Source organism: Miscanthus floridulus, chromosome 2, assembly GCF_019320115.1.
Source record: "Miscanthus floridulus cultivar M001 chromosome 2, ASM1932011v1, whole genome shotgun sequence".
Taxonomy (NCBI): Eukaryota; Viridiplantae; Streptophyta; class Magnoliopsida; order Poales; family Poaceae; genus Miscanthus; species Miscanthus floridulus.
In genome coordinates, this window is record NC_089581.1 from 5,276,440 (window position 1) to 5,403,021 (window position 126,582).

Below are 126,582 nucleotides of genomic sequence, written 5' to 3' on the forward strand. Positions count from 1 at the left end.
ACTGGCATATCACAAAACTGATGTAACCTATTGTATTCAGGCTTCATAGAACATGAGGCACATTCCATCTACTTCACCATTGCTAGACTCTACCTACATCATTTCCAACCTCCCACCAGCAAGGCATACTCCACTTACAACAGCAACAAAGACTGAAAGGACCTCAAGGACCAAGATAGTGAAGAACAACGGTGCTGCCCCTAGTAAGAAGACAGGTAAGACCAAGAGAGGTCAATCTGGACAGTAGGATAGCCCAGACAACACTTTAGGTAGTCTTTTATGCAGGAAATATAGTTGCCTTTTGTCCAGCAACTATAGTTGCCTTTTATGTAGTGATCTCATATAGGTATAGATCATTTGTAGCAACTTGTTGTTTTCTTAGCATATGTAATGGAAGCAACAAAACAATTCCTAGTTTGCTGATGACATCTTGGCTGTAATGACCACAACTATGGAAATAAATGGTTTCTCAGTCAATATATGTCACTGTCAATGGATGGATGGTTCGGATGGTGTGTTCTCTTAGCATATAAAATGGGACCTATGAATGTGAATGGATGGTTAGGCTGGGTGGTTTTCTTAGCATATGTAATGAACTGTGAATGTGAATGGATGGTTTGGTTGGGGGTTTTTTAGCAAAATGGGTGTCCAGGGTAGCTTGGACATGAGCTGATGTTGCCTACATGGCCAAGTTAGTACTGCTGGTGACCAAAAATATAGATCCAGTACCTAGTAGGTAGGTTTTTCAGTTCGAGTACCTATTTGGGAACCACACAATAGTTCGAGTACCTATGGTGCATTTTACTCTTATTTCATATAGGTGAAGCATGAAATTCAAAATGTTATCCTTTGGTCTTCACCAAGCTTATAATTGGACTTTACATTGCTATTGTAGTTATAAATTAGAATCTATGTGACTATCATCTACTCCAATATAGCAAATGTATCATTGTAATGTGCATGATCATTTCATCCCTTACTAGTATGTGGTTAGTGCATATAGTACATGCTTCATAAGATCATGCATAACAAATGAAATGTTTAAATTCATAGTATACCACTATTGCTTAAATGATTAATTGATCTAGTAGTTAGTATATGAATTTGTTCATGAGCTAGTGAACCTAAGTACTTGACTCAATTTGGATTGCTAACAAGTGACAAGTACAACATTGGTAAGATAACCCTTGCAAGAGGTGTGAAGAAGCTTATCATTGGTTCAAACTGAACTTGGAAGCTTAAGCAAATTAATTTAATTCAAGTCAATCATAGAAGCTCATGATAGGGATAAGAGTACAAGCATAAGCCAACAATGTAAATTGATATCTAGTTTATTTGTTTTAAGTGGTATCTAGACTCAAGTGTTTCATCAAGAATCTACAAGTGATGTCTAGATCAACTCATAAATGATATCCTATAAGTGGTACTCATAAAGATGACAAATGTTCAAGAAATGATTTTTATTGATAAATCCAATAAGTGGTTCCGTACTAAAAGATTTTTTCAAGTGGTATCACATATACACATGGTATCAATCATGCAAGACGATGGTTCCACAAGTGATCCTCAACTTTAAGTGGTCATCAAATGAAAAATGCATCCCTCACCTACAAGAGCTCAAGTGTATCAAATGGATGACCCATGCTATCACATAGGGGGGAGGTGTACCACAAATTGATATCAATATCAAAGATCCTATGTGTGGTATCTCAAAAAGCCCTATACAAGTTACAAGTGGTATTTTCAAGTAGTGTCATTCCACCAATCAAGCGATGTCCATAAAAAATGCAAGATTCAAGCCTCAACCATCTACCCCAAATGCCAACCTTTGCATCAATAAGAAGCACATCTTTTATTAAAATTGATGACAAAGGGGGAGGGATTGTACAAAGATATGAAAGCTTTGAGATTGAGATTGAACAAGGGGGAGAGATAAGATATAAAAGCTTGGGAAAGATTGAAAGCTCAAAAAAATAGAGGTTGAATATGGACATGGACAAAGAGGGAGCAACATTGGAGAAAAGAGATGGATCAAAATTCTTGGACAAGAAAAGCACACAAGTAGGGGGAGCAAGCTCATAAACTTTGATTGATTACATTTGATATGTGCATATTCATGTGCTTGCTTGCATTGCATAAGTTCTTAAATTCAATATACATGCTTGTGTGATGTATGCTAGTTGTAGAATTTGATTGATGAAATGAAAACTAGCATGCATAGGATAATAGCCAGACACTTGGTATGCTTTTTAAGTAATGCTAGTACCTTGCTTTTAATATTGATCTCACAAGGTATCTAGTGCTTTTTATTTCCAAGTGTTATCTAGCTAACCATGGTGCTAAGGATGAACTTAAAGGTGCAACTCTGATTGGTATCACGTTTCAAAGATTTACTCTATACACCTTAGCATTATTTGATAGTAATTACTCTCCCACATTTATAATCTATGCATATATGCGAGCTTCAAATCAAACACTCTAGCACATATATAGGGAGAGCTAATACTACCATTTTGGGTTTGTGGTACTTATCCAAAATCATTTTCATATGATAAAATTGCTTGGGCAAGCAACATGAATCCAAAAGAACTTAATTTCCATATCTTTGTATAGTTGTCCTCAATTACCAAAAAGAGGGAGATTGAGAGATCCTTGTATGGTTTTGGTAATTAAGTGAGAACCTAGGTGGACTAATTGTGTTTATGTGAGATACACAGGTGATTAGTCCACAAGTTCATATATGTGAGCAGCATATGCCATGAAGGTGAAAATAGCTTAGAGATATTGCAAAGCTCACATATGTGATGATGAAGGAGCTTATTGCACATGAGACATGACATTGAGTCATGTGATCAAGGTGGAGAAGATCAAGACAAGACTTGGTTTGATGGACCGGTTGCAAGCGTGAAGGGCAAGTTAGAGGCTTTGGAGCGATGGACCGCATGGCGGTGAAGCTTAAGCAAGACTTGACGCTGATGGACGAAGGCAACGGTGAAGTCAAGATCGATGAACCAATATAATCACGTGATGATATGAAATGGATCATATCATTGTTGATCATGTTGGTGCATGTGTTGCATCGACATTGGAGAAGATGGAATGGAATACGCAAGGCAAAAGTATAACCTAGGGCATTTTATTTCACCGGTCATAGGTGCGTAGAGAAGTTTATGACCGGATTTAGTATAGATGGCCGTACTATTAAGAGAGGTAAACTTGTTTGCATATCGGTCATCTAGTGCCACTCGAGTGATCTAACCTTGCATCGTTGCTAGGATTGAGTGGCGTGGCAAGTTGAGTGAGTAATCTTTTAGGAAATGATTGTGAAAATGCTAACACACATACACATAGTGGTGTACACTTTGTGGTGTTGGCATATTTATAAAGGAGATGAAGTTGGAGTTGATGTGGATCAACTCGGCGATGGAACAGAGGCAAGGGTTCAAAACTCCACCGTCGGAGTATCTGTCCGTAGAGTGCGGATAGTCCGATGGTGCCACCGGCGTCCTAGTCAGAAAAGATAGGGTCTCACAGAGTGGACCGGATGCTAGTCACGTGGTGACCAAATGTTGGGGTCCTACATCCGGTCAGTGGCGGCCGAGAGCGTGCAGGCATCGGTCTTTGAGCGGACGCTGGCGCTGGAAGTGATCGGACACTGGGAGGGTGCATTAGGTCAAGCTAACATATGGTGATGTAGGTGACGTAGAGACGTTGGAGAAGGACCAGACGCTGTTGCCGTGTCCGATCATGACCGACCAGACGCGTCCGGTCGCGTCTGGGTGCTTATTGGAAACGACCGGACGCAGGGGTTGCTGCATCCGGTCAGTTTGAGTAGCTGCGTCCGATCATCACTTGACCGTTGAGATCAAGTGACTGAGGTTGAATGGAGGCGACATGTGGCAAGCATCCATTGACCAGACGCGAAGGCCCTATGTCCGGTCGATACAACTAGAGCGTCCGGTCATCCCGAGTTTTGCCCAGTGAAGGGATAACGGCTATTTTAGCCCTTGGGGCTATAAAAGGAGTGTGTGGCCAGCCTTGGGCTAGAAGCTAAGCACACTAGAGCCTTGGTGGCTTGTGTAGTAGTGCTTGGGAGCCCTCCATCTCACATATGCTTGATAGTGATCATCCAATTGTGGGAGAGAGCGATTCTAGTGCGATTGCATCGTGATGTTGCATCAAGTGGCACTAGGTGATCAAGTTGAAAGCCGGTGGTACTTGTTACTCTTGGAGGTTGCCACCTCCTAGACGGCTTGGTGTTGGTCTCTGTTGAAGCCCGCAAGAAGCTTATGCGGTGCTCCGGAGAAGAGCTTTATGAGGGGCATTGTGCTCACCCCGCGAGAGAAACAAAGATCAACTCTAGTAAAGCATGTTATTGAACTACCCTCACTTTCGGGGTAGGTTCTTGCGGTGCTCGACGTGCGAGCTTAGCGGGTGGTGCCAATTAGCCACTGAACTACCAAGTGAGCGGTCGACACAACGGAGACTAGCGTATTGGCAAACACGTGAACCTTGGGAGAAAAATCACTGTGTCAACCTTTTTCTTCCTGTTGGTTTGCATCCTCGTTACACAAGCTTGTAATTACTTTTATATATATTGTGCTTGTGTAGTTGCTCTTGTAATTAGTTAACTTGTGTAGCTTACTAGTTTCCTTCTTGCTTGTGTAGCATAGAAGTAGCTCCCTTGCGTGGCTAATTTGGTTTGTGTAACCTTGTTAGTCACATTGCTTAGTTTGTGTAGCTAAGTAATTGTGCTCCCTAATTTGACATTAGTTGTCTTGTTATTGAGCATTGCTAGTAAGCTTAGATAGATTTGTGCTTTTTTTACTAGTTTGTATAGGAGCTTCCTTGTTTCTTAAAGTACTAGTGGCATAGGTTTCTATGACCTTACTTCTAGAATTGATTAGGCGAGCTCTAGCTAGCCTGGCACCTTTGTGTCTCTTTAGTTTCTCTACTAATTCCTATACTTGATTTGTTGTAAAGTTATTTAATTCTTTATACATAGCTTTCACCCAATCAACATCCTTCAATACTTCATCTATCTTCTTTGGTTCAATAGATGACACAAATGAGAAGTGCTCATAAAATGAAGCCAATCTTGATCTAGTTTGTACACCTCTTAAAATATCACCAATGATAGTGTCTAATGAATGGTCCTTTGTAATATTGGTTGGTGGAAGAATTGAAACTTGACTGCTTGCACTTGCTTGATCATTGGATTGAGATGATGCACTAGCCACTTGATCTTGTTTATTATCATGAGAGCCATTTGTACTAGCTTGATTTGTATCATCTTACACATTTGAGTTAGAGAGCACTTGTACTTGATCATCTTTATCATCATTCACTTGTCTAGGCCTCAATTCTCCAATATCTATGTTTTTCATGGCATTTGAAAGTTGAATGCCTCTAACATCTTCCAAGTTCTCATTTTTTTCTTGTGAACCCTTGGTTTTATCAAATTCAACATCATGAACTTTCTCAAGAGTACCACTATTCAAATTCCAAACTCTATATGTTTTGCTTATAGTGGAACAACCAAGTAGAAATTCTTCATCATATTTCTTGTCAAACTTGCTTAATCTAGTGCCTTTCTTCAAGATATAGCATTTGCAACCAAAGACCTAAAAATATGCAATGTTGAGGTTTCTACCATTTAAGAGCTCATATGGTGTTTTCTCTTTCAATGAGTGACAATAGAGACGATTGCTATAATAGCAAGCCGTGTTGTCGATGTTTCGTACGAGCACCGGTAAGTAAATTTATAGTAATGCGCGTTAGGCTTGGATGGTGCGCTAAAGGACACAAGATTTATACTGGTTTGGGCCGAATGTCCCTACGTCCAGTTTGTTACTGCTCGTGTTATCAGCACCATGAACAATCTGTAGTAAGGGATACAAACAATCGAGAGAGGGACTGGTCCCAAGTCTCTGATGGAAGGGTTGAAGGTAGGTCAAGAGGTTCGAAGCAACTTGACTGTGTGCATCTGTGTGTTGTATTATTCGGTCTCCAGAGTCCATCCGTCTGATGGAGGAAGCGCATCCCCTTTTATAGAGGAAGGGGGTGGCTTTTATAAGGGCGAGGTTTTAGGAGGTATACTCTACTTAGTCTTGTGGCTCACGTCTACCCAATCCTCCTCCTTCATTCTGATGAGTACGAAGGAAGATAAGTGCTTACAATACTGTCGATGTCTCTGTAGAATGTTAGGTTGATCATAGAACATTGCCCTACGCAGGGTATGGGCTATAGTATAGTGGTTTTGACTTATTAGCCTCTCCTAGCCTTGCTCCGCATGCCTTCTAGTTCTTGTGAGTCTTCGTCGGAGGGACGAGAGGTCGGAATCCGGCGTAATGCCGTGGTCAAGGCCTTCTGACTTGGTGGACTTGAGGGGTTGGGAAGCAGGCGCCGCTCCCTTGGGTCCATAGCGTGGTGACAAAAAATCCATCGTTCGTGGAGATAGCAAATCCTTTTCTGGAGCGTAGCGGTTGTCGTATATCTTCATCGGGTTCCGTGTCCTAGGGCTAAAGGCGGCGCCTATAACTCTACAGGACGAGGAGCACGTACCTGTACAACCTTTCAGGCTCTGTGGCGCCCGGAAGGGTCTAAAGCACCTATCCTGTTATCCCCTGGCAGTACTTTTTCCTGCCAGGGCGTAGGGTATGGTCCTTGGAGCCATGGTTGACCCAAACATCTTGTCTTGCCCTATACTTATCATCTTGAGGGAATAGGGAGAAGTTGTCAGGTAAGATGAATCCAATCTTTAGATATGGAGTAGGGTGAGATTTGTTCCTTGCCGTCGGGTGAAATGGAGACCAATTCCTATCTCTCGAGCGAGACCGACCTCGCCCCTCTGGGGTCGGGCGAGGCAGAATCTATCCCTCAGCCCTCAGGCAAAACCGAGCCCGCCCTCAAGGCGTCGGGCGAGACAGAGTTTATTCCTTGGCCCTCGGGCGAGATCGAGCCTGTCCTAATGGCGTCGGGCGAGACGGAGATTAACCTTGAGCCCTCGGGCGAGGCAGAGTTATCTCACAAAGGCGTCGGGCGAGGCGGAACCAAACTCCTATCACTCGAACAAGGGATGAAACGGCGCCCTTATGCGTCCAGAAGTTTTTCACATTCGGTGGTTATTGGTTCCACCTTCTAGGGTACCCCGGTATTAGGTCTCTGACAGTAGCCCCCGAGCCTCTAGGTGATTCGAGTAGAACCGCCTGGAGGGTGTTTTTTTTACTTCGTCGAAGTTACTTTGCCAGAGGGTGCGCGCGAGCGCACCCAATGGGTGTAGCCCCCGAGCCCCTAGGTGATTCGAGTAGAGTCGTCCGAGGGGTTGTATCGGTCCCTTCACGGGTAAGGCTGAAGGACTTAGTTTTTCATCAACTGGATGTTTTTCTAAGTGGGTCATGGCATCCCGTTCGCTGGAAACTGATTCAGGGCTGACCTAACTGGTGCTTCTGCCCTTGATTTCGGATCGTTCATGGATCCTTCCTTAGTTAGGCCAGCCGATGAGCTTCTGGGCCCTAGGTGGGCCAAAGAGAAAAAAGAGGCCTTCGTGGCTTGTGTTTCCTAGGTGGGTAGAGAGTCCGGATTCGCCTGGAGAAGGCGAACCGTCTGCCGAGATTTTTAGGGTGAGAGGATAGGGACTGTGGGCGCATGTCCCGTGACATGACGCGGTGGCGCGCATGGTAGGCTCGGAGATCGAGGCGGACGGTTGCCCTTCTCGCGTCCATCGTCCCCTATAAAACCACGGGGTTCGCCCCCAAGGTTCCGTATTTCGCTCCCCTACCTTTTTGTTCTGAAACATCCGCCGCCAATCGCCCCAGCCTCCTACACTCGTATCGCCACCACCGACCAGCTTGCGTTCGTGTTGCAGCCGTCGTCAAGCTCACGCCTGCCCTCCTCCCCTATTGCTTTAATGGAGTTGTGGGGCAGATCTAACATCACCTCACGGTGTCTGGAGGGTGTCGGTGTTTCGTACGAGCATCGGCAAGTAAATTTATAGTAATACGCGTTAGGCTCGGATAGTGCGCTAAAGGACACAAGATTTATACTGGTTCGGGCCGAATGTCCCTACGTCCAATTTATTGCTGCTCGTGTTATCAGCACCGTGAACGATCTGTAGTAAGGGGTACAAACAAACGAGAGAGGGACTGGTCCCAAGTCTCTGATGGAAGGGTTGAAGGTAGGTCAAGAGGTTTGAAGCAACTTGACTGTGTGTATCTGTGTGTCATATTGTTTGGTCTCCAGAGTCCATCCGTCTAATGGAGGAAGCGCATCCCCTTTTATAGAGCAAGGGGGTTGCTTTTACAAGGGCGAGGTTTTAGGAGGTATACTCTACTTAGTCTTGTGGCTCACGTTTACCCAATCCTCCTCCTTCATTCTGATGAGTACGAAGGAAGATAAGTGCTTACAATACTGTCGATGTCTCTGTAGAATGTCAGGTTGATCACAGAATGTTGCCCTGCGCAGGGTACGGGCTGTAGTACAGTGGTTTTGACTTATTAGCCTCTCCTAGTCTTGCTCCGCACGCCTTCTAGTTCTTGTGAGTCTTTGTTGGAGGGACAAGGGGTTGGAATCTAGCGTAATGCCGTGGTCAAGGCCTTCTAACTTGGCGGACCTGAGGGATCGGGAAGCGGGCGTCGCTCCCTTGGGTCCATAGCGTGGTGACGAAAAATCCGTCATTCATGGAGATAGCAAATCATTTTCTAGAGCATAGCGGTTGTCGTATATCTTCATCGGGTTCCGTGTCCCAAGGCTGAAGGCGGCGCCTACAACTCTACAGGGCGAGGAGCACGCACCTGTACAACCTTTCGGGCTCTGTGGTGCCCGGAAGGGTCTAAAGCACCAGTCCTGTCATCCCCTGGCAGTTCTTTTCCTGCCAGGGCGTAGGGTATGGTCCTTAGAGCCATGGTTGATCCGAACGTCTTGTCTTGCCCTGTACTTATCATCTTGAGGGAATGGGGAGAAGTTGTCAGGTAAGATGAATCCAATCTTTAGATATGGAGCAGGGTGAGACTCGTTCCTTGCCGTCGGGCGAAACGGAGACCAATTCCTATCTCTCGGGCGAGACCGACCTCACCCCTCTAGGGTCGGGCGAGGCGGAATCTATCCCTCAGCCCTCGGGCGAAACTGAGCCCGCCCTCAAGGCGTCGGGCGAGACGGAGTTTATCCCTTAGCCCTCGGATGAGACCGAGCCTGTCCCAATGGCGTCGGGCGAGACGGAGATTAACTTTGAGCCCTCGGGCGAGGCAGAGTTACTCACAAAGGCGTTGAGCGAGGCAGAACCAAACTCCTGTCACTCGAACAAGGGATGAAACGGCGCCCTTATGCGTCCAGAAGTTTTTTACGTTCGGTGGTTATTGGTTCCATCTTCTAGGGTATCCTGGTATTAGGTCTCCGACACGTGTTGATAGCTTCAGCCTAAAAAGATTGACTTACATTGTTCTCACTAAGCATAGATCTTACCATATCAATGAGTGTTATATTTTTTTCTCTCAACAAGGTCATTTGATTGCGGAGTGTACTTGGCCGATAATTGATGTCTAATTCCAAATTCATCACATAATTCATCAATTCTAGTATTTTTGAACTCACTACCATTGTTACTTCTAACTCTCTTTATGGTTGTTTTAAACTCATTGTGAATGCCTTTGACAAATAATTTGAATGTTGTAAACACATCACTTTTGTTCACTAGAAAGTATACCCAAGTGTATCTATTATAATCATCTACTATCACAAAGCCATATTTGTTACCACCAATGCTATTGTATTGAGTTGGCCTAAACAAGTCCATGTGCAATAACTGAAATGCTTTATAAGTACTCATCATACTTTTCTTAGGATGAGTGTTTTTAATTTATTTTCCGGTTTGACAAGAGCTACAAAGCTTGTATTTCTCAAACACTACATCTTTCAATCCTCTAACCAAGTCATACTTTCCTAATCTATTCAATTATTTCATTTTAACATGACCAAGCCTTCTATGTCATAACCAACCCATGCTAGACTTAGTGAACAAATATATAGATAATTTTGCTTCACTAGCATTGAAATCAAACAAGTATAGATTCTCATATCTAAAGTCTTTGAAGATCAAGTGAGAGCCATCTACACTTATGATTTCTACATCATCCACCCAAAATATATATTTGAATCCAAGATCACATAATTGAGCCACGGATAGCAAATTAAAGTTCAAGCTTTCTACAAGCAACACATTGAAAATGCTCATGTCATTGAATATTGCTATCTTACCAAGCCCCTTGACCTTGCCTTTGTCATTGTCACCAAATGTGATACTATCATAACCATCATTACCATTGATGTTGATTGAATTGAACATTCTTGCATCACGGGTCATATATTGAGTGCACCCACTATCAAGAACCCAATACCTTTCTCCAGCTTTGTAATTGATCTACAAAAGAAGATCAATTCTTTTTAGGTACCCAAACTTCTTTAGGTCCTTAAAGATTAGTAAACAAGCTCTTTGGCACCCAAATGATTTTCTTCTTTGAGCCCATTTATGGTGCAACAATGAACTTAGCCTTCACATCATTTGTACCCTTAGTAAGCACATAAAAAGAATTAATCTTTATTAAGGATACATTAGCATTTTTGCTCTTGTTCTTGCACCCATGTTCTTTATGACCAACTTGCTTATAACTAGTGTAAAATCGACTATTGTTCTTCATAAAACTAGTCTTATGAGTAGCAAAGGCCGCCTTGCCTTTCTTGGATGTATACCACAATCCCTCTTTGTAGAGAGAAGCTCTTTGGCTACACAAACATATAAGCAAGTGGTCCTGATCACCATAGGCCTTAGCCAAGGTGTGAGTGAGCTTATTGACCTCCTTCTTGAGGGTCTTATTCTCAACCATTAGTAAGGCATAACAAGTGAAACCATCACTACTAGATGAGGTGGAAGTAGAAGTGTTATAAAAAGGGTTAGATAAACACATACTTGTTTATGGGAGCGGAAATGTTTGTTACTCTCTTATCATGGGTTTCGGCTATTTGTGGACCAACTTTTATGGGCGGGTACTAGGTGGAGGTTTAAGCACCATACTGAGACCGGGTCCTAGGTGCTAGAGGCTTGGAGTCCAAGTTTAGACGGGGACCTGGACCTCTCGACAGAAGTGGAACGTGTTGGTCTTATTTGTGCCTGGGGCACAAACAAGGCGTGTGTTTTGGTATACCCAACTGGGATATATTGATTCACGAATTACCATTTCTGTGAGACGGTAACAACTTGACTATGGTCTAGCACAGTAGTAAGAACTTGAATATGAAACATGGTAAAATAGTTCTGATTGCTTACCACATGCTTGAAAGTGGCATAGACGCTTACATGGAATGATTAGCTAATTAACTAAAAATAACTATTAAAAACTTGAAACTTAAGGATGTATTATTAGTAATGCTCCCTACAAATATAATAAACCAACAAACCAAATAAGTCTTGCATATCATTAGTCTTTTACTTTTTTCCTGTCAGGTAAGTCTTGTTTAGTACAATCAAGTACTGAGGGTTTTATTCCCCCTGTTGCAGGTGACAAGTGAATGCTAGAGCTGACTCTTATGTGTGGAAACCTTCCAGTGGGCTCAGAAAGAATTTCTTTCACGCTGTGAATCGTAGTGTTTATTTATAACCATCACTAAATATTTTTATATGAAAAGATTTAAAATCTGATAGCATATCTTCTATATAAAAGTCCACTATGCTAATACTTCACCATGTCATTAAATTAATCTTTGTTTCCCCTATAACTCTGATCATATGTTTATTTTTCGCTGTAAGATAAAACTTATGAACCGGAAGGGTGTAAACTCGTTTACACGTAAACAATTTTAATTCTGATGTTGCATTCAATTTGTTTAAGAACTCGGATGTTGTAATAAAGTGATGTAAGAAATAGCTAAGAATATTGTAAGCTTTATTTTTTTATTTATGATCCTAACGAAAAATGTGGATTTTCAAGCTCTCTCTATAGGTGGGTTCGGGAAGGCATATTCTGTGCACTCTCGTGGATGTTTAATGTCTAATAGAGAATAAGTGCTATTAGGAGAGCACTAGATTAGGCGGCTCTCCAATGAGGCCGCTGCCATTGATCTGACCCATCGGTGAAGAGCTGCTCTATGGCGCGGGGCTCAAGCCCTGACGTCAGCGGCCGGGGGCGGGGCGCCATTGTTGCTCATGCTTGCAATCTCTACAGCAGAGAAGCACCAAGAGCACGAGCCGCAGCTTATGCCTCCTCCTTGTTTTCTTGCCCCTGCAATGCCTTCACCTTTCCTCTCTTTCTCCACCCAATGATAGCAAATCTGTACTATGCCGCGGTGTTGACGATACGGTCAGCGTGAGCACCTCCACTATTGCCTCCCACCTGTTCGACCATAGGTCCAGCGGCACCGGCGCCTCCCACCACCACCTCCGCCGGACGTTCCATGCACGCCGCCCCGCCGCCGTTGCAGGACGTCGCCTCATGGCCCGGGTCAGCAGGCAGCCGTCGCCGCGCCTAGCCAATTGGCCGGTCAGGAGTTGATTCGATGAGCTGGAACAGAGGATGGGGGTGCGGTTGGTAGGCAAAGCACCAAAGCAGCCAAAAAGGAGCGGGTCAAACCGGGGGTCAACGGGTCGTGGCCCTTGCTGCACCTCTTCTATTGAGTCGATCCGCTCCGATCCATTATTAGGCCTTGTTTAGATTACCTCTAAATTCCAAGTTTTTTCACTCTGTCTTCATCACATCAATTTTTAGACATATGTATGGAGCATTAAATGTAGGTAAAAAAATAACTAATTGTACAGTTTGGTTGTAAATCACGAGACGAATCTTTTAAGTCTAGTTAGTCCATGATCGGATAAAATTTGTTAAATACAAACGAAACATGCTACAGTATCCAGATTGTAAAAATTTGCAATATAAACGAGGCCTTAGATTTGAGGTGCGGAGCGTGTTTGCAACAGGTTCGACCTGAACCCTTTCCAGGTTTAAAAAACAGCTCAACTTCAGTGGACCCAATAGGTAGATGTATCCTTAAAAAAAAGGTTGATGTATGTTGTAACGAAACAGGTTCAACACAGTTCATCTTCTTCCAACACTGCATTGAACACTTTTTCGCTCTTCCCCGCGACGCACTTGCTCGTCCAAGTTTTCTTGCCAACCTTTGTTACGTTCATTTGGCTGATAAGTTTGGCTGATAAGTACTGATAGCTAATTTGTTGTGAGGGAAAAATATTATTCGTTGTCTGGTCTCTGACGACGAGAACGCCACCGAATCCACTCTCCATGGCTGCCCGTAGCAAACCATACTACGACTCCATTTTTCTGCCCCTGCCGACCCTAACGCCACTGATGCCACCCACCAGCCATTCAGACTCCATGCTCCCCGGCCGGTGACACATCCTCACATACCCTGCCCACCTGATCTACCTAGTTGCCTTTGAGAGCTTGCTGACTAATGTGCCTCACGGCTGCAACAAATGAGGCAAAAGTCTACGGTAAAAAAAATGAAGGGGGTGAGGGGGTGAGGTTATTGCTCTCACTTAGCTCAATAACGGGTGCTCTCACTTAGCTATTAACAGTCTTAGACCTTTATCCATGGATAACCACAAAACGTTCTTGAAACCCTAAACCACGAAAAAAAATATTCATAACAACCTTGTGATTTCTACATAGACGGAGACCACGCAAAATTCAAGCAACTGATGTATAGGAGGTGTGGAAAACTGAATGTGACGAAAATATATGGTTAGGCGTTGATATGGTACACAGTGACGCTTTTTATCTAACCGAACGAGTAGCTCGAGAGGTGCTCGATGAACACAGGGTAGCGCTAGATGAATGCGGGCCACGACGGTTGGATGAAAAGCGCGGCAGCCCGGCAGTGCTTGGCGAGCACACGACAGTGCATGAGCAGGTCGAGAGATAAGGAGCTGCAATGCAGAGAAACAGAAAAAGGGAGCTGCAGGGGCGGTTTGCTTTCCAGCCACACCTTGCCACAGCCGTAGGTTAGGCAGCCACATCCATGCAGACCGGTGTTTGGTTCATTATTAACCTTAGGATGCCACAGCTTTTAATACCTGCATGCTGATTTTTCTCGCCTCCGCCACGACCCGCCACAGTTTAGCGTGGCGTATCTTGGCTGGGAACTAAGCAGCCCCACAATGAACCCACTTATCAGAAAAAACTCACCCCGTATTAGGTACTCCCTAAATGCAGGGCAGTCCTATTTAATTACACACGAGATGAGTCAGTACGAATCTAAAAAGAAAAGATGAGTTAGTACGATCCAAAATCAGGAATGAGTCTATCCTAAGGCCCCGTTCGTTTGACTGGGAATGAGTCCAGAAAGAATTCCAGACCGATATCTTTACTCAATTTACAGGAGCATTCACTGGCCAGATTAATTCCTAGCGTCCTAATGCACCACCCGAACGAGCCCTAAGCTAGTCCTGGAACCGAACACACGAGTGGCACGACCAACACAGGAACAGGCATGCTGCTTGCTCGCCAAATGGCAAATGCAGAGACGGTCCTGTTTCTGTTCGCTTAAACTTACCGATCGATTTATCAGCTTAGTATTTTTCTGTCGGGACAAAACAGTTTTAATCGGATCGGCTCACGTATCAGCCGAGCCGAACAGAGCTTTTAGAACTAGGCAAGTGGGCAGTGGGCCAGACGGCCAGTGCCCCTTCACTTGTTCAGCGAGAGACCGTGCAGTACCAGTGACCGAGTGCCGAGTGGGGGACGTGCCGAGGGCCCCTGGACTGCAGTTGGAACAGCGCAACGAGGCAGGCGGGGGCGGCCCCTTCTCTCGCTTTTAAAGCTGCGTCCGATCGAGGGGACAAGCACAGGCCCCAGCCGTCACGTCTCCGGGAACGGGACATCAGACATGGGGGGAGAGTCAGGAGAAAGTGCCGAATCCACCACCACAAAATGGCGTCTCGCCCCCGCCGCTGCTGCCGCTGCCGAGTGCCGACCTCGGGAGTGGTGGTGGTGGTGGTGGTGGGGTGAGGGTGGGTGACCGAGCCGAAACCCATGCCGCGCGCATAGGCATAGCGCAAGCGGTGGGCTGTGCTGTGTGGGGTGGTGGTGCACGGCGGTATTGGCCTATTGGGCGGAGGCGCAGGCAAACGGGGAAAGGACGAGAAGGGGGGTGGATGTGGATGGAACAGTGGGGGCGCGACAGCGACGTGGGACGGTAAAACCGTGCCGCGCTGCAGACTGCAGTGGAGTCTCCAGTGCCCTCTGCTCTGGACTCTGGAGGGCTGGGCAGGGGCGCAGGGCTGCAGGCCAGACGAGTCCCATAGGGCGAGAGGGGCTCGCCCAGTCAGTCACCCGGTCAGTGTCAGTCAGTAGCAGTCAGCCAGTAGCCCAGTACTGCTGGTTTACTCCTGTTCAATGTACGTACTCGTACAGTGCACAGCACAGCGCGCCAGTACACTACTAGTGTACAGCTCCTCCTCAACCTCTCCCTCTACCTGTACGGAGTACACCAATACAGTATACCACTAGCTTTCACTTCACAGTGCGTCCGGGGCCACGTCCATCTGCGTTGCTCTCCAAACCGGTGTGCTGCGTGCTGGCCTGGGTGTCCATCGGCAATCGCCAACGGACAACCGCTAGCAGACGACGAACGTACGAGGCACAGTTTTCCTGTACAATCTGAAAGACTGAAACGCAGTGATGCTGTCAGATTTGCTGCGGGGGTGGTTCAGGGTGCGTTTAGATCAAAAAAAAAATTTTGGATTTTGGCTTACCGTAGCATTTCGTTTGTATTTGGTAATTAGTGTTTAATTATGGACTAATTAGGTTCAAAAGTTTTGTCTCGCGATTTCTCGACCAACTGTGTAATTAGTTTTTTTTTCGTCTACATTTAGTACTCCATGCATGTGCCGCAAGATTCGATGTGACAGTTACTATGCAAAATTTTTTGGCAACTAAACAGGGCCTCAGTGGTCCTCCAATGCATGGCCCCGTTAATATTGACTGAAATCGACTTAAAACACTGTTACGTCTAAAATGTTGTTTCAGGAAAATACTGTTTCAGTTAAAAAAAAATCAAATAAACCGGATATGAGGTAAGCCGAACGGGGCCAATGGTCGAGTCATAAATCTCCTTATACAGTATCCTTCAAAAGCGTTATTTTCGGCTTATTGGAAAAACGGCTGATGCTGAAACTAATTTGTCATGAGAGAAAAATATTGTTATTTCGCTACGGCTAATAAGTTCAAGCGAACAGGGCCCCGTTCGGCTGCTCGATTTTGTTGCTGAAACCGGCTAGAGCTGGTTGGGCCTCGTGGCCCAGGCGAACACCAGTCGTTCGACTGCTCCAAAAGATACAGCTGCCGCCATCCTCACTCTCTCTCCCGTCTCGCATTCGGTCGCGCGCTGAGGGTTCCGCCGCTCCCAACTGTCGCCGAGGTGACTTCTTCGCCCGCGTCGCCGAGGTGACTTATTCGCCCGCACCGTTAATCCCGCATCGCCGCCGACCGCCCTCCGTCTTAAACCCCTCCCATCCCATGGGCCTGAGAAGGAAGGCGACATCCACACGGGCCGCCTCGTCGGATTTGGTTCGGCGTCGCCTTCTGTGAGTCACTGCTTCATCATCGCCGTCTTGCCAAGCAGATCCAGCCCCTCCGTCGCCTACAGCGGGAGATCCGCCCTTTAGGGTACGTGGTCCACTCCACGCCTTCCCCTTAATCGTTGGTAGGTGACCATCGCTGCTATTAGGGTTTACAAATCCTTGCTTCCCTACTTCTATTTCAACTGGCACCGCGGACGTCGCCTTCGAAGGCACCGGATCCGTCACCTTCTCCTGCTTCCGCCCTCCCTGCAACGCCATTTTCGGTATGTTCCCGTCTTTTTCATCCCATTTTTGCTACACACTTCCAGATCCATTTCGTTAGGGTTGAGGTTTCTTCTTCCAGGTGTGGATGGCTAAGTAGAGACGGATTGCTAGGGAAACATAGTCCTTGCACATCCGTTGCTTTGAGGGTTAGCATAAACTCCATTATTTTTTACTATTTCCATGTGGACTTGGCTCCCCTGGTTTCTCATGTAGTCCAATGTTGGATGGGTTGTATTCCTGTAACTTTGCCAGTTCAGCTTACGGCTTATGAATAATGCATCAATGAATGAATCACATGGTCTTCCTTGGGTTGTTTCAAATTTCTTACTATTCGTCACATTACTAAATTTTAGGGTGATTTGATGCTACTTGTGATGTAACTACATTTGGTTGATGCCAAATTCTCCCGGTATCTCAAAATTTCGATATATTAACCAATGCTGGATGTATGGGTATTCATATTTGTCACGGTGTTCTTCCTATACAAATTCAGTCAGGACATCAGTTTATTTTGAACATCAACGTCTAAATTGGAGTTCTGACATGCTGGTCTGTTTGAAAAATCTCTTACATACAGATACACTAGTTCATTGTGTTGATGAAATGCATTTTAATTTCAGTGATTAGGCTACTTCTTTCATTACTCCTATAATATGTTGTTAGTACAATACACAAACAGTTCTATTCTGAATTTAGACAATGGGGTGGGATTACTTTGGTATACATATAGCTCTGACAGATTCGCATGTTTATCATGTAGGTGTGCTCTTTCCAAGTCTATATACTGGCACCGTCGTCAACAGCTTCCTGCTTCTCGCCGAAAGCCCCTCGGTACAACTTGCGTTCCAAGCGCGTGAAGCGAGAAATCAAGGCAAGTACACAATTCTATCCATTGCATCGTGTTTTAGTTCACCCGTGCATGCCTTTAGCTTTTTTGTGGTACCATTACTATATCCAGCCACAAATGACAATAGCCCTTCCACGTTCCAACAGATGCCTCCGAAGCGAGCAAATTGGAGCGAGGATGACACCAAGCTGTTGCTGAACCTTTGTCTTCAAGAGAAGGACAAGTTTGACTTCAATCAACAGGGTCTCACCAGGACTGGCTGGAACAACATTTACACTAACTTCCCGCATTATGATAAGAAACAGTGCAACAACAAATTAGGATCCCTCAAAAAAGCCTACCTGACATGGAAAGATGAACTGACAGCCACTGGGCTCGGGAGGGACCCACGCACGGGCGACATTGAAGCTGAACCAGAGTACTGGGAAACTCAAGTAGGTTCCCAGCCCATGACATCGGTATGTTATCTTGTTAATAGTTCCGATTACATTGGTTACATTGTTTTACATTATGTACTGTGCTTTTTTTTGTAGGAAGATAGTATGCCCGAGGTACGACGTGGTTGGCAACCTCGCTTCCTAGACCAACTTGAGGCATTATTTGGGGACCGCAACCGGAACACGGGATGCTTCATGTCCGCTGGTGGTATTTGTGAGTCAACACCTCCTGCTGCTTTGCGTCCAACAGACTTAGGCGGGCCATCCAGCTACCATTCTAGTTCGAAGAGGGACAACATGGACAATGTTGTCAACAACCCAGAGAAGAAGAAGACTTGCAATGTGGGGGAGTACATGGCCCAGTTGTTTGAGAGAATTGCTGCAAGGAGAACATCACAGGATAGAAAGCAGACCCGTGAACAGGCCGAGGTGGACGAAGCTATGCAACTTTTACAAGAAGATGGTGTGCCATCCACTTCAGACATGTTCTTCTTGGCAACGATGTTGTTCAAGGACTCAGTGACCCGACGGGTGTTCAAGAATCTGCTGAAGAACGTATGGCTTGGCTGACATATCACATGAACAGGAACACCAAGTAGTTCAGTAGCTGGGTTGTTGAGTTTGGTGTGAAGCAACGATGGCATTTGAGTGTCGTCTTTTATCCTTTATGTTCATTGTTTTTCTAGTTATGTTGAGGTTTCTGTCTTGTAATGGGCCCCGTGGCCAAAACCATGTGTCGTATTCTTTTTCCTGAACTCGTTATAAGTTGTGTGATGCGATGCATTTGTTTGAGCTACCTGACATTATTTGGTTGTTGAAGCTAACAAATATTTCATTGTTAACAGATGCTATAATTGTTCTCTATTTGAATAAATCATAACGGGGTGCTTGTGTTGTAGGTACATGTGGGACCGATTGAAGGGGTCATCAGTTCCTGGCGAGACTGAAGGTGTATATGCAAATTGTATTTACAAGATATGCTTAATGTACTGTTGGAATTTAGTTACCCAACGTTGGTTTTTATTTTTCCTTGGCAGCCTGTCAGAGACATGGACATCAGCGACGAGGACAGTCAAAATTCAAGTGAAAACAGTTTCAACGAGATGGTTACTGCAGCTATGGCTAGAGGCTATGCATATGTGTACATGCTGCAGGTACCACTACAAGGTAACCATGTTATCTCTGTGCCTGAGCTTATCGGAAGACAGTGGGTAGATAAGCTGTTGTCAGATGCTGGTAGGTGCTTTGAAAACTGCTGAATGCGGCATGAAAATTTGATTAGGTTGCATAGCATACTACGTGATAGCTATGGGCTAAAAGGACAGTAGGGAGCTTGAATCCATTGAGGCTTTAGCCATGTTTCTATGGGCATGTGGTACAAATCAATGTCAGAGGCAAATGCATGAGAGATTTTGGAGGAGGTTGGGGACATGTAGCAAGGTATTTTCACATGTTCTGGCAGCCATGACTAGATTTGCAGATGATGTGCTTAGGCCTAAGGACACCACTTATTCAGTCTTGCCGGTTGAATTGTTGAAGTACATGCTATTTTTTGATGGCTGCATAGGCGCTATGGATGGCACTCACGTAGATCTGATAGTTGATCAAGGAGTCCGTGATAATCATATAAATAGGAAAGGGAAGACAAGCCAAAATGTGGTTGCGGTCTATGACTTCGACATGAGGTTCATGTATATCGGGGCGGGGACGGTGGGTTCAGCTCATGATATGCGGGTAAAAAGAAAGGCAGAAGACGATGCCTCTTTCCCATGTCCATCATCAGGTTAGTTTAACTTAGTCTGATTGGTTGATGTATTGATGCAAAGGTTTCATGCTGGAGCTAATTGTATCTGAACTGATGTCTTGCTATGAAATTATGCAGGGCCGCTATTATTTGGTGGACTCCGGTTACGCACTTTGCCCCGGATATTTGACGCCGTATCCAAATAAGAGGTACTAGGTGAAGGAGTTCCAGATTAGGGGGGGCTTGTGATGCGTAGGAGTTGTTCAACCGGCACAATTCAAAGTTGTGTAATGTCTTAGAAAGGACATTTGGGGCAGCAAAAGTTAAAGTGGCAGATGTTGAAGGGCGTACCTCACTATCCGGGGATCAAATAAACTCAGATAATTATTGCTCTTTGTACACTGCACAACTACGTGCATGAGCCGGAGGGTCAGCACCAACCAGGGAGGTTCAGGCAGGCGCCTTGGGCCTTTGAGCCAAGTGACAACTATGGCATTGGGAGATCCTAATGATATGGAACAGGTCCACGACTGGATAACATATGGACTTGGACTTCTTGGGAAGACAACGTAAATGAAACATTTATTGTTTTGGTACAAATCAGTGAAGTCATGCACAATTCCTTTGCCTGCCTAGTTTGGGGCTAATAAGGATATGTACACATGCAGGTGAAGGAAGTGCCGACATGGCGCACCGGGAGTGGATGATGGCTGCAAGAAGATGCCTGTGATTGGTTTTTGCTTCACATGGATCTATTGATGCCCTGAGTTTTGCTCTGCTTGAATGCTTCTAACTTTTATCTCCAGATTGTGCTGCTTGCAGGAGGCTGGATCTGTTGCTTGTAATCCTGGTACCTGTAATCCGTCTGTTGTATTGAACTTGGTGTAGTGAGCTGCTGCCATGTGAAATATATTTGAATGATGTAGGCCCCGTTCGGCTGCTCGATTTCCGGCTGTTGGCTGATACCGGTACAGTTACTAGAATCAGCCGAACCAGGATTCTGCCCAGTATCAGCCGAACAGCAACAGCAGCTATTTGAATTCAAAAAATGGTGACAAAAGCAACATTTATTGCAATTCAAACACAAGCCAGCAGCTCATTACAACCCTTACAACATTCAAATGAATTGAAACAACAGCAATGCTAACTCATGGTTGTTCTCCATGACAGTACCAATTCATGCATTGGGGTACAAGTACAACATCTCAACCATGGCAGATCCACGGCAATGTAGCAACAGCCCATATCTTAATTCTTAATAGGCACGTACCAAAGGGAGACTTGCCATGTTGCTTCTTATGGCTCTCTCTGTCTCTCTCTCTCTCACCCACCACACACACAAACACACACATACTTCACCGGCGAGCAAAGCTGCTAGACGCCCCACACGAGACCAGCTGCCATTCCAGACGCCGAGAGCTGAGCCGGAACAGCAAGCTGTCAAAAGCGGTCTAGGGGAAGAAGAACGGGTTCGTAGTCGGGAACGGCGCCGGCGGGTGAGACGGCAGCGGCATGCCGCCGTTCGCCCCGGCGGCTGTAGAGAATCCTGATGATGCTGCAGATTGGTGCGACGGCACGTGAGGGGAGCCCTGCGTTTGCCATGCCCAGGTGGGGAATGGCTGGGCACCCAGCTCAGGCCTTCGCTCCATTGGCCTTTCCTGCACCTGCACCTGCACAAGCACGAGCATTGTTAAGTTTTGACCACAGTGAACGTTTTCACCTGAAAGTCGTTCACAGGAAACAGAGTGAACAAACAACCAAGATGGGATATCAGCTAATGATGATTCGATGAGCATGATAAATTATTCAGGATTCTGTTTTAATTAATTAATTAATTTATTTATTGTAAAGTACTCCTATATGTATGTGAAGCCAAATCAATACTTATGTTAGCTCTATTGCCCGTAAATTCAGAGCATCCTCAGGACTAAAGCTGCAACACGTGATCCCTGATCAGCGTACTAAAGATGCATCCCATGTTATGTCAAGAAACTGTCGTGTTTCAACTGCCGTGTTTCAAAAGATGGAAACTGGCAGAACGGCCTGGTCGAAACATCAATCAGCTCACACGCCAAACAGTACCTGCGATTAGTAAAAGTAGGAGTACTAGCACCAGCTGAGACCCCCCAAAAAAGGGCTGTATAGTGTATTTCCAAGGAACAAGACATTTCATCAGAAATTTCAAAGCAACTGTTTGTAGGGAATCAAGCTACAAATAATGTTTAGCTAGCTAGTCTCAGTCAAAAAGTTAGACATGTCGACATATATATTCGGCTTGTTTCTTTTCATTATTTTCTTTTTGGAACACAGGGCATGTTCAGCTAACCATCCTGGATTCTATAATAGTTTGGAGTAACTGATGGCATTGGAATAGCAGTTTTCATGTGTAACAAAGGGATCCTGGTGATACCTGGTGGTTCGGAAAGAAGCCATGACAAGCTGACGAGTACAAACGTTGATGGTGAGATGACACTGCTGGGTTTTGCTGATACCCGTGCCAAGGGGATGATGAGCTCATTGGCTACAGCAGCAGGAGATAGAAGCAAATACTGTAAGATCAATAATAATAACTGTAGGACCTGGACCACGAATTAATATCGCAACTAACCATATGCCAATCAAATAATCCTATGAATCTTATAGGTCAGGAGTTACTAGTAGGAACTAGTATCAGAGGTCCAAGATTCTACAAAGAAGACAATTCAACCTACAGTTGCTTCCATCTTAAGATTTTAGTTTTTCTGAAACACCTCTTTAGCTACCATAAGTAGAAGGTTATATACTGAAAAATTGAATGGATCCATGTAAAATTCTTCTGACCCCCTAGAGCGCCACTAAGGCGTGTTGTATGAAACTGTTCTCTCTACCTTAATACAAAGACACGCAAACCTTTTGCATGATCGAGAAAAAAAATAGAATGGATCATTTTACCTGAGAGGCCATCGTATTTGAAGATTCAGGGGAATCACATGTTGGCTGGATGCCAGTTAAGGGATTGTCCCTTTTGGGATCTTGCACATTAGGTTGTGAAATCCGCAAATCCAAATCAATGGCATCACCATCAACAGTTGCTGAGAACGTAGAGAAAACCATGAGATATCTCAGACACTTTGGCTTATATGAAAAAAAATGTCAGATGACGAGGCTGATTGTAATACCCTCAGTTTCGGTGTCAGGCAGGCTATTATCTCCTGAATTGTAGGAGCTAGGCTCAAAGTTAGTAACAGCTTCCCTCCCATTGAAGCGAAGGGCTGCCCTGTCATAAGCCCTACCAAATTGCAACAAACATTAAAAGTCAGCGAAGTTAATGAAGCTGATGAAAGCAGCATGTCCTTAGAAAATGAACCCTGAAAGCTACAGTGGTACCTTGCCGCTTCAACTTCGCTGTCAAAGAGCCCAAGATAGATGTACCTGCATGTGAATTCCAGTTGTGAGATACTCTCTGTCTCACCAGAAGGATGCCTACACTAGTAGGCCTTGACAAAACTGGCCCTAGACTACGGAGTGCAGAATTGCATTGTCTGCAAATGCTCATATCTGAAATCTAGTGGTTGCCGCAAATAGATCTGTATGATATTGTTAGGTGCCATGGCAGAACAATTATTAGCATACTAACCATTATTAGCATACTATAATGAGTGGTGGAAGGCTGGAAGTGCAGCTTCCACCAATATAACAGAGACATACTAACCATTATTAGCATACTAGAATACCAAGCACACTGACCCCAGCGAGAATCACCTTGCTGTATGTTCCTTAAAATCACCCCCAAGCTGCGCCTAACATGAACTTAAATTATGTCGAATTAATCATTGACCAACCCCATGTCAAATGTGAAATCAAGCCAGCCTCACCCCAGCGCTTTTTGCTCATAACCATGCATAAAAACATTTGAACTGAAGCTAACAGAGTACAAAAAGGGAAAGACAGGGGCCACTACGTATGCAGGTCAATTTTTTACTGCCAGCTTACTTCTTGCCAAGAAGTTGCCCCATCCTAGCTTCCCAGCGGCCGCACTTGTGCAGTGTCACGCCACGGTACTTCGAGCTTCCCCTCGCGAACCCGGTGCTCTGGCGCCGGAGTATGTGAACGAACTCCTCCTTTGTCCAATTCCTCATCTGGAAAGCACACCCATCATCAGTCCACCACTATCGATCATGGAGAAACTGTAGATGCCATTTGATGTTTTCATGCAACTATTACCTGCTTCAAATCATCCTCGTAGTCGTCCAGATTGAAGTTGATGTCCGCCTCGAGGCCGCGGAACTTGATCGCAGCTCGATCATACGCCCTGCTTGGTCCAAACTTGACCATTTCAACGCGCTTATCGATCACAAAACTGCAAATCGACACGAATTCAAACAAGCAAAAGGCCCCTAACCTCGCAGCCGCGTGCGCAGTGTCAAAACCACCTGGGTAGAAGGGCATCAGCACATCGAAACCAAATCAAACGCAGCAAAACTAATCGACAGTTCATAGAAGATGCTCGAGCTCGAACGCTTGGAGCTCGGGCACTCACCTAGGTAGACTTGCTTCCCGCAATCCCTGCTCATATCAAGCAGCAGCAGCAAAAGGAGGAGGAGGAGGAGGAGAAAACGATCAAGAGCCATAAGCCAAGCGGATGGATTAGTACAGTAGTAGTAGAAGGTAATTACGAAGGGTGCAGACGAGGTCAGCGGTTGAGTACCAGATGTGTGACTCCCAGCGGCCCGTCCTCCTGTAGAAGGTGACGCCCCTGTACTGCGAGCTCCGCGACCTCGGCCCACGCCGCGTCTTCTTCGCGGGTGCCACCGGCCTCTGCGCCACGCCGAGATCCTCGGCGCGCCGCGGCTGCCACATCGGCACCGGCGCCGGCTCGGCCGGCGGGGTCGGGGACGGGAAGAGCTGCCGCGTCATGAACCCCGTGGACGCGCCTGGCGCCATCTCGCCGGAGCAGTCGTCGTCGTCGACGGGGCTCCCGAGCAGGCCGAACCGGAAGCCGCCGTCCGCGGAGTTGAGGACGGACGAGCTCGACGTGCCCGAGTCCGCCGGCGACGCTACATTGAGATCCAGCACCATCTCCGCTCCGGGGCCCGCCGGAGCCTGCCACAGTCCACCTCCCGCCCAAGCTTCGACTCACCGGTCGGTCACTCTGCCTGCCTGCCTGTCTGTCACCACTCACCACCGCCTGATGCTGCTCCACCCCGAGCAGAGCTTGATCGGCGGCTTCGGCCCCACGCGTCTCTATGGCGCCTGAGCAGGAGCGCAGCAGCCACGATGAGTAGCGTGGTGGGAGGAGGAGCAGTGGATGGTGGTGATGGTGGCCGTGGCCATGGGGTGGGGTGAGGGGAGGACGATAAGAGAGAGGGAAAGGGCAGCGGCAGCGGAGCAGCAGTGCAGTGGGAGAAAAGGAAAGGGAGATGGGACGTCGAGGAGGGTGAAGGGTATCAAAGGTAAACTATTTTTGTGCAAGGGAGCTTCGCTACGGGCAAGCGCGCCTCCGACCACGGTGGTTAACGTGTCGCCCGCCGGCTCAGCCGGAGCCGGGATTTGCCATGGTTTTATAGCTGGACGGTGTTTGGTTGTCTGTCGGTATCGGATGTACGGTGTATTAAATATAGATTAATTATAAAATTAATCATGTAGTTGGTGACTAATATACGAGACAAATATTTTAAACCTAATTGGTCCCTGATTTGGTAATATTTTGCTACAGTAAACATATGCTATTGACTGCTCATTAGGCTTAAAAAATCTTCTCGTGAAGTACTGACGGATTATGTAATTTTTTTTTTTAGTATCTGAACACCCCATGCAACATCCTCCTGACATACCTCCTAAATTTTAGTAGCTGAATCCAAACACCTCCTTAGACTATCCCAACGACATCACCTAAAATATAACATTTATGTTTAGGTAGCGCTACAGACGAAGGGTTCAATGGCCCCGTTCGTTTGTCTGAAAAAAAGAAACCAAAACACTGTAGCAGCTAGTTTTGTGAGAGAGAAATACTATAGCGGCCGGTTGATGAATAGTGTCGCTGTGAGGACAAACCAGCCGGCTGGTCTGAAAACCAGCCAGGCGAACGGCACCAATATCTTCTTTTTTTTTGTCTTCTTCAATGACAAGACCTAACAGAGAACTCTTTCTGCAAATGAGTCTCCAGAGAGAGAATACTTATATTTGGGTTATAACTATGCTGCAACTCAAAATGGCTATCGTATATAGGTACTATGTTGGAGACCGAAACAGTACCATCTAGTGCCTGTTTTTTTTTGTTTAGATGCCCATATGAGTAAATTGTTGGAGACAGCCTAACCGCGGGTAGGTTTTCTTAGCAGCTTCATTGACATTATCTTTCTTTTTTCCTGTATCCTGGGGGTCTGGAAAGGGTGGTTCAAAAGAATTGAGTCTTTTTATATGTCACCATCTACCGTGACAATAATAGACAGATATTTAGCTAGTGTTGCCTAAAAGATTCTACACCACAATTATTGGGTCCACAAAGCTTTAGACATAGTCATGGTACACTTGCGCAAGTGGTCTCGACATGAACGCAGGTGTTAGTGAAACTTTATAGCTACAACGTTAAATTGGTCCTTATAAATGAAGCAATGTGAAATTGGTAATATAATATTGTGATCTTTTGAGCTGCCTGCTAACAGCACATGTAATTTTATATGGCATGTTGGTACGACTATTTAACATTCCCATTAAACGTGTCTTATATTTTCAGAATCCTCGACCGTATCTTCCCAATATATAAAATACCCCGTTCATCCGAACAAGCCGGCAAAACCATGGCACCAATATAACCAGCTAAGCTCCTGGTGCAGTTATTTTTGGAAAGCTGACAACCGCACTGACGCGGCACGAACCATAGGGCAGGCACCGATTCAGCTAGTCAGTCATCCCATTCTTTGGCTTGGTACGCCAGCCAGCGGCCAATCAGCAGCCGACAGCGCGTGCACTAATAATGACAGCGCTCGGTGGCCGCGCGACCCACAGCCAGCTCCTGTTGTACGGCCGGTACTTAACCGGTAAACAAATCACGCGCCGTACGCATCGGACGCTACAATTAGCGCATTAATAATTGGCGGCAAAATCCCACACTAATCCTGCACTGCAGCACAGTGCCGCGGGGGCCCTCCCGCGGCAGGGGTAGAATGGTCGAAGCCGCCCGCCCGCCGTCCGGGCGCCGACTCGGCGCGGCGGCGCGCGAGCCGCCCTGGCGTCCGCCGTCCGCGCGGCTGTGGTCTGGGCTTGGGGACTCTGGGTACGCGCGTAGGCGTAGCGGCCGAGCTCCCGAAATCGCAAGGAGACGTGCTGCAGTCTCCGCGGCGGGCACGAGATGCCCGAATTTTTTATTTTTTTTTCTTTTTCTGAAAGTTTCTCTCAAATAGACCCCTGGCGGAAAGAATTCCAGAAATGGACCCTTGGCTCGGCGCCAGAGTGAGTGGCGCCGAGCTCGGCGCCACACTGACTAGCGCCGAGCTCCTGGCCACGGGCAAACGGCCTGCAAGGGGCTCGGCGCCAGAGCGGATGGCGCCGAGCTCGGCGCCGTAGATCTTGGCGCCGAGCTCGGCGCCACTCACTCTGGCGCCGAGCTCGGCCTAAATATCTACCCGGCCGGCCGGCCTTCTTCCTCCTCTACTTGCCCTAGCCAGCCCCCGACGCCGCCGCCGCGCCCACGCCCGCCCGCGCCCGACGTCGCCCGCGCCCGCCTGCGCGCGCCACGCCACGGCACCCGGTCGCCCGCGCCGCGCCGAGCGCCCGCCTCGCCGTCCCGCGCGCCCGCAGCGGCCCGCGCCCCCCCGCGCCGCGCGCGCCTGCCCTTGCCGCGCTCCTGCCCTTGCCGCGCGCCCGCCGCGCCACTCGCTCACCCGCGCTCGCCTGCGCCGAGCCCGCGCCGCGCCAGGCCCGTCCGAGCCGCTGCTGCTCCAGCGCCCGAGCCCGCGCCGCTGCCTCCGCTCCCTCGCCCGAGCCCGCGCCACGCCGGGCCCGTCCGAGCCGCTGCTGCTCCGGCGGTCGAGCCCGCGCCGCTGCCTCCGCTCCCTCGCCCGAGCCCGCACCGCGCCGCCGTGCCCTCGCGCTGTTGGCCGTTGGTTGGCTGCAGCGCCGAGCCGCCATGCCCTCCACCGTCGTCATAGTCTTTGTCTCCACCGCCGGCCTCGGCCTCGCCCCCGCCTTCCCGACGTCCACCGCTGTCCTCGCCTCGCCCCGCCTCCCGCGGCCGTCGAGCCGGTCTCGCAGCGCGGAGCGCCGGCCACCCCGCCACCGCCGCGCGCCACCTCTGTCGTTGGCCGCGCCACCGCAGTCCCAGATATTCGCCTAGACCTACGTCCATCGTCCGTCGACCCGGAAAGGTATAAAATATGAATATGCAATGTATCTATTTAGTTGGTGTATGTTATTGACTAGTTATATTGTGATGACTTTGTTAGTTGATTTAGTTATATATATATATGTAGATAGATAGAAACATAGATATATTGATAAATAGATATAGTTAGATAGCTACTTAGATATATAGTTATATTTGTAGTTAACTACATATGATCTTGCTATTTAGTGAGTACACTATAAATATATACGTAGTTATGATCATGATTACTTAGTTTGTAGTTAGAAAGTACTTGTTAGGTACTATCTATCGTATAATTTGGACTAAAGGACATGTGTTTCGTTACGTTTTTTAAATAGATGGACAACCTAGTGACCATATATCATGGAGGCACGGTTGAAAGCGATCGTTATGGATATGTTGAGTTTGTTGACATGTAAAGCGTGCCTGTGCTATTCAATGATAGGCTTTCATTTAGTGATATGGTTGCAAGGGCTCGGGAGGAGCTGCATTGCTTTAGAGATGATGACATTGCAGTTGATGGTGTACTGCACCTAGGTTGTCCTCCGAACATCTTCAGGCAAACGATCTCAATTGGTTGTGCGAATCAGTGGGACAACTATGTGAGATCGGCTATGAAGAGCCAGCTGCAATGTTTGGACGTGGTTGTTCGTCGGGTGTTAGTTGATCCAATCCCTCATGGGTTTACCCCAGCAATGGATCATCCGGCACACATCGACCCTTCCGTTCCGGAACCTTACCTGTATGTGCAGATTACGCCTACGGTTCCTGATGCTCAATCTGCCCCCAATGCGTTATTTGGAGATGGTTGTCATACTCATGTTTTCATGGCAGATCCTCCTTATGAGATCCCTTTGACACATAATCATCCGAGTAAGTGTCTTAACCGCATGGTTTTTTGGAGCTCATCAGAATCATGGTATTTTTTTCATTCTTTCCTCATTTCTGTAATGACGTTGCAGGAGACATTCCTGAGAATATCGATGTGCCCCATGTTGCTGCGCAAGTGCACTTTTCAGATGGATTTCGTGGCTCCAATAATGTTAAAATTATGAATGATTCGGAGCCATATGAGATGGCTAGGGCTCTTGATTCTGATGATGATCGTCCTATTGGAGAGCTGACGGAGAGTGATGTTGAGATGATGAGACGTATCTTTCCCGACCACCATGATCCTAGAGTTCATGAGTTTAGTGATCTTGCTCATTCTGATCTGGCGTTTGCAGAAGGACGTGATGATGAGCTCCTAGAAGCTCCTGAGGTTGGTCTTAACATGGTAATTGAGGAGGGGAGGGTGTTCAATGACCTCCCTGCTTTGAAGAGGTGGTTGCAGGCTTTTGCAGTGATACGAAAGAGGCCTTATAGGGTATTGCATTCATATGTGGAGCGCCGTTACACAGTTGTGTGTGACAAGGAACGCTGCCCATGGAGGGTTTGTGCAAGGAAGCAACAGGTGACCGGAAAATGGAAGATCACAAAAGTAGTTGGGCCTCACAATTGTGCTGACCATGAGCTGACACTGAGGCATCGGCAGTTGACATCTACCCTAATTGCCAAGCGGTTGATGGGAATTTTACAGGGAGAACCCAACATGAAGGTGAGAACAATTATCAGGACCGTTGAGGCGTTGTATGGAGGATATGTGATAACTTATGGTAAAGCATGGAGGGCTAAGCAGCGAGCGTGGAACATGATATATGGGGACTGGGAGGATGGGTATGAGCAGCTGCCAGTTCTTTTCAATGCAATCAAAGCGGTGAATCCAGGCATGCATTATGAGTACATCCCAAAACCTAATGCATGGAAGGATGGGAGGCAGATATTTTTCCGTGCCTTCTGGTGCTTTCCTCAGTGTGTCGAGGCCTTTAGGCATTGTCGTCCCGTCTTCTCCATTGATGGTACGTTCTTGATTGGTAAATACCAGGGCACACTTCTTATAGCCATATCATGTGACGCGAACAATAAGTTGGTTCCTTTAGCATTTGCTTTAGTTGAGAAGGAGAACAATGACAGTTGGGGATGGTTCTTGAGGCTAGTCCGGATACATGTGGTTGGCCCTGACAGGGAGGTTGGCGTCATATCTGATAAGCATCAGGGCATACTTAATGCCGTGCGAGAGCAGTTAGAGGGGTATGCACCTTTGCACCATCGTTGGTGTACTCGACACCTTGCCGAGAATCTCCTACGGAAGGACAGTGTGAAGAAAAACTTTGATCTGTTGCAGGAGGCTGCTCGACAGCTTGAGGACAAGTACTTTAGAGAAAAGTTGGAGCAGGTCAGAACCGCATCAAATGCAGAAGGTAGACAATGGCTCACGGGTTTGATGAGGGATTTGGAGAAATGGACGAGAGCTCATGACGATGGTGGCTGGAGGTACGAGTTTCAATGCAGCAACATGGTAGAGTCATTCAATAAATTGCTATTGGGGATACGTGGTATGCCCGTGAATGCAATTGTTCAATTCACCTTCTATAAGCTTGTTGCTTGGTTCAACGATAGACACGCCCATGCATTGCAGTTGAGTAGTGATGGAGAGGTATGGGCTCTAAAACCAAAGGCACACCTAGAGAAGGCAAGAGAAAGGGCTGGCACACATGAGGTTGCATGCTTTGACCACGCCATAGGGACTTATCAGGTCGAGCATAGGGGCGGTACAACGTCCGATGGCGAGGTCCGAGAGTCGAGGATACATGTGGTTGTCCTCCAAGATTTCAAGTGCACTTGTGGCAAACCAAGGCAATACCACTTTGTATGTTCGCATTTGGTGGCAGCAGCTAGGCATCGCAACTATAATATCGAGAGGAGGATACCTCACGAGTTCAGTGTCAACACGCTTGTGAACACATGGAGCCCTCGCTTCGTGCCTTTCCGGGACCCTGGAGAGTGGCCTCCTTATGATGGGCCGAAGTACATTGCGGATCCAGCTTACCGTTGGAACAAGCGTGGATCAAGGTAGAGGACGAGACATAGGATGGTTATGGATCAGATACCCGGAAGAACTAGGCGTGGGAGAGGAACTCCATTTATTACTGATCCCGAGCAGTACGAGTGCGGCAAGTGCGGTAGACTTGGCCACAACTCACGAAGTTGCCATTGGCAGATTAGTAAGGTAGGACTATTGGTTTATAGTATTATTTTATATTTTGTCGTATCATATATTTAATTATGCATGTCTCAATTTATGCTTGTATTTGTGTCAATTATGTATACATTTGTAAGTTCATGTTTCATTGTACATTGCAATTCTAATTCATTCACTTTTTTTGTAGGATGGAGCAATTCCACCTGCTCGACCCGACGTACGAGGAGACCCACAGAGGATGTCTCGTTGCGCTGGGGCAGGTAATAATCTATAAGTTTTATTCGTACATGTGTTCGTGAAGTAACATGTTACTATGTTATCTTCGATGCAGGACCTTCCGCACCTTTGTTCTAGGACCCACAGTGGGTTCTTGGATATTCGGTACGATGATAGGTACACTCCATTCCTGCAAAGAGCTGGCCTGGATGTCATCTCCTTTCAGGTTCGTCGTGGGTTGCCCAAGTTCAACTCAGCGGCGATAACTGCGTTGGTAGACAGGTATTAAAGTGAATCATTGCCTTCATTCATGGCCATTTATTAATGCGATTGACTGTTTGACAAGTAATCTTCCTTGGTCTTAAATATAGGTGGCGGCCGGAGACTCACAGCTTCCACCTACCTTTCGGGGAGATGACAGTCTCGCTTCAGGACTGTCAGAAGATGCTAGGCCTAAGGATTCATGGGAACCCAGTCATCGGGCAGTGCAGGTCAGAGGGATGGAGAGCACGAGTGGATGCTTTCCTTGGGCGTGAGCTTGGCGAGCAAGGGGCTCGCACTTCTGGAGTTCCCATCTCATGGCTACGTACAGAGTTCGCACAGTGCCCCGAGGAGGCAGATGGGGAGACGGTTGTGTACTACTGCCGGGCGTGGATCCTACACCTTTTTGCTTGCGTTCTCTTTCCAGACGCGACGGGTGATAATGCGTCCTGGATGTGGATCCACTGCCTTAGTAACTGGGACCAGGCGGGTCAATACAGCTGGGGCTCTGCAGTCTTATGTTTTCTATACCGACAGCTATGCGAGGGGTGTCGTCGGTCTATGGCGAACCCATCACTTGGTGGATGCGTGTACCTGTTACAGTTGTGGATGTTGGCTCGTTTTCCAGTTGGTCGTCCAGAGGTACTGGCTCGTCATGAGTGGTTCCCAGGTCAGCCGCCAAGTCGCCAGCCGACGTGGGCATACCTTTGGGACTAGGTTAGGGTTTCGCACACGAGGATAGACCGGGCGTACATTCAGTACACGAACGAGCTAGATTCGCTGACGATGTCTAGTGTAAGTAAATTTTATTTTCCATGCACCTATTAAAAGGATTAGTATATCATCTAACATCTTATTTGAACATGATGCAGGTAGAGTGGGAGCCATATGGTGGACAGGACGCACTACTTTTTCAGCTGAGCACCGTATGTGGGGCCGACGACTACTTCTATAGGATGAGGTGTCCTCTAATTCAGCTTTTATGCTATCGAGTACCACCTGCCAGATAGGGTTACACGCCAATTTGGAGTGAGACAGCTTTGGCCTATGCCTATGTTCTCAACTGGCGTTGACTTACATAAGTAAGTGTTTTGATATTTCAAATGAGTCATGATGATGGTCCATTTATTATAATATGGTGCTACGTACGTGGATTAATGTAACGATGACATACGTGCAGGTTGGATCGTCAGAGGAACAAGAAGATTTTTGACTGGGAGAGGCACCACCAATCCTACATTGAGGAATGGGAGGAGATGCACGACAACCTGGACGACAACAACGAGCCACACACGAACCATGAGTTCAAGCGGTACCAAGCTTGGTACCAGCGTTCGACAAGGTGCAGGCTCAGACTACAGTGGACCGAAGCTGACTACGCCGACATCGAGTCCTCCGATGATGAGGACACGACGTACGACCGGTCCACTCGTGTAGGAAGGTAGGTGGAGGCAGGACCGATCTTGGACAGAGTGGTAAGCCAATCGACTTATTTTGTTACGTTTAGTTACATAACAATACATTAGGTGTTCTTGGACCGACGTTAGGAGTTATCTATTGTAGTTATTGCAACCTTCGCGCTGTATAACCCTTGTAATAAGTTACATTCTTGTACAAAAGAAAATAAAACTAAATATATAACCCTTGTAATACATTAGGTGTTCAGAAGTCTTAATATTGAAAATATTGTTGCAGGGCAATACACTGAGAAGCTCAGTTGAAGAGATCGAGCGTGTTCGGCCTAGAGTCAATGATGACTACATACTTGGCTTCCTAGATGTAAGATTACAAATATTCTTTCAAACAAATTATTAATACGTTATATTCTTTCACTTAACATTGTTTTGTACAACAGAGGCTGTCACGTCGTCTACGCCGTGTGACTGGTCGTTGTGGTTGCAGGACAAACACGACGCATGACGTGTACGATCCTTCCATAGGAAGAGGAGCCTTGGGTTCCTCTAGTCAAGCAGCTACAGGGGACGAGGAGGAGGACGAGGAGGCCGAGGACGACGATGACATGGACAAGAGGCACGATGAGCTTGGGCCCTCTCAGCTCCATGACGCTCCATCGACTTATCCTACACCGCCTCTAGGCACTAGGCGACGCCGTCCCCGTGACCCTTACACTCCAAGCACCAGCGCTCTGGGTCACAAGGGTAGGGACAAGAGTAGGAGACAGTGAGGGACGTGGTAGATGTTACTATGAACTATTGTATTTACTTATCTTTAATTATTTGGGACCATATGAATATTGTGGACTATTTGTACTTTGCATGACATATTATGTTAGTTGTGATATTCGTTGTGGTTGCATTATGCTTGTTGGATGAGTAAATGTTTAGAATATATATTGATGTCTCTGTTTGTAACTGTGGATGCTTCTAATACAAGACTGTATCTTGCGAATTTTTTTCATGAATCTTTAATCATACTATACTTGTACAAAGACACAAATATAGTACACAGATTAACTATAAATTTATTACGTTTATAATCCAGGAATATTTGTACATACGCTGTGTACAAGATTCTATGCATTTCAGAGAATCTATGATTTTCATAGAATAAATATAGACTTTTCAGATACACGGACATCATCGAATTATCACATCACTGATATAGACCTCTCAGCTGCAAGGACAACATGTAAGGAAGCACAACTAAACTCTATCTCCACCATCCATCTTATGACTGTTTGATCCAAGGGCTGAGGTAAAGCGGCACACGGATCGCTGACATGGCACATTGACAGGCCTCCATTCCTCCTCTTGACCTATAAATAACCACTCACTCCCTCTCATTCACACAAACAATAAGGAAGAAGAACACTCCTCAGCATTTGCTTTCGTTGTAGTACCAATGCCTGGAGGGTCGTCCAGAGAGAGAGGAAAGGGGAAGAAAACTACCTGGGGGTGGGAGGGTCCTGTTGGTCCCGATTTCTTTGAGGAAGCTCTTTATGAGAGGTTCCCAGTTGAGAGCAAAAGTGATTTCACCAAAGAGGCACCACTGACAGGATACGATGAAAGGAAAAAAGAGTGGCCAAAATGCATGCATGGTGAGGACTGCCTAGTGCAGATGTTCACCGAGGGAATAGATGGAGGTCGTCGTTTCTTCAAATGCCCGCGAGCATGGGTAATTTCTTTTACTATTTGTTTCTTCATTATGTTTGTTTTATATATCACTTACACGACATACTTTTTGTAGTCTTCCTTGTCAGAAGAAAATTGTGGGTTCAGTAAGTGTGTCGATCCTCGACCTATTTATCCGCATGCGGAGTACATCTACTACCTATAAGACCATATCTTCGATCTAGAAAGGGAAGTTAGCAGCGGTTACAAGGACGACGAACAGGACGACAACAACAATGGTGCCGATTTACAGGAGGCACTCTGCAATGATCCATATTGCACCTGCCCTAACCACAAGAAAAAGGGGTCTCCCCCATCACCCCCGCCACCACCACCACCAACAACGGGAGGCTACTATGGAGAAGGTGCAACACAATTTGCTATGTGGCCACACTACTAGGATGAGTTTATGTTTTTCTTGTGGAGAATCCCAGGTTTAATTATCTAAGGCATGTTAGGTTTAATTATCGAAGGCATGGTTTAATTACCTAAGGCATGTTAGGTTTAGTCAAAGAACACTATGTACCCAGGTTCGGTACCTGTAGTCACGTGCCATTTAATGTGTTTTGTGTGTTGATTTCTATAATATCGTATGTCGTTAACTGTTTTTTGCAGCACATGTTTGAATAGAAAGAAGTCTGTATTATTAAGCGGAATATTAAGACCATTGATAATGAAAACAACCACATAATGAAAAGTTAGATACTATATCATATTACACAACATATTAATAGTATAACTAAGTGCCGACATTAGACAAAGGGGCAAATGCACTTCCAAATCCTCAATCTGAAACGTACTGAGTAAGCAACTCATCATCCGAGTACCAGTCCTCTACTATAACCCTGTTGCTGCGGCTAGGCTCAACTGCGTTGCTCTCACCTGCCTGTCGCTTGTAGTAAGCGGCCTCCGCTTCGTCTGCAGCCGCTGCGGCCTAAGTGAAGAACGCGTCGTCATCCTCCTCTGCCTATAAGCCTGCCTCTGCTAGGGCGATGAGCTCGCTCAGTCTGCCAGTGTCGTCGTCAGCCTCCTATGCCTGAATGCCCGTCTCTGCTAGAGAGATGAGCTCGCTTAGTCTGCCTGTGTCGTCGTCAGCCTCCTGCGCCTGTATGCCCGCCTCTGCTAAAGCAATGAGCTCACTCAGTCTGCCAGTGTCGTCCTCATCCTCGTCTCCATCATCACACAGCACAATCGATGATTGAATGGTGCGACTAGCTCGTGATCTATGGGCATCTAACTTCTTCTCCTCATATCTTGCACGAGCCAGCTCTGCAGCATGTTCTCCGCTGCAACCAATCCCTTGATGTATAAAATGCAATCAGTTAGCAACTCGATAATATTACATTTAAAACCAGGCAACGAAAAAAGATTTTCAAGCACTCACTGGCACATAATGTAGCAACATGCTCGTCCAAGACCTGCATCTGTACTCTTGTCTCCTCCCTTGTCTTATTCCTTGCCCTCTCCTCCTCTAACGTCGTTCGCCTCTCCAATCCCCATTTGTTAAGCCCAACATCGATCGGGTTACAAATACCGCGCTGTCTAGCAAACTCACACATCTTTTCTTTGTGATGTTTAACGAATAGGTTGACGTAGTCAGGTCCATATCCCCTCTTCCGTGCAATTAGTTGCCTCTTCTTCAATTCATCCAAGAACTTAGCTTGACCATCATAACATTCCCAACTGCATTTCCTAGTGCTCTGTTCAAAACAAATATTATATCATATATGTATTAGGAAAACAAACAAAATACGATTTCATGTTTACCAGAATTATAACAAACCTCATCATACTCAATCTTATGGCCGCAATAATGACCTATTCCAAGCTCCGAAGGGACTAGGCCATAGTTGGATCTTACACCACATTCGTACATGACAGGAGGTGCTTTGTAGATTACACGTTCTTTCTTCTTTTCCTTAACCCTCCGCGGTTCTTCCGGCCATTGGTTCTTAGGACCATACAACCACTCCTTGAAACGACACTTCGCCATTGAATACACCTAAATAATGAGACATTAGTACATAAACACATATAGCTCAAGATTTTAACACATATACTTTGCACTTACTTCATGCTTGTTTGGACACACAAACTCCAACGTATTCTCAGGGTTTATCACAGCTCGATCTCCGCAATCGCATAGAGGAGGTTCCTCGAGTCGTCTAACGACGGCTAGGTGCTTCTCCTTAGCCGTCATTGCCAGAGGGTTAGGGGGGGGTGGAACCCACCGCTTGAAGTGCTCACGTGGATGTCTCCCTCTAAACCAATCGTCGAAAAACAGGTACCTAGGATCAAACTTTTCTGCACCATCGATCCACTGAAAGAAAAAGCACCTCTCATGGTCCTACACAACGAGATTCTAATAATATATTAGTACCATACTTAAACAAATAAAGAAAAAGGATAGTACAAATAATTTCTTACATTAAACCGACTACATGTGTAGAAGCAACGCGCGGCTGTGTCCGAATGTTTTGATTGAAAAACATGGGCCGGAAAACCACAATCACAGTTAGGGACAGGAAGATCAGGGGGAACAGGGGCATCTTTGCTAGACGCGTCGGGGTATAATTCGCGAGGACGACCCCGTTTTCGCCAAAACTCCTCCCAAAACATTTCTTGCATCTAACAAATAGGATGTAATTTAGCAAACAAAATATCAATGAGAACCATAACTACAATACAATCAATTTCATTATAAGAACCAAAAGCAGTTAACATTATACCCTAAACCTAGGGTTTCTCATTTCATCCACAACAATAAAACCCATAACATAACTACATTCGGCTTGGTTTGCTAGCATTTTTTAACCCTTGAAATGAACCTAAAGTTGTATAATACATATATTGAGGGATACAATGAAACCCTAAGTGATGACGATTCTTAGGTTCAAAAATCCGACTAATATATACCGAATCGATGCGAAAAAAACAAGGAGGGGAGCGAGGATACCTTGCTCTCGAAGATCTACGGATCAAATCAAGGTTTTCAAGGTCCAATATGTCGATTCGTGAGGTAGGATGAAGTGGCGAGAAAAAAAAACCGAGGAGAAAGAAGAGGAAGAACGCTCAGGGAAGAAGGCTGGGCGGGGGTTAAATGCAGGTAGCTCGGCGCCAGAGTGAGTGGCGCCGAGCTCGGCGCCATCCACTCTGGCGCCGAGCCCCTTGCAGGCCGTTTGCCCGTGGACAGGAGCTCGGCGCCACTCAGTGTGGCGCCGAGCTCGGCGCCACTCACTCTGGCGCGGAGCCAAGGGTCCATTTCTGAAATTCTTTCTGCCAGAGGTCTGTTTAAGAGAAACTTTCGGAAAAGGGCGCTAAAATAAAAAATTCGGACGAGATGCACGCGCGGGTTGGTTGGCCATGGCAACTATCAGATCAGATCCAGATCTTTCTCGCCTCGAGCCCAACCCCTAACTGTTCTGAACCGTCCATATCAACAGTTGCTCGCCCCGTGCTGACGCGCTGGGCCTGTCAGCTGCGGCGCTGCGCCCGACGCCCGTCAGGTCCGGGGCTCCGGGCCGTCTTCCTGCCGGGCCCGTCCGGCGTATGGTAAGGTGCCGCGCCGCACGTACCTCTGTCCGTGCGCGGTGCGCCTCATGCGCCGGCCCAGCTGGAAACGTCGCTCGTCCCGTTTCTAGAAATGCACCGGCGCGGCGCCGGCGGGAGGGCGGGAACAGGGCCTGGAAAAGGCACGGACACGCGGGGCGAATCCGCGGTTCCATCGGCACGCTCGTGAGCCGACCGTGCGGGGGCGGCCGAGGCGCGGAGGACGGCGACAGCGCCACCCCTGGCTTTGCGCCGGCCGGCACAGTGCTTTGACTTGAATGGCCAGTGAAAGCCTGCCTCTGCCTGGCTGCCTTCGTCTGCAGCGGCTGAAGGATGGACGATGGCGTGCGTACTTGATCCGTGCCGTGCCCGTGCGTGGTGGTAACTGTTCGACGGACCGAAGCTATTTTAGGGTGAGAGAAAAATACCGTAATTCTAGCTGCAGCGAACAGGCAAATGTGGAGAGGGGAGAGAGAGTCCCGACACGGCGACGTGACCGCCTATTAACTGCAGGATCGCGACGGATTGCGCGCGCCGTACGGCTTCGGAGGTCTTTCTGTTCAGAGCGCATCGTGTTTTCGTCTGACTTGAGATTAGTAGGGCTGTACAGTATACAGTATCACTATTAGTTACTGGTAACCACATGTCAGTACGTAAACAGAGGATTAGTACCGTGGCGGTCTTTGCTTGTTTTGTTTGGCATCGTCGCGTCTCATCCTGATCCCGACTGTACGGTTTGATTTGTTCATTCGTTAGGCTTGCGCCTGGTTCTCAAATCTAAACACTCTTTTTTTATTCAAAAAAAATGAAGAATTTGAGATCAGCAGTTTTGTGGGGCCATGTTTAGTTCACCCAGAATCCAAATTTTAGCACTATGCAAAAAGAAGATTCCCCGTTACATCAAACTTGCGGTACATGCATGAAGTACTAAATGTTGACGAAATAAAAAACTAATTGCACAGTTTAGTTGTACTTTGCGAGACGAACGTTTTAAATCTAATTAGTCAACGATCGGACAATTATTGATAAATACCAACAAAACGCTACAGTGATTTCGCCGGCGCCAATTCGGCCCAACTAAACACGGCCTGGGCTTGATTCGGATGGTTGGAGAGCATCATGAAATTCTCTAGGCCCGATTTTACACGGCGGAAGAGAGCCTCAAGTCCTTCCATTTCAGGACGACGAGCACAACTAGTAATTCGTGTGGGCCGTGTACTGAAAATAGCACAAAACTTGGCCCAACTCAGTTGACCCAAAGGCCTTAGCCCATTTACTCCGAACAAGAGCCCTAGGCCCTATTTCAGAGCAGAAGGGATATAAACGCTTCCCCCACATCTGACCCCAAACCCTTTCGCCGCCGCCGCCTGATTGCTCGAGCGCCCTCGCCGTCGGCTGCTCGGCTGACGTACTCTCGCTACGAGCTAGGCATCACCTTCGCCGATCCAACATGGGGTAATTCATGATGCTGTGCTCTCAATCTCATTCCCTATAAGTTCTACTCTATTCCATGATTTTTTTTTTCCGTTTTTTCTCCCAGATCTATGATGATAATAACAGCGTTTCAACATGTTATCTTGTGATGCGTCATCTTATATCTAGTTGTTCGTTGGGTCTAGAATTTTTGTTGTCTTCCTACAAGAAAATCAGATAAGTGAAACCTGCGTGGCAAGTCTCTCAGTCACGTAGGTTGACTAGTAAATTCCTGCTGGTTGTGGTAGAGGTTTCATGTGCTACTTGGTAGTGCGCACTGTCTATTGCCTTGTTATAAGCATGATTTGTACCTGGAGCTGGCATAGTTTCATGCCTGATTCATCACATTTCTATTATCTATAATATAATATACTGAATTAACTCAAATTGTGCACCAATTAATTAGACTAAAATGGTGGACTCACGTTATACCGATAATACCTCTAAGCCTATGATATTCTCATGCTTTGTACTTCTGTAATATAGTGATCTTTCTCCAGCTGCTGATATAATTGTGTATTGATGTTATGCATTATTGTTATGGTTGGTCTGTAATGTGGAGTGCTTGACCATATTATCTACAGCTACTAATTTCTCTAGACTCGTAAAAAAATAGAAATTCTTAAGCTTAACACTGTTAATTCTGATGCAGCTAACTATTATGTGTATGACTTTTTAGTGCCTTGAACTGTGGGTTCAGAGAGTAGTGTAATGTTCTTTTGGAGTTCCTTTTGGTTCTCTTATGTTTATGTAGCATGCTGCATAGAGCAAGTGCTGTAATCAGGTCCCTTTTCCCAGATACCACCAGATTTATGCTGTACAGTGCCTTATAAAATCACATTGAATATTTTTTCACAATTAATCTGGATTTAAGGATGTGCATCCTCATTAATGGAGACAGTAGTCTTCATGTGGCTTCATAGCTCATTGAGATATGGTAACATGTTGAATTGTCGACCCCCCCCCCCCCTACATTGTATAACATATTCACATCAGCTATTACTGCCAGTTGCCCAGTTATGAACATGGACAATAAATCTTTTTATTTTCCATATAAGCTTTCTTTGAAATGACCCTGGAAATCTAGATATTTTCTTACTGTTCCTTTGCTGTGATTTTAGTTTTTTTTTCATATAACTAGCTCATATGGTCACTGAATATGAAATAAGTCCTTAGTTTGTTATGCTCTTGTTTAAATTGAGCTTCATGCCTCCCAAGTTAACTGTACTCTCAAGGATATACTTTACAACCAAACAGGAAATCCATTCCAAAGTAGAGGTTAGCAACCACTAGAGTTCAGGTCTTAAACCATACAGATAATACTACTCTGTTTTGTAGCCTGGTAATCCTTTTGCACCTGGAGCTTTATACATCTTAAACTTAGTATACAAAGACTTAACTTTTTGCCGTGTTATGCTAGCTGAATGTATTAGAATCCAGCCTTTTATGGTTTATGAACAAGCAACAACTTAAGCGCTTAGCTGTATAGCTTTCTTGATGTTTAATTGAAAATGTTTGATGTGGCTATACTTGGTGTTGACATATATTTTTGGATGCTAACATTTGTGATTCTGCTGCAGTAAGACACGTGGTATGGGAGCTGGGCGTAAGCTCAAGACCCACAGAAGGAACCAGAGGTGGGCTGACAAAGCCTACAAGAAGAGCCATCTTGTCAACGAGTGGAAGAAACCCTTTGCTGGTTCATCTCACGCAAAGGGAATCGTCCTTGAAAAGATGTGAGTTCATTGAAACAGCATAGTCCATTTCTTCTGAAGAACAGGCAAATTAACCAATGCCTGACATGCACTACTTCATTTGCAGCGGCATTTAGGCTAATCAGCCTAACTCTGCTATCCATAAGTGTGCTCGTGTCCAGCTGATGAAGAACGGGAAGAAGATTGCTGCCATTGTGCTAAACGATGGTTGCTTGAACTACATTGAGGAAAACGTAGGTTCTATTTCTCCAGTTCATAGGACTCTTAACGGGTAACTGATGTTGTCCCTCTCTGCTGTCTGCTGCTAATTAACACACTCTTTTTCTGCAGGATGAGGTGCTGATTGCGGGGTTCGGTCGTAAGGGCCACGCTGTGGGAGATATTCCCGGTGTCCGTTTCAAGGTCGTGAAGGTCTCTGGCGTTTCCCTGCTCGCCCTCTTCAAGGAGAAGAAGAAGCCAAGATCTTAAAACCCTATTCCCCCTCATCACAGTGAAACCTGTAATGCTTTTGGAGTTTTGGGCCTGTGGCGCACCGTGCACCTGTAGGGCTCTCATACCAGACCTCATGTTGAGATGAACCTAGCAGTTATTTTGCCATAGTTTTGTTGAAAAGCATCTGAATTTGAATTCTATATCCGAAACTGCTAGTCAGTGTGTGATCTGTGATGAACCTAGCAGCTGTGGCCATTCCTTGCTATGGTATGATTCAGCCTTTCTGGATTCTCTGGTAGTCTGGTGTTTTTGATGAAACTGGTAGTCTGCTGTGAAAGTTGGTATAGCGTCCGTGCGGCTACTGATGGGAACCTGACTGCCACTGTAGAACTGAATACACGTGCTTGTTGACTGTTCGTTCACCTGAAAAGCTCTGAACCGCTGATGTGGGGATCGACGTCTCTGCGTTGCTGCGATTATGCTATCGGTGGCGTAGCAGTATCCATCAGCGAAATAGCGAAGCAGTGGAAATATGGAAGAGGCCCGGGCCCGTACCACATCCCTATCGTGCCAGGTCAGCAGCCTATCCGGGTCCGTCTTCCCTATAGGCCACACCTATCTGTTCCCTACACCCACTCCACGGATCTCACCTCCACGTGGGTCCACACTGAATCTCACGCTCCTGGCCCGCCGTGTCAGTGTCAGGGCCCCACGAGGCGGCATCGCGTGACCGAAACAAACGAACCCTTTTGCCTCGGCCGGGTGCTCGGGTGTGTAAAGATTAGCGACGAATCCCAACTCCTGTGTGTGCGCCATCGCCTCGTCGGCCGGTGCTGCTGCTGTGCCCCTCCCCAGCCGCTCCCTCCCGGAGCACGCCGCCGCCGCGCACCGACGCCGTCGCGTCGCATGGATATGCCCCCCGCGCCCGTCTCCTCCAACCCGCGCTCGGTCGAGGAAATCTTCAAGGACTTCTCCGGCCGCCGCGCGGGGCTCGTCGGCGCCCTCACCTCCGGTAACGACCGCTCTCCCCTCGCCCGCCTCGCCGGCCGCTGCACTCTGAGACCCGCGCAGATCTAACGAATGCTTTGCCTCTCGTGTCGTTGCCGGTGCAGATGTGGACGATTTCTGCAGCTTCTGCGACCCTGGTGAGTGAGATCGATCGATCCGCGGCGAGCTCTCGCGCGGTGCGTGCGTGCGCCGAGTGGTGGATCCGGGCGGGAAATGAGCGGATCGGCGTTTCCTTTTCCTGCTTGCAGATAAGGAGAATTTGTGTCTTTACGGCCTTCCCAACGGGACCTGGGAGGTGTCGCCGCCAGCGGACGAGGTTCCTCCGGAGTTGCCCGAGCCGGCGCTCGGCATCAACTTTGCGCGCGACGGCATGCAGCGCCGCGACTGGCTCTCACTCGTCGCGGTCCACTCTGACTCGTGGCTCATCTCCGTCGCTTTCTTCTACGGTGCTCGCCTCAACGCCAACGACCGGTACCAATTCTATTCTGCTACGAATGCTGGATTCGATTCGCCTTCTCAATCAGTTGCCTGCTGTTGCGTGAGAGCGTAGAATGCTTGTTCTTAAATTCACTCCTCGAATCTGTGGTTTCGTTAACTTCATTGTTTGCCTTTCTGTAAACTGAACCGCTTGTTTTGTTTTAATATATGCTGTAGGGGTGCAAACCCCTCCAGTTTCGTTCAAAAAAAAAAAAAAAAAAAAAACTTCATTGTTTGCCTTTTTTTTGGTGAATTAGTTGTTTGATTGCTAGGTGACTGGGATACGGGGCATTTACATATTTACGATGTTCGTGTTTATGATCTACAAGTATATTTATTTTATTTCACTTGGTGCATGTGTTTGCATGTGCACATGTTTATTGTGCTCCTCTTTTTGTTTCCTTTGAGTGAATTGGGGGTCATGCTTTGGGGATGAGTTCGCTTTATCGGTACTTTTGCACGCTTGTTTCTTTTCTTTTTGTTTCTGTTTATGCTGCATGAGTGCATGGTGCAATCAGAATCATCAGTCTTTATATTTCATAATGACACATTTCATAGAGTTCTGATCTCGGAGTAGTACTGCGGAGATCATGGTCCATCTGTTTATTATGGGGGTGCTAAACTATTGGTCCCTTTTCCACTTTATTTATTACAGAAAATCGTGTGGAGCAGTTGAGGATCTTGTGCTTTTATCTTGCTCTAGAACAGCATGTTCCATTGCTTCTAAGAATTCTGAAATCAATCGTATTTTTGTTTTATGGAGAACAATGCCACGGTTTAGAAGGCACCCCTCAGCAAGTATTCTTGTACATTTATTGCTGGGCCATCCATTTCCAAATGCATTCGAACATCTTAGCGAATCCTTTAATCTTTGATGCTTGCAACTCTAAACTCTTGCAGAACGTCCTAAAATGTTGCAGCTTGCTTGCTAGTGCAATTGCTCTATGTTTGCCTAGAAATGATTTTAGCTAATTGGGAAGGTGGGAAACTATATGCATTATTTAGTTAAGATGTATTCATTTTTACAGTCAGTGATGCCCAAACAATTGTGTGCCAACATCCTAATCTACAGGTACGTTGATCATTGAAAATACATAACGGTATTATACGCGAGATGTGTAGAGTCATGGCCAACATGGGCAGTATATTAGTGACATCTATTTATGCTTCTCTCTCTCTTAATTTTCTATTTTTCCTGCTAGACTAGTGTTTAAATTCCTTTGCTTTTCTCGAGTATTTATTGACTTTTTTAGTGTGTGAGCAAAATGTTGTTTTTTTCATCGAATTATACGTCTTGCACCTCTCATATTAATATCCTCAGAATTTAAATGCTGACCCTTATGTACTCCCTCCATCCCAAATTATAAGCCATTCCAATTTTCTTGGAGAGTCAAAACATCTCAAGTTTGACCAAATTTATATAATACAATAATAACATTTATGATACCAAATAAGTATCATTATATTCTTTGTTAATTATATTTTCATAGTATACCTGTTTGATGTCATAAATCTTTGTAATTCTCTCTATAATTTTGGTCAAACTTGAAAAGCTTTGACTGTCCAAGAAAGTTGGAATGGCTTATAATTTGGGATGGAGGGAGTACTATTTACTCCTAAGTGCATACTTTGTGGAGGTTGAGGTTTGTGTATTTCAACAGCCTTCTCTATTGATTAGATTGCTGATTTGCACTTGTTGTTCTTTCTATCACAAGTTTTCCTTTATGAGAATTACAGTGAGAATGTTATACATAATTATTCCTCTGCATTCCTTTTCTATATGTTGCTTTGTGCAGTTGATCCCATATAATTTTCAGATTCAGGGGATTTTTTGAAACTTCCAATTTGCCTTTTGTTCTTGGGACCTTAGTTCTCCATCTCTGCACCTGAAAATAAAATGAAATTCCCTTAACTTGAACACTTTCGGAAGGTGTAGATCTTAGTTGTTAAGTCATCATTTGTTCTACTGTAGTCCTGTTCTGTCTTTTGATACTGGGATATAGATTCTAAGCTTCCCATCACTTCATCTTTTGAGGGACACGTTTTTGAGACTCAGTATTCTGATACTCAGCTTATTGTCTCAGTGATATTTGGATATGATGTCCAGATAGTGTTATTCTGACAACTTAATGACTCTGAACATTTTCTTTGTGAACACTTATGTATTGTTTTCTTACTTTCGTAGTAATCTGAACTACTTGGAGGGATCAATCTGCACTATTTTTTCCCCAGAAAAGCTAATTAGACATTTGGACTATTTCTCTCTGTACATACCCAACTGCTCGCAGACATGTTTATTCACGCCTATTTGAACTGGCAATTACTCTGTTTGAAGCCATGTTGTGCGCTGGAGTCTATGTTTGTAGCAATAAGATACTATTAAAGATCAAGGTTGGAAAAGGAAATGTTTTTTTTTCTAATTTGTGACAGAATCGATGCAGCCTCTGATTAGATGATTTGTTTTCTCTCTCTCTCAGGAAGCGCTTATTCAGCTTGATCAGTGATCTTCCTTCTGTCTTTGAAGCATTCGCGGACAGGAAACACGGCAGAGATAGGTCTGGGGTTGATAGCAGTGGCAAGTCCAGACACTCATCAAAGGTGCCACATTAATCTTTCCAATAGTTTGGTTTTGCTCCAGTTTATGTACAAAATCTTACTCAGAATGGGTTGCTTCTTTCTCTTGCAGAGAGGAAACGATGGCCATGCGAAGAATTCCAGGGCAGCAGCTCCTGCTGCCAAAGAGTATGACGACGACGATGACGAGGAAGACGAGGAACACACGGAAACCTTTTGTGGAAGCTGTGGCGGCCTTTACAACGCGAACGAGTTCTGGATCGGCTGCGACATATGTGAGCGGTGGTTCCACGGCAAATGTGTGCGGATCACCCCTGCCAAAGCGGAGCACATAAAGCACTACAAGTGCCCGGACTGCAGCTCGAAGAAAATGAGGCAGTAGGTCCCCGTGTGCACCGGCCGTCGCTGACCTGATCCAAACCATACTCCGTTGTTTGCCCCAAGGTCCCCGCTAGAAGAGGTGAATTCCTTCATTTTAGGACATTTGTGGGGTTGTTATGTGGTGGTAGCCTGGTAGGAAGAAGCAAAGGACTGATACATACATGCTCGTGGCTTGTTTTATTTTTATATATAAATGGCTGGTTCGTTGTCCATTGTTCATCGTTTTGCCTGCTTCGTCGCAGACGTTGTGGCGGCATGAACTGATGATTGGTTTGTTCTTGCTGTTTCACTGATTTGCGCGTGTATGTGGACTGGTCCTGTCAAATTTGTAGGCCTGAAACCGTAGTTCCATTTGCGTGTACGTGGGCTGATTTGCCGGCCTGCCTCTGACATCTGTGTGGGCATGGCAGTATGCCAGTATGGTCATAAAGTTCAGAATACAACGTCCCCCGCCTCCACCCACACCAAAAAAAAAAAAAAGTCAGTATTGTGTTTATGCTGGTCAAGCTTTATTATGGTGGTGTTCCGTGACTAAAATTTATGAGACGTGTTGGGAGGATGTTGCATAGGATATTTAAATACTAATAAAAAAATAAATTACATAATCCGTCAGTACTCTATGAGACGAATTTTTTAAGCCTAATTAATCCGTCATTAGCACATGTTTACTATAACATCATATTGTCAAATCATAGACTAATTAGGCTTAAAAGATTCGTCTCGCAAATTAGTCGTAAACTATGCAATTAATTTCATAATTAGTCTATATTTAATACTCCATGCATATGTCTAAACATTCGATGAGACAACGACTAAAATTTAAGAGGAACAGCCAAACACCACCTAAGTTTAATTAAATTTATAAAAAATATGAGCAATATTTATATTTTCAAATAAATTTTACATAAAAAATATATTTTGAGATTTATCTGATAAGAGCAACTCCAGCGGTACCACCCAAGTCAGGGTCTTTATTTCTAATTTGGGTGTTCCCCCCCCCCCCTTTTTTTTTTTTTTGTTGGTCCTCTATTTTGTATTTGCTCCAGACGAAGCCCCCAAATTCTCTTAACAGACACTCACCGTTGGGACCCACTTATCATCTTCAAATCTTTCACCATTCGGAGGCGGCGGTCCGAGCGAGGGGAAAGACGCGGCGGGCTGAGGGAGGGGAAAGAGCCCACGGTGGGGCGGGCGGAGCCGGTGGCCGCGCGGGCCTGCGCCACCGAGTCCCGTGTGAGCCAAGGAGTCAGAGGGAGGGAGGGAGGGAGCATGCGAGATGCACCGCCGGAGGAAGGGAGCGAGATGCCGATGGAGGAGGCCGCCGGCAGTGGCGACACCGGCAGGTCACGGGAGCGCGGTCGTGAGGGAGATCCGGGCGGAGAGCAAGTAGGAGCTCCGGAGGACGGTGAGCCATGGCTGGGCGGCGCTTGAGCCGAGGGAGGAGCTCGCAGGAGGTGAGGGGGCGAATGCAGGCGGCCGTGCTCGCGCTCGCTCGGGTGGTTCCGTACGAGGCAAGTGGGGAATTGACGAGATGAGGGCCGAGGGTGGATTTGGATGCCGACCTCAAATTGACACCTCGGCCCTGCTAGATCTGCGTTTTTTTTTGTCTGGATACCATATTTAGGCCACGTTTAGGTGGTCCCCAATTCGGCGCCGCCGGATTTCATGGAGGGAGTGTGTCTACAGTGGCTTTTCGTTTTTATTTGGTAACCATTGTCCAAACATTGACTAATTACGCTCAAAACGTTCGTCTCGCAAAGTACAACTAAACTGTGCAGTTAGTTTTTTATTTCGTCAACATTTAGTACTCCATGCATATACCGCAAGTTTGATGTGACGGGGAATCTTCTTTCTTCTTTTTGCATAGTGTCAAATTCTGGAATTTGGAGAACTAAAGGACGTGTTTGCTCACCTGTCTCTGCCCGGCATGGCCGGCTGGCCTGGTCGTGGCTAGCCTAGGCCCGGCTGACATGGTGCAAGCACTCTTGTTTGCTCCATTGAATCAAATGAGCCAGGCCAAACAGGGATTGTGTTTGTTTCCCTGTACCACGTGTTATGCTCACCTTGCATCCAAGAAGTGGTAGCATTACCACACAATCCTTCCCTTCTCTATCCTTGTAGTCATTTCATCGAACACACTGCGGGTCTGCTTGGACGAGGCAGAGCGGCGGCCACGAGCTCCGACACCCAGGTCCTCCTTGCCGGCCGCGCGCTCAGGTCCTCCTTACCGGCCTCGCGGTTGAGGACGACGAGCAGCACCGCGTCGTGGAGCCGCTCGAATTGGTTCGCGTCCTTGGCCCCATCGCATGGCATCCCACCACCTCCTCCAGCTGCTGCTGCTGCCGCGGCGCCGCCGAGGAGTCCGCGTCGAGGTACTCCGGGGAGGCCGTGAGGACGGCGGCACAGAAGAGGAGGTGTGTGGTGGGGCGGTGGGCACGTCACCGGCAGGCGAAAGGAGGAAGCCGCGCGACGGTGAAGGAGAAGCGAACGGAGAAGAGAGGAGGTGAGGCCGGGAGGTGACGAGCTCGCGCACCGTGTGCTCCGTCTCGCTCCGCGAGCCGGGCCGCCAAGAAACGAACCCCCTGGTCGTTTCCTGGGAGCCAGGCTGCAGGCTGCTTTGAGCAGCGTGCGAGCCAGGACAGGGAGCGGGCCACGGACGGCAACACACGGGCCGCTGCAGCTAGGGAGCGCGAGCCACCGTCCGGGCCAGGGTCGCAAACGCGCCCTAAACACCCCCTTAGCTATGGCCGGTACTCCTACGTTAGCCCGAAGAACCTGCAGCTGACAAGGTCAGAGCCTGACGCATCCATTGATTCGCATGAACCATGCGCCCTGATCCAGATCCAGCCATAATCGGACAATGGGTAAAGCAACCAACGCCCCAACTGTTCTCCTATAGGCTACAGCGTCATCGGCTGGGCTGCTTTCCAAACCGCCGCTTTTGAGGTAGCTTTTTTTTTAAAAAAAAAGGAAAAATGTGTGGAAAACAAGGATGTTGGACATTACATTTGCGCATACAAAACCATCACGTACAAATACACTTCTCCATTAAAAATAATGGAATAATGAAGTTGAACAAACAATTTGGTAAAGTCGGAATCCATCAAGAACTCAAGATATATAATTTCAGGGTGTTCGGCTGGTACACAAAAGTACCGTGTATCGGCTAGTTCCGAATGATTCAATAGTATTTTGTGAGAGAGAATAAGCTAAAATAAGCCAAGATAAAAACAGCCCAAAAGGCCATGCATAACCAGAAAAAAAAGGTATATAATATAAGACGTGCAACAAAGACAGGAGGCGTAGAATAACATGTGGCTAGGCAAGCCACATAACTCCTGGCCCACACATCATACATTTATCATTTCGACTAACTTCATCACACTTATTGCTTAAAACTTTTTGGCCACGCTTTGCCAATCTTTAATTATGATGACCACACGTGCCCTCAGTTTTCACCACCACCGTCGCTTTGTTCAACTGGACGACGGCCCCGGCGCGGGCGCCGGCGCCGGCGCATCGGACGAGCTGGATTCTGTATCAGCCAGCTTCATATCCGCATAGACGACGCGGCCTTCGCCGGACTCGGGGCTGCCGCCGTCGTCGCTCGAGCCGTCGACGCTGCCGAGGACATGGATGCCTTTCTTGGCGGCGGAGGCGGTGGTGGCGAGGTGGCAAAGGAGCAGGCCCATCACGGCCAAGCTCATCAGCATGGCCACGCTGATCTTGTTGCGGGACGGCATGTTAGATACGCGTGGTATCTAGCTCCCCTTTTTGTTGTCTTCCCAGGTTTGGTTGATTGCTTTCTCTTGTTGTAGCTCGAATGCTCACGAAGGTAAGGTTTTATAGTGCTGGAATTCATGGCCGTTTGTGGTGTTTGCGTGAAAGTGGGTAGGTACCTTGTTAGTCCTAATTTTGGGGGGTTGTGAATGCAGCCCTCCGTTGCCGGCTTTGAATAGGTCCTGTACGTGCCACCTGCCACGCATGCCTTTCCTCCGGCGTCCGTGTTTATACAAGTCTCGCAATACCGATTTAGCATTCGAAATTGCAGTGCTTGACCCAACGTCGACTGCGGACACGCTTCACCTTGATTTATTGTTACTCACTGAGCTTTGCCTAATCATTTTAGATCATGTCTGGATAAACTTGAATTAGAGTAATATAATAACAATAATCTCTAGGTGATTCAAACACTCTATATTATGAAATCTCTACAACTAAAATATTCATAAGAGAATTGTTCACAGACGTGCGAAACAAATCTCGCTCGCCCCGCTCCCTTCGTGCGAAAAAAATACGCTCCCCACCCCCGTCTCCACCTCTCGCCCCACTCGGCTTCTGCTCCGCACGCCGTTGCCGCCGGCTTCTCTCCCCACCCCCACCGTCAGCTGCGCATCTCGCCGCTGCCGAGGGCACTGCCCAGCGCCGTCTACCCCTTCCCCCGCCTCCACCACGAGGTTACGACGCCGCCGGCGCCACCAGCCGCCGCTCCAAAGCCCCTACCCCGCCGCCCTGACCTACGCTCTCGACGTCGCCGCCTGCCGCCGCCCCGGCATTCTCCGCCGACGCTGCGGTCCCGCCCCGGCCCACCCCCGTCGGTTCCGCCGGCTCGCCCATGGCGCGACGGCCGTCCCATCGACGGGATCCATGGCCTCTAGGCCATCTCTTTAGGAGGCAAGGTTCTAGCCGCCAGTGATGGAGGGTGGTGGCAGCAACAACTTCTACAACGACAACGTTAGTTCTATGGTGCCATGGCCTCAAATCCAAGGTATTCCAGCTGTGAGGTCCCACTCCATCTCCTAAAGGTCCAAGGGCTGGAGCTACATTTGTTCTAATTTTCCCCCTTTGGAGATCAATGGTGTTCCAGGCCACGGACGGCTTCTGCGTGCACAACAACATGGGAAGTCTGGTGTCCCAAGTCAGCAACTGCTTGCGCACTGCTGAGCTACTGCTCATGGACGGGTAGGGCATGCCGCTCCTGTTCATGGAGGTGGTTGCCGAAACTGTGCAGCTTAGATGACTGCACAATTATTTGCCAAATCTTTGGAAAGAAAATTATTTGCTCTGGTAAGTGTGGTACTGTGGTTAATGCAGCGATGATGCCTTGCTATAGCTTCTTGGTCTGTGATTCGTGAATTGTTGATACATAGAGTGCTAAATATATTCCCATGGATATATTTTGCACATAAAAAATATAGGGGGCTGATATTTCAATCGTATCATCAATATATCAGCAACTAACTATAGATTATCTATTATCTACACATATCACGATACAAGTCCATTGTTCCTAAATAATCAGCTCAAGGATCTTAAGCAAGCTTGTGAGCTTTGTTTCTCATTCTAATGTGGCAAGGCAATTTGTTAATTACTTTTACTATATTTTTTGCCCTCCTACATTAAGTGGTTATGGCTTTTCAAGTAATGAAACAATTGGTTTTGTTTAGTCTTTCTGGTTTCAGTTGTGCTTTCCACACATGATAAATATTTATATGTCTATTGTTAAATATCCCATCATTACTAATCTAAGACCCTTTCTTAAGATAGTTCATGTTGACTCTTGGAATTTTGACAGGCCACTATCCAACAACCACAAGTTGTTTGGGGATAAATGCTCTATTGTTGAATTACAACCTTGTTCTGAACATTAGAGCTGCAATTGTTTTTTCATAGTGATGTTATGGTGCAATAGCATTGGGATGGCAAATTATACTTTAGACTGATTGATTATTTTTTTAGTTTAGTGAAATGGAGAAAAGTTGTATGTTTGCACAGGTGTTTTTATTTTGTTTTGCTATGGGATGTTAGATAAGTACTATGGTGCAAAGGCCACCTTTAATGTGTGGGAGCTCAAGATTCAGCAGGGTGACGAATTTAGCCTGTCCCAGCTCTGGATTTTGAGGGGAATCATTTGGGGAGGATCTCAATAGCGTAGAGGCGATTGGCAGGTATTTTAAAGCTGAGTTTAGTAGTTCAGCTTGCTCATTCTTGTGTCAAGTAAAAGTTGACCATTTTTAGCAGTTGCTTGCAACTTTTAAGTGTGTGTCATTTATGTGGTGTTTGGTTCAGTAGGTTAGCCCTGACCTCTATGGAGACAACAATACTAGGTTGTTTACATACTGGACTGTAAGTCTCACAAATACAGTTTCTCTTGCTCATATTATTGATGTGTTTCAGTACCTGATTAGCAGACATTCTAGCAATGATGCATCATCTCATTCACTGCTGCATTGCTTTGCTATTGTCTATTATGCAGAGTGATTCATACCGGGCCACAGGATGCTACAAAAGGGTGCAAATGGTATCCCTACTCTCCATACTGTTATTGTTCTACTGTTAACTATGACATGCCATCTACATGTTCATAACACAACTCTGTAGATGCTAGAAATTCTTTCTGCCTCAGATGTAGACAATGACGAGTGGTCCGAAGTACGAAGATTGCAGACAAGCTAAATTTTGCATTATAAATAACTAACCAACCATTAGTGCTCGAAAAAAAACTCAACTAGGGTAGAAAAAATCCCCTAATTTTGTTCTTAAGAAGACTGCGGAAGAAGTTGGCTAGCGCTTGAAAAGCTATGCAGCACACTTAGCACTTGTTTATTTACATCTACTTTACAACCCTATGATTTCCAGGTGCTGGGAAAGTAGAGCATGAACCATGCAGCTGCAACTCCTGCTTGCTGGACTCGTCCATTTAGTTTGTCTGGTTTTGAAGCTCTCTGTGTGATTCAGCTTCAGAGTATAGCAGCATGTTGTTTCCTTCATGATAATTCATGTTTTAGAGATGTTAGATAGGTTAGGTTTGCCTTATGATCTATGTAACCAAACTGCATGTATTCTGAAAACAATTTCCTTTTTAGATTGTTTTGATCTCACATTATATTATAATTATTCATCCTTCGTGAAGACTTATGTAAAAGTGATGTTGCAATTGCAAACATCACGCTCGAAATACCGTTTTTTGGGTAACAGTATAACACGTTCATATTTATATTATTATGGTACTATATATATAAATATATTTTGCCCTTTATAACACATGGGCATTTATTGTTTTTTAGTAACAATATAACACACTCATATTTACACTATCATGGTACTTTTTTCTCTCTGTTGCAACGCAAAGGCATTTACCTAGTAGATTATCAGCCTGTTCGCTAGGTCGTAAACGATCGTGGATTATAAGCCAGAACAGTATTTTTCTCTCACACCAAACCAACCAGCAGTAATAATCCACGATCGTTTCAGCCGAAACGATATAATTCCAATTCATGGGTTTACAATATCCACCTCTGGCATTTAATTGAGAGTTTAGAAGTGGTCGCGCCCTCAGCATGGAACCCTCAAGGTGAATGGATGATGGGGCGTTCCAAGAAACTGATGCAAGCGGCAGATGGGGTACGTGATTAGAGATGACACATGAGAGGTTAAGGTTGGTGTCGGTGTTTTGGACCGGCGGGCCCTCAACCAATTAGTAAATTTGTGCTGCGTGTTTCCAGTCCCGGATGGTGATGCAAAGAGACACAAGGCTTATACTGGTTCGGGTAATGATCACCCTACGTCCAGTTTGAGAGATCGATCTTGTATTCCTTGCACCAAAGTGTTCGTAGTAGGGGGTTACAAGCAGGGCGAGAGAGGGAGCTAGTCCTAGGTCTCTACGTGGAGTGGCATGGATTGCTTGAGATATTGATCTCAGACAACGGAGAAGCTCGGGCGTTCGTCTATGTGTTCATGCGTGAGTTCGTTGCGTGGGCGTAGGCCTAATCATCCTTCTTCCTCCCTAGAAACGGCCCTGGTCCCTCCCTTTTATAGTTTGAAGAGGGGACAAGGGTGATACAGGCGCTAGCTACATGGCGTCGTACGAATGGAGGCGGCATATCCGAGCCCTATAGCCTATTACTGTGGCAGCGTGGGCGACGGAGTGGTCTCGTCCTTGAAGTACTGGGGCAACGCGCCGGTCACATCCGATCCTATACGTCGTAGGAGCTCCAGTGTTATCTAGAAGCGGGCGTGGTGGTCGGCGTGCTGGTCACTGTGTGTTGACTGTGTGGGAAGCCGAGGCTTAGTTGGTGCCGAGGCCAAGCCATCGTGGGAGGCTCGGCAGATGTGAATCCCGAGGTTGCCGAGACCCTGAAGTGGATTGCCGAGGCTTGGAGGGAGTAGTTGGTGTCATACACTGATTCCGAGGCCATGGTGACCCGAACTTGACCCCCCATGCCGCGTTGTCTCTGGGGCGGGGGTTAGGTGGCACAGTGTAGTGCAGGCGCCAATCGTGGGCACAGCACCAGAGCACATGGGCTGGTAATCCCCGCTGTGCCCTGTCCAGGACGGCATGGCATTGACATGACTTCCCGTCTCGTCGGCCACCCCGTAGTGTCGAGCCGTCGTCCGGTTGATATTGCGGGAGTGGTTGGCGCATTAATGGGGTGCGACACGCTATCGGCCGAGGCAGAAGCGACGGGTCATTGCTGAGCCGGCCTCGAGCGAGACAGAGAATCGACATCTCATCCGAGGCTTTACGCGCGGGGCCTCGGGCGAGATGGAGAATCGGTTCCCTGTTGAGGCCCCCTACGTGAGGCCTCACGCGAGGCGGAGACTTGGTAGGCTGCCGAGGCCTCCCGTACGAGGCTAGGAGCGAGGCGGAGAGGCGGTGGGTTCGGACGAGGCCGGGGTTCAATAAATGGCTTATCCTTTGGCTTTGTTTTTTATGGTGTTTAAGTGATTCTTTTCGATATACGCTCGGGGTACCCTGTTCTATGATACCCGATAGTAGCCCCCCGAGTCTCAGGGAGAGTGTGAGCGCTCTTCTTGAGGTTTTGACGAGGCTTGACTTGCGGTAGCTTCTTGCGGTGGGGACTTTCGTACTTCGAGGTTTTGGTGGGTGCGCGCGAGCGCACTCGCCGGGTGTATCCCTCGAGGCCCTAGGGGAGTGGATTCACTCCTCTAGGGTCTTTTTCTTACGTTGACCGAGGGATGCTATCGTATTTGCCGAGCCTACAAGTGCGAGTTCGGGTCATGGGGTCTCGGCAAGATCGCAGGAAGAACCCCCGTGCTTCTTCACGGAGCGAGAGGGCGATCATGAGTCCTGACTTTTTGTGTGACCCTCGCGCCTCCTTTTCGCTCGGAAGGAGGGGTGGAATATGCCAAGCTACCCTCGATGGGTGCGAGCGGTGGCATTTCCAGTGAGCTGTTATCGGGTGAGTCCGAGTGGAGGCCCGTGCCCCATTCACTAGGGGTCGGCTAGTGGTCTAGAGACGCACTCCAAGAGTACCAGAGGGTTTCTCTAGTGGGTGCTAAGGCCGTTCGCTGGGCCCCGGTGGCTCAGTGCCTCCCTACGGTGGGATCCCATTCGGAGACCTCTTTCGGTCTCGAACACGACTTAGGGCATCCTAAGCGTCTTGCTCGCTCGGGCCTTGGCCCTGTATGGGCTCGCCCATAGTTGTCCCTGACTCTGTTGCCCTAGGGCGGCTATTGAAACCCTTGGGGGCCCAGCCTTCGAACCCCTGGACCGTAACAGGCTCGATGCCCTTTGTCGTGTTTTCTCAAATTTTCAAGTGCGGGCTTGGGTCGCTTGTCTTTGTCTTGGGTGTAGGAGGAGCCCTCGAGCCTCTACACAAAGCGAGAGGGCGGTCAGGGGTCCCCCTGATTTTTTTGTTCGACCCTTGCACATCCTTTTCATTCGGACGGAGGGTTTTTTTGCCAAGCCCACTCGTGTGCGAGCCTGGGTCGCTTGGTCTCAGCAAAATTGCAGGGAGGGCCCCCGAGCCTCTGCACAGAGCAAGAGGGCGATCGGGAGCTCCCCTGGCTTTTTGTACGCCCCTCGCGCGTGAGGGTTTGTTTGCCGAGCCCCCCTCGGGTGCGAGCCTGGGTTATGGGGTCTCGACATATTTGTAGGAAGAGCTCCCTAGCCTCTGCACAGAGCGAGAGGGCCATCAGGAGTTCCCTTGACTTTTTGAATCGACTCTCGCATGTCCTTTTTGTTCGGAAGGAGGGGTTGTTTTGCCGAGCCCCCTCGAATGCGAGCCTAGATCGCTGGGTCTCGGCAAGGTTGTAGGAGGAGCCCCTTAGCCTCTGCATGGAGCAAGAGGGCTGTCAGGGGTTCCCCTGGCTTTTCGTATGACCCTCGCGCTTCCTTTTCGTTCAGAAGGAGGGGTGGAATATGCCAAGCTACCCTCGATGGGCACGAGCGGTGGCATTTTCGATGAGCTGTTATCGGGTGAGTCTAAGTGGAGGCCTGTGCCCCGTTCGCTAGGGGTTGACTAGTGGTCTAGAGATGCACTCCAAGAATACCAGAGGGTTTCTCTAGTGGGTGCCGAGGCCATTCGCTGGGCCCTGGTGGCTTGGTGCCTCCCTACGGTGGGATCCCATTCGGAGACCTCCCTGCCAATCTCGGACACGACTTAGGGCGTCCCAAGTGTTTCGCTTGCTTGGGCCTCAGCCCCATGTGGGCTCGCCCACGATCGTCCCTGACTCTGTTGCCCTGGGGCGGCTATCGAAACCCTTAGGGGTCCAGCCTTCGAACCCCTGGACCATAATGGGCTCAACGACTAGTTCCTTCATCTAAAAGGAATAGGGTGGGGGAATGTCTCCCCCATCGGCTCGACAATGGCTGGCACGCCTTTTGAGGTGATTTTCTCGGGGAGGCGGAACGACGCCTGCTGCTGCAGTGGTTGGGCGTGACGTGGTGTTAGCGGATGGGACGTAACTGTTCCCGCAATTAATGAGGAAAAGGTGGGCACGTGGGCGGTAAAATCGGATCAGGATTAACCATGCCGGATCTGAGGGAAACTTCCCCAATTTCATCGCTCGTCCATTTCGCCTTCATCCTGCATAAATACGTAACGAGCCTCGCCCCTCCCCGCCTTACTTTGCCCGTAATAGCTTTGCCATCTTTGAGCCGTCGCTAGAGCAGAGAGCCGTAGGAGGAAGAAGGGAGAGAGGTGAGGTGGAGAGAGAGAGACTCACCGCCATAGTCGAACCCTCCACCGCACTAATGGCCAGCGGCATTGTTGTCATCGAGGCAGACCCTTGGGGTCCATCCGATGTCACTGTGGAGATATTTCAGTCGCTCGTCGACAGTGGGCTCCTTTGTCCGATTACCGACCCCAGTAGGCCGAAGTGGATCGCTCCATCGAGCGAGCCGGAGCCGAGGCCTCACGACGGTTACATCGTGAGCTTCGTGTCTTTTCACGAGCGTGGCCTCGGCCTTTTGGTGGACTAGTTCATGCGAGCGCTCCCGCACTACTACGACGTGGAGCTCCACAACTTCAACCCCAATTCCATCGCGCAGGTGGCCATCTTCATCGCTGTCTGCGAGGGGTATCTGGGGATTGCTCCCCATTGGGAGTTGTGGATCCACCTCTTCCGAGCGGGGCATACCACCAAGCCGACGGGTACGTCGGACATGAGGAAGGTAGTGAGGGCTGGCGGCTGCACTCTCCAAGTGCGCCAGGACCGTCAGCACCTCTACATCCCAGCCCAGCTTTCGTCAACCAATCACCGATGGTACTCGAGCTAGTTCTATCTTTGCAACGACGATGGTGGACTTCCCCCCTACACCAGGCGGATCGTGGGGAGCTGCCCAGAGAGGTGGAAGTATGGCATTCCAAGGGAGGATCAGCCCAAGCTGCAGCCGCTCCTGGAGGGGCTAGAGAGGCTACGGGGCCATGGCCTTACTGCGGCCGTGGTCATGGCCACCTTCCACCGCCGGAGGGTGCTGTCGCTGATGGCTCGGCAACGGCGCCTGTTCGAGATGAGGCCGGATGAGCCAATTGAGGGCATCCGAATGTCTGCCTTCGCCCTTTCCGATAAGGAAATTCTTTGCCGGGTGGGGGAGATGGTGGAGGCGAAGCTGAGGGGCAGTGGCCTGACCCCCTTCGCGATGCGCCCGTCGCGGGGGTTCCTCTCGCTGGTAAGTCATGTGCTGATGTAACCCCCGAGGCGTCCCCGTTTCTCATTGTTTCTTGTTCCCTTATCCATGTTCACCGTTCCTATAGGGGATGAGGGACGTGCAAGCCTCCCCACCGCTCATTCCCAAGGACGCAAGGCGGCGGGTGGCTAACCGGGCACACGCTGAGGCGCAGAAAAGGCGAAAGGACGCCAAGGTGGCGAAGCGCACGAAGAAGATCCTTGCACGCGAGGAACTGGATAAGCGTCGCCGGCAGCAAAGGAAGGACGGCCTCCTGTTGGAGGAGTCCCCATCGCCGTCGCTATCGACGGATGCCTCGGACGGAGATGACGAGGGCGAGATGGGGCGGGGTCCCCTGGACCATCTCCCTAACATTGAGAGACGGTGCCTAGGGCGTCGGTAAGCAGCCTGGTGCTCCTAGGAGGAGGAGCTGCCCCAGGGTCGGCGATTGCCCGCCTTGGGGCCGAGGCCAACACGCCCGAGGAGCAAGCATTGGGCAAGCATGCCATCAGCCCAGTGGGCTCGGCGGCAGCGGTGGAGCGGGTGGCGGCGGGGGCGACGCAACTTGCCCCGTAGAGGACCGAGGGGGCGCCGGGGTCCGTCGAGGACCAACCGGCGCTGATGGGTATGGAGGCCATGCCTCTGCCGCCGCCACCGCCACCGCCTTTGGAGACGAGGGTCGCCATGCCGAAGCGGTTGTAGCCCCGCTCGAGGTAAGCGTATTTTTGGTGGAGCCACAGCATTTTTCGCTCGTTCTTTTATCTCGTGCTGACCCTGTAAGTGTTTTGTCCTTAGCCAGAAGTGACCCATGGAGGTGCCTACCTTGGCGCCCCTCAAAGCGCTCAAGGTGAACCCTGGCTCCACCGCCCACTAGGTGGCGGAGGCGCAGGCCACCCTACAACGTGGCGCGGCGTCGACGAGGGCTGACCCGAAGGAGCTGGCCACCCAAGGAGGGGCTACCGAGGCGGCCCCGACACAGACAGGGGAGGGAGCGCCTCCACCCTACAAGGGCGAGGCCCGTGAGTCGGATGAGGCCGAGGTGCCCTCAGTTGCCAAGGCCATAGAGGTCGAGGCCCCCATGGTCTCCGAGGCCAAGGTGATGGAGGCCGGGGCACCCAGGACCGCCGAGGCCGTAGCAGCGGGCATCGAAGCCCCCGCGACCACCGAGGCCATGATGGTGGAGGCCGGACCCTCGGGACCACCAAGGCCGATGTGATTGCGGTGAGGCCGTCGGCCCCAGAAGTGGAGATGAAGGTGGCGGAGGCCTCGGTGGCATCCTTGGCTCAAGGCCCGCCGTCGTTGCGGAAGAGCACCCAGGAGGTGGAGGTCCATCCGATCTCCTCCGACGATACTTCCCGGGTGCAAGAGGCGGTTGACGCTGAGGTGGCCGGTGCTGTGGAATAGCCGGTTTTGACCCCGGGCGAGGAAAGCTCGGCCCTCGTGCGGGTATGACCCGAGCCCCGTGGGTGGGATCACCCACGTGTCCTGTGGTAAAGCCGGGATGACCCTGAGGGGGAGCCTCTATTCACCCTTGAGGACACGGCCGAGGGCGGGCGCTGGGACACCTTCGAGCAATACCGCCAACTGGCGGAGCGGTCACTACGGACGACGCTGTCCGTGGTGGCCGATGATCTGCTCGGAGTCGCCTAGGTTCGCACTTTCTTTTCTCATGCGGTGTTGTCTTTTTCCGAGTTTTCTTGTAGTGAATGACCCCTATTCCGCTTTCCTAGGAGCTCGAGACCCGGTCCCTCGGGAAGTCGGTCTTTCTCCGGTAGGAGAGGGACGTGTGGGACCAGCTCCAGCGGCAGAAGGGCCTGCTTGCCGGTGCCAACGAACTTCTGGCGGTGCGGAGCGCGGAGGTGGAGGACCTCCGCCTTCGTTGTGCCGATGTAAAGGTTGAGGCAGCCACGACCCAGGAGCAGGTCGCCCCTTTAGCGGCGCGGGTCAAGGAGTTGGAGGAGGAGCTGACCCGTGTGGCCAGTGAGCGGGACGCCTTCAAGTCTCGGGCTAGAGAAGCTACGGCCTCGAGCAAGGTCCTTGCTGGGTAGCTAGGGGCGGAGCAGAGTGCGCACCAGCTGACGAAAGCCACCTTAGATGAGGCCCTTACGGTGGCTGAGGCCTCCCGGACCGAGGCTGTGGTCTAGAGGGGAAAGGCCGAGGGTGAGTCCTATTCCCCTTGGTTTATTTGCTTTTCTTATGTTCGCTCCCTAACTGCCTAGTGTTACGTAGAGCTAGGGAGAGAGAGTTCTAGGGCGGCCGAGGCTGCTCGGGTCGAGGCTCAGCGCCTGAAGGAGAAGGCTGAGGCATCTCGGGTCGAGGCCCAGCGTTGGAAGGAGAAAGCCGAGGCCTCTCATGTCGAGGCCTGACGCTGGGGGCAGAAGGCCGAGGGTGAGTTCCATAGGCTTCCACCCTTGTTATGGCTTGTACTCCTTTGTGCTCAACCTTGTTCCGTTGCATTTGGCGCAGAGCTAGAGAAGGAGGTCACCCAGGCAGCCGAGGCCTCCGCCGCAGTGCAGGCGGTGCTTGAAACCGAGATTGGGGAGCACGATGCGCTGAAGAGCGCTGCCCGTACCGCCTGCGAGGCCCTGGGAGTCAAGGGGGTCCAGTCAGGAAGCTCCCTCGGGAGCTGCCTGATTGCGTTGAGTGGCCAACTGGGCGAGCGACTCCGAGGGGTGCTGCATATGGGTGTCAAGCACGCGCTGGCCGTCATCGCTTCGCACTACATTGGCGTTGACCTCTAGGCCATCAGCGATGGCTATGTCCTGCCCGACGATGACGAGGAGGCCAACGAGGCGGTCGCGAAGCTGATGGAGGCGGCGGAGGGCCCCGGCACAGCGCTGGCCAAGCTGTTCGAAGAGGAGGTTGTCCCCCCCCCCCACCATCTGCTGATGCTAGAGGCCCTGAGCCTTGACCTGGGCCTAAGAGGCCATGTAAATAGAATAGGGATTAACTTCGTATCGAAACGCCTGTGGCCGTCGAGGCCTTTTTTAAAGTACTCGTGTTTCTTAATCGTTTTTCTTGTATTTCCGAGCCTCTGCTCTCTGTTGTCTCTGATTAGATTTCTTTTGCAAAAAACCTCCTCGGAACCTAAGCCGCCCCTTGGGCAAAAGGTGGTGAGGGAGTGCCATAGCCTGGATGCGTAGGCCGTCTCGCGACTCTACCGGCCTTCTGTCCCTGGAACAGACTTTTCGGTCCTTTGGTTTTTTACAACCAATTCGTCAGAGCGTGCTAGAGAGTTTGGCGTAGGATTTTTTTTTGAAAAATGACTAAAAAATGGTGCGTGGGACTTAGGGTGGAATGCCCCATCTAGCCCCCGAGGGAGGCTTGGTTCTGTAGAAGCAGAGCCGTGTCTCTCTTGTGATGTTATCGTACTACCGAGGCCCGTGATGGGGCTGGGGAGGTTTCTCGAGGAATTAAAACAACTGAAGAGCGCTTCTTAATTGTATTCCGAGAAACAATGTATACAATGCTTGGAAATTTAAGGGTAAAAGCAACATAGCTGTTCTATGTTCCAAGCGTTGTTGAGAATTGCGCCCTTCTCATTGGCTAGCTTGTAGGTCCCGGGCTTCAGCAATTGGGTGATGATGTATGGTCCTTCCCACGGCGGGGTTAGCTTGTGACGGCTCTTGTTGCTCTGCCTTAGCCTCAACACTAGGTCGCCTACCTTCAGGTCTCGTCTTCGAATGCGCCGGGCCTGATAGCGCCGTAGGGCTTGCTGGTACTTGGCCGAATGTAGTAGCGCCATGTCTCTAGCTTCCTCCAGTTGGTCGAGGGCGTCTTCGCGGGTGGTGCAGTTGCTTTGCTTGTTGTAGGACTGTAGCCTTGGGGAACCATATTCCAAGTCAGTGGGGAGGACGGCCTTGGCTCCATAGACCAGGAAGAAAGGTGTGAACCTCGTGGCTCGGCTTGTAGTGTTCCTCAGGCTCTAGATGACCGACAGGAGTTCAGCGAGCCATTTCTTGCCAAACTTTTTCAACCGGTTGTAAATTCTTGGCTTGAGGCCTTGTAGGATCATGCCGTTGGCACGTTCTACTTGGTCGTTTGTCCTAGGGTGTCCTACGGCTGACCAGGGCACCTGGATGTGGTGGTCGTCGTAGAATGTCAGGAATTTTTGGCCGGTGAACTATGTTCCGTTGTCGGTGATGATGGTGTTCGGAACCCTAAACCTGTGGATGATGTTAGTGAAGAATAGCACCGCTTGCTGGGATTTGATTTGATTGATCAGGCGAGCCTCGATCCATTTGGAGAACTTATCGATTGCTACCAGTAGATGGGTGTAGCCCCCGGGGCCTTCTGCAGAGGCCCGACCATGTCGAGCCCCCACACGGCAAATGGCCATGTAATGGGGATGGTTTGGAGGGCCTGGGCCGGGATGTGCGTCTGCCACGCGTAGTACTAGCATCCTTCGTAGGAGCGTACTAACTTGGTGGCGTCAGCAACCACCATCGACCAGTAGAACCCTTGGCGGAAGGCGTTTCCGACAAGCGTCCGAGGCGCCGCATGGTGCCCGTAGGCCCCTGCGTGCAAGTCCCCAAGTAGGGCCTGGCCTGCCTTAGTGGTGATGCATCATTGGAGGACGCCAGTTGGACTTCACCTGTACAACTCGCCATTGCAGAGGATGTAAGTTTTGGCTTATCGTGCAAGCCATCGGGCTTTGGTTCTATCACTAGGAAGCTCTCCTCGAGTGAGCCAATCAAGGAACGGGACTCGCCAGTCCGTGTCCTGGTCGGTCTGGGGAGTCTCCGTGTCGACTTCCATGACCTCGAGCTCGGCCAGAGGAGTCTCGGCGATAGAGGGGGCGTCGAGGTATAGTCGATGGAAGGCTTGTGGAGGTCTCTAGCGAAGACATTTGGGGGGACCGGAGCCCGTGCCAACGCCATCTTTGCCAATTCGTCCGCGTCCTCGTTGTATTTTTGCGCGATGCGGTTGAGTTCGAGACCATCGAACTTGTCTTCTAGGCGACGTACCAACTTGTAGTACGCCTCTATTTTGGGGTCGAGGCAGTTTGACTCCTTCATGACCTGATCAACGACGAGCCGCGAGTCGCCCCGGACGTCGAGACGCCGTACCCCAAGTTCGATGGCGATTTACAAGCCGTTGATGAGGGCTTCGTACTCGGCCGCGTTGTTGGAGGCAGCGAAGTGGAGCCGAACCATGTAGCGCATGTGTACTCCAAGGGGCGAGATGAAGAGTAGACCCGCGCCTACCCTGGTCTTCATCAGGGATCCATCGAAGTACATGGTCCAGCACTCTATCTAAATTTGAGCAGGTGGCAGTCAGGTGTCAGTCTACTCAGCCACAAAATCAGCCAAGACCTAAGACTTAATCGCTTTCCGAGGCATAAAAGTCAAGGCTTCCCCCATAAGCTCGACAGCCCACTTGGCTATCCTACCTGAGGCCTCCCGGTTATGGATTATCTCTTCTAAGGGGAAAGACGACACCATGGTCACTGGGTGGGACTCGAAGTAGTGACGTAGCTTGCGCCGAGTCAAGACTACGGCGTAGATCAGCTTCTAGATGTGGGGGTAGCGCGTTTTGGTCTCGGAGAGCACTTCACTGATGAAGTAGACAGGTTGTTGGATGGGTAAGGCGTGCCCCTCTTCCTGCCTCTCCACTACCACGGCCGCGCTGACCACTTGGGTCGTTGCGGCGACATAGAGTAAGAGAGCCTCGTCCTTGGCTAGCGGTACCAGGACAGGAGGATCGGTGAGCAGTGCCTTGAGTTTGGTGAGGGCTTCTTTGGCCTTGGGGGTCCAAGAAAAGTGTTTGGATTTTCTCAAGAGGCGGTATAGAGGCAAGCCCTTTTTGCCAAGGCACAAGATGAAGCGGCTCAGGGCCGCAAGGCATCCCATGACCCTCTACACTCTCTTAAGATCTCAGATTGGTCCCATGCTAGTTACGGCCAAGACCTTCTCCGGGTTGGCCTCGATGCCGCGCTCTGAGACTATGAACCCTAAGAGCATGCCTCGGGGAACCCCGAACACACATTTCTCAGGGTTGAGCTTGATGCCCTTTGCTCTGAGGCATTTGAAGGCTACCTTCAGGTCATCGACGAGATCCCCGGCCTTTCTGGACTTGACCACGATATCGTCCACATAGGCCTCGATGGTTCACTCAATGTGCTTGCCAAAGACCTGGGTCATGCACCGCTGGTATGTGGCTCCTACGTTTCTAAGGCCGAAAGGCATAGTCACATAGCAGTACATGCCGAACGGTGTGATAAAAAAAGTCGCGAGCTGGTCGGACTCTTTCATCTTGATTTGATGGTAACCGGAGTACGCATCAAGGAAAGACAGAGTCTCGCATCCCGCCGTGGAGTCAACGATTTGATCGATTCAAGGTAATGGGAAGGGGACTTTTGAACAGGCTTTATTCAAACTGGTGTAATCTACACACATCCTCCACTTCCCATTTTTCTTCTTGACTAACCTAGGGTTAGCTAACTACTCTAGATGGGATACTTCCTTGATGAATCCGGCCGCCAAGAGCTTCTGTAACTCCTCGCCAATGGTCCTACGTTTTTCCTCGTCGAATCGGCGTAGGCACTGCTTCACCGGTCTGGAGCCGGCCTGGATGTCCAAGGCGTGCTCGGCGACCTCCCTCGGTATGCCCGGCATGTCCGAGGGACTCCACGCGAACATATCGGCATTCACGCGAAGAAAGTCGACGAGCATGGCTTCCTATTTGATGTCGAGAGTGGTGCTGATCCTCAACGCCCGGTCGTTGGGGCATGCAGGGTCGACTGGGATGAGTTTGACAGCCTCCGTGGGCTCGAAAGTCCTAGCTCGATGCTTGGCCTCATGAAGGTGGCTGCCAAGTCGATCAAGGTCATCGATGAGGGTCTCGGCCTCTACGAGAGCCTCGACGTACTCGATGCACTTGACATCACAGTCGTAGGCATGTTCGTACGTGGACTCAATTGTGATGACGCCGTTGGGACCCGGCATCTTGAGCTTGAGGTAGGTGTAGTTGGGTACCGCCATGAACTTGGCATAGCACAGCCGCCCTAGGACGGCATGGTAAGTTCCTTTGAACCCAACCACCTCGAAGGTAAGGACCTCCTTGCGGTAGTTGGAGGGGGTGCCGAAGCAAACGGGAAGGTCGATGCACCCGAGGGGTCATGTGCGCTTCCCCGACACGATGTTGTGGAAAGGCGCGGCATCACCCCGGAGCCACGACCGATCGATCTCTAGGAGCTCTAGGGTGTTGGCGTAGAGGATGTTGAGGCCGCTGCCTCCGTCCATCAACACCTTGGTGAGTCGGGTGTTGCTGATGATCGGGTCGACAACAAGTGGGTACTGCCTGGGATTCGGGACATGGTCGGGGTGGTCATCCCGATCAAAGGTGATTGCTTCCTGAGACCAGTTGAGGTATCGGGGAGTGGCCATCTTAACTGAGAAGACCTCTCGGCGTTCCCTCTTTCACTGGCGTGCCATAAGGCACGCCGAGGGTCCGCCAAAGATCATGAAGGCATTGTGCACCTTGGGGAACCCTTCGTCCTTATCGTCGTCCCGGTCGCCGGCGCCCTTCTTCTTGGCATCATCGTTGGGGAGCTTGAGCTTGGCGTAATAACACCGGAGCATGGTGCAATCCTCGAGGGCATGCCTCACCTGGCCCTGGTGATAAGGGCAGGGCTTCTTCAGCATGTCGTCAAAGAGCCCGGGGCCCTTGGGGCCTCGGGGATTCTTGCGCTCCGCGGCCGTGACTAGATCAGCCTCGAGGATTTCCTGCTTCCCCTAGTGACCCTTTTTCTTTTTCCTGGGGAGGCGGGGAGCTGAGGCCTTGGTGGCCTCGTCCCTCCGCTTCCCCTTGGCATCATTGTCGAGGAAGATGGCTCTAACTACCTCTTCGCCTAAGGTGAAGTTGGTGGCGATGTCGAGGAGTGCGGCATGTTTCGGCCTAACTCTCGGACCAAATCTCGGCAGGTGGTGCCGAAGAGGAAAGCCTGGACGATTTCTGAGTCACCGATGCTGGGCAACTCGGTGCACTGTTTGGAGAAGCGCTGGATGAAGTCTCGAAGAGACTCATCTGGTTTCTAGCGACAGCTCTTAAGGTCCCAGGAGTTTCTAGGGCGCACGTATGTGCCCTGGAAGTTCCCGACGAAGACCCTAACCAAGTCGTGCTAGTCGTGGATCTGTGAGGGAGAAAGGTGTTCGAGCCAGGCTCGTGCTGAGTCTGATAAGAGCAAGGGGACATTGCGGATGATGAGCAGGTCATCGTCTGTGCCGCCTAGCTAACAAGCTAGGCGGTAATTGGCAAGCCAGAGCTTGGGGTTGGTCTCGCCGTTGTACTTCGCGAGGTTGGCTAGTTGTCGAAACTAGGCCGAGAAATGGGCAACGCGGATGGCTCTGCTAAAAACTCGCGGGCCAGGCGGCTCGGGAGAGGGACTGCGGTCCTCCTCACCGTCGTAGCGGCCGCCCCGATGCGAATGGTAGCCCCGGGCGGGCCCCTCACTGTCGTGGCACCATCGTCGGCCGACCACCTCGTGGTCGCCCTATGCCTCGCGTCGGTTGTCGAGGCGGTTGTGGACCGAGGGGACCCTATTGATTGTCGGCGCCCGAGCGGGATCAGGACGAACCGAGGCCTCCCTATCCTGCCGATGCGGTGCCGAGGGGATGTCCAAGGCGGCTTCGCGCCACCGAGAGGCAGAACTCTCGGCCTGCTGCACCGCGACAGTCTCGAGGAGATCTCGGAGCTCACCGCGAACCCATCGCCCCTCCATGGTAGAGGGCTCGGGCATCGCGCGCACTAGCATCGCTACAGCCGTGACATTCTAGCTAGCGCGATTAAAGATTAGGGGATGATCGCCCCCTTTGTTGTTGTTGATGCGGTGGTGGACGTCGCGAGCCCGCCACCGGGCTCCTCCACCGTCACCGCGGCCCTGTTGCTCCCGCTCGAGAGTGTTTCGGAGCTGTTGCAGAAGGAGTCGATCTTGCTCGACCTTGGCTTGAAGCTCACGGAGTACCGGTTCCACGCTGCCGGTGGGACAATGCGTGAGGGCGTGGCATCACCCGTTCCCTGATGAAGCAGAGTACGGTTGTCTGCCCCCTCGTCCTCATTGCTCGTGCTTGGCATCCCAAGTCCGACGTGGAAGCAGTCACGAGTGGGATCGTAAATACCTTCATCGTCAGAGTCGGAGTAGCCAAAGCAATAGTCACTCGCGGCTAGGAAGCGACGCATGGCTTCAGGGTCACGTAGCCCGGAGAAATCCGCTCCGGCCCACACCTCGTCCTCCTCTGAGGAGTCGGCGTGGGAGTGAGTCGAAGTCGCGGTACCGAAGTTGAGGACAAAACGTTGGTGGTGTCCTGAGGGCTCCGCGTGAATGGAAGCGTAGGCATAAGCATAGGAGGCGGCGGCATTTCTCAACCCGAAGGGGTACGGAGATGGTGCCATCGCCGGATTCTGCTTCGCCGGAGCCGGCTCCTCAGGAGGTGGCGGGGCAGAGCTTGGTGACGGGGCGTTGCCGCATGCCACCGGCGTCTTTCCCTTGTCTAGGCTCAGGCCAGACAGGTCCCCAACCAGGGACCTTGTGCCAACAGCTGAGCATGGGATACCGGCGGAGTGCGGCGTGTCGTCCTAGGTTCGTGTGGTGTTGGCGTGGCCCTGCTCGCGTCGTGCCTGGCGAGCACAACGAGAGCGGCCGCCCAGGCGCCGCCTACGCCTGGGCTGTGGGTGCATGACGTCGTCGTCGGCAGGCGGGGCTCGGGGTGTGAGGAGTACCATGTCGTGCTCGTGTCCTAGAGACATAAACTCTAGGCTCCCAAACCAGACCATCGTGCCGAGACGCAGTGGTCGTACGGGGTCTACCATCCGGGGCTTGTTGGGATGACGAAGCTGACACGCAGAGGCCCCTGCCTAGCGCGCCAACTGTCGGTGTTTCGGACCGGCGAGCCCTCAACCAACTAATAAATTTATACCGCGTGTTCCCAGTCCCGGATGGTGATGCAAAGAGACACAAGGCTTATACTGGTTCGGGTAATGATCACCCTATGTCCAGTTTGAGAGATCGATCTTGTATTCCTTGCACCGAAGTGCTCGTAGTAGGGGGTTACAAGCAGGGCGAGAGAGGGAGCTAGTCCCAGGTCTCTACGTGGAGTGGCGTGGATTGCTTGAGATGTTGATCTCAGACAACGGAGAAGCTCGGGCGTTCGTCTGTGTGTTCATGCGTGAGTTCGTTGCGTGGGCGTAGGCCTAATCGTCCTTCTTCCTCCCTAGAAACGGCCCTGGTCCCTCCCTTTTATAGTTTGAAGGGGGACAAGGGTGATACAGGCGCTAGCTACACGACGTCGTGCGAACGGAGGCTGCATGTCCGAGCCCTGTAGCCTATTACTGTGGCGGCGTGGGCGACGGAGTGGTCTCGTCCTTGAAGTACTGGGACGACGCGCCGGTCACATCCGGTCCTGTACGTCGTAGGAGCTCCAGTGTTATCTAGAAGCGGGCGTGGTGGTCGACGTGCTGGTCACTGTGTGTTGACTGTGCGGGAAGGCGAGGCTTAGTTGGTGCCGAGGCCGAGCCATCGTGGGAGGCTCGGCAGACGTGAATCCTGGGGTTGCCGAGACCCTGAAGTGGATTGCCGAGGCTTGGAGGGAGTAGTTGGTGTCATACACTGATTCCGAGGCCATGGTGACCCGGACTTGACCCCCCATGCCGCGTTGTCTCTGGGGCGGGGGTTAGGTGGCACAGTGTAGTGCAGGCGCCGATCGTGGGCACAGCACCAGAGCACAGTGGCCGGTAATCCCCGCCGTGCCCTGTCCAGGACGGCATGGCGTTGACGTGACTTCCCGTCTCGTCAGCCGCCCCGCAGTGTCGAGCCGTCGTCCGGCTGATATTGCCGGAGTGGTTGGCGCATTAATGGGGCGCGACGCGCTGTTGGGGAGACTGGCCGAGGCGAAAGCGACGGGTCGTTGCCGAGCCGGCCTCGAGCGAGACGGAGAATCGACATCTCGTCCGAGGCTTTACGCGCGGGGCCTCGGGCGAGACGGAGAATCGGTTCCCTGTCGAGGCCCCCTACGCGAGGCCTCGCGCGAGGCAGAGACTTGGTAGGCCGCCGAGGCCTCCCGTACGAGGCCAGGAGCGAGGCGGAGAGCCGGTGGGTTCGGACGAGGCCGGGGTTCAACAAATGGCTTATTCTTTGGCTTTGTTTTTTGTGATGTTTAAGTGATTCTTTTCGATATACGCTCGGGATACCCCGTTCTATGATACTGATAGTTGGATTTCCCCTGCAATCCGAATGGAGTTGGTGGCATGCTTAGAAGGTGTTAACGATGCAGTGCAAATGGTCATCATCAGTAACGCACTGGAGACAGACGCACATAACAAGTGCTCTTGGCTTTGCAAGGAGATGATTTCAGACTCTCAATGTTATATATATGTGGTCCTGTGCACGAATCGAAGGAGCTGTTAACGGAGAACCTTCGTGTCTGCCCAAGTGCAGTACTCTCCCAGTGAATGTAATCGTGTATCACATGAGCTAGCTGTCCTTTAGGAAGCAAGTGGCAAGAGTTCTTGCCTTTCGTGTTGGTCGGAGTGCCACATTGTATCATGTACTTAGTCTCAAATAATTTAGCATCGTTGAGTAATGGAATCCTCGATTCCTATAAGAATAGTTATTATTATTACGATCCAAAACGATCTAAGTAGGACCTTATGGTCCCTTTGATCCTACTTAGATCATATTAGTATGCATTACAGACAATATTATCATAATCTGGGTTATGGAATAATCTGGACTATTTGGATCTATATATAGATTATAAAGATGGATTATTGTTAGTTGGAGTACACATGACCTATAATCTAAAAAAACAAGGTCGGACAAAAAAGACTATAACATATAATGTGGTGGTTAAATTATTATAATCCAATACTTTATTTTATCAGGTTACTATAATCTAGTTGGGATTCAAATACCTCTTTAGTGATGCTGACTCAGAGGTCATTCATGGTTAACTTTGTCCTATCCACCTCATGCCACCATAATATACATAGATTAAGACGGACAAGCTATACATTCAAACAAGATCTTAGGGTCTGGTTGGTTGGCTATCAAAAATTGCTAAATCAAAGATTTGGCAAGCACAACTAAAACAAGAATATTTACCGTAAATCTGACAAGTTAATTGTGAGATATTGGTAAATTTTGATAGCCAATCAAATGACTTGTCAAAATTTCAGCTTGCCCAAGTTTTGATAATCAAATTTTGACCACCAACCAATCTGCTGGTTAGTACAGTAAGTCAGTAACAGTACATCCATGATCCATCCATGCTCAAGATCTAGCTTACTAATTGATTCAAAGTTTCGTCCACCAAATGAAGCTGGAATGCAGAGACAAGCTGCGAGAGCAAGAGACGGAGGAAGAGGACACGGCCAGCAGCGCCAGCGCTGCTGCAACTACACGTCTACACCTACGGCGAGTCGGCGACCTGGGCGAGAGGCGCTTCGGCCAGATCGGCAGGCAACTTCACCGAGGCCACCATCATCGTGTCGCAGACCGGCGGCACCGTGGGCCGTGGCGTACCATTTCCTCGTGTTCATCGGCCAGAACTTGACTGCCAAGATATCCGCTCCATTTCCATTTCGTTGGGCCTAAAGGCCGTGGCCGTGTCCGTCCATCCAAGTCCAGATATCCAGCCCAAGGTAAAATTCCAGTCACCTCACGTGATGGCACGTGCCCACACTGACATGAGGTCCTACGCCGAAGCCACCAGCGAAACGGGAAGAACAGAAGAAGCCGAGGCGAGAGGACAACTGCCGCACGGAGACACAGACGCGGACGGCGGACGGCGGACAGACCGAGTGATTGGTCGGCGACCACCTCACCTCCGCGGCCGCCCACTCCCCGGTTCGGCTCCCCGGTGAGCACTCGCCGCCCTCTCCTTCTTCCCCCGTCGCCGCCCTCTCCCCTCTCCCCCCGTGTCGCATCGCGATCCCACGGGCTGCTGCTTGCCAGCTCGTTGCAGTGTGGGACTTAATTCGTTTGGGGGGATTTGGTCGGTGCTGGATCTGAGTCCTGATTCCTGAAGCTTTGTGATTCGCAGCTAGGACTGGCTCATTTGATGGGCACTCCCCTTTCTTCGCTAATCGTGCGCGCGCGGGGTGTTTGGAAATTTGGTTGGTTGTGGAGTTTGGATAGTTCGAGATGGGATTAGGCTTATCTCGAGTAGCATGCATGTGTTCGCAGCACGCTTGCTCCTTCTTAGACCCAATTTTTTTTTTGCTGAACTGGGTTTCAAAAGGAGGAGTTCATCTGAAGTGTGGGTCTCAATTAGGTAACTGTTATTGATGGCAGACCCTTTCATCTGCCTATTGCTTACCTGTTAGTTAAGTAATCTCTAGGTTCACTAAGTAGTTTTGGCTGGGGATCATACATAGACTTTGTTTTGTAGCTGTATACTACCTTGTGTGCCATTGTTTTGGTAGGCAGCCTCCTGCTCAGCTTGCTCATAGGCTAAACAATGTTCACATCCCATTAGGCTTTAGCTTGAAATAGGTATGAGTTCGAACACTGTCCCTGTTACTGAGTACTAATGTTGGATTGTTGGTATTCTTTAATGCTTCCTATTGGCTATGTCTGTTGTCCTCAAGCTAATTAACTACTGCATTTTGTCATATTTTAGCATTATTATTAGCAGTCATCATGTGTGTTTTCTATTTAAATGCCCACTTACTTCATAATTTGTAGTTTTTCCAAGATTTTTTTTTCAAAAGTAAGAGAACAAGTAACCTTAGTACCTTATTGAGCTTTTCTGTGTCTCGATCATTTTGAAGCACATTCGTTTGGACTTTGGTCTCTATGTATTTAATAATGAGCTACATTCCTTTTCTGTATGACCTTTCCATGTTATGTTCAGCTGTTGTCTAATTCCTTCTATTTTCTGGTTTCTTTTCAAGCAATGTTACTTGTTACCATCATTAGCAGTTGATGAGCATATGAACGATGTCCACATCTCGTCAGATAGATGATGGACCTGGTGTACTACAGTTATGCAGATGGACGGTGTTACAACCCCATCTCAAACTATCAGAATTTCGAGAGGCTTTTATATCTCCAACAAGGCGTCTTTTTGGACTGCTCTCAGAACATGGTAAGGCTTTATTGCTATCCATTGTTCTCCATTGATCATGTTGGAGCCTTTGTCGTCGGTGTACTGGTAATATTGTTAAAATTTTCTACCATGGTTTTACAATCCAGGGGATCTTGTCCTGGCAACTGCTGAGGTCAACCCATCACAAGTTGAGTCACATAGAGCTCTCTCAGATACCTGTACTCAGGCAGTCTTCGAAATGCTTTCTACTATTCCGAGAGTGAAGTCTTTGTCATGGGGATACTGTTCTGATGCTTTTGATGACTCAAGTTTTAATGAAATTCTTGTGGTATCTAGTGATACTTCTATCACAGTCCATGCATTCTGCCGTTCTCACAAAAGCACACTAGCAGTTAATTCCACGTCTGATGCTAAAGAGTTGCATGGGGAGTGGAAAGAGTGGCACCCTACTGAATGTGCAGTGTTGGAGGATGGTGAGTCAGGTCCAAAAAAGTGGTTTTGTTCTTTCCTGACTACAATCACTTCGTCTGTTTCTAATGGAAAATACCAAGCCAGATTTCCCATGAAATCTTTATTACCTAATTCAGCAGAAGTGGTATCCTTTAGCATATATGACATTACTCTCTCTTTCTTGAAGTTTTGGTATAGCAAATGTTCTCTGAAGACTATGCCGGAAACTGGCAGTGAATCACCACGAAGCTTCCTTAGTTCTTTACCTGTGGCTGAAGCATCATGCAGTTGTCAGTGGGAGTGTCTAAAAGTTCTGTCTAGCTCTTCAGGTTATTTGATCGGCTTAGTTTTGACTCCTAACGAATCAGTAAGTTGTGAGGCCCATCCATCCAACGCAGAGTGCATTTTGGTTGCTGTTCTGGAGCTAAACCACTGGGGTATACAGTGGAACTTTGTGGCAGACCTTCAGGATGCATGTGATGGTATTAGGCCAAGTTCAAAATGGGTTGATTTTCAGTTATCAGATGTGTTTCTTACCTGCCTTAATACAGCAGGTTTTGTTGCCATTTGGAACGTGAAAACTGGTGGTCTTGCGACATCATTCAGTGTTCTTCAACAGTGCAGAACAGACCTGGAGATGCCTCTGAGGAGCTCTATGCCCATTGTGACAAATTTGGATGGGGGAAATATCCCTGTTGAGAACTTTGTTGGCAGAATGTTTAAGCGGTTAGTTTTGGCATCATACTCTTGTCTTCTTGCTGTTGTAGATGAGGTTGGAGTAGTGTATGTGTTCTATGCGGATGACATCTTAAACTTCAAAGCTAATGTGCATGAAATCATTGATCTGCCTGTTATGAATCATTTTGCTGATTGTTTTTCTACCTGGGAAGCTGCTGGTCATGAGATAGGAAGTCTATCATTTTGTACTAATCAGTCCATACGAGGGTCACTTAATCTAGCCAAATTGGTTCCTGAGTTCTCAGGGAAAACCGATGTTGTTATTGCCAGGCCTAGAAAAAGAAGAAAGTATAGATGCAATGAAAATGAAGTGGACAGCTGGCCAAGTGGCTTTGTCACTACAGGGCAGATGAAAGTTGGGGTAGCTTATCCTCACACAAATTCCTCTAGTTTCTTAAGGAGGATAATTCTTCCTCCATGCAGATCACAGCAGGATGTAATTAGCCTGTCTCCACTTGGACTAACTAGGATTTTTAAAGGTTCTATTACGGATGGAAATGAGCATGTCAAAATTTTTCATTCCGAGTTGCTTATGTATTCATCTTTTCTTGGCAAAGGAGATATTGATGTTGGTCTTATGGACAAAATGCTTCCATTTCAGAAGGATTCTGCTTTTGTTGGAGATTCTGTTGTTTGCTCCTGCCAGGGGTATCTGTATTTAATTACCCAGTATGGTCTTTCTGTGGTCCTTCCTCCGGTTTCTGTATCGTCTTTTTCATCTCATGGTGACACCATCAAATTTTGGCAACCGGGTTCTGCTACTGGTAGTACATGCAATGCTCTGAACTTATTATCTGTTGACAGATCTGAAACAAGCTGGAAAACCTGGCAAATAGAAGTTCTGGATAGAGCGTTGTTGTATGAAGGGCCTGCACTAGCAGACAGGCTTTGTTGGGAGAATGGTGTGTTTTCTTTCAGTTGCCTTTTGTTTTCGTATTTGTGTGGCATCTTGTTACATGGATGGGTCCCAGTCCCATTGTAGTATTTTAGTTGCCTTTCTTATCCTGTGGTCCTGTCTTCACTTCATTGGACATTTTTAGTAATGGATTTGTTTTCATAAGGTTTATGTCTAATTTGATTGTATCTAATTAACATAATTTATGAAGGAACCATGGCTTGATACTCAATTTCCCTCGAAAGTATCTCTCATGGATTTTACATTTTTTGGGCTTGGTTTAGTTATTAGATTAGATAAATGTACTATATGATACTGCATAACTCTTGAATCCACAATATACCCATAGCTATGGAGTTATTCAGTGGCATATTGCGATGATAATTTTAGCATTTTTTTTCTCAGACTAGAATAAGAGCTGCCCATCGTCATATTAATAAGGTATGAAGGAAAAACAAAATGTACATGATACATCGCCAAACTCTTGGTGTGATCCTCCAGGGAGAAAATGCAAAATTAAACAAAACCCTCTATAGGCTTAGCTACCAGGACACCCAGATGGTATGTTACTTGAATGCAGTGAATATCTGTGAAGGTATTAATTTCTGACATGCATACATTGTAAGATTTTGCATCTGGATGATACTAGTCATTCTTGGCGACTGCTATTCAGCATTTGCTTGAATCATTTAGTGTTTCAGGTGGTAGACCCTGACCAGTAATGAATATTTTTTTAAAAGATCCTATGCTCTTTATTGTTCGGGAGAGATATCCAACAAGCAAGGATGTTCTTCCCATTGTCTTTACTACTACTCCCTGCCGCCTCCATTCCAAATCGTAAGTTGTTTTGGCTTTTCTAGATACATACTATGTATCTAGACATAGCATATATCTATGTGCATAGCAAAAACTATGTACCTAGAAAAGCCAAAACGACTTGCAATTTGGAATGGAGGGAGTACTATTTGTCAGTGATATGATTATGCACGTTCCAGGATCTAATTTAAGTGGATGATACAAGTGACACTAATAAATCTGTGACAAACATAGTTCTTAGAACATCATGTGCCCTAACTTCGTTTATTGCATTGGCAGGATGGGATTTGAAATTCTCTAGGTTACGGTGGCTGCAATTGGCCCTTCATTACTCAATGATTGGTGATCTAGAGCAGTAAGACCCTGTATTTTCTTTTTGTCCTGGCACTTTCTCTTTCATTTGTTCATGATTTGCTTTAACATTATATATGCACCACCCCCAAGTCCTATTTCTTATCTGTTTTTGGACTATTTGCACAGTTTATTCTTTTGGTGTGTCTTGATAATTGTGATGTATTATTACTACATGTTGGAGTCCGAATATTGGATTTTTGGAGTATATTTCATATCGTGTAAATTATTTCCATGGTAATATGAATTTGTACATTATGAACTTTTTCAGTCTGCTTATCTATTGATAATCTTGTCGTATTCCAGAAACAAGGTTGATTTTTTTTTAATCTTTGCTTTCAATTTCTGATCATTAGAGGTTTGTCCTCTTCCTCTATAGTCTATACTGCCATGTGCCATCTATTTGGTGATTACTAAAGAGTTAAATGCATGAGCAGCCCCTGAATTTGTCAAGGGATGCCACTTAGGTCCACGAACTTCGAAAACATATTTGTTGGGTCCCTGAACTTATTAAGTGGTGCACCGCACATCCCTAAACTTGTAAAATGGTGCAACACAGGTCCATTCCTAGACCATATCGACCCCTGTGGTGAGCCACTTAACAAGTTTAGGGACCTAGAAATGCATTTTTAAAGTTAGTGGACCTAAGTGGCACCCCTTGACAAGTTCAGGGGCTGCTCATGCATTTAACTCCATTTTTCTATTTTAAGTAACCAAGTACGCTTTTATTGTGTTTTAGTCTACTTTTTTTTATTGAAGAATTATTTGAATTTGCATTAATACTATCTTCTGTATGCATGGATATCTAACGCTATTGGCTTGCTAGGTCACTGAATTTGCTCGCTGAGGTCAATCTTGCAGAAGAAGGTGTCTTGCAACTACTATTGGCATCTATTCATCGGTTATCTAGTAGGACTGGAAGTGATAATGAAGCTGCGGTGTCATCCAAGTATGTTTTGTTCCCTGATAAGATCTGTCTTGTCATTGTAATAAGCTATATTAATAAGTTAGGTTTGTCTTTTGAAATACATTTGGCTCGTGGAAACATTTCGTCCGTTGTCTACATTTATCTGTTAAATAGTAATAACTCCGTAGGTTAGCCTGGGTCAGAAGGATCATAATGCTGATTACTGTTATAAGATCATATATTTGATGTTCTTTCACAACTTAAACAACATCAGTCCTTCACTACAGCTATATTAATTTCCACTTCCAAAGATATATAAAATTGTTGAATTCGTTTTTTCATAATTGTCACATGCTGTTTCAGCAAGGAAAAGGAATATCATGAAGTCCACACTTGGTACAATTATGGGCAGTTTACTATATAACAGATTAGAGAAATGCGTAGCAAGAAGGGCGGGCCTGGTGCAAGCGGTAGAGTCTTACCGCATGTGACCGGAAGGTCCCGGGTTCGAGTCGCGGTCTCCTCGCATTGCACAGGCGAGGGGTAGGGCTTGCCACTGACACCCTTCTCCCAGACCCCGCACAGAGCGGGAGCTCTCTGCACTGGGTACGCCCTTTTTTAGAGAAATGCGTAGCAAAGATTCAGCAACAGAACTTGCTCACATGTATTTTTGTTTTTCATCACGAGTGAACTATATGAAGATAAAACTTTACTTCTCTCTCTAACCAGTGCTTAATCTGTGAGGTCTGAAAATAGTGGTGCATCGTAGAAAGTTGATAGCAGGCTGAGTCATGGAGGAATGGCTAATGGAAGCTGAATGCATCTGTAGTAGGCTCAAGCCTGCGCAGAACACCTGTACAACTGTTGCAACCTTCTTGTGTGTGTGGGTGTGGGTGTGTTTGGGGGGGAGGGGCCGGGGGTGTTGAACATATGATGGGCCTACACCATTTAAGCCACTCTAATTGGGTCATGGAACTTTACAGATACTAAATACTTCAAATATAAGCCATTACTATTTATGATATTTCGAAATATCATTTGTACAGAATGGGTTCGCAATGATGTTATACATTCGTACTTCTACTAGCAATATTAGTGTAACATAAGCATGTTTTGACACCCACTGCCAGTTTGCAATGCTTTTTTAGGATGCCATTTGTTAATTTAGCCTGCAAAACAAAAACCTGTGCTAGGGTGCAACAGATCCAACAACATAATGCCTTGTATCCTCAAAGCTGCAGTGCAGTACATTGATACGTCCATCCCTCAAATTTGGTGGAATGACTCCATTCCTCTTGCTTATACTAATTATTAGTTTGTCATGAAATGAGCTGGTGATGGACCAACTCATTCCATTCCACAAACCAAACAAATAAAGTGAGGAGTGAGAAGATGATGGGCTATCCCATTCCTCAAACCAAACACCCCCTTAGGAATACATACTATAAGAGGCATGAATGCATGATTTGTGTTCTTTGTCCTATTTTCCTTGTGTTAATGTAGTCTGCTATGTGTCACACTTTTAGCTTCATGTAATTTGTAAGCTTACAGTGTGAAAACAGGTTAATGGTTTTAGCTGTCCGCTTTGCAACAAGAATGATAAAATGTTATGGGCTACAAAAGCAAAACACAGGTAATTCCTTTTTATTGTACTATTTTCTTTGTTATATGTGAGATTTATTCTCTTTATGCCTCTGACATGCCAGATAATAATTCAGTAAAGCTTCATGAAATGGCTCTCCTTTTGATGGTAATAAGAAGTATCCAGAGCCGAATCTCTGCAAAGAATCAGAATTCTGTTCGGACGGTAAAGTGACGATACTGTTGCTTATATTGGTTTATAGTTGTCTTCAAATGACCATTTGCTTAATGCTGTGCTTATACTGCTGGCAGGGAGATGATAAGAACTCATTGAATATAGGTACAGAAGTATTTCAGAATGATTCTTTGCTTCCAGTTGTTGTAGTGGATGGTGTTTCATCAGGGCCATCAGGTGGTTTAGATGCTTATGACAGGCAAGAGTCAGCTCCTGTGTTGGTTCCTGATAGCAACATCATGTTAGCTCTAACACCAGTTGAGTCATCTCTTAGTGCTTCAACTCTCCATGACATTGATACTAATAAAGGGACTACTCAAGTTGGAAGACAAATTATTCAAGGAAATATCAAGGAGATGATTAACAGATGGGAAATGAATAACTTTGACTCGAAAACTGTAGTCAGAGAAGCACTGCAGTCTGGTCGCCTACCTTTGGCAGTTCTTCAGTTGCAGCTTTTGCGCCAGAGGGAATTTGTCTCCAATGATGATTCAGGAGATGCTTTCTCTGAAGTTCATGAAATTGGAAGATCCATTGTGTATGATCTGTTGACGAAGGTAATTTAGTACACTTAGTCTAGTAAAGTATGTGTTCCTGTTGCTGTTTCTGACTATTGTACTTTGCAGGGTGAAACTGGATTGGCTGTAGCAACACTAGAAAGGCTGGGAGATGATGTAGAGTCAGACCTAAGAGAACTTATGCAAGGTACTGTCAGGAGGTCACTAAGGCTACAAATTGCTGACGAGATGAAGAAGCGTGGGTACATAAGACCAAATGAGTGGAAGATGCTAGAAACTATAACACTAATTGAGGTTGATTGTACACATGCTTTAGCTCATTTATTTACCAATTCTAACACTTCAGTTTAGCTTAATACTGATCAACATTTTTTTTCCTCTGTGGAAAAGCGGCTCTACCCGAGCAGCAGCTTCTGGGACACATATTTTTGCAGGGAGAATGTCATTCGTGATGCTGCAAAAATTGTTACACTGCCAGGAGAAGATAAACCTGTATTGGCTCTACATATTCGCAACCACCCCATTATTGAATGTGGTGATGTTGATGGAGCAGTGCTTGGTTCTTGGGTGAACATTAATGATTACACTAAGGAGTTCTCTGGTAGCAACGTTTCTGATGGTTATTGGGCCTGTGCTGCTGTATGGTCGGATGCGTGGGATCAGAGAACTGTGGACCGTGTAAGTCATGATTGTCGTTTTAACTTACTGATAGGTTACTTGCACCTTATTTCTGATAAGAACCATGTGAGCTCATGTAAGAAATTCGTGGAAAAAAAATCTTGTTGCATGAGCTGTACAAACTGCCATAAAAAAGTGAGAAAACTAAGAGTTCTTGTTACCCAATTGATTTCTGCATATTTTGACCCATTGCAGGGGCATTTGATACCACATACGATCTACTGTTACAAATACCAGATTTTGTATCTTGGTTTCGTTATTTTTTCCATGGGAATGTGCCTTGGGGTGTGATTTATTTTTTATGATGCTTTTGTTATGATTATAGCACGCCAAATTCCGATTGAGGCCCTGGATTACTTGTAATTTTATGGATTCATGATTCTTATTATATGTTCTGTAGATATTGCTGGACCAACCTTATCATATACATGCTCATATCCCATGGGAATCTCAGTTTGAATATTTTGTTGCTCATAATGATGCGGGGAAAGTCTGCAACCTCCTGGACATGATTCCCAATAGCATACTTTCAGAAGGGATTATTAGAGTAAACGTGGACAGTTTACAAGCCGCTGCCAACACTCTTTCTGATTTAACACTCCCTGATTACAACATGTACATATGTGACTCAGAAGAGCTTGAACCAGTCTGTATGGAGATACCACATGTTAAAGTATTTAGATCTTTGTGCAATCATGAATCAACGTTATATATTCGAATGGTAATGCAGCAGGAATTGGCAAAGAAACACATCTTTATGAAAGAGTACTGGCAAAGTACTACTGAAATTATACCTTTGCTTGCTCGTGCTGGCATACTTATAAAGGTTGGTTCAAAGGAAGAATGTTCTACGACATCTTTTGCTTCAGAGATGCCAGATGATGCCCATCACCAGGGTCGTGAAGGTGCACTGCATAAGTTAATTATACGTTTCTGTGTGCAATATAACTTGCCATATCTACTGGACCTCTATCTGGACATCTGTAATTTGGCTCCTGAAAAGGATTCGTATCCGTTTGCTCAAAGAAACTGCAGTAAGTTCTGGTGCAATTCTAGTTTATAATACTTGCTATTCAACATTGTTGTTTGTATTCAGCTCTCTGACCTCTAGCAGTGCAGAGCTGACAGTAACCAGCTGGTTGCCAAGCAAACTAGATTTATTATTTTTTTAATAATAATAAAAAGATTAGGCGCTAGGTAGTTAGTTAGGTGTTCTATAACCTTGAGTAGTCGTGGTCGTCTTCTTTTCTTTTGTGTGGTGTGAATGTGTATTCGCTCAAACCTTTTCTTCTTATTAATGATTGTATGCGACTCTTCTGCATGTTAAAAAAGAAAGAAAGAACGTGGACTATAAATTTGCTATAGCATGGTTGGAATTTATATCTTTTGAGGACCAAGTTATGACTGTTGTAGCCCCTTCAATCTACATGTAAACACTCTGTTTTAAAATATCCTTTGGAAAAGTATAAGAAGGTTAAGTTTAATTGTAACCACCAGAGATTAATTTGCTCAGCATGTTCCTGTTTAGTACTATACATGTAATTTTGTTTGATTTGGTTGTTATGCTGCGGATATTTTCAGGGTGATTGCAAGTGGGCACAATGGTTGCTCTTCTCCAGGATCAAAGGTCATGAGTATGAGGCATCATTCTCTAATGCCTGTTGGAATTTGTCAAAGAAAACGGTCAGTAATAGTAGTCTTACTGCTGTTGAGATAGATGAAATGTTGTATACAGTAGATGATATGGCTGAACGAATTGGTGAAATGTCTGCACTAGCTACCTTGATGTATGCTTCAGCACCAATTCAGAAATCCATATGTACTGGAAGTGTGAACAGAAGTGGTTCGTCTTCCCAGTGCACATTGGAGAACCTGGCTCCTTGTCTCCAGCAATTTCCAACGCTATGGAAAACCCTTTTTTCTTCTTGTTTTGGCCAAGATGAATATGGGTGTTTAAACTACTCTGCTGGTAATGGTAATCAACCAAAAACTTCACACTATATTCAGATTGTTGAAGCTCTGCTTTTGAGAAGAAAAAAATGACCATTCATTATTTCCTTATGCTAAGAAAAGAAATGTGTTTTTTCAGTGTTTGGAAAAAGATCAATTTCAGAGTACTTGAGATGGCGCTATAGCATTTTTTCCTCTGCTGGAGGAGACACTTCGTTGTTGCAAATGCTTCCATGTTGGGTCCCAAAGTCTATTAGAAGATTAATTCAATTATTTGAACAGGTTTGTCTTTTCTTTGGAAGGCACATTTCAGTTAACACAGTATAATTGGGTACTGATGTGTTTTGTTCTATATCCGTCAGCCCAAATGTTGCTCTGCCAAATGCATCAGTTAAATTTAGATTTTCAATGCATAAATCTAGACTTTGTGATGCTGAATTATCACGTGTAAGTGAATCTGTAGCTACCCTTTTTAGAAATATAAGTAGTGAAGTGATAACAGACTAACAGTCTATAAGTAGTCACAAGACTTCTTTAGGGAAGCACTCCTAATTTTCTTCAGGCCTACACCAACTTACTTGGTACAAAAAACTTTCTTGCTGTTCCTAATTATTTCTGAGAACTGAGCTATTGTTAGACTAGCGCCTAGGGCTGGCCATGGGCCTTGGAGCCCACGCCTGGTGGCTGGGCTACCTCAGGGTATTATGGTAGTTGATCTCTCAGATTAGGCAAGGATCTCCATTGATTGGGTGTTCTATAAACCCTACAGCGATCCTTGCCTATATATACTGTACCCTCTTGTACACATTGAATCAATCTACTATTCCCTGTGCCATATCTACTTTCATGGCATCGGAGCAAGAACATTATTAAGACGCAAAGCGTGTGGCAACTCTGTGGAGCCAGTGGCAGTGACAGGAAGGATGGAGCCATTACCGACAATAATAGATGAAGGAGTAGGATACCGCGGGAAAAGAACATGTGAAGGGGAAGCGGACTGAGAGGTCATGTGTGAAGTAGCATCAAGGTGCTGGACGGGGTTCCTGCAGGCAAAAACTTGTGCGGCGGTCCAATAGGAGCGGGCACAACATCAGTAGCATCAAGAAACTCAAAGTCCGCGGGAAGGCGTGGGCCATCGCGCTCGGCAAAAGGAAAGGCAACTTCATCCCCAGACTTGGGAGTAGAAGGAGGGGTGGCTGGCATGGTGGGCGCTGCACGGCGAGCAGCCGGCGCGCGGGGGAAGCGCTGCGCGGCGAGAGGCCGGCGCGCGAGCTAGGGCAGCGGAAGAAAAGGTCCTAGAAGGCGGATTGGTGTGTCCCCCGGGGACCCCTGCAGGCTCTCCGACCGCGCCACGCGCGGCCACCAGCACCACCTCTTCCGCGCCATGTGCGGCCCAGGACGCGCCCAACACGCCTGCGCCTGTCGCGGCCGCTGCTGGAGGCGCCTCTCCTCGCCTGCTGTACGTCCTGCCTGCGCTTCGCGCGGCCTCGACGTCTCCAGCGCCGCCCGCGGGCTCCTCAGTGCCGGTGTCGCCTCCTCAGGCACCCCGCGGCCCCCCGCCCGGGTTCCCGCCTCTTCGACCGGAGCGCGTCTTCACCCACCACTACACGCTCCATCCTTGAGCACCTCCTGCTCTGGCTGCGCCTACACCAGCTGCCCCGCCTCCGCTGCCCAAGGGTGCTGTTGCTATCCCTCCAGTGACCAACCAGCACGCCATGGGCACGCGTTCGAAGAGCGGATATCGGATGCCTACTGCGTTCCACGCCGCGCCCCTGTCACCGGTGCCGAAGACCTTCCGTACCCCAATTGGCGAGCAGCTATGGAAGAGGAACACAGTGCCCTTCTGAAGAATCACACTTGGGATCTTGTGCCTCGCCCCCCTCGGGCCGAACGTCGTCACGGGCAAGTGGATCTTCAAGCGCAAGTTTTAGTCTGATGGCTCCCTCGAGAGGTACAAGGCGCGCTGGGTTCTCCGAGGCTTTACACAGCGGCCTGGTGTGGACTTTGATGAGACTTTTAGTCCCGTGGTGAAGCCTGCTACTGTCCTCACGGTGCTCTCCCTGGCTCTCTCGCCGATGGCATGTCCACCAGCTTGATGTGAAGAATGCCTTTCTGCATGGCAACCTGACAGAGACAGTGTATTGTTAGCAAGCCATCTGGGTTCGAAGATTCAGCACATCCGGACTATGTCTTTCACCTGAACGAGTCCCTATATGGCCTCAAGCAGGCCCCCCCGTGCCTGGTACAGTCGGATGGCTACACACTTGCTCTCTCTTGGATTTGTTGAAGCTAAGTCGGACACCTCGCTCTTTGTTTACCAGCGTGGATCAGATATTGCCTACCTGCTGCTCTATGTTGATGATATTGTCCTCACAGCTTCCTCACCCGGTCTCCTTCGGCGGATCATCTTAGCTCTTCAGCAGGAGTTCGCCATGAAAGACCTTGGTGAATTGCATCACCTTCCTCGGTATGCATGTTCAACGATGCGGTGATGGACTCCTTTCTCAGCGGCAGTACATGCTGGATATTCTTGATCGCACCGGGATGGCAGAGTGCAAGCCGTGCTCCACTCCAGTTGACACTAATCCGAAGGTTGCTGCAGCCGATGGCGCACCTGTGTCTGACGCCTCAGATTTTCGCAGTCTTGCTGGAGCCCTACAATACTTGACGTTCACCCGGCCAGATATTGCATACGCTGTGCAGCAAGTCTGCCTTCATATGCACGACCCCGTGAGCCTCACCTCGCGGCTCTCAAGCGGATTCTGCGCTACGTTCGAGGCACTCTTCACCTTGGTCTCCTGCTGCGACCGTCTACTTCGACTGATCTTGTTGTCTACACTGACGCTGATTGGGCTGGTTGTCCGGACACCCGCAAGTCCACCTCGGGCTATGCTGTGTTTCTTGGCGACAATCTCATTTCTTGGTCCTCCAAGCGCCAAAACACGGTGTCAAGATCTAGCGCTGAAGCCGAGTATCGCGCGGTGGCTAATGGAGTCGCTGAGGCCACCTGGCTGCGCCAGCTTCTCTTGGAGCTGCATGCTCCTCTCCGGCGTGCCACACTGGTGTATTGTGACAACATAAGTGCAGTTTACATGTCCTCCTAACCCGGTCCAACATCAGTGCACTAAACACACTGAGATCGATCTTCACTTCGTCCGGGAGCGAGTTGCTATTGGTGATCTTCGTGTCCTGCATGTTCCAACCTCTTCACAATATGCGGACATCCTCACTAAGGGACTTCCCTCTTCGGTGTTCACGGAGTTCAGGTCCAGTCTGAACGTGCAGAGTGGCTGACGATCAGACTGCGGGGGCGTGTTAGACTAGCGCCTATAGGGCTGGCCATGGGCCTTGGAGCCCACGCCTGGTGGCTGGGCTACCTCAGGGTATTATGGTAGTTGATGTCTCTGATTAGGTAAGGATCTCCGTTGATTGGGTGTTCTATAAACCCTACCGTGATCCTTGCCTATATATATTGTACCCTCTTGTACACATTGAATCAATCTACTATTCCCTGTGCCATATCTACTTTCAGCTATAACTCAGTTATAACTCAGTTGGTAGAGCCTTGAGGTCACAGGCTGCCCTCCTGGTCTAAACTCGGTGCTCGCAGGTTGTGTGAGTACCTTCCATAAAGGATTATGTACTTCCCTCTCTTAACACAAAGCTAGAGTGTTATGCTTCTAGATTACCATGTGGATTTGGGGGAGAATTAGGAGAGAGGGAGGGAGGTGGCTGCTTGAGGGAGGTACCATTGGGAGTGGCAGCCAGGAGGCGTACACCCAATCCAGTGGCAGAAGAGATGGGCTATGCTGTAGCCAGGAATTTGCACCTTGGTATTCATTGTAAAAAATCTGTGCAGTGCAAATGCAATATATATAGGATCACAAGACCATAAGAATAACCAAAAGTGTGGCAATGACCATAAATCCATAATAGTAACCAAAGTACAATACGTTGACAACTTGCATAATAGAAATATCTCATAGTTAAGACTTTACAAAATAGGAAAGGAAATTACAATAACATAAAAAAGACTTGAGTTTGAAATTTTCATCAAACACATGGAGTGCAATGTGCATACCTTGCCTTGCCTGTGCGGCCATCGGCATTGCCTGCTTTCTCTTGTCGTAGACTTGCCAGATGACTAACTGATGCAGCTCCACTGTTCACCAGTCACCATGACACCGCCTCATTGTCTGTCCTTCCTTCGCTCCTCGACAGCGGCCAGTGCCGTATCACCTCAGCCCGCGCAGGCACAAGCATGTGAGCCTCCGACGCTGAACCGCCCACCCGTCACGCTGCTGCCTGCCGCTTGCCACCATTTGCTGTTGTCGCAGTGTCGCATACGGTGTATCTAGGTTAGGTTGAGGAATGGGGAACGGGCCAACTCTGGGGGGCTGGAACAGTGGAACGTGCGACTTTGGTCTGTTAGCCTCTTGGGCTGATGAGTTGCCGAGTTGGGCTGAGAGTTTTTGGATTGATGTGGAGAAACATGTGGGCTAACGGATAGGAATAGTTACATGAATACAAGTGCATATAAGATTTTTTTACAAAAATCATTGGTTCTTCTCACACGTGGTTAAGGTTCCTAATATTCTTCTGGGAAATGACCTATTAGCATATTCCAAAGTACCTTGGTGGAATATGGATACAAACACTGCATGTTTTTTCTTCCCCAATCTTGATTTTGCTTTATATGGGCCTGGATCGTCCAAGGTCCTCACCAAAGTCCTCCAAGAACGGAAATGATTTTATTCCTGATTTCCTTATGGCATTTGACAAAAATCAACCATATCGAGACATATTCTAAGCTGTATAGTAAGAAGTTTTGGTAAATGCCTAAATGGTAAAATACATTTTTTTTTCTCAAACACACAGGAGAGCTGCATATCTTTATACTAGTAGAGAAAAAAGGTAAATAATCCCATACAAAGCAACCTTTTTACCTCACTTGGCACCAGGAGATAAGAGCAGGTTGCAGTACTGGGTTCTTACCCCATTTTCTTCTTAATATAATGATACACAAGCTCTCATGTGTGTCCCATAAAGCAACTCTAGCTGAAACTCTCAAACCATGAGAGTTCTTGAGTCATTAGAAAATACTCTTGCTTCATGTAGTATATCTAGAGCTCGGCACAACAACAACAACAACAAAGCCTTTAAGTCCCAAACAAGTTGGGGATAGGCTAGAGTTGAAACCCAGCAGAAGCAATCAAGGTTCAGGCACGTGAATAGCTGTTTTCCAAGCACTCCTATCTAAGGCTAAGTCTTTGGTTATATTCCATCCTTTCAAGTCTCCTTTTATTGCCTCTACCCAAGTCAACTTCGGTCTTCCTCTGTCTCTCTTCACGTTACTATCCTAGCTTAGGATTCCACTACGCACTGGTAGCCTCTGGAGGTCTCCGTTGGACATGTCCAAACATCTCAACCGGTGTTGGACAAAGCTTTTCTTTCAATTGGTGCTACCCCTAATCTATCACGTATATCATCGTTCCGAACTCGATCCCTTCTTGTATGACCGCAAATCCAACGCAACATACGCATTTCCGCGACACTTATATGTTGAACATGTCGTCTTTTCGTAGGCTAACATTCTGCACCATACAACATAGCAGGTCTAATCGCCGTCCTATAAAACTTGCCTTTTAACTTCTGTGGTACCCTTTTGTCACATAGGACACCAGATGCTTGGCGCCACTTCATCCACCCTGCTTTGATTCTATGGCTAACATCTTTATCAATATCCCCGTCTCTCTGTAGCATTGATCCTAAATATCGAAATGTATCCTTCCTAGGCCCTACTTGACATTCCAAACTAATATCTTCCTCCTCCCGAGTAATAGTGCCGAAGTCACATCTCATATACTCAGTTTTAATTCTACTGAGTCTAAAACCTTTGGACTCCAAAGTCTCCCGTCATAACTCCAGTTTCTAAATCACTCCTCTCTGGCTTTCATCAACTAGCACTACATCGTCCGCGAAAAGCATACACCATTGGATGTTCTCTTGTATGTTCCTTGTGACCTCATCCATCACTAAGGCAAACAGATAAGGGCTCAAAGTTGACCTTTGATGTAGTCCTATCCTAATCGGGAAGTCATCCGTGTCTCCATCACTTGTTCGAACACTAGTCACAACATTGTTGTACATGTCCTTAATGAGCCCGACGTACTTCGTTGGGACTTTATATTTGTCCAAAGCCCACCACATAACATTCCTTGGTATTTTATCATAAGCCTTCTCCAAGTCAATAAAAACCATGCGTAGGTCCTTCTTCTTCTCCATATACCGCTCCATAACTTGTCTTATTAAGAAAATGGCTTCCATGGTTGACCTTTCGGGCATGAAACCAAATTGATTCATAGAGACCTGCGTTATTGCTCTCAAGCGATGCTCGATAACTCTCTCCCATAGCTGCATAGTATGGCTCATCAACTTAATTCCCCGGTAATTGGTACAACTTTGAATATCCATTTATTCTTGTAGATCGGTACTAATATACTTCTCCTTCACTCGTCAGGCATCTTGTTCGATTGAAAAATATGGTTGAACAGCTTGGTTAGCCATACTATGGCTATGTCCCCGAGGCATCTCCACACCTCGATTGGGATACCATCTGGTCCCATCGCCTTACCTCCTTTCATCCTTTTCAACGTCTCTCTGACATCAGATTCTTGGATTCTTTGCACAAAGCGCCTATTGGTGTCATCAAAAGAGTCATCCAACTGAAAGGACTGTGTCCGTATTCTCACCATTGAACAATTTAGTCAAAATACTCTTGCCATCGATGTCGGATCTCATCCTCCTTCACCAAGAGATGCTCCATTTCATCCTTAATGCACTTAACTTAGTTGAAGTCCCTTGTCTTTCTCTCACGAACCCTAGTCATCCTATAAATATCATTGTCTCCTTCCTTTGTACTCAAATGTTTGTAAAGATCCTTGTACGCTCTACCCTTTGCCACACTTACAGCTCGCTCTGCAGTCTTCTTTGCCACCTTGTACTTCTCTATGTTGTCCACACTCCTGTCATGGTACAAGCGTCTATAGCATTCTTTCTTATCCTTATTAGCCCTTTGGACTTCCTCATTCCACCACCAATTATCTTTAGCCTCGCCTCCACTTCCTTTGTTTACTCCACACACCTCTGAGGCCACCTTCCGAATGTTGGTTGCCATCTTCTCCCACATGTTGTTTAGGTTCTCTTCTTCCTTCCAAGAGCCCTCTTTGATAACCCTTTCCCTGAATACCTCTGACGTCTCCCCTTTCAGTTTCCACCAGTTTGTTCTTTCAATCTTAGCTTGTTTATCCCTACGGCCACACACCTGAAAATGAAAGTTTGCCACCAAAAGCTTATGTTGAGAAACAACACACTCCCCTGGTATCACATTGCAACCCAATCATACTCGTTTTCCCGTTCTTCTTGCGAGGACAAAATCAATCTGGCTAGAGTGTTGTCCGCTACTGAAGGTCACTAGATCAGTTTCTCTCTTTCTAAAGAAAGTGTTGGCTATCATCAGGTCAAAAGCTACCGCGAAGTCCAGAACTTCCTCCCCCTCCTGATTCCTACTACCATACCCAAAACCTCCATGAACTGTCTCGAAATCTGCGCTTGTAGTACCTACATGTACATTAAGATCTCCTATAAAAAGCTTCTCACTACTAGGTACAGCTCTAATCAGGCCATCTAAGTCTTCCTAGAACTGTCTCTTAGCACTCTCGTCGATGCCTACTTGGGGGGCATACGCGCTAATTACGTTCAAGACCATATCATCAACGACAAGCTTGACTAAGATAATCATATCTCCTTGCCTTCTCACTCCCACCACACCATTCTTGAGGCTCTTATCAATCAAAACTCCTACTCCATTTCTATTCGCGATTGTCCCTGTGTACCAAAGCTTGAAACCTGTATTGTCCACCTCCTTCGCCTTTTGACCCTTCCATTTAGTCTCTTGAACGCATAATATATTTACACGCCTCCTAGTCGCGGTATCAACTAATTCTCTAAACTTACCTGTAAGCGACCCTACATTCCAACTACCTAAACGGATCCTAGTTGGTTCGACTAGCTTCCTTACCTTTTGCACCCGTCGACTCAGGTGTGAAGACCCTTACTCATTTTTCACTACACCCTGGCGCCGATGTAGCGCGCCACTAAGGAAGCGACGACCCGATCCTTGCTCACTTGACACCATGCCCAGACCGCGACACGGCGCATCACCAAGGGAGTGCCGACCCGGCCCTTGCCCATTTAACACCATACTCGGGTTCCGATATGGCGCGTCGCTAAGAGGGTTACGCCCCAACGGTTTTCTTTCGGGTTTCATCTCCATTAAAATGGCTAGATTTAATGTTGGCTCGCCACGCCTATCACAACCCTCCTCCTTTACCAGGGCTTGGGACCTGCTATGTTGAGACAACATAGGCGCTGCACAAGTTCATGCAAAATCTTCCTCTGCAAATATTGAAATTATATGGATTTTAATTGTGAAGTTTGCTTAGGCAAAGAGGATACTCCAGCTAACTCTTAAATGTATAATCTAATCGTTCACTAATTCTGGCATGTGGCGTGATGTGGTGATTTGGTTATGTAAATTGTTGTAAATGACTAAATGTTGTCACGGTGGTTATCTAACCATATTTTGAAGGATAGTTGGGACAAGCCTGACAACACAATATATCCCCCTTCCATTATGTGCAATCAAATGCATTCTATTGACCTATTCAGTTGTAAAAATTATTGGCTAACCATGAAGGAAACCATATTAGTGTTTGAATTTCTAGGCTAACTTCACTTTTTTTCTTTCTTTTTCCTTGAATGTGCAGGAGAATTACTTCACTTCTAGTTTTGTCTTAATTTGTATATGTGCACATGTTTATTGTCCAGTTGTATTTGTAGCAGGGATAATCCTTTACACTTTTCTTCTTCACCATAATCTATTGTCAGGGCCCTTTTGGAATGCAACTTCTATCAAATGTCCCATCACCTGAAGAGTTATTCACTCACAATGTCACCGATTATATATACAATTCCACTGGATATACTGAAGCCAGTGCATTGTCCTTAGAAGCATCGATCCAAAAAAGTGTCGAAGAAGAATTATATTCTTCCCTTGAGGTACATTAATCTTGCTCATCTTGGAATCTCTTTTCTTTGTTTTTGTATCTCACATCAGCTTCTTTACATGTTATACTGTTATCTGTTAAAAGTCGAATACTTAGCTCTAGATTGTCTTGGATATATGCTAATATGTGTACTAGGACAACAATGGAGAATGCAGAACTGTATTAGAGTTAAGGCCATGAAGCTCCTCCAAATGTCTTGGCTTCTTGATGCCTTATGCATATGTCATAAGCCTGCCTACAGTGGATGAGCATAAGCTTAAGGGGCTCTTGTGTTCTTACCCCCATTTTGAAGTTTAAGTGTGATTTTGCACTCATTTATTTAACCTTGCAATTTTGCCCCTGCCTTTTCAAAACGAATGCAGAGTTTAACCTGCTCTGTTTAGAGGAGTTAACGGTGTCAGTTCAGCTACAAAAGACTACTTTTCCCATGTGAATTTGCCCCTAGGTTTTTGAGTACTCTCTGATTTTAACCTCTATTTCGGCATCAAATATTTGGACAGCATTTTGAAAGAATTTTTACATAATAAAATTGCAAATATTTCAAATCTAAGCAAAGTTCAACAAGTTGTACATGGTTAATCAACCATCGGTGGAAGCTTGGAGGGTTAGGATGAGGTCAGGGGTTATCTTTTAATTTTTTTTTTTTTGCACTTATTCTTTTTATTTAATTCATTTATTCGTCCTTCGGTTAACAGAGTCTAGAACCAGGGCAAACAGTGGCTTCAGATTCATGATTAAAAAATGAGGGTAAAATCGCAAAGTTGAAAAGACGAGGGTAAAATCATAATTGACCTTCCAAGTAGGGGCAAAAACACCAATCTCCCTAATCTTAAACTCCTCTCACCTAACCTTTTCCTGAAGCTAATAAATCCTACAAGTTTATGCCCGACTTCTCCCTGACTTGTGTTGTGCTATAGTATTGTGACCTTTTGTTTTAAAAAAAATAGTATCGTGACCTTCCTGTCTAAACTAGCATTTTCATTATTCCTCTCTTCAGGAGAAAGATGTGAGAGTGGAACACCATTTGCACCGTGGTCGAGCCCTAGCTGCTTTCAGGCATCTTATTGCTAAGAGGGCTTCACAGTTGAAATCAGCTAGTGCACGTCAAGTGATATCCGCACAGTCTAATGTTCAAGCAGATGTACAATTGATGCTTGCTCCTCTAAGTCAAGCTGAACGATCAATTCTTATATCGGTATGTCCATTCACCTGAATTGATTTTATACCCAATGACTGTTCATGCTGTCAGTATCCATCAAGTTTCTGCATTGCATCTGAAGCATTACTGAAATACTGAGTTCCGCTTTACCGATAGTCATACAAATTTGTCCATAGCATATATTGTCCATTTGCGACTTACCAAGTGGCAGTATCCCAGTTATTTTCCTGGAAATGATGACAAGGTTTAGTTCCACTTCTGAATTTGATACAATATGGAGAACCATAGCACTCATAATCATACTAACCTCATAAATTTTTGTACATTTTTTTAATTTAGGAATACACTTCTCATTTCTTCACTTACTCTGTAAATAAATTATGTTGCATTGGGCAATGTTTCTTCAAATGTTTTGAACTTCGATTATCCATATATTAGTAAATATGTGATGAACTGAGTAAAAGTGATACTAATATTTTATTCATAAAATTATTCCCTTATACAATATTGTCATAATATTTACCAATATATTGCCTGTTGAGTAGTATTCGTAATGTCTGAAGCGTCATAAATTTATATGAAGGTGGCAGGCTGATGCTTTGGCTCTTTATGTGTGTCACTTTCTTATCATTTTTCTCTTCTCCAAAACAGGTGGCTCCACTAGCTATTACAAACTTTGAGGACTTGACTCTAGTTGCTTCCTGTATATTCTTGTTGGAACTTTGTGGTCACTGTGCCAACATGCTTCGTTTAGATATTGCTGCACTACGACGCATCTCTTCCTACTATAAGTCAGTTCGAGAAAATAAACATGCTGATCTATCTTCACAAAGGGCCCCAGAGCTTCATGTGCAGTCCCATGGAGCTGGCATAGCTCCTGCTCTAGCTCGAGCACTAGCTGAAGATTATGTCCAATCTGATCATCTGCATGTTTTGGAGCAGACTCAAACCTCAATGGCTCCCAAGAAGGAACAGCCACAACATCCTCTTATTGCTATTCTGCAGCACCTTGAAAAAGCAAGTTTGCCATCGTTGGAGGAAGATAAAACTTGTGGATTTTGGCTTTTAACTGGTGTTGGTAATGCGGCTCTTTACAGATCGCAACAGAATGAAGCAAGTCAACACTGGAATTTGGTTACTGAATTCTGTCAGGCACACCATCTCCCACTAAGTACAAAATATCTTGCTTTACTGGCCAATGACAATGATTGGGTATTAATTTTTTTCTTCTCTTGGTTGCTATGGTTTTTTTTTGGTTATTTAGATAAATTCCCACACTGATTGTAATTGTCATTTTGGCAGGTTGGCTTTTTAACAGAAGCTCAGATAGCTGGATTTCCTATTGAAGTTGTTATTGAAGTGGTAATTTTTTATATATCTTTGTACCACATAACTTTAAAAGGCTTTGTTGTTGTTGTTTGTACCACATAACTTTAGTTGCAAATACCACATAGTAATTTATTGCTGTTGGTGTTCTGTTCACTGTTCAGGCAGCCAAAGAGATCAGGGATTCAAGATTGAGGACTCACATACTGACTGTTCTGAAAAATATGATGTCACTTAGAAGGAAAGCATCTGGTAATATACCTTCAGGAAGCAGTTATTCATCTTTCTCTGCTGTTGATGGCAATAATCCCATGGAACTTTTCTGCATTCTTGGAGTCTGTGAAAAGCAAAAAAACCCTGGGGAGGCACTCCTGATTAAAGCAAAACAAATGCAGTGGTCTTTGCTTGCCATGATTGCTTCATGCTTTCCAGATGTAACTCCTCTCTCATGCTTAAGTGTTTGGCTTGAGATTACAGCCGCAAGGTAATAACTTGAGCATAGTATGATTTTTTTTTTTTTTTTTTTTTTTTTGCTAACAATATTTCACATGCTTCATTGTTCTACTGTGTAATTTTGTTGCCTTCGTGTTTGTTGCATGTTGCTCATCTTAAGGGAGATGTCGTCGATCAAGGTGGATGATGTTTCTTCGAAAATAGCAAAGAATGTTGGATCTGCTGTTGAGGCCACAAATAAATTGCCAAGTTCTGGCAGAAATGTTGAATTTCGTTACAACAGGAAGAATCCAAAGCGAAGACGGTTCCTGGAAGCCTCACAGGAAAAGCTCACAATATGTTTCTCACTAGATAGCACATGTGGGCCAGATTCTGCTGCAACTTCCAATCCTACAAATATTGATGATCATCAGGAAGGAGGAAAGCCAATCTCTGTTGATATTGATGAAAGGCTTGCATCTTTATCAAACATGGTAGCAGTGCTTTGTGAACAACAACTGTTTCTACCATTACTTAGAGCTTTTGAAATGTTTTTGCCTTCCTGCTCCCTTCTTTCCTTCATCCGTACTCTCCAGGTTAGTAGTAATAGTTTATTTAGTTTGTGGGTTTTTTTTCTCGAACATGCAGGAGAACTGAGTGTCAATGCATCATGATTTAATTTGCAAGTAATATTCAACTAATTTGAGCACTTCTGTGTTACCCTTGAAAGGCATTTTCTCAAATGCGTCTGTCCGAGGCTTCTGCACATTTGGCATCGTTTTCAACAAGAATAAAAGATGAAGCCTCTCATACTCAACTAAACTCTTCCAAAGAAGTGTCAGTTATAGCAGAATGGGTGGCCGTTACAGCTGTAAAAGCTGCAGATGCTGTCCTCTCAACCTGTCCATCAATTTATGAGAAGAGGTGTTTACTGCAGCTTCTTTCAGCAGTGGACTTCGCCGATGGTGGCACTTCATCATCTTACTTTAGCCGAAGATATTGGAAGATTAATCTGTCTGAACCTTCTTTGTGTAAAGATGGTGATATCTACAACTGGAATGATTTGATGGATGATGCTTCTCTTTTGACATCATTAGAAAAGGACGGTCAATGGGAGCAGGCTCGAACTTGGGCAAGACAACTGGAGTCAAGTGGCATAGCTTGGGAGTCTACTCTTGACCATGTCACTGAATCACAGGTATGTGGCTTCCCCCTTAATTTCTGTATAGTCCATCTATATCTATACAAATTAAATTACGAGTTTCAACTTGTACACCTGATCACTTTTTCTGACACATCTTGTCTTACTAGGTTTTGGCCTATGCCAAACTATCTTAAATTTGACTATGTTTACAGAAAATAGTATCAACATTTGTGACTCCAAATAGGTATACTATGAAAATATGTTCCAATACTTTTTTGGTATCATAAATATCAGTATTTTTTGTATACGTTTGGTCAAACTTAAGATGGTTTGATTTAGGGCAAAGCTAGAATTGCATTCTTTTTGGGACGGAGGGGCCCATGGAACATCATAATTGCTCTTCATGCCATAAATTAGTCCAATGTGTAAATTTTCTAATAACATTCCCAAATTGAACATAAAGATCCATCACAATGACAACCATGCCGCTGCCCTCCCCTGCTGCACGCTCGCCCACTATTCGCATCACACAAATTCTGCTTCCTCAGTGCTATGGCCATCCACTGGAAGCACTGTTGCCACCCTTGCTGGCAATTTGTGAAACATAAGTTTGTTGGATATATATAGAAATTATAAATATCACTAACTACTTGGGGAAGCATCATGTAAACATGAGTACATTGGTGCACATATGCACAAATCAAATCTCATCGCATGGATGCAATCTGAATGGCCTGAGTGAGCAGGAAATCCCCTTGTCTATCTTATTCTTATGCAGATTTAGGCTCAGTTGGATTTCGTCCAGTTAAAAAGTGAACACATCATGAATGGATTCCCTGGTTCAGATTCAATTTAATGGATGAGATTAGTTTGCGTGTATGTGCACCAATATAATCTTGTCCACCTGATATTTAATAAACTATTTTATTTAACAAAAAATAGATGTTCCATTTTTGTCTTGACATGAGTTTTGCATGCACAATAATGGGGAAAAAACAGAATCACAACCAACCATGATCACTATACTACATTGCCATTGGTGTACAGTAAGGATTTTACAGTGGGTCAGGTCAATCATGTGCAGCTACGGAGTGATGTATCGTCCGTATACCCCCAAAACCATCTTTTTAATCACCATGAACCAATTGTGGATTACATAATGAACATTCATCACTGCATTTTGACATTCTCAGTATGGCCTTCTTATGTTATGCTGACATCCATCTGCGGGACATGTGTAGGCAGAAGCCATGGTTGCTGAATGGAAGGAGTTTCTTTGGGATATCCCACAAGAACGTGCAGCCTTGTGGGGTCACTGCCAATCTCTCTTTATGAGATATTCTTTCCCTCCTTTTAAGGTATTCTTTTCGATAAGTAAAATGCACAGAAATGCTGTGCTCCATTTGAATGCAAGGTGTCCTAGTTCTATGCACATTTATTAAGGAGGCATTAAGATGAGAGTAGCCTTCCTCTTTCTACCAAAGAAACAAACATGAAATGATCAATGCCATCTAGCTGCTGCATGTGTGGAGAAAATCTTGCTTGCATTATTTGTTAGACCACGTTTATTGCTAGCAGCTTTTCAGTTCCATTGAAAGCTAACCCAATAATAAGGGCATATTAGGAACACTCATAGATGCATGCTTGGAGAATGTAGTATGCCTTGTTTAAAAAAAAAACTGCCTCAGATCCTAAACGCCTTGTATTATGAAATGGAGGGAGTATTTGTTTTCCCTTATCCTTGTAAATCACTAAATTGTATGTTCATTCGCTGTACATGCAGGCTGGATTATTTTTCCTTAAGCATGCCGAAGCAGTAGGAAAAGAGATACCAGCACAAGAGCTTCATGAAATACTATTGCTCTCTCTACAATGGCTAAGTGGAACTATGACTAAATCCCCTCCGTAAGCTTCATTTTTCCTTATTTATGTTCACATTGTGCTCAATCTTATCATCTCCTTGCCGATTAGCACTTCCCTTTTTGCAGGGTCTATCCTCTTCATCTTTTGCGGGAAATTGAGACTAGGGTGTGGCTCTTGGCTGTTGAGTCAGAGAGTCAATCTAAGGCTGATGGTGAATTTGCGACTTCTGCTGTTGCTCAAAACATAGCTGTTGGAAACAGTAGCAGTATTATAGAACAGACTGCTGATGTCATCACAAAAATAGACAGTAATATGAGCTCGCCGCACATGAAAGTTACAGAAAGGAATGGCACACGGGACAGTTTATCAAGCCAACATGTGCAACTCTTTGAGTCTAACAGCGAAGCATCTTCAACAACAATAAATAACACGAGAGCAAAGCGAAGGGTGAAAACAAGTTCACCACTTAGACGAGGGGCCAATGACAATATTGAAAGTAGAACTAACGAGCTGGATAACAATTCTAACAGTTTTCATAGTTCAAAGATTGGAGAACAACCTAGAAATTTACTTTCTGAAGAGGAATTTGCAAAAATGGAAGCATCTTTATCTGGCTGGGAACAAAATGTTAGGCCTGTAGATATGGAGAAGGCTGTGCTCTCCTTACTGGAATTTGGGCAAATAACTGCTGCTAAGCAACTCCAACAAAAGCTGTCTCCATCATATATTCCTGAAGAACTTGTCCTTGTTGATGTTGCTTTAAGAATTGCCAATAGCAGCAGTAGTGGAGAGATCAGTCTGTTATGCTTTGACACACAGGCTCTTTCGATACTTCAGTCACTGGAAGTAGCAAATAGCTGCGATATGATTAGCCCATCACAGGTCTGGTTATTTATCTATTCATTTTATGACATGATTCTGTTAGAAACTGTGAGCACCTGGAAATTTCCATTTTTACATGAGTAGTTACACCAAAATAATGGAATGCTTTTGCCACTTCTTCCAGGTGGTGCGGGTTATTCTGGGGTGTTGTTCAACAATTATCTAGATAGAACTATGTCAAGGGCCTCGTACCCCTGACTGGCCGGCCCTCGGCTACGTAGCTCGTAGCCGCCGTCCGTCACGCCGGCGAGGTTATGCCCCTCTGCCGTCGGCTTGTAGAGAAATAGGGAGCTTAGGGATAACTTTCTGCTTGATCTCAATTGGTTCCAGCGTACAGAATATATGGCCCTTCCCTAACAGATGGAGAAGGCTCTCCTTAATTCTAGGATTAGCCTAACAATGAAACAACTAACTATCTTTCCTCCTAGCCACTCGCCTGCCCCTCCTGGGTCCTGACCGCACGCTCGGCGTCCCTGCGGACGTCGCGGGCCCTCCTGCGCCGGCCGTATGTGCGCCCGCACATGACATCTCTCCCGCCGTCGAAGACCAGCTCGTCCTCGAGCTGAAAATCAGGGAACCGAGCACGGAAGTCGTCGAAGTCCTCCCAGCTTGCGGACGCGGCCGGTTCATCCTTCCACTGGACCAGCACCTGACGCACTCCTCGCGCCAGCCGGGCATCAGTGATCTTGTCGGGCACCGGCATCACAGCGCCGTTGTGGGTGGCCGGCAGTGTGGGGGGCGTTGAGGGCGGCGTGCCGACGAATTTCTTGAGCACCCCGACGTGGAACACATCATGGAGACGGGCCCCCGGAGGCAGCTCTAGCCAAACAGCCGCAGCGTTGATGATCTCCACCACGCGGTACGGCCCGACGAACCAGGGCTTGAGTGGCACACGCCTTCACAAACTCCTGCACCAAACGTTTCATGTTGGGAAAATGGAAATCACGCCGGAGGCGGTGCAGTGTGCGGTGGATGCCCTCGTGGCCGTCCTCGTGGACCGCGGCCAGGATCTCCTGGAGAAGCGGCGACGCCGAGGGGATGTAGAGGCGGCCCGCGAGGGCGACCATGCCGTCGGTGATGGCCCACGGCGCCGCGCGGGTGCCCGCTCGGAGCTCGTCGTGGATGGCGACCAGCGCGGGGTCCGTGGCCTGGGCGTGTCGAAGGCGCTCGATGAAGTCGAACCGGGGCGCCGAGATGGCCAGCAGCTCGCCGTCCTCGATGTCGCGGCGGGAGAGTGCGTCGGCGACCGTGTTCGTGGCGCCGGAGCGGTACTCCACTGAGAAGTCGAAGCCTAAGAGCTTGCCGACCCAGTGGTGCTGCGGGATCGTGGCGAGGCGCTGGTCGAGGAGGTACTTCAAGCTGTAGTGATCCGTCTTGACGAGGAAGCGGCGCCCCCAGAGGTAGGGCCTCCAGTGCCGGACGGCCTGAACCAGGCCAATAAGCTCGCGTTCATACGCGGCTAGGGCGCGGTGGCGAGGCGCCACTGGCCGGCTGAAGTAGGCCAACGGGTGTCCCTCCTGGACCAGAACGGCGCCGAAGCCCGCCGTCGACGCGTCGCACTCGACGATGAACATCTTGGCGAAGTCGGGCATGGCAAGAACGGGGGCCGACGTGACCGCCGCCTTGAGCGCCGAGAACGCTGTGGCCGCGGCGTCGTCCCAAGCGAATCCATCCTTCTTGAGGAGCGCCGTGAGGGCCGCGGCCACCGTGCCGTAGTTATGCACGAACTTGCGGTAGTATCCCGCGAGTCTGAGGAACCCGCGAACAGCACGGGCGGAGCGCGGTGTCGGCCAGTCATGGATGGCCTGCACCTTGGCCGGATCCATGGCGACGCCCGCCGCGGAGATGACGTGGCCAAGGTACGCGACGGCGGTGGCACCGAAGGAGCATTTGGTGCGCTTGACGAAGAGCTGGTGGCGGCGAAGCTCATCGAGGACCGCACGCAGGTGCCGCAGGTGATCTGCCCATGTGCTGCTGTAAACCAAGATATCATCAAAAAATACCAGGACGAAGCGGCGGAGAAACGGCCGGAGGACGTCATTCATCAGGGCTTGGAAGGTGGCCGGCGCGTTGCACAAGCCGAACGCCATGACCAGAAACTCGTACAAGCCTTCATGTGTGCGAAAGGCCGTCTTGTGGATGTCCTCGGGCCGCATGCGGACCTGGTGGTATCCCGACCTCAGGTCGAGCTTGGTGAAGAACTTGGCGCCGTTGAGCTCATCCAGCAGCTCGTCGACCACCGGGATCGGGAAAGCGTCCTTGACGGTCATGGCGTTCAGGGCCCGGTAGTCGACGCAGAAACGCTATGAACCGTCTGGCTTCTTCACAAGGAGGACGGGCGACGAGAACGGCGAGTCGCTGCGGCGGACGATCCCCTGTTCCATCATGGCCGCGCACTGCCGCTCCAGCTCGTCCTTATGGGCAGCCGGGTACCGATAGGGACGTACGGCAACCGGCTGCGCATCGGGCTTCAGCAAGATGCGGTGGTCGTGGGCGCGCTTGGGTGGAAGACCGGCTGGAGTGGCGAACACGTCCGCGAACGAGTCGAGGAGGGCCTCCAGGAGAGGCTCGCCGGCCGCCAGGGTGCGCACAGCCGGGCCAGCCGCAGTGGCCACGCCAGTCCAGGAGACAGTGCAGCCCCCGCGCTGGAAGGACATGCGCCGGTTGGCCAGGTCCCAGACGATGGGTCCCAGCGCACCGAGCCACTTGGTGCCCAGGACGATGTCGTACCCAGCCAGGGGCATGACGAAGAGCTCCGCCGGGAAGCTGGCGCCGACGATGAGCAGGGGCGCGTCGCGGATGACGCCTACGCAGGCAATCTTCTCGCCATTGGCCACCATGGCCGTGAGACGGGGACAGTGGCGAAGAGGCAGGCCGGAGCGCCGCGCGGCCTCCTCGGAGATGAAATTGTGGGTGCTGCCCGAGTCAAGGAGCGCGACGAGCGAGGCGGCCCCCAGCTGCACGGCAAGTTGCATGGTGTCTGCCACGGACACGCCCGCCACGGCCTGCAGCGAGAAACAGGGAGCCTCCTTGTCCCCTGCGGCAGCGGTGTCGTCGGAGTCATCAATCTTCACACCGTCGACGAAGAAGATCCGCTTGCAAAACCTGTTATGGCCACGAGAATATTTTTCGTCACAGTTAAAACATAGGCCAAGGCGGCGACGTTCCGCCTGCTCCGCCGTGGAGAGACGCCGCTGGTTGCCCTCGCGACGACCCTGTTCGGCACCCGCCGGGGGCGCGGGCAGGGCGAGCGGCTGTGGCGGCGCAGGCAGGGCCGGACGAGGCGGCGGTGGCGGCAGCAGACCACGGGCGCCTGGCCGGACCGGGGCCGGAGGGGACTTGTTGATCTCCATGAGCTCCACCTGACGCGCCAGACTCATCGCGGCGGAGAGCGACTCGGGATGATGGATGCGCACCGCGTGACTCAGGGGCGGGAGGAGACCACCGGTGAAGAGTTGGACCCGTTGGGACTCATCAAGCCGCCCGGCGCGGGGAAGGAGGGCTTGGAAGCGATTGGCGTATTCGTCGACGGTCCCGGTACGGCGGCACTCGGAGAGCTCGAACATCGGGGCGGAGCTGAGGGGCGGCCCGAAGCGTTCGTTGAGGAGGTCCTTGAACCGACCCCAGGATGGTGCGCCGTCGTCCTCTTCGAGCTGGTTGTACCATAGCTGTGCGACGTCGTCCAGATGGTAAGATGCCATCCGAACGCGTTCCTCCCCCATGGTGCGATGGTGGCGGAAATACGACTCGCATTTGTTGATGAAGAGCATTGGATCGACAGTGCCATCAAAGCGGGGAAAATCCCACTTTTTGTGCTTGAAGAACGGATCCTGATCGCGCTGCCCGTCCGGGCGACGGCCGCCGTCGTTGTCCGATGACGACGAGGACTTGTCCTTCATGGCCGCCATGTCGGACTTCAGGGAGGACACCTCGGCGCTGAGGGTCTTCAGTGCAGTGAGCAAGTCGGCAAGGGTGGGTTCGGCCATGGCTGCGGTGGAGCTTCGCGGTGATGGCGGCGGCGGCGGGTATGGGGCTGCGGTGGACGAGTGATCGGAGCGCGTGGGCGAGGATCGACGAGACCGTGATACCAGGTTGTCAAGGGCCTCGTACCCCTGACTGGCCGGCCCTCGGCTACGTAGCTCGTAGCCGCCGTCCGTCACGCCGGCGAGGTTATGCCCCTCTGCCGTCGGCTTGTAGAGAAATAGGGAGCTTAGGGATAACTTTCTGCTTGATCTCAATTGGTTCCAGCGTACAGAATATATGGCCCTTCCCTAACAGATGGAGAAGGCTCTCCTTAATTCTAGGATTAGCCTAACAATGAAACAACTAACTATCTTTCCTCCTAGCCACTCGCCTGCCCCTCCTGGGTCCTGACCGCACGCTCGGCGTCCCTGCGGACGTCGCGGGCCCTCTTGCGCCGGCCGTATGTGCGCCCGCACATGACAAACTATCCCTATTATACTCCCTCCGTCCTAATATACAAGGCATAACCACTTTTTATTCGTCCTATAATACAAAGCGTGAAGGGCGGGCCTGGTGTAAGCGGTAGAGTCTTACCGCCTGTGACCGGAAGGTCCCAGGTTCGAGTTGTGGTCTCCTCGCATTGCACAGGCAAGGGTAAGGCTTGCCACTGACACCCTTCCCCAGACCCCGCACAGAGCGGGAGCTCTCTGCACTGGGTACGCCCTATAATACAAAGCGTGCTCTCTTTCTCTCCCATCTAGACGCGCGTGCATCCATGCAGTAGTACGAGAGAGAATTAAAAACGTTCCTTGGTCTTTGGACCGGAGGTAGTTACGCCTTGTATACTAGGACGGAGGGAGTAACATTGTATTATTGTAACCATATCCTCGGAAAGTGAGAACAGCGATTAAATGATACATGTGTAAAGAAATATTTTCTCAAGTTTATGTGGCTTACAATGTTTTATGCGCGATAACAAATTTACAATAATTCTATCCAAAGCACTCGCATCACCTTTCCTGTTAATTATTGGCTAGTGACTATAGTTGTAAAGTTCATGATGTTATGTCAAGATGTTAGCATACAAAAAAAAACATTTTGTGCTGTGATACAATAATTCTCTTCTACCATAGGTTTGCAATCCATGTTGGTGTTTAAACTTGCATCCATTACATTTTGTGAAGTGTTGGTGCAACTCAGGTTGATTTGTATATTCTGTTACATCAAAGCTGCTTAGTACATCAAAGTAGTTCTGGCTGTATCATGAAAATGTACTTGGCTGTGAAGTGCTAGGTAGGTACTGGTTCTGATCAATCTGATATCAGGCAAAGCAACTTATTTGTGAAGTGTTAGGTAGCTACTGGTTCTAACCAATCTGATATCAGGCAAAGCAACTTCATTTATTACTTCTGTGAACTTATTGGTTAAACAAGCCTTTTTTTTGCGACTATTGGTTAAACAAGTCAAAGTCCCCCTCATCCCCTCCAGATTGACCGAACAAGGCCTTATCTGCTTGAGATTCGTAGATCATGATCATGACACAGTTATTCTTAGATCTGGGGTTGGTTATTGAATATTGATTACATGTTTGTTCCTTATTACCTATAGTGTGAGGTAGTGCTTCAAGTTGAATCATTGATCCAAATGATATTGATTTTGTCCATGCTCATCACTCCATGTATGTTAAAATGTTGTTAATAAGTGTTACTGTGATCCAGAAATAAGAATGATGTTTTATCTCAGGTTATGGAGATACTAGCTGTGAAATGTGGTGAGGGCCGTGGGCGAGCTCTTATTAGGAGAATAATAGCAATTGTTCGAACTGCTAAATTACTGGGACTCCCATTTTCTGAAGCATTTGAGAAACAGCCAATTGAACTTCTACAGTTGCTTTCCCTGAAAGCCCAGGATTCTTTTGATGAAGCGAAATTTCTGGTGGAGACACACATCATGCCTGCATCTAGCATTGCCAGAATTATAGCAGATTCGTTTCTAAAGGTCTGTTCATTCTCAGGTTTTAACAGTACACTTTTTGGGTATGTGATATTGCAGTGCTACTGCTATGTTACATGATATGCTTTCAATCCAGGGGCTTTTAGCCGCGCATCGTGGAGGCTATTTGGATTCCCAAAAGGAAGAGGGTCCTGCACCTCTATTGTGGAGATCAAGTGACTTCTTAAAGTGGGCAAAACTATGTCCATCGGAATCAGAAATTGGCCATGCTTTGATGCGTTTGGTAATGACTGGACATGAAGTACCACATGCTTGCGAGGTTGGTGTATCTTCTGATCCCTTGTTTTGCTTTTCAACATTTTTTCCCGCATCTTAAATTGTCTTGAAATGTCATTGCAGGTTGAACTCCTAATATTGTCGCACCACTTCTACATGTCATCTTCTTGTCTTGATGGAGTGGATGTTCTCGTCACATTTGCAGCAAATAGAGTGGAGTCATATGTTTCAGAGGGGGATTTTTCTTGTTTAGCTCGCTTGATCACTGGAGTGAGCAATTTCCATTCCTTGAGCTTCATTCTTTCAATCCTTGTAGAGAATGGCCAATTGGAGTTGCTGCTTCAAAAGTACTCTGCCACTGACACAGCCACAGGGACGCCTGCATCGGTTCGAGGATTTAGGATGGCTGTTATTACATCACTGAAACAGTTTAACCCGAATGATGATGATGCTCTCTCTATGGTCTCTCTTCCCCTATCCCCCACCTCTTGTTACTACTACAAATCTATTTACTATCTGACAACCCACAGTAGGTTCAAAAGTAGGTTTAACACATTGCCAAGCAGAATTTAATCATTTATTAATCACAAAAGATCATCATTATAGACATTATCACTACGAATGTTAACCTTCTGTTTCCTTATACTCATCATGTCTGTGTCTAATGCAGGTATACAAGCACTTTGACATGAAGCATGAGGCTGCTTCTCTCCTTGAATTGCGTGCAGAGCAATACATGAACAGCTGGTTATCTCGATATGACAAGGAACGGCGAAATGATGAGCTTCTTGAGGCTATGCATCACCTTGTAGAGACAGCTGAGGTTCTTTCAACTATTGATGCTGGCCAAAGAACACATCGTGCTTGTGCCCGTGCTTCTGTTCTGTCACTTCAGATCCGAATACCTGATCTTATGTGGATTGGTCTTTCGGAGACCAATGCCCGGCGAATTTTTGTGGAACAATCTAGGTTCCAGGAAGCTCTTATTGTTGCTGAAGCATACAACATAAATCAACCTATAGAATGGGCTCCAGTCTTTTGGAATCAAATGCTAAAGCCGGATCTAATCGAGCAATTCGTGGCTGAGTTTGTATCAGTGCTGCCCCTGCAGCCACCAATGCTTCTCGAGCTTGCAAGGTTTTACAGGGCGGAGGTGGCAGCCAGGGGAGAGCAATCACACTTCTCTGTCTGGCTTTCACCTGGAGGCTTGCCTGCAGAGTGGGTGAAACATCTTGGCAGATCATTCAGGAGCCTGCTGCGTAGAACAAGGGACATGAGGCTGAGGCTGCAGTTGGCAACTCTGGCGACAGGCTTCATTGATGTCCTTGACATTTGCAATAGAGTTTTGGATAAAGTCCCGGACAATGCTGGCCCACTGATCCTAAGGAAGGGCCATGGCGGGGCATACCTTCCTCTCATGTAAATATTTCCCTTTTCTTTTTGATGCATTGGGTATCAGCTTTCTTTGGTTCGGCATCTTGACAGTCAAGCTTGGATGTAGCCTTCGACTTGGATTCTCATCGATGATGCCATGGAAGACTTTTCTGATTGTATGTACAGCAGTTTGAGTGGAAAAGCCGGCAGAAGTCGGATTTTTGCAGCTTCATCCGGCAGGTGTTCTCTCACTCGTGCTATAATGGATGCTTGTAATTTTTTACCGTACCCAAATAATTAAATTTCGAGTTGGTTTGGTCCAAGACTTTGTTGTACGAAGATGCACCCCGTATTTTTGTTCCTTTTTTCTGTCTTGCAAGTGAGGCACTAGCTGCCTTGTCATTATAGGTCACTGATTTGCTGTATGTATGTTTTGTGATGATTTGGAACACCTGCCATTCACGCACTCGCAGAAAACAGAGCAAAAACACGACAGATAAGCATGGTTGTTCAAATTGGATATGACGCGACATGCTGATGATCTATCTATTCACGCGCTTGCCCCAGCAATCACGCCACGCGATCACGTAAAGCTCCACGAAATAATCTGTCAACGTTATTGCATAGAATGTATAACGGCAGCAAGAAGACTAGACTCCAGGATATTGAGCTCGTCCCTGCTCGTGGCTTGCCGCCGCTCGCCGCTGTCCCTGCGTGCGGCTTGTAGCTGTAAAATTTTAGGCCTTTTTATATAAACATAATAATACTACTATTACTGCTCATTGCTAATATACACATATACAAAATATTACTAATAAGCAGTTAACTAGATGCAAAAGCAATATTCATATGAAATAATTCGTATACATACTAAACTACCTCAAAAAATTTAGAGAAACAATTAATCAAAAATTAAACAATTATACAAAGAGAAAATTCACGAAAATTAAATAATTATACACTATCTTTGTGAACCAAGTGCCTAGCAGATTGAATATTTGAATATTCAGTTAAATCGTAGTTTGCAAATACCAATTCCCAAATGATGTCCATCCGGGTCTCTGAAATCTGAATCACTGGGTTATCACTTCCTAATGATGCTTCGGGAAGCAGCTACGAGGAAACACAAAATAAAGTAGATAAAAAAAACGAGAGAACAGGGTGGGAGCCACATGTAAGAGAGGAGTTATCTAATCTGATCGCTTGTCTCCTGCCTGGCTCTCGACGCCGAGCGTGCCCGTAGGCCGCAGTCGAAGAGTCTCGCGTCGTCCGCGGAGTCGCCGCTGCGTCGTCTGCGTATGTTTTTTACTGGGCTGACAGAATACTACTGCGTACTAGTGACCGCATACCTGCGGAGGGGCCCATCGGCTCCCTGGGCTGGGACGTCTGTCCCTCTCGCCCCGCCCCAGGGCCAGGCCTGAGCCTGCCTGCAGCCCTGGTAATAAGCTGGGCATTTTTAACCGTGAACCGAACCGAAATAATTAGAACCTACAAAATCTGTTCTTTAACCTTATGAGGAACCGAAAGAACCGAACAAATTTCGGTTTCTACTCTCAGATAACCGAATTAACCGAAAGAACCGAAATACATAAATTGTAATTCACTCACTTGTATTTTATAAGATTATGTTCAATTTATTTGTGACGTCTCGTATTGACTATCTATATATTTGTGTTATTATATTGTTATTGTTCTCTTATCAATTTTATCATCTAAAATAGAGGTAGTGTTACATAAATTTGCTTTAAAACCTTTTTTTTGTATCAACCTGTGCATAAAAAGTTTGGTGAGTTCGGTTAGAACCGGAACCGAACCGAAATAACCGAGAACCGAAATGCTCGGTTCCTAAATTTTTTTGGAACCGATCGGTTCCCATTTTCTAGGAACCGAATTTTATCGATACCCGAGAAACCAAACCGAAATTGAACCGAGGAACCGAATGTCCACCCTTACCAGGTAGCCTCCCCCCACGGGAGCGCCCAGCTCACTTAGCCGCAACCTCGCTAGTGCCGCTCGCCGCTGTTCGCGCAAGGTCCGCCGGCACCAAAGCGGCCTTGCCATGCACCGACGCCGCTGTCACGACCCCCGCATGCGAGCTCCTAGCTTGTCGCCCAACGCGAGGTCCGTCGGCGCTGCTCCCCGCGCGAGGTCTGCCCGCACCGCCGCGGTCTCGCTGTGAGCTGGCTCCGCGTCGGTGTCGGTGGTAGGCGAGGTGTCCGGTCGTTGGCAGCATGAGGCCAGTTGCGTGGCCTGCCCGTAGTGGCAGCGGCGCCCGACAGAACAAGGCCCGCGCCCAGGTGCTGCCTCGCCGTGAGCTCCTGGATCCACCTCAGGAACTCCCCATCGTCCCCGTCGTCGCTCCTAGCGCGGGGCTATGCATCGATCATCAGGCGGGGTGCGCGCAGGCTCATCGAGTAGGGGTGGATGGGGATGCATTGCGACCGTTTTTTTTGGACGCTAGGAACAAGTCCAACGCCGCATTCATCTGGCGACCATAACTGTCGATGTTTTCGGACCACCGACGAGTAAATTTGTATTTGCGCGTCTGGCTCGGATGGTGTGCTCGGAGGACACAAGGATTTATACTGGTTCAGGTGGAACGTCCCTACGTCTAGTTCGCTGCTGCTCGTGTTACAAACAGGCGAGAGAGGGAGAGGATCCCATGTCTCTGGTGGAATGAGTGAATAGGTGCTGAGAGCTCGCTTGCCGCTCAGCCGTGTGCTCATGTAGTGCTCTTGTGTTCAGATCTCTCTTTCATGGGGCGTCCTACTTCCCCTTTTATAGGCAAAGGAAAAGCGCAGGTTACAGAGGAGGAAAAGGAGAAGAACGAGACAGAGAAGAAGGCTTCTAGGGTTGCCGAGTCCATCTTCTCCTTCATGCGGGTCCCGCTGATCCTGTAGATGTCAACAGGAACAGCTCCATGTTGCGGCCCTGTTCATCACTAGCGTCATGCGCAGGCGTCATCTGCCGATCATGACGTTCCACTCCATCTTGGCAGACATCGTGGTGAACTAACGCGCCTATCAACGTCCGTACGAGGATTAGGCAGAACAGCACCGACACGCTCGACACTGTTCTTGATGTGAATCCCCACAGGTTACATCTAGGCGTGCCAGCCTCTTCCCTGGTGTTAGAGTTTTGACCCAGGCCCATACGCTTAGACCTAGAGTGATTGGCGGTGGTATGGGTCCCCGTCGGACGAGACGGAACCCACGTCCTCAAGGTCGGGCGAGACAGTGCCCACGACCTTGGGCGAGACAGAGCCCGTGACCTTGGGCGAGATGGAACCCACGTCCTTGGGGTCAGGCAAGATGGAGCCCGCGACCTTGGACGAGACGAAACCCGCGTCCTTGTGGTCGGGCGAGACGGAGCTCGTGGCCTTAAGGTCGGGCGAGACGGAGCCCACGACCTTGGGCAAGATAGAACCCGCGTCCATGGGGTCGGGCGAGATAGAGCCCGCACCCAAGGGGTCGGGCGAGACGGAACCCGCGTCCTTGGGGTCGGGCGATACGGAGCCTGCACCCAAGGGGTCGGGCGAGACGGAGCCCGTGGCCTTGGGCGAGATGGAACTCACATCCTTGGGGTCGAGCGAGACAGAGCCCGTACCCAAGGAGTCGGGTGAGACGGAGCTCACGACCTTGGGCGAGACGGAACCCACGTCCTTGGGGTCGGGTGAGATGGCGCCCATGACCTTGGGCGAGATGGAACCCGCATCCTTAGGGTTGGGCGAGATGGAGCCCGCGGCCTTAAGGTCGGGCGAGATGGAGCCCATGACCTTGGGCGAGATAGAACCCGTGTCCTTGGGGTTGGGCGAGACAGAGCCCGCACCCAAGGGGTCAGGCGAGACAGAACCCATGTCCTTGGGGTCGAGCGAGACGGAGCCGGCACCCAAGGGTTTGGGCAAGACCTTTTAATATGTCTTGAGCCATCTGGGGAAGTCAGCATAGGCGCTAACTTCCTTGCTTTGGGTATCCCTAATATTGATACCCGACAGTAACCCCTGAGCCTGCGGAGGAGTAGAATACTCCTTTGGAGGCTTTTCCGGACGGGTGGACTCTAAGGGCCTTGGCCTTCTTTTTGTAGCCCATGACATGTCCTGGTAGGATGGTGATTCCCATTTGTCGCGATCGGTCTTCTTGGAGGCACGTAACCGTAGGATTCGGGAGGTCAAAAAGATTTTTCTTGATTCCGATCCCCTAGGATATGATCGGTCCGCCATCGTACTGCGATCGCATGTTCGATCTCCATACGAATCCAACTTCCCTCGAGCCCCCACACGTAGCAGGGGTCTGGTCGAGGGTCGACTCATCTTTGTGATCGTCATCCCTCAAGAGTTTTTTTTCGATAAAACGGTGGGGCTGAGCCATGCCATGTTTTTCCTCGATGGACGAAACATGGTGCTCAGTGGGTTGTTAATGGGCTAGTCCGAGTGGGGCCTCGGCTTCCTGTTCATAGGGGTTCGGCATGGGTCAGCTGGTGACCGACTCTAGACTCTTGGCGGCCAATCCATATAGTTCTTGGGTCCGTTTGGCCGGTCCCAAGGGCTCGTTGCCTTTCTTCGAGGAAAACCCATGGACTAGGAACCGACCAAGATTCGAACATGTGATGGGATGCCCACAGCGCTCGTGCACCCAGGTACTGGCTGGTAGTGGGCCCATCCCTTTCCACCCCTCGCTCTAAGGGTGCCCCGCAACGGCTGTGAACCCATCGGTGGGCTAGCCTTCAAACTCCTGGTCCTGAATGGGCCATAGGAGCATTTTTAGCTCTGTATCCCTCCTTACCTACGATGGTTCTTGGCCCATTGACCGGGTGAACTGTCATCTGGCGTGTCCTTTGAGGGCGCGGCTAGAGATAGCGTGCACATGATCTTTGGAGGGAGGTGACGTGACGCGGCACGGCGAGCGTGTGAACCTAGGCCGACGGTTCGCTTTCTCACCCCGCTCCATCCTATAAATAGCGGCCTCCTCCTTCATGTTTCTACACACCAAAACCATAGCCTTACCTTCTCTATTTCTCTGCCGTCGTCATTCGGATATATCATGCTTGCTAATCCACCACCAGAGCCCTAGATGTGTAGCTTCCGCTTCTCCGCCGCCACCTTTGCTTCTCCGCAACCGCCTCCATTCCCCATGGATTCATGGTACCACTCTGATGTTACCCATGCGCACATGGAGGGCCTCGTCAAGCATGGTCTTCTCTGTAGGAGGACCGATGCGACAGAGTGGCTTGTGCCTGGGCATGAGGATGCGTCGACACCGCCTGACAGCTATGTCATCTCCTTCACGCCCTTCCACGAGCGTGGACTCATGGTTCCTCCCCACTTGTTCTTCCGGGGTCTGCTGCACCACTATCAGATTGAGCTACAGCACTTGAACCCCAATAGGATCCAGCACATCGCAACCTTCATTACGATGTGCGAGGGGTACCTAGGGATCGAGCCCCACTTCGAGCTATGGAGATATTTCTTCTCCATCTCCTTGATCAAGAAGAAGGAGAGAGGCTAGGAGACCCCGGTGTTGATGGGATGCACGGACATCCACCTCCAGGGGCAGCGGGCGCTCGAGTACATGCCCTGCCAGCTCTCCAGATCCAATAAGGGGTGGCACTCGCATTGGTTCTACCTAAAGAATGACCTAGCCGGTCTCTTGCCGGTCTTCTCCGGGCGCCTGGTCAAAGAGGTATCGCCGTCATGGCTGTGTGGGCCACCTGACAAGGAGAAGAAGAGGATACATGACCTCCTCAAGGCTATTGCGTTCTTGAAGACCCACAGCCTCCATGGGGCCGACGTCATCAGGGGGTATCACGTGAGGAGGGTGGCGTCGCTGATGGTGCGCGTCCTCCCACTATACGGGATGACGCTCGGCGCGCTGCTCATCGGGACGACGCTCGCCCAGGGGCTGCTCTGTGACAGCGAGGTCGTGCAGCGCATCAAGGAGGCCACGAGGGAGGCCAAAGCCATGTTCCTGATCCTAGGGCATCGTGTGATGTGGCCAGACGCGGGCTTCATCAAGCTGCTAGCGTGGTTAGTCTTCCGGGACTCTGTCGCACCGCTGCCAGAGCACACGGCCGTGAGGGCAGTGAACCGTGCCACGGATGAACAAAGGAAGAAGAAGAAGGACGACAAGGAGAAGAAACGGCAGTCGAAGCAGCGAGCGAAGCAGCAGTGAGGGAAGCAGCGTCAAGGTTCGTCGGAAGAGGAGGAGGATGGCTTCGGGTCGCCCATCCCATGGGATGATCTAGCCACTGTGGATGAGTACCCGCCTTCGCCGTAGGTGGGTCCCTTCCTATGGCATGCCATGGGGCAGGAGGGGGAGGACGCGCCCTTAGAGGCAGTGGGATCAAACCACCCTTCCCCGTTCGGACCTTCGTCGGTGGCCTCAGAACCGGCGGAATCAGGCTGCCTCGCCTTGTCTGGGCCTTCGACAGTGGCCCTAGAGTCGGTGGAATTAGACCGTCCTGCTCCATCTAGGCCATCTATGGTGGCCCCAAAGCTAGCAGAAATAGGTTGCCCCGCTCTGTCCAAGCCCTCGGCGGCGCCTCCGGAGTCGGCGTGAGGCGGCCATTCTGATTCGTTCGAGCCCTCTGAGCCAAGGGAGGGCTCGAAACGGCAACATGCCGACGAGGAGCAGCCAAGGTCGAGCAGGCCAGCCCCAAAATGTCCTCGCATGATGGAGTCAGGGTGAGTCAAGAGTTTTTTCATCCCTTTCTCTTAATGAATTTTTGCCATGAACTGACCACCATGTACCTTGCAGTGTTGGAGGACGTGGGACTCTCCTATGGCTCACTCCAAAAAAGATCCTCCTCTAGCAAACATGCCAGGAGCCGACTGGCACCGCGCCGGTGGTGAGCATGAGTGGTGTTGGGGCAGCCACGACGTCGATCGGGGAGGCACAGCCGATGGCTGCGTCCATGGGAGAGTAGGCGGAGGAGGGCATGTCTGGGGTGCCCGTGGTGGGCGCGGCGTGTCCAGTCGTGTCCTTGATGTCGTAGGAGGAGGTGGCACGGCCGGAGCCATCATCCATGTAGGTGGCCATGTCCGCGGCGGAGCAGACAGAAGGGGGCACACCTAAGGCATCCTTTGCAGATGTGGCGACAAGGTAGGCCTCCCTGTCCATGTTACCCGTGTAACAGAACCGACCAATTATACGAAATTAAGTAAGAAAATCATCCACCAGAGCAGACGATTGAGCAAACTTAAGCCCGTATAACCCGGTAGTCCGTGAAATCATGAAGGATTTCAAACCAACTCGTGTCCCAGCCATGATCGTAATAAGTTTAGCGGTCACCATCACATATTCCATAAAAGTTTGCATCACGGATACATCAGAGTTTCAACATAGTTATTACAAAACCAGTTCGAATAAAAGTAGCGGAAGTCATTTGTTCAAACCACACACACAGTCACGCGTAATTTAAATATAGTGCCAGCGAATGATCATCTCCACAAAAGCATCAGACGAGACATAAGGAATGACCATGTCCATGGTCCTAAGCATCACCCATCGCAGGATAAAGGCAGTTGATACAATAGCCGTAATACATCTGCCCATCTGCAACAAGTGGGAATAAAACCCTGAGTACGAGAAGGTACTCAGCCAGACTTACCCGACATAACCGAAAATAAATGACACCAAGGATTATGAAGGGCTTTATAGTAGGGTAGCTGACTCATTTGCAAAAAGAAGCATTTTTAGCATTTCAAGAACCTTTATAAAAGCATTATTGCCAAGTTAATTATTATTAACCTGTCAACTAGGTTTGCACCTATACTAGAGTAAACATGTGATTAAGCAGATAACGATAACCAATGATCATTAAACAACTTCCATACTGTCATATTCACTATAACTGTCCAAGTGTTCCATAACATTTACTACGATGAAGTAACTCAAGTCAAGTGCTCACTATCCAGGAGCGATGGCGATTCGAATCGATTCCTAACCAGCTGGTGATTTATTCCTTACACAAACCTCACTCACCCGCTAAAGTGAGATATTGATCACCGAGTCAACTTTCCAGGAATCTCGAGTTTGCCAGGAACCACATGTACCCGGGGGCCGACCGACTGCACTTTGGCCTTATCATCCCGCCCCCGTGTCCTACCACACCTGCTCAGGCACAGTGCGTTGTGGGCAATCCACTCGGCCCGAAACATCTCCTAGCTTCGCGGTCGGAAGGTACTTTATCCGGCCAGCTAAATGTAAGGCATACGTTCAACATGACTCGAGGCCCAACAACGGTCGGTCCTTAATCGACACAGACGGAAACACTATAGTCCAAAACTCTGCAAGCCTCCGTCTGGTCTCAACTTCATTTCACACTTAGTTATACCATGACTTCATAGTCATCCAAGCAGATCCAGGTAACCACCTATAGCTCGCAGGTGACAGGAAATCACCCGACTTCTACCGGTCTAAGCCAGCTAAGCATTGACTCGACTGCGGATACCAGGGTAACAAGGATATAGTATAACAAAGGTAAACAAGGTATAATGCAGCAACGGTTGCAAACAATTCCTGAACGTAATGCATTAATTTAAGGTAAAGTATTTAATTAAATAATTGCAAACTGGGAGAAAAATGCTCCGGGGCTTGCCTCTCTCGAAGGAGCTCGGACGGTGATCGGGGCACTCTAGAAGTTCCTCAACGTCCTCCTCGTCGGCTTCTGGCACTTCCTGCTGCTGCACCTCGAGCTGCTCCTCGGGCTCCTCAGGTATGACGACTGGGTTCTCGGTTTGCGATCCTGTATGATGCAATGCGCGTAAGTGATTATGCAAACGGTGCATCGAAGGAGATGAATGCAATGGATATGTTTAAATGCAAGGTAGTCAACATCATCCAAGAAACTATACTACAAGCACATGTCATCTACTGCATTCTCTTCTACTACTAATATGTTAAAGTCAACACCCTTATCAAATGCTTCAAAGATACACCAAAGATATTATTATTAACTAATCTTGTATTAAAGATGATTATGTTATTTCCTTTTAAATTAGGGCTACAACAGCAATCTATATTTCTGGTGCTTATAAAATTCTGAGAAAATTACAGTAGTATAGTACTACTCTAAACAGACTACCATAAAAATTTCATGGCATTTGGATAAGTAAACTATCCTACACAAAAATGACAAGCTATAGCATAAAAATGAGCATGAAATTACTTTGTACTATGAAAAGTGTCAAACAACAGAATTAATATTTTTCCTAGGTTCTTCATAGCCTATAATGACTGTCCAAAAATTACCACATGCATGTTTTATACAAAGTTTGCTCTCTAGCAAAAATAACAAAAATCAGCCATTAAAGGCACTTGAACTACACCTCAAAACTTTCCCACAGCACATGCATGAAACATATTTTTCCTAGGAAGTACATGACATAAGAAGATTAACAAACTTGGAGATCATATTTTTCAGAAGCCTATAGATTTTTCTACATGTTTTTCAAGTTATCAGCAATATCCATGATTAAATAAAATCCTACAGAAAAGTATCCCAAAAATGACATGCAATAATTTTCCCAAGTAGATCTGGTGATAAGGAACCTAGCAAATTTTGTTTCAACAAATTTGGAGCAAGTTTGATCACCCAAACATTTTTCAAACCATTTCAGATTTCAATTAACAAATAATAAATGGAAATCAATTCATTTAAGAAATACTGGGCCGGCCCGTGGGGAACAGCTGGCCCACGGCCACAACCGGCCTGCGCGGCCCGAGCGCGAGGGAGGGGAGACGGCCCAACAGCGCGTCAGCCCACGGCCTGGCTCGGCCTGGCCAGCCGAGGCAGGGTGCCTCGCCGGGGCGCGCGCTGGCGCGGCGGCGCGGCTCGGCCAGCGGCCGGCAGCCATCTCCGGCCATGGCAGTGCAAGCAAGTGAGCGCAGGAGATGTGCGAGGAGAAGGCGAGTTCGGTAGGGTAGCTAGGCGAGGCTGGAGGGGAGAAGGAAGACGGATTCCATGGCGGCCAAGCACGGCGGCGCCATGGCCGTCGGTGGCGAAGCGCGGGGAAGCTCACCCTGGGCTCGGAAGGCGGCACAAGCGCGAGCATTGCTTGAAGGAGGGCGAGGCGGAGTTGTGGGCGCGAGCAATCGAGGAATGGCGCGGCGGTGCGGGAGCTCGACGCCGGCGGAGCTGCGGGCGCGGCGAGGGCGGAGCTCGGGGCTCTCGGCTCTGGAGGGGGAGAAGAGGAAGCGCGGGCGCGAGTGAGCGAGCGCACGAGCACCAGCAGGTGAAGGCGGGCGTGTGGGCGCGGTGTCAGGCCGCGGCTGCCGCACGGCGGGCGACGCCGGCGCGTGGTCGCCACGCGGCGGGATTTCTCTGCCGCGGTCGCGGCGTGGCGCAGCGACGGGCGCGCGAGTGCGGGCGAGCGGGAGGCATGGCGTGGGCCTGGGCCGGCGAAGCGGCTGCGGGAGCAAGGCGTGGCACGAAGGCAGGCTGGGCCGCCAGTGCGGCTGGGCCGGAAATGAGGCGCAAGGCCCACGAAGGTAAAAACAAGATTTTTTCAAATTAATTTGAATTCCTTTTTCATTCAAACGAATTTTTGGACTAAATCAAAGCAGTTTCAAACTTTAGGCCAAAAATAAAAGCTGCTCAAAATTTTATCCTCTACAACTTTGATTTTAAGACCAATGTCCAATTCATTATAGATTTTGAATTATACAATTAAAGTCAATTTTGACTTGAACCCTAATTTTTGGAGAATTATTTTTAAAGCAAAATTTGGCAATAATTCAATTACAAACCTTGCTCCAAAAATTGTGATAAACAATTCTAGATGATTTACAATCATAACCAAACAAGTTCTACTACCCTAGCAAGCAAAATCAGGGCAAAACAATTCTAACAAAGGTATGCAACATTCAGGCTCCACAACATGTTTCATATGTTTCAAAGCAATGTTTCAATTGGTATGCACATGATTAAGCATGTATGATTTGGATGCTTGATGATGCATGATATGCGTGATTTGCAGTGCCTAAATGTAGGCATAACACCGGGGTGTTACAACCCGCCCCCTCTATTGCTAGAGGAGCCGCTCTAGAGGAGCTGTCACTGCAAGAGAGGTTGGCGCCGCTCGAGGTCGGCATGGGGACGTCCCGGTCTCTAGTCCGTGTGGCTGCCCTCGATGATGTAGCAGAGGAAAGGGAATAGGGGGCGTCCACACGGAGGTTGGGGATGCTGTTCGTGCCCTAACCACCATGCCGAGCTCGATGCGTGACATTGTCGCCCTGGTTGGCTAGGTATGTTATGATCGTGCTTCCCACCCTCGTGTTCTCTTTCCAGGCCTCTAAGTCTTGTCTTCTTCATAGATCCTTATGGCCCGTAGCAGGGAGAAGTCCCAGTTCCTTACCGAGGAGACGCGGTAGAGTGAGGGGCTAGCCACACAGCTTGCTGTCACCCATCAGGAGGTGGCTGAGCTTGCCCTGCCGACCGAGAGGTGGCCAATCTTTGAGTCAGGGAGAAGGACGCTCACGACGATGCCCACGAGGCCGAGGAGAAGCTCGCGGCCCTGATTGAGAGGGTGCACACAGACACCGTGGAGGCCAAGTGGCTACGGAAGGAGCAGGACAATTTGCTCTAGACTGTAGAGGAGCTCCACTTGGGGATTGACCTGGCTTGCTAGGAGCACGCCGATGCTCAGCAGCGGATCGACCATCTCAAGGATGAGCTTCAGGGGGAGAGGGACCTAAAGGTTGCAGCTGAGGGTGTGTCCTCTAGGCTCGCCGCAGAGGTCGATCAGTGCCAAGAAGAGGTTTGGTGCCTAGAGGCCAAGATGACCTGGCAGTGCGATGAGGTGCGTAGGCTTCAGGTGGATGTGAATGGTATGTCTCTGATTTCCCTTATTGTCTTTCTCCCTGGAATCCGTGGTAAGCGTGACGATACAGTGACTTGGGCAGGTCTCGACGACAAGCTCGGGGCAGAGGTGGTGAAGAGCCATGGCCTGGAGAAGGAGCTCGGTGAGGTGAAGGACACCCTTTAGAAGGAGAGCAATGAACATGACAACCTATGTGTCGCCGTCCAACTGGTCTGCGATGAGCTCGAGCTGGCCTCAGAGCAGGAGACAAGCTCGCTTGTGGTTCGCACCACCCGGATCATGGACTAGGCACGTGATATGGCAAGGGGCGCGCTTCGCTTTGGCATTCACCGATCATTCACGATCGCCCATTCTCATTATGAGAACATCGATCTGGCGACGATGAGCCAAGGCTTCGCGCCCGTCTATACCGACGCCGAGCTAGACGACATTGAGAAGGAGGTGGACCCCTGGCGTATGACCTTTCTACCAAGATAGAAGATGAAATCATCTCCCTAAGGGGTTAGTTTAGTTAGATAGGTTAGGCAGCGCATTTGTAATAAGCGGACATGTTCTAACACTTTTGTTTCGTTTAAAAAAGCTTGTTCTTTTGTTTCGGTTGAACAAATTTGTTCTTATAAAAAGGGTTAATGCGTTCCAACCCTTCCTGTTGTTAAGACTATAGAGCTCGAGGTGTGGGTGAAAACTCTCATCACACTGGTAAGCAAGAGTGTCATAGCCACTGGGGCGTAGGTTTCTTGCAGTCTGACCAGTTTTACATTGCATTCGTTTCCGCAAACCTTGCCTCTAGGTTTTTAACGTGAGAAAGGGTCAGGCATGGTGATTATTTCAGAATGGATATATATACCCTTATCAGCCCCCAAGTGAGGCCCGACCTCTTGCCGTTGCCGGGGTCAGGTTTCACTAAAGATCGAGGAGACGATAGCGAAACTGGTAAGAGAAAGCGTTTTTTGTTTCAGAAATGTTATTCTTAGTTTTTGTACGTACCCCTCTCTAGGATCTGAGCCATCGTCCTACGACCACGTATTCGGTCCCCTTGTGAGTCCAACTTCCCTAGAGCCCCCGCGTGTTGCGGGGGTCCGGTCGAGGGGTCAGCTCATCTTTGTGATCGTCATCCCTTAAGCGTTTTTTATAAAACGGAGGGGCTGAGCCGTGCCACATTTTTTTAGATGGACGAAACATGGTGCTCAGTGAGCTATTAATGGGCTAGTCCGAGTGGGGCCCTGCCTTCCCATTCGCGGGGGTCTAACATGGGTCAGCTGGTGACCGACTCTAGATTCTCAGTGGCCAATCCATATAGTTCTCGGGTCCGTTCAACCGGTCTCAAGGGCTCGTTGCCTTTCTTTGAGGAAAAACCATGGACTGAGAACCGACCAAGACTTGAACGTGGGCCGGGATGCCTACGGCGCTCATGCACCTGGGTACTAGCCGCTAGTGGGCCCATCCCTTTCCACCCTCACTCTAAGGGTGCCCCGAAGCGGCTGTGAACCCGTCGGAGGGCCAGCCTTTGAAATCCTAGGCCTGAATGAGCTGTAGGAGCATTTTCAGCTCCGTATCCCTCCTTACCTATGATGTTTCTCGTGCTTGTCTATGCCAATGCTAAGCTAGACGACATCGAGAAGGAGGTGGCCCCTCTAGCACAGGACTTACCTACCGAGATAAAGGATGAGATCATCCTCCCAAGAAATTAGTTATGTAGATAAGCCAGGCGATGAACTTGTAATAAGTGGACAAGCTCTTAAATTTCATTATGGACAAATAGATTTGTAGCTCTTCTCCCCTTTTGAATAAAAAGGTTAATGCATTCCGACCCTTTCCGTCGTTAAGGCTGTCAAGCTCGAGGTGCGAGTGAAAAAACTCTTATCACGCTGGTGAGCAAAAACACCATAGCCACTAGGTTGTACATTTCTTGCAGTCCGACCAGTTTTACTTAGCGTTTGTTTCCACACCCTTTGCTTCTAGATCTTAACATGAGAAAGAGTCAGGCATAAAGAATGTCTACCAGATATATATACTCTTTAATGCGTTCTGACTCTTTTCGTAGTTAAGGCTAAAAAGCTCGGGGTGTGGGCAAAAAACTCTGATCACGCTGGTCAGCAAAAACATCGTAGCCACTGGGGCGTAGGTTTCTTGTGGTCCGACCAATTTTTACTCATTGTTTGTTTCCGCAACCCTTGCTTCTAGATCTTAATGTGAGAAAGGGTCGGGCATAGAGAATGTCTACCGGATAGATATGCTCTTATCAGCCCCCCGAGTGAGGCCCGACCCCTTGCCGTTGCTGGTGTCGGGTGTCACTAAAGATCGAGGAGTCAATAGCGAAACCGATAAGAGAAAGCATGCGTAGATTTAGGGTAAAAGTGACATAATTGTTCGATATTCTAGGCATTGACGAAGACTTAGCCGTCGATGGTCTTGAGCTTATAGGTGCCTGGTCAGAGCACCTCCACGATGACGTACGGTCCCTCCTATGATAGAGAGAGCTTGTGTTAGTTCTTGTTGCTCAGGACGAGGCGGAGCACTAGGCCCCTGACGTTGAAGGCCTAACCCCACACTCGATGGCTGTGGTACCGGTGCAACGCTTGCTGGTACTTGGCCAAACGGATGAGGGCAACATCACACGCTTCATCTAGCTGGTCCATGGCATCCTCGAGGGACGCCTTGGCTCCCTGTTCATCATATGCCCTGACCCTCGGCGCTCTATAATCAAGGTCAGTCAGGAGGATAGCCTCAGAACCGTTGACCATGAAGAATGGCGTGTAGCCGGTGGCCTGGCTAGGGGTCGTTCTCAGGCTCTGAAGCACCACGGAAAGCTCTGTGACCCATCATCTGCTAAACTTATTCAACCAGTTAAAGATCCTAGGCTTGAGGCCTTGTAGGACCATGCCGTTCACACGCTCAACCTACCTGTTCATGTGGGGGTGCGCCACGGCAGCCTAATCGACATGGATGTGGTATTCATTGTAGAATCGAAGGAACTTTTTCCTGGTGAATTGCCTATCGTTGTCCATGATAACGGAGTTCGGGACTCCAAAGCAATGGATGATGTCAAGGTAGAACAACACGGCTTGCTCCGACTTGATTGTGGAGATCGGTCGAGCCTCTATCCACTTTGTAAACTTGTCTATGGTGAAAAGAAAGTGCGTATAGCCCCTGGACGCCCTCTTGAGAGGTCCAACCAGATCGAGCCCCCAGACCACGAATGGCCATGTGATGGGGATCGTTTGGAGTGCTTGGGCCAGCAGGTGGGTCTATCGAGTATAGTACTGACACCCTTCATAGGTGCGTACAATCTGTTCTACGTTGGCTACTGTGGTTGGCCAGTAGAAGCCTTGTCGAAACATGTTTTCGACCAGGGTCCTAGGTGCGGCATGGTGCCCATAGACCACACCGTGGATATCACTCAGCAACAGCTTCCCTTGTTCCATGAGGATGCAGCGCTGCAGGATCCCAGTGTGGATTCGCCTATAGAGCTTGCCCTCAATAATGACAAAGGACTTGGCACGACGTGCAATCCACCAAGCCTCCATTTTGTTCATCAGCAGCGCCTCATGGAGGAGGTAGTCGAGGTAAGGCATCCTCTAGTCAGCCAGAGGGTCAGGCTCTATTGCTGGATCCTCATCAAGCTCCATGACTTTGGGGTCGGATGGAGCCGCCGGCTGGTTAGCCCCCGAGCCCAGGGTGGGCGGCCCGTCACCGGTCTATTCTGGCTCCTCATAGCGGATCGAGGGCTTGTATTGATCGCAGGCGAAGATGCCCGTCGACACCGGCTCTCAGCCAGACGTCGTTTTCGCCAGTGCGTCGGCCGCCTCGTTGAGACACCTTGGGATGTGATTGAGCTCAAGACCATCTAACTTGTCCTCCAGCTGGTGGACTTCTCGACAATACGTAGACATCTTGGCATTGTGGCAGCTTGATTCCTTCATGACTTGATCGATGACTAGCTAGGAGTCGCCCTGGACGTCAAGCCGTTGGATACCCAACTCGATGGTGATGCGCAGGCCGTTGATGAGTGCCTCATACTCGGCCACATTGTTGGAGGAGGGGAAATAGATATGAACCATGTACCTCATGCGTACCTCGAGGGGCAAAACAAAGATTGGCCCCTTGCCGACGCCTTTCTTCATCAATGATCCATCGAAGTACATCGTCCAGTACTATTGGTCGATGACTGCTGGTGGCGTTTGAATCATGGTCCATTCTGCCAGCACTTGGGACTTGATGGCCATCCAAGGGGCATATGAAATGCCTTGACTCATCACCTTGAGTGCCCACTTCATGATTCGTCCTATGGCATCCCGGTTTTGGATGACCTCGCCGAGAGGGGAGGATGTCACGACCGTCACCGGATGCGACTCGAAGAAGTGACACAACTTCCTCTTGGCGATAAGGATGGCGTATAGGAGTTTCTAAATTTAGGGGTTGCGAGTCTTGGAATCAGACAAGACATCGCTAATGAAGTACACGGGACGCTACACTTTGAGGGTGTGTCCCTCTTCTTCTCGCTCTACCACTAGGGCGACGCTGACCACTTGCGTGGTGGCCACAATATAGAGCAGAAGTGGTTCCCCATCGGTTGGGGGGACTAGGATCGAGGCCTTCGTTAGGAGCTGCTTGACCTTGTCAAGTGTCTCCTAGGTCTCGGACGTCCATTCGAAGCGGTCGGACTTTTTTAGAAGTCGGTAGAGGGAGAGACCTCGTTCGCTGAGTCCTGAGATAAAGTGGCTGAGCTCGTTGTACCCCCTTATGTTCTGGATCGAGCCCATCCTCATGATGGCCGAGATCTTCTCCGGGTTGGTTTTGATGCCGTGCTTGGAGACGATAAAACCCAGCAGCATACCCCTTAGGATCCAAAAAACGCACTTCTCAGGGTTGAGTTTGATACTGTTTGCTCAGAGTTTCACGAAAGTCCGCCCTAGGTCGGCTATAACCTGGTTAGTCAGTTTGGATTTGACCATGATGTCATCGACGGTCTGCCCGATGAGATCCCCGAAACACTTGATCATACAGTGTTGGTACGTAGCCCCTGTGTTCTTTAGGCTGAATGGCATTGTGACATAGAAGAACGATCCAAATGGGGTGATGAAAGATGTCGCAAGCTGGTCGGACTCTTTCATCATGATTTGATGATACTTAGAGTACGCATTAAGAAAGCAAAGGGTTTCGCACCCTAAGGTCGAGTTGACTACTTGTCTATGCGTGGCAAAGGAAACGGATCCTTTGGACACGCTTTGTTGAGACCCGTGTAGTCAACACACATTCTCCATTTCCCACTCTTTTTTCGTACCAGAATGGGATTGGCTAACCACTTGGGCTCGTATATTTCCTTGATGAACCTAGCCGCCAAAAGCTTCACGATCTCCTCGCCGTTGGCCCTGTGTTTCTCCTCGTCGAAGCAATGCAGGCGCTGCTTCACCGACTTGGAGACTGGCCTGATCTTCAAGGCGTGCTTAGTGACTTCTCTCGGAATGCCTGGCATGTCGAGGGTCTCCACACAAAGATGTCTCTGTTGGCGTAGAGGAAGTCGGTGAGCACGCTTTTCTATTTGGAGGTTAGCGTGGTGCTGATGCGCACCACTTTGCCCTCAGAGCTGCTAGGGTCTATGAGGACCTCCTTGGCGCCCTCTATAGGCTCAAAAGACCCGGTCGATCGCTTGGGGTCGGGCGCTTCTTTGACGATCTCCTCCCTGATGGCCGCAAGCTCTTTGGAGACGACAATTGTCGGGGCGTGTTCGTAGCACTCAACCTCACACTCGTAGGCGCGCTGGAAGGAGGTGCCGATGGTGATGATCCCGCATGGACCTAGCATCTTCAACTTCAGATAGGTGTAGTTGATGATGGCCATGAACTTCACGTAGCATGGACGTCCTAGGATGGCATGGTAGGTCCCATGGAACCTGGCCACCTCGAAGGTAAGGGTCTCCGTCCTATAATTGGTCAGATTCTAGAAGGTGATGAGCAGATCGATCTGCCCAAGTGGCATGGCCTACTTTCTAGGCACGATGCCGTGGAAAGGCGCCCCGATCAGCTGGATGCGTGATCAGTCGATGCCCATGGTGTTGAGCGTTTCAATGTACATGCTGTTGAGGCCGCTTCCTCCATCCATCAGCACCATGGTGAGCCACTTTGTGCCGATGATCAGGTTGACCACGAGTGGGCATCTTCCCGGCTATGGGACGCTTTTTGGGTGGTCGGTTCAATCAAAGGTTATGACGGACTTCAACCATTGGAGGAAGGAAGGCGCGTCCAGCTCGGCCGTATAGACCTCACGGCGCGCAAGTTTCTGGTGGTGTTAGGAGTCATAGGCCGCTAACCCTCCGAAGATCATGAGGTAGCCATCCAACGTCAAAAATCCACTGTCCTTCCCCTCAACATCATCTGCGGACGGCTTGGGCTCCTTCCTATGATCCCCCTAGTTGGAGCCTCTAGACAAGAACCACTTTATGAGGACGTAGTCCTTGTATAGGAGCTTGATAGGGAAAGCATGGTTCAGGCATGGCCTTTCGAGCAACTTCTCGAAGTGGTCTAGGGTACCCTCGGTGGGCTTCCGACCCCCCTTACGGTCGACAGTGGCCACAAGCGAGCCCTCGCACCGCTGCTTGTTCTTCTTCTTGTTGGGGCGATTGGAGGCATCTTCGCCGGTTTCCTCGTCCCTCTTTGCCTTGCCCTTGGGGCGGTCAAAAATTGCCTAGACTGCCTCCTCGCCCAAGGCATGGCTGGTGGCGATATCGAGGAGCTCCTTGGTGGTTCGCGAGCCCTTACATCCTAGCTTGTGAACCAGAGACTCGCAGGTGGTCCTAGAGAGGAAAGCTCCTATGATGTCAGCGTCGGTGACGTCGAGCAGCTCGTTGCACTGCCAGGAGAAGCACCAGATGTACTCATGAAGAGTTTCTCTGGACTTCTGTTGGTAGTTTTTTGAGATCCCATAGGTTCCCAGGATGCGCGTATGTGCCCTAAAAGTTTCCCACGAAGATCTCTTTTAGATCCGCCCAACTTTGGATTCGGTTGGGCAGAAGGTGTTCCAACCACGTTCGCACCGAATTGGCCAAGAACAATAGAAGGTTGCAGATAATGAAATTGTCACTATCTGCTCCACCGGCTTGGCAAGTAAGTCAATAATCCTCGTGCCACAGTCCGGGGTTTGTTTCCTCGGAGTATTTCATGATCTTGGTCAGTGGTCGGTACCGCGGTGGGAAGACGACGTTGAGAATGTGTCGGCCAAAGGTCTAAGGTCCCAGCAAGTCAGGGCTCGAGCTTCGGTCCTCGCTACTGTCGTAGTATCTACCACGATGAGGGTGGTAGCCACGGCTAGCCTCCTCCCTCTCATCGGCACGGGCATGCCTACGGGCATCGAGGGTGTTGCGCGCGTCATGGTGGAGGCCGAGACGCTCATGCACCGGGGCCGTGGTGCGTGGCCTGCCACCTCGCTACACTTGGTGGACTGACACATCCCTGTCGGGTCGTTCTGAGGGCGCGCACTGGCTGGCACCGAGCTCGCGTCGTTAGGACAGTGAGCTCTTAGCCTGCTGCACCATCGCACGCTCGAGTAGCATGCAAATCTCATGATGGGCCCAATGATCCTCAGGTGTTGCGGGCTCTAGAAGCCCCCAGAGCAAGGCCACCATGGCAACGATGTTCTGGTTTGCCCGAGTGAAGTGTGGGAGGGCTTCGTCATCCTCGATGATATTCCAGTTCACGTCGTGGGCCATGGCACGTGCATGCCCACCGTCTTCGTGCACTTGATCTCTCGCTCAAGCTCCGTGCATTCCTGCACAAGCTGGTGTCATGCTTCTTTGAGCTCTTGGTGCCACACCCTCAGCTGCTCTACCCGCAGGCGAGGTGGGGCCTCTGCATCCCCCTCGACCACATCATCGAGGTCGTCTGTTGGGGTAGCCCTCCCTCGTGGATGCTTTTGATGTATCCCTCAGGGGTACCTACCATGAAACATTCTCATGAGGGGTGATGGCTCCCCCTGCTGGAGTCAGAGTCAGAGGGCGACTCTGATTCTCCTACGAGAACATCGTGGAAAGATTCCATAATGTATTCGGTAACCCCCACGAACTCGTCGTTCATAGGGGATGGGGGTGCGCGTTGTGCCACAAGGTGGCCAACGGTCTCTACGGTGTTGCGCAGACCGAACGGGAGCACTTTTGGGGCGCTCCGAATGAGGTATTCCCAGGAGAGCAGCTCTCCTCCGGTAAGCTACGTCATGACGTTGGCGAACAAGAAGGTGAAGCGACGCAGGTCCTCCCAGGATGATCGGGGTCCTAGGAAGGCGCCGAGCTGGCGCTCTAGCCTCCGGTAATCGAAGTCGAGGAGCTAGTCACTCCCGGGGGAACAGGCCTACGATGCATGTAGCTGTAGCTCCTCAAGCGTCTCAGCAATCGCGATGAGGTTGGCGGAGTGGAGAGGCTGGACGGCGGCGGGAACCTACGCCAACTCTCCCTCTGTCGTAATGATGAAGTATAGGTTCTCGAAGCGCTCGTGCATGCCTGGGACCTAGCTAACGCCGTGACTAGCCATCCGAGGCCTGATGTGGATGTCGAGACGCACAAAAAGCCCCTACCTGGCACGCCAACTGTCGGTGTTTTCGAACCACCGATGAGTAAATTTGTATTTGCGTGTCTGGCTCGGATGGTATGCTCGGAGGACACAATGATTTATACTGGTTCGGATGGAACCTCCCTATGTCCAGTTCACTGCTGCTTTTGTTACAGGCACTTGGTTTGCAGTAGGGGTTATAAACAGGTGAGAGAGGGAGAGGATCCTAAGTCTCCGGTGGAAGGAGTGAACGGGTGCTGAGAGCTTGCTTGCCGCTTAGCCGTGTGCTCGTGTCATGCTCTTGTGTTCAGATCTCTCTTTCATGGGGTGCCCTGCTTCCCCTTTTATAGGCAAAGGGAAAGCATGGATTACAGAGAAGGAAAAGGAGAAGAACGAGAGAGAGAAGAAGGCTTCTAGGGTTGCTGGGTCCTTCTTCTCCTTCATGCGGATCCCACTGATCCTATAGATGTCAACAAGGACGGCTCCATGTCATGGCCCTATTCATCACTAGCACCATGCATAGGTGTCATCTGCCGGTCATGGCATTCCACTTCATCCCGACGAATGTCGTGGTGAACTAATGCGCATGCCAGCGTCCATACGAGGATTAGGCAGAACAGCACCTGCACGCCCGACACTGTTCTTGATGTGGATCCCCAGGTATGGCCCGTCATGGCCATAGGTTACATCGAGGCGTGCCAACCTCTTCCTTGGCGTTAGAGTTTTAACCTAGGCCCATACGCTTGGACCTAGAGTGGTTGGCGGTGGTATGGGTCCCCGTTGGACGAGATGGAACCCGTGTCCTCGAGGTCGGGCGAGACGGAGCATGTGACCTTGGGCGAGACGAAGCCCTCGACCATGGGGTTAGGTGAGATGGAGTCCGCGACCTTGGACGAGACAGAACCCGTGTGGTAGAACCGCCTAATCTAATGCCTCCTAGGAGTGCTTGTCTTCCATTAGACACTAAGCACTTAAAGGAGAACGCTAAATTACACAATTTCGTCGGGCACACCCCAGGGGAGAACCCAAAAATCCATATTTTTGCCATCAGGATCACAAATGAGAGAATAAAGCTTACAACATTTAACCATTTCTTACATCACTTTACATGTACATCAGAGTATAA

At 48.5% G+C, this 126,582-nt stretch overlaps 7 protein-coding genes and 1 pseudogene across 9 annotated transcripts; 4 read left to right on the forward strand and 4 right to left on the reverse strand.

Annotated features, from left to right (window-relative positions):
* The first annotated feature begins 17,548 nt into the window (after positions 1-17,548).
* On the forward strand, positions 17,549-20,754 carry LOC136535999 (uncharacterized). The gene is made up of 8 exons (XM_066528435.1): positions 17,549-17,567; positions 17,610-17,680; positions 17,843-18,130; positions 18,230-18,688; positions 19,171-19,369; positions 19,701-19,867; positions 20,016-20,086; positions 20,700-20,754. The coding sequence occupies exons 1-8, from the start codon at positions 17,549-17,551 to the stop codon at positions 20,752-20,754; spliced, it is 1,329 nt and encodes a 442-aa protein (XP_066384532.1).
* Positions 20,755-20,929: 175 nt separating this feature from the next.
* Positions 20,930-25,078, reverse strand: LOC136515633 (APETALA2-like protein 2). Of its 3 annotated transcripts, none has more exons than XM_066509176.1 (10): positions 24,565-25,078; positions 24,397-24,422; positions 24,259-24,289; positions 24,081-24,168; positions 23,850-23,995; positions 23,244-23,288; positions 23,036-23,145; positions 22,809-22,948; positions 22,288-22,398; positions 20,930-21,541 (listed from the first exon to the last, which is right to left on the reverse strand). In XM_066509176.1, exons 1-10 carry the CDS (start codon positions 24,933-24,935, stop codon positions 21,329-21,331), a joined length of 1,281 nt encoding a protein of 426 aa, XP_066365273.1. In that variant the 5' UTR covers positions 24,936-25,078; the 3' UTR covers positions 20,930-21,328. The 3 variants fall into 3 exon arrangements, with proteins under 3 accessions (XP_066365273.1, XP_066365268.1, XP_066365264.1); XM_066509171.1 differs by having other exon boundaries at positions 20,930-21,547; XM_066509167.1 differs by having other exon boundaries at positions 20,930-21,551; positions 22,286-22,398.
* Positions 25,079-27,735: 2,657 nt separating this feature from the next.
* On the reverse strand, positions 27,736-28,203 carry LOC136536000 (uncharacterized). Its single transcript, XM_066528436.1, has one exon. The coding sequence runs from the start codon at positions 28,201-28,203 to the stop codon at positions 27,736-27,738; it is 468 nt and encodes a 155-aa protein (XP_066384533.1).
* An 11,580-nt stretch (positions 28,204-39,783) lies between these two features.
* On the forward strand, positions 39,784-42,742 carry LOC136515658 (small ribosomal subunit protein uS12-like; annotated as a pseudogene).
* A 109-nt stretch (positions 42,743-42,851) lies between these two features.
* On the forward strand, positions 42,852-46,845 carry LOC136515650 (PHD finger protein ALFIN-LIKE 3-like). Its single transcript, XM_066509183.1, has 5 exons — positions 42,852-43,092; positions 43,193-43,225; positions 43,337-43,559; positions 46,043-46,163; positions 46,252-46,845. Exons 1-5 carry the CDS (start codon positions 42,987-42,989, stop codon positions 46,519-46,521), a joined length of 753 nt encoding a protein of 250 aa, XP_066365280.1. The 5' UTR covers positions 42,852-42,986; the 3' UTR covers positions 46,522-46,845.
* A 2,830-nt stretch (positions 46,846-49,675) lies between these two features.
* On the reverse strand, positions 49,676-50,345 carry LOC136537739 (uncharacterized). The gene has a single exon (XM_066529697.1). The coding sequence runs from the start codon at positions 50,261-50,263 to the stop codon at positions 49,997-49,999; it is 267 nt and encodes an 88-aa protein (XP_066385794.1). The 5' UTR covers positions 50,264-50,345; the 3' UTR covers positions 49,676-49,996.
* Positions 50,346-65,114: 14,769 nt separating this feature from the next.
* On the reverse strand, positions 65,115-66,080 carry LOC136536001 (uncharacterized). Its single transcript, XM_066528437.1, has 2 exons — positions 65,916-66,080; positions 65,115-65,495 (listed from the first exon to the last, which is right to left on the reverse strand). Exons 1-2 carry the CDS (start codon positions 66,078-66,080, stop codon positions 65,115-65,117), a joined length of 546 nt encoding a protein of 181 aa, XP_066384534.1.
* A 5,071-nt stretch (positions 66,081-71,151) lies between these two features.
* Positions 71,152-105,463, forward strand: LOC136515666 (uncharacterized). The gene is given in 28 exon segments (XM_066509197.1): positions 71,152-71,291; positions 72,328-72,521; positions 72,629-74,572; positions 75,661-75,736; positions 76,559-76,681; positions 78,202-78,272; positions 78,346-78,446; positions 78,533-79,012; positions 79,082-79,267; positions 79,364-79,651; positions 80,052-80,666; positions 80,668-80,685; positions 81,233-81,626; positions 81,741-81,883; positions 90,551-90,721; positions 91,727-91,924; positions 92,540-93,100; positions 93,191-93,250; positions 93,379-93,698; positions 93,828-94,242; positions 94,377-94,844; positions 96,032-96,148; positions 96,574-96,695; positions 96,779-97,535; positions 103,242-103,496; positions 103,588-103,770; positions 103,851-104,189; positions 104,398-105,463. Coding segments are annotated over 27 exon segments (9,306 nt in total). The 5' UTR covers positions 71,152-71,291; positions 72,328-72,373; the 3' UTR covers positions 105,151-105,463.
* Positions 105,464-126,582: the final 21,119 nt, after the last annotated feature.

What these genes read in the sequence shown, in the direction of transcription:
- LOC136535999 (XM_066528435.1), top strand. An exon ending in TAAGCTGTTGTCAGATGCTG is followed by an intron (nt 19,370 to 19,700) that starts GTAGGTGCTTTG and finishes ATGGCTGCATAG; the next exon opens with GCGCTATGGATGGCACTCAC. An exon ending in GTTCAGCTCATGATATGCGG is followed by an intron (nt 19,868 to 20,015) that starts GTAAAAAGAAAG and finishes GAAATTATGCAG; the next exon opens with GGCCGCTATTATTTGGTGGA.
- LOC136515633 (XM_066509167.1), bottom strand. Translation starts at nt 24,935, where the DNA reads ATGGTGCTGGATCTCAATGTAGCGTCGCCGGCGGACTCGGGCACGTCG. An exon ending in ACTGCGCACGCGGCTGCGAG is followed by an intron (nt 24,169 to 24,258) that starts GTTAGGGGCCTT and finishes TGGACCAAGCAG; the next exon opens with GGCGTATGATCGAGCTGCGA. An exon ending in GGGCAACTTCTTGGCAAGAA is followed by an intron (nt 23,289 to 23,849) that starts GTAAGCTGGCAG and finishes ATTCACATGCAG; the next exon opens with GTACATCTATCTTGGGCTCT.
- LOC136536000 (XM_066528436.1), bottom strand. Translation starts at nt 28,203, where the DNA reads ATGGACGTAGGTCTAGGCGAATATCTGGGACTGCGGTGGCGCGGCCAA.
- LOC136515650 (XM_066509183.1), top strand. Translation starts at nt 42,987, where the DNA reads ATGGATATGCCCCCCGCGCCCGTCTCCTCCAACCCGCGCTCGGTCGAG. An exon ending in CTGCAGCTTCTGCGACCCTG is followed by an intron (nt 43,226 to 43,336) that starts GTGAGTGAGATC and finishes TCCTGCTTGCAG; the next exon opens with ATAAGGAGAATTTGTGTCTT. An exon ending in CGCCTCAACGCCAACGACCG is followed by an intron (nt 43,560 to 46,042) that starts GTACCAATTCTA and finishes TCTCTCTCTCAG; the next exon opens with GAAGCGCTTATTCAGCTTGA.
- LOC136537739 (XM_066529697.1), bottom strand. Translation starts at nt 50,263, where the DNA reads ATGCCGTCCCGCAACAAGATCAGCGTGGCCATGCTGATGAGCTTGGCC.
- LOC136536001 (XM_066528437.1), bottom strand. Translation starts at nt 66,080, where the DNA reads ATGCTGAAGAAGCCCTGCCCTTATCACCAGGGCCAGGTGAGGCATGCC. An exon ending in AGGACGAAGGGTTCCCCAAG is followed by an intron (nt 65,496 to 65,915) that starts GTGCACAATGCC and finishes AACTACCGCAAG; the next exon opens with GAGGTCCTTACCTTCGAGGT.